Source organism: Aplidium turbinatum, chromosome 6 (genome assembly GCF_918807975.1).
Source record: "Aplidium turbinatum chromosome 6, kaAplTurb1.1, whole genome shotgun sequence".
Lineage (NCBI taxonomy): Eukaryota > Metazoa > Chordata > Ascidiacea > Aplousobranchia > Polyclinidae > Aplidium > Aplidium turbinatum.
The window spans coordinates 21,826,426-21,970,604 of NC_137477.1; the positions used below are offsets into that span (position 1 = coordinate 21,826,426).

The window sequence follows — 144,179 nt, forward strand, 5'->3', positions numbered from 1 at the left end:
CAAGCTGCTATGCAGTCGACTACACAAATATTTTGCTGCACCAGTGTAACCGAGTGGTCTCGTAACTCTATTCAAGGCGTGTAAGTTACAAAATGGGATTGATAACCTTCGTTTGCAAATAAGAACAGGAAAAGATAAATTAATTAATAATGACACTGAAGCAGGAAATGCAATCAGTGCCTTGCTTACTATAAACCTTGAGGCATAACCATGAATCAAACTGTTTCATAATAATTCATTTCGTTATATAGGCTATCACGGACAATCGTATAAGTTACTGCAGTGGTGGTAAACTTCTCATCGATTGCGATCGACTAGAAAATTTCTTAATTACTATCGATCAACCGGTCGGTGATGAATTCACTGATCAACTTTTTCGTGTAATACTTTTACTGTAAATGGATTTACATTCATCACACATTTATTATTGTTAGCATTAATCAGTATATTCAAGTTTCAGTTAATTTACCCCCCCCCCCCTCCCCATCGACTGAAATCAAGACATCCATTCCTGCCAGCGCTCAACGTTTGATAAAAAAGCTTACAAATAAAATATCCTTGTGGCTAATTGGGCGGGCCTAAAATGAAATGAAAGTCTGGATGGAAGTCAAGTAGCCTACCGCCAGATTCCATTTCGTTCATCCCCGAAGCCGACACCCGTCCCATCGGCCTGACGCTATCAAGGCAAGTGTGGATCTGGATGTGCCTCGAACGTGTTCGCACGGGCGTCAGGCTTTTTTGTTCAACCATGCATCAATGGGGAATGGCCTCTTCCTCTTTTTGTGAATGTGGTGCTGAGGAACAAATCGCAAACCACAGCAACGATTGTACCATCTTCAAGGAACCTGACGGAGTGGAAAGTCTGCGCGTCTTGAATGTTGAAAGCAAAGACTGGCTGCAACGATGCTCATGCAGTAACATAAGAGTAGGCGAACTTCACTTCAAGTATTTGTTCAATATGAAACTTTTCTCATATGAGACGTATGTGTAGCTTATTTAACCATAGTCAAAGAATGCCACTAGCGGGCTTCTGTCATCTTAATCTATGAACAACTTCAAGTTAATTTGCTGAACGAATTAAGCCTACGTAATATAGCGACACTGCTAATATATAAACTAGCACAAAAGCGCAGAAAATTGTGAATAAGCAATATAACATTATTTAATATAGCAAGTGGGGGGGGATATTGATTTATACTCTTACCTCCTCCAAAATTCTCTTAGGCGATTAAATTCATACAAAAAATACGTGCTAAATTTATATAATTAAATAGCCTACATATAATATGCATTTTCCGTTGAATCGTTTGATCAAAGTTATAAATTAAAAAGCATAACACCAGTATTATAATAAACAATCAAGCTTGCTGGATGCACCATAGTTCAGACGATTCATCAAATCGAAGAGTGAAAGGACAATACAAATTTGAGGCTTAAAAAGTAAAAGACTGCAGCAGAGGATTCAAAAACTTTTTTCTCAAGAGAAGATCCGCAAATTTTGTTTTCGATGCACACGTTGTGTTTTACCATATTGGCCTAAAATCAAAGTAGGCTAAGTTTTATGTAGACGTTTGAGTGAAATGTATTGGTTTGAAATTGAAGATAATAACTGAAAGCTAACCTTTTTAACGACGGAAAAACAATTTGCACTATTCTTTAGTTTTTATAAATTACTAAGTTGCCTACAGTCGCGTTGATGACATTGTCAATTAGGGGGAAGTGTGTAGGCGTTATAACGCAGGGAGATTTTAGATAAGTCGTCTCCAGCATTTTTTTCAATCCTACGTCATGTTGTGTCTCGTGATTATAAACGTGTGGTGATCTTGTGTAGTTGTGTACAAACGATTAGCTTTAATAGATTTGCAAAAACAAACTAAGGGACAGTTAAGTCTACTCTACAGATGGACGGTAACAAAACTCAACAGTAAATTGTTTGTTCCTCTTCAAACTGTGTTTTTCTTCCAATTTTTTTTCTAGCTAGCCTACGTCACTGATTAAAAGTAAGCTTAATATTTAGCCTACTTGAATGTCAAGAGTGTTTAATACATTTGCTTAGACTTTCTTGTTTTTCAAGTAAAGAGAAGCAAAAAAAATTAAACACGCCTGAGCACCCGATTAAGTATGAAGAATGTGTCCCACTAAAACGTCATTTCCAATAGCAAAACCCACTCATTTTATTGACACGTCCAGCAACGCATGTCAGGACTGTTTTTGATTTAGCGGCATCCAGTGGATGGAATAATTCCCCGGTAACAACTATTGAAAGCTTCACTTTGTCAATTCAGGTAATCGTCTCACTGACACTGCGTCAGTGGTTCAAAGCCTTTAGCCTACTACAAAACTTCGGGGATAACTTGGATTTTGGCCTGTCAGGATTTTTGGTCCGCAAAGATTTTTGGTGCGGCCCGCGATGCATTTTTAAACTTTGAAATAATTAACAATTAACTTACAGTGGGCCTACCGGCCTACATATATTTTTATAGATTTAAAAAGATAAAATGCCCTATAAATTTACTGAAAAAAAATCTGAGAATGCCCTTCAAACATACGACTTTTTAGTACTTTACATCTCAATCACATTTCCAATCACATATCACAATTAATCACCTTTCATTAGGACTCATGTTGCCAACCTCCTTGTGATGAGTCTCATTAATTCAGGTTCGCGAAGCAAATTACAACAACCATGAGACCGCAACTCAGAGGGCACCCAGGGCGGTAAAAGGATAAACTCTCGACTCCGGTGTCCAACGAGAGGAACTCATCTTCTTATTCACTTTTCGTGTCGTTATCGCAATAATAACTTTGGTATTTGCTGAAATCAATTCTTCAAGGGTTTAGTTTTTCTCGCGTTTTTGAAAGTTGATTGCAAGATTTTTACTCTCCTGGTCTGTCGTTTCGTTCGCGTTCTTTTTTGTTTGTTTTTTTCGTGTTTTTGTTTTGCGTTTGTGTTAATCCTGACAGTTTCGCGCCTACTTTTAACTTAGAGCAGAGGTGTGCAACGTGCGGCCCGCGGGCCAAATGCGGCCCGCGAAGAAAAATTGTGCGGCCCGCAAAGATGTGCCAATTTTGAATTGTGTGCGGCCCGCGAAACGTGTTTATAATTTAGTTTAGTACGTGTGAACAATTCATTGTGGAGTAGATTATTATAGATTTCGCATCTTCAGTTAACCATTTTAGAAATGTTCCACCAGTCACCGCTAATCCACTGTGTTTAATTATTTGGAACGTAAAAATGCATGGTCACATAAAAGGCTTAATGAACAAATTACGACTTTGGAAAGCTCACATACAGATAGGAAATTTTTTCCACGTTCCATCTTTGAGAGACTATGGAATGCATCCTGAGAAGAAAACTAAACTTGAAATATTGTTGCATGAATTTTTGGCTCGTTTCAAGGACTTCAAATCTCATGAATATTTGTTTGGTATATTCTCTTCGCCATTCGACACAGTCATTGACCAAGCACCAGCAGATATAACTTGAACTGACTGACCTTCAAGAGAAAACGGATTTGAAAGCAAAGTATTTAGAAATGAATCTTGGCGATTTTTTCCGAAAATATCTCAACCAAGATGACTTTCCACGTTGGAAAAAATCCATTGCTTCAAAAATGGCTCTTTTTGGCTAAACGTATTTGTGCGAACAATTTTTGTCTAAAATGGGCGTCATGAAATCTCCCTATCGATCGGCTCTGACAGACGAACACTTGGAAAATGGACTTCGAATTGCGAACACTTCTATTAAAGGACGCTAAATTTGGAAAAAGCCGTCGGGAAAAGAAGCCAGCAGCAAACTTCTCACAGAACTCGTTTGAAAGGACGGTGTGACAATAAATTTGAATAGCAGTTTTCTTCAGAAATTTATGCGTCTTAACTTATTATTTCTGCAAGGAGATAACCCCTCATAATGCCATAAGAATAACATGAATAACAAAAAGACTACCTTTTGTGCCTGCAGCTACTAGAAATCATATGAAACGTGCGGCCCGCGGTTTTACACAGTTATTTATATCTGGTACTCTTGTAATAGCCTAAAGGTTGCACACCCCTGACTTAGAGGCTTTGAACCACTGGCGCAGGTCCGGTCACCGAGATTGACAGAGTGAATTTTCCTCTTGTTGTCGAAGTGTTATCTGTAAATTATTCCATCTATTCGGACTAGAAGTCGCTGGGAATGGAGACGTGTCTTTAAAATGCACGACTCACCAGCGCACAAAAGCTGAAGAGTTTGAATGTTTACCAAAATAACAACATATGAAACGTTTTTTACTTGATGCGCTGACATTTCACCCATCATAATAATTAATGCGTAGGCTATCTTCACAGCGAAATAACCTAGGCTGCACTATTTCAAATCGATAAAATCAATTTCAATATCCTGTCGTATGCCAAAGTCTATCTAGCCAGGATAACAGTGTAAAACTGACATTAGGCTTAAACTTTTCCTTAAGAAGTCAATATCTCAGCCCCTTAGATTTCCTCATTAGGCCTACGTATCGGTACAATGGAAAATCCTAGAACATCACATAACTAAGGCAAAAGAGAAAATTGAATTGAGTCCTGTCTTTGTCATGAGTTACCAAGGGGGGTGGGGAGGACTTATATACCAATCCCAGGTATACAAGTCCCCCCCCCCCCTCTTGGTAACTCATGACAAAGACAGGACTCAATTCAATTTTCTCTTTCGCCTTAGTTATGTGATGTTCTAGGCGTTACCCGGTACAATACCCAACAGAGTGAGAGATTCAGAAATTACTTCAACAAGTTAGTTAAAACAAACGTAAATCGCATAAACTTTGCTTTGCTTTTTTCCTTTGTTTCTCACTTGTTTCTTCGTAGGCTATAGCAAAAACGAGAGCAAGGGATGCGCCACAAACTTTTTTTTTAAATAATGCCGAACTGAAATCATACAAGGACATTACGAAATCGTTTTATTGAAAAATATCATCTCTTTTTTCAATTTTGAGAAGGGAAGCAATGCTTCCCTTGTTTTCATTGAGGATAGCCTATACATCCTTGCTGTGCAGTGACGATTCTGCGGATAGAACAACCCATCCCGATAGCTCAATTGGATAAGCACCCAACTTTGTAAAAACAAAGAAACGGCAAGATCAAGCAAAGCTGGTTCAACTCTCGCAGTATGCTCTTGAGAAATGTAGCCCAATGTAAGAACAGCTCTCCATTCAGAGGCACTTATTTGGTTGATTGATTGATTTAAGGAATCTTTATCCTCGGACTGGGAAAGCTGCTTGCAGAGCTTAATCCTGGCAGTTTCGCATACTTTTAGAGGCTTTGAATCACTGACGCAGGCCCGGTTACCGAGGTTGACGGAGTGAAATTTCCGATTGTTGAAGTCTTGTTGCCGGGGAACTATTCCATCCATCAGATGCCGCTGAATGGAGAGCAGTCCTTAACGTGCGTTGCTCAAGCGCACACCCCGAGAGTCGAACCAGCGCCGCTTGATCTTGTAGCTTCTTCGTTTCAGAAGTGACGCGCTAACCATCGCTTCAACGAGCAACAACACTTCAACAAGTTGAAACTTCATTCTGCCACCAGCTTTAATGACTGGCTTGTGTCAGTGATTCAGAGCTTCTGTAGGTGTGCAAACTGCTAGAAATGACCTTTCAAGAAGCTTTCTAAGTCCAAGGACAAAGATTTCTGCAATGAATCAAATAATTTGCAATGCAGGCTATGTGATTTTCTAAGATCTTTATTCTTGGTTTGGTCAGCAGAGGAAAAGGAAAGATCCGTCCCAAAAACGATATGGTTTGATACAGTGATGAATAACAGTGGTATGACGTAGAAGAGCCAAAGGAGGTTGTGAGAAATCGAGAGCTGTAAAGGGAAAAGATTTACAAAGTAGTCGAAATCGGTAGAAAGTGTGATGATCTTCTGAGCAGAATTCCGCTTTTTGAGTTTTCCGCAAAACGACATGAGAATTGACAAGACGATCACCTGCCGCAATTTTATAAAATTAACAATGAAGAACACGTTTTGCTGAACCAGAAAGGTAGGATAGAAATAATTGAACAAACAAAAACAACGAAAGCAAGTAAAGAATCGAGAATGTTGTTTTTTTGTTGGATGATTTGTTGTTATGATCTGCACAACCTCGTATGGCACTGTGACTGTTGCCAGTTTGTTCCAGTTAACCCCACTGGTGAAAAAATAGAACATACCGTACATGGGTTTGTTTTGGTATTGTGTCAAGCTTGCTTAAAATGATTTAGGGTATGAGTTGATCAGTGTTTGCCTGTATATTGTTTTGTGTAACACTTTTCGGCTATCATTAAACTGATTACAACAACTCACCGCACAAGGACTGGGACGTTTCATAGTAAATAGAAGGCAGATTGGCTATTTGACCGGCTGTGGTCTTTTAATCTGAAACACGATTTGACCGGTCATGACGCATTTTTTTTCTTTCAAAGCAAAAGATGAGAGAAAAAGAAAAAAGTGCCTATATAACTTCTAAATTCAATAGTTTTATTCAACTGAATCAGCGGCGCATACAATGTTTTCCTGGCTGGTATACCCAAGAGTATGAGTTCGATCCTACCCGGAGGCGTTTTATTTCAAACTAAATTGCCTGTCAAGAAACACTGCCTAAAAGTAAACTTGACATTGATAAAACCATTTTTTTAAATAGCACGTTTTTAGCTGTTGACCTTTTTTGTAAGAGGCCTTCTATGAGCCAATAACAAACAGACATTTTCAATAAAGAAGTATATTATATATTGTAACTTTTTACAGCCACCAAACTATCTTCTTGAGAGCAAAAATGTACGGTAATGCGTCGTTCGGCAAACACGGTTACATCCTCTTTTGACGAATGGAAACTTATTCAGAGAAATTCTAAAATTCCAGCAAATTGATAATACTCTAACTTTACTCTCACATTTGAAAAGATGTAAAAAATTGGGCCGAAATGCAGCAGCCTAACAGTTAAGTCACTTCGGGTCAAATTTTAGTTTATAAAAAAACACTTCCGGGTAGTGTAGTAGTCCAGTTTTAATCCGGTGATGTCCCCGTTACGGTGGCCGGATTCACCTCCAAGTGCCGCAATCGTCTTCACACCCTGCCTCCACATCAATCTGTCTAGCGCGTCCTCTCTTGTCAAGCCCACCTTGCTGCTTTCTTCCTCAACTTGCTTTTTCCATGTTTTCTTTGGTCTTCCTTGTTTTCTACGACCCTCCACTTGCAACTCCAGCGCTCTTCTCAAAACATCATCTTCATCCCTTTTCAAAACATGCCCATACCACCTCACTCCATTCGCTTTTGCCAACTTATCAACACTCTCATTCAACCCAAGCAAGCTCATAAGTTCTTCGGTACCGTGAAACCTTACAACTTTGCCCGGGTGGACAACTTTGCCCAAAATTTGTGACTTGTATATCCAACCACAACGCGGTTTTCATGATTTATTGGTTTTGTTTAATGGATGATATTGTTAAATATGAATATTTTATCAATTGTTTCAGCAGAAAAAAATAACTTTGTAAGATTATTTTCATTAAGTTAATTCCAAATGAAAATACAAGGGAAAAAAATGCAAAAACTATGTGTCGGAAATTTTACATGGGGGTCAAAGGTCATTTACCCATGCAGAGTGTTTTCCATATGCAAAGCTTCTGTATTTATACATGAGTATGTGCAAATGAGTTTTTATTAAATTCAAAGTAGTTTGATATTTTTTTGGGCATTTTAGTGGTTGTGACCCCTTATTTTGTGCTTTGGGTACAACTTTGCCCACTCCTCATGATCACTCTAGCAAACACAAACTGCCTATTTCTTGCATATATATAACTTTTATAAAGTTTGTACCTAAGGTCATGAACTTGATTACAAGTCACTAAGAGACACATTGCTGTGATTGGTTAAAATAGCATCATGAATATGAGGTGATACCTCATTCAGCTAAATCTCTAATTGCTAGCAGTTTTTAAATCAGCAGAAACAAGCGGATTGATGGCTATGATTTTTTCTCTGTTGTTTAGTTATAATTTTTAGGATAAGCTTGCACACAGCTCTGGTTCCAGAGCTACTTCTGGCTCCATCACTAGTGCAGTCTACCAGGTTGACGTTCCAAATCACCACATTTTGGCACTATATGACATCTGACGACGTTGTGCAGAAAAAATACGGGAATCTATATCAATGCCGACATGGAAACAACAGCAGCTCTTTCAAAACCAAACAAAGATGAATTAATGGTGTCTAATTGGGTAGTGGTGGAATTTAATATTGGTTCAACCTCCCGAAACACAACTGGTGACAATAGCAAATTGTATGCAGGCCAAATCACAAGAAAAAGTTTCCAATTCAGTTTAAGTCAAATTCTTAAGGCCCCCATACAATTTGTCTTGTGACAAGTACTCATGGCCCTTGAATAAGGATCAGACCTTTGTGGACTTTGATGCCATATCTCGCGTTCTTCCAGAACCAATCTTTGATCGACGAAACAATATTTTCTTTTCTGTGTCATTTGTCACAAACTGTAAAACATGTATTGTAATCGTTTTGGTGTTGGTATCCAAAAATTCATTTTTGTAACATCCACTGTTGCCGCTGTGTCACAGAAAGGTGCATGATTGATGATACTGTCGTTCAGTAGTTGTTCATATTTCTTTACTGTTTATGTTAGCAATTTCTATTCAATAAACAAGTTGATTTCAATATACGGTCATTAAGCCTGGTGTGGCTAATCGCGACCATGAGGGTAACCAATTGTATAAAGTCCCTACCAATTGGGCAGAAAGTTATTTTTCTACTGTAAGTTATTTTTAAAAACACTGCTTGTGGGCAAAGTTGTATAATACCATGTTAAAATTGCTTGATCCACAACTAAATGTGTAAAATATAGCCAAAAAACTAGCTGTGGGCAAAGTTGCCACTTTGGGGACAACTTTGCCCAGCAAAATAAAACAAAAAAAAAATAATGAAAAAGATTACGTCTGATAATTTAAGTTGTTGCATGCTTTAGCACATGTCTTTGCAAACCAGATAAGCCATTGCAACAAGAATTACCTCCTTTACAACAAAATTTACAACATATAATTGTCAGCTAACTCATGATATCTGGGCAAAGTTGTAAGGTTTCATGGTATTCCTTTTGTCCATCAGCTTTACACCACACATTGCTTTCAGTCTCACCATCGCTCTCTCAGTTCTTCTTAAAATCTCTTAGTATTGAACTCATTCCCTCGGGAACACCAGCCCAAGAAATATCGTACGTGCCACTGATCCAGTTGAATAAAACTGTTAAATTTAGAAGTTATATAGGCACTTTTTTCATTTTTTCTCTTCTCATCTTTTGCTTTGAAAGAAAAGGTGAAAGAAAAAATACCGTACGATACGTCATGCCGGTCAAATAGTGTTTTAGATTAAAAGACCGCAGCCGGTCAAATAGCCACTGCCTAAATATATTAAAACTTTTGTGCACTATAAAAGTGATGAAGTATTTGTCAATACTGCTGACTTGTGCACCTGGCCGTAATACACTTGATAACTGGACTCTGTATGAGTCAGTCGTGCATGTTGTGTTTTAACCACTTAGGTTTCCAGTTTTATCAACAAATCTATATTTAAGGCTAATGTCTGACATTCTAATGTTTTTAGATTTTCTTCTGTTTCTTGTGTCAACGTTGCTTTACATGTAACGTGCCCCATTGACATGGCACAATATGATTTAACATCCAAGGTGGGATGCTATCTTGACCGACATCTTGTATTTCCATTATTGGATTTCCATTATTTATTTCCATATTAATCTATGCTCTAACTCTCGCTGATCGCAGTTTCTGCAAACATTTTTCCGCAGTTTCCGCTAACCTTTACCCTAACTCTAACCATAGAGTAATCTATGCTCTAACCCTCGCTAATCGCAGTTTCCGCAAACATTTTTCCGCACTTTTCGCTACTAACCTTTACCCTAACTCTAACCATCGAGTAATCTGTGCTCTCTAACCCTAACCCTCGCTGATCGCAGTTTCCACAAATATTTTTCCGCAGTTTCCGCTAACCCTCGAGTTGTTTGCTGAAACTCCGATTAGCGACTTCGGCTTTGTGCTATTAAACTGTGATCAGCGACTTTGGCTTTTTTAATTTTTTCTCTCGATCTTTTCAGGGAACGAACTGTTCAGGGTACGAATTAGGTTGCACCCCAAATTGATAATACTCTAACTTTATTCTCACATTTGAAAAGCTGTAAAAAATTGGGCTGAAATGCAGCAGCCTAACAGTTGAGTCACTTCGGGTTAAAATTTAGTTTAAAAAAAAACGCTTTCGGGTAGTATTGAACTCATTCCCTCGGGAACACCAGCCCAAGAAATATTGTACGTGCCACTGATCCAGTTGAATAAAATTGTTAAATTTAGAAGTTATATAGGCACTTTTTTCATTTTTTCTCTTCTCGTCTTTTGCTTTGAAAGAGAAGGTGAAAGAAAAAATACGATGCGTCATTCCGGTCAAACAGTGTTTTAGATTAAAAGACCGCAGCCGGTCAAATAGCCACTGCCTAAATATATTAAAACTTTTGTGCACTATAAAAGTGATGAAGTATTTGTAAATACTGCTGACTTGTGCACCTGGCCGTAATACACTTGATAACTGGACTCTGTATGAGTCAGTCCTGCATGTTGTGTATTAACCACTTAGGTTTCCAGTTTATAAACAAATCTATATTTAAGGCTAATGTCTGACATTCTAATGTTTTTAGATTTTCTTCTGTTTCTTGTGTCAACGTTGCTTTACATGTAACGTGCCCCATTGACATGGCACAATATGATTTAACATCCAAGGTGGGATGCTATCTTGACCGACATCTTGTATTTCCATTATTGGAATTTTTATCTGAAAAAGACATTTTTGATGAAAATGATTTACAAAAAGGAAAACTGGAACTTCTCAGCAATACCAACATGGTTGATTTTGCAATGGATGTTTACAAATCACTATATGAAGGAGAGGTGATGAATGGTTGCATTATGTGTTGAGATTTCAGATTTAATGTTAAATTTTTTCACACATACCTGTAATTTTAAACTTGGCAAGTCATGATGACACGAATGTATCAATGGTTAAATTTCACCATGTGCTTTTTATTGTTTGCTTTACTTTTCAAGTGTCATCATAATACATCTTTCAAGCTACTTGTCTTAAAAAAATGGCTAGGCCTGTATACATATGTTTCATGTTTACATGTTTTTGAAGGATATTCCAATGCATTTACATGACAAAAGAAACCAAGTGGTAGGTTTGCTGAAGATGCATACAACAAAGACTGAGCCAATAGTGCATGTCTTTGAACAAGAAGAAGTTCGTAAACAGGTGCTTAACATTTTTTATTCATTAATAAATGAAATTATTAAATTTCAATCTAATCTGTACCGGTATGTCACAGTGGCATGGGTCTGCTACTATTCGGTGAGAGTATTTTTCGGAGAGTTCCCTATTCGGTGATTTTTTGAATTTTTTTTGAAAATTATCGGGTACCATAGCCTAATCAGAGGTCGATCTTAACTTTTTTTTTTACAAGCCCACCGGACTAGTTGTTCCCCGTTTTCACTAGCGTGCACGATTTTTCACTAGTCCGACCAGTTTACTGAGTTTTCACTTGTCTGATGACGTATTAAGATATATAAGTGTTTTGGCTTAGACTGAAACTAACTAAAGTAAAGGCTTTCAGATTTCAGTACGCACAAGAGAGCAACAATACGCACAAAAACACCTTCTCATACTACAGACGCAAACAATGCAATTTTAAAACATAAAAAATAAATGTGGCATGTGGTGTGTGCTTAATATTTATTTATGTTTTAATATTTACATTGTGTGCATCTGTAGTACGAGATGACATGCCACTCGCCAGGGTGGTACAATACATAATATTCGTTCACTGTCAAAAGAAGTGGACTATTGGATGGATTGCGTTTGGTTAGGCCTCTACCGTCAGATCTGTCTGGCTTGTTGGGTCAGCATAACTCTTTAGGTCACGGAGGCACACGCGTTAGACAACTACCCAGCTAACACTAAGCGTTAGACACTTTGTAGTAACGTTGAATCAGCATTTGATCACGATATATCAACAAAAAAACGTTAATTTGTTTCGCTAACTGCTGCTTGCTGGGATGCTGGCTTCTCCGTGCTGGCGTGCTCACTACTACCACGTGTCGTGTCTAGCGAAGTTGCGAGAAAAAAGTAGTCACGTGCTCAGTTGACCGACTTTGCAGCCTTCTTCGTTTGCAGTATTTCAGAGTGACGTCGCCAAATCCCCATTTTGTAAACGAAAACTTTTCACCGGCGAATATTTTCACTAGCCAATCGGACTAGTACTGCAACATTTCAACTAGTCCGCGCAAATTTTCATTAGCCATTGGCTAGCGGACTAGCGTTAAGATCGCACCCTGCTAATTATTTATCATTGCCGCTTTTACATCGTTTTAATGTCGCTAAACATTGAAATAAGACCCTAACGCCTAACCCTAAAACGGCAATGATAATTAGGCTACGGTACCCGATAATTTAAAAAAAAAATTCAAAAAATCACCGAATAGAGAACTCTCCGAAAAAGGCTCTCACCGAATAGGGAACTCACCAAAGCGGGCCATTCCGCAGTGGCATAGTGATTTCAACTCGAATGAAGCGAAACTTGGTTATTGTGTCTAATGGTGAGCTGTTTAGAAGTATTGTTTGCAGTTCTGCTATGCCAAAATTCCATCTCTATTTTCTTTTTAAAACTCCTATGAATGCTTTTGTTCAATTTGTTTTATTTATCTGATTTTTCAATCTGTTTTTTTTTTTACCAGCAACTTACATAGCAATAAACAAATGTCACAAGTTATGCAATAAAGTGACAAAACAGAAGTTAAATAAATTTCCAATAATTCTATTATTTTATTTTTATAAAATTGATCTGTAAGTGTAAGTCTGGCTTCACACAAATTATTCCATAGTCCATATCTGTACTTCAGAAACCACACCAGGAGATGGCAGTTGTGTATTGTTGTAAATTGTAAACACTAAACAGTAGCAACATAAATGCAGTTTTCTCTAGTAAACTCGACAAAAATCCCTAGATAAATGACTATATGTAGTGTACTAGGGATTAAGTTTAACACTGTAAGCAATATCTCTAAACAGCCTTAACATCAGACACATGAAGTAACCAAGGCCCACAGCATTCTGGTTAAAATCATTATGTTTGTTTGTTTATCTTTATCCTGCATTGCGGGAAAGCGGACTTGAGCGCTATGCATCGGTGTACGCCTTCCGACGTAGCCTACACCCTGACCATGTGATTTCAGGATTTCATTCAATCAAGTATCGGCCTTTTGCACTCTGACTTTTAGCTAGATCTTGTATTATTATAATAGTATTCTTTGTTTAAAAATTTTCAGATTGAAACAACACGTGAAGGAAAACAGCTTTTTGAATATCTTGAAAAGCATCATAACTTTAAACTTGAAGATCTGGACACGCTGTATGATTATGCAAAGTTTCAATACGAATGTGGAAATTATTCTGGTCAGAACAAGAATTTTATAAATGAGTTAATTACACTTTTACTACTTTTTGGTATAGTTTCTACATATTTATTGATATAAATTCAGATTTCAAGGTAGTTTTGGTAAAAAATCAAAAGAATTGCATCGTATGACATTTTGCTAGTTCCTGATAGCTGATTAGCTAAACAAAAACCACCAAAACTGCAGTGGCCCCTTCACTAAATTCTGTAATGCCTGCAAGTCTACAACTTGCGGTTAAGGAAACACAGAAGGCCTATTAGGCCCATACCAGGTATGCAGTATATGCACCCACACTTTGGTGTTCTGGATGTTACACAATACTTTTCGGATACGGTAATTTTATTTTACTATTTTAATTGCAACTTGCTTATGAATGTATTTGTTTTTGTATTTCGCATTACAGCTTCTGAATACTTTTTTTTATTGTGTATCACAAACCTTCCTGTCAAAAGCATTGACCCACCCAACTGAAAAAATAGAAAACCCCAGACATTACTTTTTGACATGTAAGCTTTATGCCTAAAATGTATAAATAAAATATCACAACGATTGATGGTGTATATAACCACCGAAAACTCAATAAAATACACTTTACTCAAACTAGCGCCTAAATCGCCTGACGTCACCGTTTAGACGTCTGTCTGGCATGTGACTACATGTCTGCTCCTACAAGTCATGCTCCGACGCTCTCTAATATGTTTTTCTTGGTTTACAGGAGCAGCCGAGTACCTCTACTTTCATAGAGTATTGGTTCAAGCAGACGACAAACGGGCCATTGATTCATTATGGGGCAAGCTTGCTAGTGAGATATTGATGCAAGACTGGGACACTGCCTGGGAAGATTTGCATCGTCTTCGAGAGAACATAGACTCTAACGTTGTCGCACGACCATTGCAGGTACTTGTCCCTGTGGCAGTTGCACGAAAAAGAGTAAAATAATTAAGGTTTTATTTCGAGAGATTCATGATTATCCATCCTCGATTTGACATCACTATTAGGATGGCCTGTTTTCTCCATGCAGCAATTTTCTCACCGCTTTTCTCCATTTTATCTGTTAGTCACTTTCTCGAAAAATGTATTACAGTATCCACAAAAACAGAAGGCTTACACAATTACAGAAGTTCGCATGGTATTGGTAACCACTTGAAATTCATGCAAACTAGCTGCATTTACAAATTTCTTTCATTTCCTGCAGCTTCTGCAACAGCGCACTTGGCTTATCCATTGGTCGTTGTTTGTCTTTTTCAATCACGCCAAAGGCAGAGATGAGATTATCGATCTATTTCTATACCAACCACCTTACCTGAACGCCATCCAGACCATGTGCCCGTGGGTGCTGAGGTATCTCACCACAGCTGTGATCACCAACAAGCGACGGCGGCAGGTGAAAATTTTCAGATAAATATTAACTCCAAGGATTTTATGTCGTCATCATGTATAAAACTTACGTAGTATCTGACATCAGTGCGAGTGGGACATGGCACTTAGGTACACATCACTCTAGAGTAGTAGAGATTCCCAACTGAGAGTGAGTTTCCTGAAGGATAAAGTATATACTGCATGATGAAACACACACGGTCGGTGAAAGTAAATCTATAATATGGAGGTCAGGCAACTGTAAACCAGGAAAAGATTAAGAACCCTTTCCCTAACGTTACCAATAAGTTTGGCATTCTACAAACTGCACGTGAAGTAGCAATAAACCGCTAATCTACCGACTATGGTTAGGTTTTGAAAGACTTAGTCCGGGTGATTCAACAAGAATCCTATACCTATCGCGATCCCATCACGGAGTTCATCGAATGTTTGTATGTTCATTTTGACTTCGACAAAGCCCAAGAGAAGCTTCGAGAATGCGAAACAGTTCTGGCCAATGACTTCTTTCTCGTCGCCTGCTTAGAGGACTTCATTGAAAACGCGAGGTTGTTTATATTCGAAACTTTCTGCCGGATCCATCAAGTAAGTTGTTGCATCTCAAAGGTTTCAAAACTGGTTAAAGGCTTCATCTTAACTTGATGATTTTCATCAACGTTTTATTTCCAAGCACATAATTACCGGCTTCTTGGTCGCCATTCCAGTGTATTTTCATAAAGATTTGTTTGCCGAGACCGAAAAATTTTCTGATGAAAAGTAACAGAATAAGTACGGTACAGCATTTGTCAGCTGGAAAGTTTCGCCACAACCATAACACTTGTGATAACTAATAATAATAATAAGTTAATAACTACCACAAACAAAACGTTTCGGCTGAAATTATAATTACCCGTAAGATTTTTATTTCCTTCCGATTGATTCGAATTGTTCGCATTGCTTTTCCGCACGATCTAACAGATTGCATTCCAAAGTGCGGACTGCGGGTGTTTGAAAATCTAATTGGGCATTGCTTAATTCAGCAATTCTTGCAAAGTAATATAGACATTATTCGATTCAGTGCATCAGCATAGACATGCTCGCCGACAAGTTGAACATGACAGTCGACGAGGCCGAGCGCTGGATAGTCAACTTGATTCGTAACGCCAGATTGGACGCGAAGATAGACTCGAAAATGGGCCACGTTATGATGGGTACACAGGCAGTGTCACCTTATGAACAGGTAGGTGACACATCACAGAAAAATCCGTTATTTTTATATTGATTCGATGTAAAAATAGCGAATTTTGCTGTCTGGTATGTATGTATGTAAGCAGGCTGTGTTAAGTTGGAAGCTGCTTCATAAAACACTTTTTCGCTCTTCAAATTATGCATCCGGTCGTTCTACTAATATACTGGGTTATTTTTATGGCCTTGAAGTTTTCATACCTTCGCATTCAGGTGGTGTGTATCTAACTCGTAGTATATTCACCTGTAGGTTATTGAAAAGACGAAGAGCTTGGCTTTGAGAACGCAAATGTTGTCCACGAATGTTGAAAGAAGGTTGAACAAAGAGCGTGACCGAACAGACGCGGTAAGTGCAGCACAACGTTTGGAAGTCGCAAATTCTCTCACACAGTCTTCATGTAGCTGCTAGCTAGTATTCTACTCTTGCTAACAGTCAGTTCAAAATATAGGCTGAGCCGCACCCGACGTTTGTTTGAATATTGTATGTATGACACACTTTTGCTTTTTTGACATTAACGTAACAATCTACGTTGAGTAATACGGGATAGTTGGGACACACTATGGCATTTAAAGCCCTTCATGACTCTTGCTGTTAAGGTTGTATCTTATATAGTAGCTATAAGTCAGAAAAGGTTATTGCGTACTGGACTTCCATTGCTATACACTACAGCAGGGTTTCCCAAACTGTGGTCCGCGGACCATTGGTGGTCCGCGACGATTGCACAGGTGGTCCGTAATCCGTATGGCGATATGACAAGAAATTAAAAAGTCACACATTATTATACGTTGTACAGTACGCACCCTGTCAAGAATAATTGCCGCAGTTCGTAATTAATACAGAGTTGATTTTCTCTGACGTTACACAACATTTGGAATTGCTTTCTGCACATTTCAAGAAGTACTTTTTAAAAGAGACATATGAGAATTTTGACTGGATTTTAAACCCTTTTGTTGTTACAAAGACTGATCTGTCAGGACATGAAGAAGAAGAATTATCCCAATTATCATCTGATCGGACTTTAATGCTTAGTTTCAATCAAACAGCTATTGCATCTTTCTGGTTGAGTGTTGTGGAGGAATACTCATTGCTATCGCAAAAGGCAACTAAAATTTTATTGCTATTTGCCACGACCTACATGTGTGAGACAGCATTTTCAGCTCTTACCAACATGAAGACAAAATACAGGTCCAGACTTTCCGTGGACCCTGACTTACGAGTTTGCCTTTCACAAATAACTCCGAGACTTGATGACTTATGCAATAAGAAGCAATCCCATCCGTCCCATTGATGTTGTCAGTTTTTTAAATAAATAAAATTCGGTTTTACTCATTTTTACCTTTGTATTGGAATTGGGGGTCCTCGAATAAACAGATTCTCAAATAGTAGTCCGTGGCCCAAAAAAGTTTGGGAAACCCTGCACTACAGCATAGTGGTTGATGATGTCATGTCGAGGTGTATCTTTAAACCGCTTCATCTTGTTCAGGTGCCACACTGGGCAGGCGGGCCGAAGGAAAACTGGTGAAGTGCTTGATTGTGGTTGTCGCTTTTATGATCGGTGAAATAAAGAAATGTTTGTTACGTTGTCTCAAAAATAGCAACTAATTACAAGAGACTGATTGTCTTGAGGCGAGTTGTATTTACGCTGCAACCGCTTTCTAAACAAAGACCTTTTGCACATTCACAGATGAAGTTGGAATACGTCGCTGGTGCCGGTTTGGCATGTGGCTTCCCGCTGTGTATTACATCACAAAAACTCTTAAAATCACGTTAAAAATGATATAGTCTATTATTTGTATGGTAACAATAACACAAAACTAGCTGAAAATATAGCCTACTATTAACTATACTCAAACTATGGTAGGCTACTAAATTAAACTTCAAGCTGCACGTTGGTATGAGTATAAAGGTCACCATGGTTTGGAACTTCACTGTTGAATAATCGTTAACTTCGGTGGCACAACTGGCCACCGTGCGATGTTCAGTTTAGGAAAATCAACTTGGAAAGAATCTTGAAAAAACTTTTTTTTTTTGCCACAAAGTTCAAATCTTGTATGACGCCCGTGGACGGAGATAGCTGTCAAAGAGACGTTTGGCGACATGGTAAAAGAAAATGCAATTTTAGTAAAGAGGTGGTTTTCTTAAACCATAGACATACAACCTAGGGTAGAAGAAAATCACAAAAATGGGTCATACAATATTTCAACATGCGCTAAGCGCTGCAATAGTTGTGGCCGACACAGCAATAAGCTACACAATTGATTCGAAGACGAAAGCAGCCACGCAACTAACATGCAGACAACCAGTACGGTAGCCTGCAAGCACCAAGTTTGTATTCATAACATTCGTCGTCCCACTCCAAAAACCAGGAGTCGGCCATACGGTAGTGGGCAACATATGTGGAGTACGGTGACCGTTCTTTAGAAAGTTCGCCCCGATAACTCAGTTGGTTAGAGCGTTAGCCTACTTCTGAAACGAAGATCACGCAGAGCAAGTTCGACTCTCGAGGTGTGCGCTCAAGCAACGCATTTCAGGACTGCTCTCTATTCAGTGACACCTAGTGAATGGAATAATTTTCCGGCAACAGCACTTCAACAATCGGAAAAACTTCACTCTGCCAATCTCGGTAACCGGCCCTGCGTCAAGGGCCTCTACAAGCATGCGAAACTACCAGGAATAACCAATCAAGGCTTTGTCAGTCCGAGGATAAAGATTCAAAACCAACCAAGAAACTTCATGATCACGCGGCGCTGGTTCGACTCTCGGGGTGTGCGCTTGAGCAACGCACGTTAAAGACTGCTCTCCATTCAGCGGCATGTAATGGATGGATTAATTCCCCGGCAACAAGACTTCAGCAATCAGAAACTTCACTCTGTCAATCTCGGTGACCGGGCCGCATATTTACAAAAGGTTCCCTATTTTGTGCCTATCTCGAAAACTGACCAATCAGAAGCCGCATCGCTTTCTTACGTCAACTCATTTGCAAAGTTTCTTTGCGTCGAGTTTGTAGGTTTTCTCCAGGATTGCCAGTTCTGCGGTTTTCCCCTGGAGTTAGGCTAGTTTTATTTCAAAGTCGCGGAAAAATGTTAGCAGTGGCGTTTTTTCTTGTTCACAAAAAAAGCTTTGACTATATTCTGGACTTGTTTCATCATTTTCGACGACTGGGCTACTTTTCAGTAGCAGTTGGGCTATAAACTTTAAAAACATCTGGCAAATTTAGTTTGCTCGCTGTTCGTGTCTGCTCTGCTGTCTGGCAGGCTAATCGCTAGGCTAGTACTGTGGCAGGCTATATCTCGTAATATTTTTGTATATATCAAATAATCACTGAATATACAATGTGCAGTAATGAACCGTGATGATTATCCAATTCTTACAATAAGTTACATTTTATCTGCAATTTTAGATTTGGACTATCGGACAAAAAGAAAGCATTTCACCCCTACATCTCAAATGATCTCATTCCTATATATGTTGCAAACATTTCACTGAAGTTGAAATCTTGAAATTTTGACTCATAACTTTCTGCGTTTGCAACCCAAATGCAAAATACAAAGCATATTAGAAATCAAACCGTTGGCGTTAAGTAAGGATATCTTTGTTTTTCTAATGAAATAAAAGAAAAATGTGGAAGACTCAACGACAAAATAAAAGACAAAAAATGGACAACAAATGTATTAGGCAAATAATAGATCAATAGCCGCCTCAAAATTGAATTTTTCGAGCTTTCGCCGAAGCAAAATCAGCGATAATATCTTCAAAATCAAGTTTTTGAACGTAATCTCTTTCTATAGAAAGAATCGATAGAGCTGATAGCCGATCATCATTCATGGTAGAACGTAAGTACGGCTTTATCATTTTGAGCTTTGAGAAACTCCTCTAGATTTATGACCTAATAAATGTTACTAAAAATTGAACAACAGACGAAGTACAGGCTACAGCTATCCAACATCACGCAAGAAGCAACTCGAGCTTTTTAGCTGTTGTTATATCCTTAAATTTTTTAAGGTGTAGCCTACTAGCTGTCTCTTTGTAAATCATTTTCTTGTTTTACTTTTTATTTATTTTTGCATTACTTCATTTCTCGTGCTGTGTGCACTGTGCAGCCTCATTTTGCCGCCCCTGGCGCAGAGCCAGAACCGCCAAGTGGCTGCTACGCCACTGCAGAGAAGTGCGCTGCATGGAACTTGTCTAGAGGATCAGTGTTCATACCTTTAAACAGGTTATATTGATCTATGGTCACAAAGAGCACGCTCTGCAGGAGCTCGTTGATAGGCTACCAATAATCTTACCACCTGGCATGATTCAAATGTAAACAGCTGCTCTTCATCCTGCTTAAATATGTCCTGCATATGATTGGAATATGATTGTCATCTTTAAGGATACTTTATTGGTAAGATGAAAACATAAACGTTATGCATAAAATTCATTTACTACAATTTACTTCTTTAAGAAGATACATCAGATGGTGTAACATGACAGAGCACAATACCATGCAATAGTGACAATCAAGGATGCAAGTAAATGATAAGATTGATGATACAAGCAATTTGAACAACGTAATTAATGCTTCCAACACTTTGATCAAATTTACCCAAGTCAAATATTCTATAGTGTAAATATCTACTTTATATCGCCATTTAGATTACACTATGTTTCGTGATATACACAAGTAGACGTTAATATACTTAATCAATGACTAAGACAGTTAATCATGCAAACAGCTATAGGCCTATCCCTTCGTAGATAGGGTGATTACTTATTAAAAGTCAGCATTTTGTGTCTGCTTCGTAAAGACGACCTGTATTTAATAAAATATATCACATGTTAAAAAAAAGAAATAAAAAATAAGCAAATACTTCTTCGAGATATGGCCATCAAAAATAGTCCGGAATGACCAGGAGATTATGTAGTCAAATCACAACACACTGATAAACAATCTACCCTGCCACAATAAGGTATTGCTAATCAATGAAAATTTAATCTTATTCAATAAGAATACAACAGCAACTTCACCAATACTCACTTCATACGATTGGTTGTAAATAAATGTGAAGTAAGCATACAATAAACATTACAGTACAATACCAAGCACGCTTGAAAAAACTGTTAAGGTGTATATGAGAGTAGCAACTCCATTGGCTGTGAGGTATAACAAATAACATAAGTGAAATGATGGTTGGTTATCAATGTTGCGCGAACTCTAGAACCGCATCCATGGTCTAAATGCATGCAGTAAATGTCTGTGAAGTGAGCCCAGAAAGGTTTCTTTTTTCCAAAGTATAAATAGATCTCTAGCTTTTCCCAAGAAGGTCAAACTCGGTTGTTGTTTGATTCCATCAGCTTCAATTGGAGAACACATCTCATCTCTTTTTCGAAAAGCTGAAAAAATACAGTGCACATTAGCAATTTCTGAGTAGTGTACACTGTACACCCATTGGTACACAACATACAATTTAGACCTACTATCCTTGCCAAAACGAACCTTTTTTGCCTCGAATTAAAGTCAGAAGACGGTGAATAAATGAGCAAAACTTATTTGCTGGGCCGTAATAAGTAGGCTACTGTTGTCCCTCTACACAATTTCAATCTAATTAATTAAATTTAACAATCAAACTAAAGCCATTCTTTTGATCTTATTCTTACCTTTTGTAGGTGTTGTAACAGACATGATTTTCCACACATTTGCAATTAAATTTATGAAACAGGCAGCATCTTTTTTTCATTTCTTCATCTTTCGGAAATTAAAACATTGGTACTTTCACTGCAGTCTTGCAAGACTTGTACCCACTTTTACAGCTTGTTACACAACACACAAACCCCATTTCACAAATATAGATTATTAAAGCACTGAATTAATCACAATAAAACCTAAATGAAAAATCCAATTAAAACCTTGGATTGCTACTAAAATTTAACATATGTATGTATAATTGTATATACTTTTGTTTATAAATAACTTTCTGGACTACTAACAGGCTAGCCTTTTAGTTAGCCAATATTGATTTACTTCCTATTATAGCCTAGGCTTACAGCTATAACCGTACAGAACCACTTTAGGGGGCAAAATGTGTGCAATTTTAATAAAACATTGCTTAATTTAGTGGCGTATTCTCCATACATGCACTGCATGCCTTACAATTCTGATGAAATCAGAAATCTTTCAAGGACAACGAATTTATGCGTAGAAAGAGAAAATGTTAATAGCAGAACCTCCTCGCTCTCTTAATTTCAATATTCGAAACAGCTGTTCATTTTTAAACTTTGGCAACTTTGCTGACCCTGGCAACCAGCCTAGACTATCTGTGGTTTTATTAGCCAGCTTGGAGAAAGATATTAATTGCACAGGCTTTCTCAAGTTTGCAACGTTCTAACCGCTTCACCAATTGCACAGGTGGTAGGCTACCTGAGAAGCCATGATGCCAGCAATTGCCTAGGTTAGGCTACCAAAAAAAAAAAAAAATTAACATTGCCAATTTGTCAGGCTCAATTTCACTTGCACCGGTAGGCTACCTAGGCTACAGTTAACTGACTAACTTGCTATAACTGCTACATCGAGTGCCAAGAAAATTACACTAACTCATTTTCCATTGATAATTATTTTATGCGCGCTTTCATTCATTTCAATTAACTGACTAACTTGCGAACTTTAACCTACCAGCCTGCTCCTGTACCAGACATTAAGACACTAGCAGAAGACCAAAGAAAGAAAACGTAAATGACGCAATGACGTAAGAAAGCGATACGGCTTCTGATTGGTCAGTTTTCGAGATAGGCACAAAATAGGGAACCTTTTGTAAATATGCGACCGGGCCTGCGTTAGTGATTCAAAGCCTCTTCTACAACCCCACTCAACTGCCAGGATTAAGCTCTCAAAGAACCTTTTCCAGTCCGAGGATAAAGATTTAATCAATCAAAGTTTCAAACACATGATTGATTTGCACAGTGACTCTTTGTATCATACCAATTTATCTTGATATGATATTGATTCGTGATTACTACAGCTATTGAGCAGACCTCGTGTGTGTTAAAAGCCCAGTGAAAAAGAGTAAACCCAAAAAAAATGATTATCATACGTCACTAGTAGGGTAGGCTCAGGCATGGGAGTCGATAGTGAAAAAGTAAAGAATATTCCGATATTCGATAGTGCCAAAAAATGTAAAGAATTAACCGATTTCGATACTAGAAAAAAAAGTAAAGAATGTAGTAATCGATATTGAAAAAAAAAATTTATTCCACCACTCTTTCTGAATGCTCAAGGCAGTAACAAATTGAAAAAAATTCAAAGTGAAAAATACTTCCCACTCAAGCCTACTGCATCGGCATGCTTTAACAATTACGACCCTTTCTAACAAACTGCATGAGCGCCTGGACCTGGCCTAAACCCCAAACCAATGCTGCCACAGCAAATTTGGAAAAAGCACAAGATTTAAGAAAAAAAGCACAAGATTGCAAAATTGAACCTTTGCGACCCATTTTGAGCCAATTTGAAGAATAACATGACTCTGAAATCAACAGTTTAGAGAAGATACATGCTTACTAAATCACTGTTCACTTTCAATTCGTGGTCTTTAATTTAATATCACAAATCTTACAAAAGGCGACATATCGATCAGTTTTGTCTTCTTATTGTATCGAACTTTTAAAATCAGGATCATTCAACCATTGACGATTAAAATGCTGTTTATATCACTTTTTTGTTTTGGGACTTGGTGAATGATTGTCATTATTTGATGCTGATGTACTCTTTTCGCTGCTCTTGTTATCTCGCAGCACAACCTCTGAGTCTGGCGACGAGCACATATCGTTGACGGCGTGATAACTCAATGTGTAAAATTGGTCAATATGCCTAAGTACGGTAGGCTACCAGAAACCTAGTTACCAAAGCCTTTTAGTGCCAGTTCTTAATTCTTTACCAAACTCAAACCATGGTAGCAACGGTTAATTTGACTTTGATTAAAAAACACAAGATTTAGCCAAAAATCGATCGGAAAGCACAAGAGCACTAGATCAAAAGCAAAAACACAAGATCTTGTGCTAAAACACAAGCCGTGGCACCACTGCCCTAAACCAAAGAACGCAGGGGGTAGGCACTTTAACATTACCCACTGGTCGAAGAGGTACGCAATCATGCGTGACATGTTCAATCAATATTTGTGTTTCAGTCACAATTTCGACTTGTTAAAGTGGCTACCATTAAGATCCTTCTTGCACTCAGTTCAGTTGCAGAAGAAAAAATAGTATTAGCAGAGGGTGGGAATCGAACCCACGAAATCGAAATTACTATAGGCTACTCCTCTGCCCTAACCATTAGGCAACGGTGGTTGTGGTGAAGCATTCAGTTAAATTTCTTTGTATCAAAATTTTTCGATCAGAATATCACGTCACGAGTCACATGACTGAAATCAGCTGAATCGCGAATAAACATGTCACGCATGATTGCGTACCTCTTCGACCAGTGGGTAATGTTAAAGTGCCTACCAACGCAGGGTTCGAGTTGAATGCGATCAACCAGGGTTTCCCCGCAAAAAAAATTTGCTCCTCCTTTCAATAGAATTTCAAAGTCTGCTCAATAAAATTGTGGAATTCGGTTAATGTTTTACGTTGTTTATTTGCAAAATTTACAGAAAAGTACCGAATATCGGATTCAACGCACAAAAAAGTAAAGAATAGCAGCTAATCGATACTTATTTGAAAAAGAAAACACGGATTCGATAGTGACAAAGTAAAGAATAACGCTATCGAATATCGATTCGTAATCGATAGTCCCAACCCTGGGTAGGCTAGCCTACAGAAGGCCTATCCGTAGGCGACTAAATAAATATTTACAACAAATGAGGTTGGAAGGCTGACCATGTTGCAAGAACTCTAATATTCTATACTGCTAAATGGAAGTTATCACACCACTACAGTAAGTCATGTGATATGACGCAAATCCACACAAGGATTAAATGTATTTTTTGAAAACACTTATTAGTGATAATATGATCAATTAGAAAACAACAGCGGTATTGTTAGCTTATTATTGTTGACTAAGTAATAAATCAAACGGCATTAATTAGTAGCGTCAGCAGCTTAGCGTACATACGGAATCTACAATCTGACGTACTTAATGACGTCATAGGTTATGATGCTGAAACATGATGAGAGAATCTTTAAGTTAGAGGGCTGTGTGGAACTCCGGCCTATTTCGTCTCAGGCTTCCAAGTCTAACCGCAAGACGATTCGGGGAAGCCTGAGACGTAGCAGGATGACGTCTTGTGTGTCAAGTTATGGTATTGGGCAGATTATGATACTGGGTGGTGCCTTCCAGCCCGACCCACAGCCTGCAACGCTGGTAAGGTAAATACGATTCAATCAATGATATATGCTGCACACAGGTAACAAGCTAATTCACAAATTACGCAATATTTTTCACCATGTAGTGCAATATGAACCTCAGTAAGGTCTTGCATATTTAAAACGTATGGAATATACTGATTACTTAATCAAGTAGCATTCGCTAGAGAATATACAATATGTACAATGCAATGACGGTTTGGGTTCGTGCCCTTCCATCATCACGAGCCTAAGATGCGACCAAGACCTGAAGTTTCCCCTAATTGCAATACAACGTTTGTAGCAGCAATCAACGCAAGAATAAACAATGGCGAAATATCGCACATATTGCTGCGGCAACAGGTAAAACAAGATTTTAGTAGATTTCTTTTCGAATAGATTCTGTTCGATTATAAATGACTTTCTACAACATATAAGCATTGCATACTTCTATAAAACTACATAAAAACCACAATGATATTATTATACTTGCTAAAAATCATTTACCCGTTTGGGTTGGTGCATGGCCACCTGAAGATGCGGCCTGATTTGTCACATTTTGCAGATTTTGATTACAGCTACTGCTAGTGCTTGACTGACATTTTATGAGATGTTTTTACTTTTTGCCGTTTCTTAATGACAAAAAACTTTTTTGTTGCCTTGGAGAAGCAATGGCAAATGAGAAAAAGTAAGTTGAAAAACGCAAAATCAGACTGTTATGGAAAATTAACAGTCTGACTAAAATCTTCGAAATCAAATTTTTTTTGGTTTTCAACATGTGAGGATGTTAAAACCTATTGTGTCATCTGGGGAAAAGAATAAAGAAAGCGTAAAAATCTAATTTTTAGAAAAATTTGTTTAAACGTTCGCACAAAGTTAAAAAAACCTGGAAATTTCTGCAAAATGTGACAAATCAGGCCGTATCTTTAGGTGGCCATGGTTGGTGCAATACAAAAAGGCAAATTATTGCCAGCATTACTTTTCACGCAGAATTAATATAATTATTAATTACACATAAAATACAATACACTTAATTTTATAATGATTAATTACAGTCAAGCTCAATGATTAGTTCAAACATTAAAAAAGCGCATTTTGCATTCTTCCACAAAAATCCATGACAATACAGACTAATCCATGACATCATGCTGCTAAAAGCGAAACTCAATCTATTGCAATACGGACTAAATTTAAAGTTCAGTATCGGGCATTTTTGCATATCACACACGTGGTTTGGTCAGAACCTCACAAAACCATACACCATATCTCCTTCTCCCTAGACTTGTTGAATAGGTTTACACAACAATAAGCTAATTACTATCTTCACACAGCTAATACTTTTATAACTACAACTCATCAACATTAACTACTGTAATACTATGCATTAGGTGCAAAGGAATGAATTTTCTTAAATCGACAGCGTCAAAATATTAAAGCTTTTACAACGCAGCTGCAGAAATAAACTGTTGAACTACATCGCAAATTGCATACATAAAAAATTAACTTGCATATTATATGAAAAAGTCTTGTGTGTGCAATGCACATAAAAGCATTGAACAGTTATAAAATAATGAGTTAGAACTTTCAGCGTATAACGCAGGGACGGGCAACATACGGCCCGCGGGCCAGATCCGGCCCGCGGCGGGATTTTGAGCGGCCCGCAGACAGTTTCCGGTCTTTACATAATGTGGCCCGCGGCCACACTCTGCCGCAATCCTCCACGACTTGCTAACTATATACGTCAAATAATAGTGACTGTTGGTTATTTTTTAGTTTTTTGATTAATTATTTGTTTTCGGTTTTTAGTCAAGTGACAAGCATGTTATGTTCTGTCATAAACGTGCCCTTCCGTCCTTTTGCTTTGTCTCTTGTAAGAATCTCCTTCAGTGTCAAGCCGGAAAAATAGACCAGTGAAGTTTGGCGAATTAGTGTAATAATTAAACGGAGAACGTATACAAATAATAGTGATTGTTAGTTAATCTTTAGTTCTTTGTGTTTTTAGTTTGTTTGTTTTCAGTTAGAATTAGATTTTGAATTTACAATAAATATTCTCCTATGGATTTTGCCAAGAAACGTAAAGTTGAAAAGGAGTCTCGCGAATTTAATAAATATGCTCAAGCGCTTTTTCACACAAGTCGGCAAGAAAGCAGTAGGCTACCGTATGTTTGCTTTGCAATGAAGGTGACAACTTTGATCGAACACAGATGTCTCATTGACTTCAGCAGCTATTGAAGTATAGGCTACATTACGTTAATTGTTAATAAATTCATTAAAGACCGTTTTTGGTCTTTATGCTTTAAACTTAAAGTTCACATTACATTAAATAGGATTCATTCCTTGTCTAGGTAGATAAATACGCGTTTAATGTAGCAATTCATGAGTCCGGCCCGCCAAGTACTTCATTTTCCCATATCAGGCCCGCCGACTGGAGAAGTTGCCCGCCCCTGGTATAACGTGTATAATTTTACTGATCGACCCTATTAAACAAAAAAAATTAATCGAAAAATTGATGATAAACGATCTAGCAGAGCAATCATAGAAATCATTTTCAAACTTAAAAAAAATAATCACCTTCAGAAGAAATTTGTAAAAGACAGAAGCGCATTTACTGCGAGCTTTTATAAAACAGGACGCAAAATTAAAAAAAAACACAATGCAATATCATTTAATTTCGGGGACATGAATTTCATGTGCAATCAAACAATAAATTAATTCATTTTATGAATTCACTCATATACAGAATTTCAGACGTTTTTCACTCAAAGAAGAACTTGCGTTTAAAATGCTGCCTACGTCACTGCAGCTGTTGCAAACTAAAACTTTATTCTAGACATAGTAATGGTCGACGTATGCTGAGTTCAAGATGCGCAATTATGTTGATTGAGCAGTTTAGAATGCACAGGTCAATACAAACAATATACGTTACATTTACGCATTTTTTACAGAAATAATACCTTAACCATCAAATATAACCTTGGTAAATATTCAACGAGCAACACAATAACAATAGTGTAATATAATACAGCACAAAGTAAGCAGAACGTTAGTACGATAAACATTTGAAAGATAGTAAAACTAGCCAGGGCTGTTGTCTTGATCGTTTTCAAAAATAGTCCGAACTGGTTGATCCATAATCGTCGTCAGAAGCAGCGACGTCATCTGCAACAATCGTGAAAACCATTGGGTAAAAATCGACTTAAAAAATGCGCTTTTTCAAAGTATAAGTGGAACTTACCTTCTTCAGCAGATTCCCAAGGTGGTCTGTTCTTGGGATGGTAATAAATAGCTTTCCTCTCTCTGTACGACTGTAGCAAGTGTTTCCAAGTGGAATACTTTGCCAGCAACCTTTTATTGCCTGGAAATGTAGAAACTTCAATCGCAACAAGTGTTGAGTGATACTGTTTTGAGAGAAACATTTTTGTGTCTGTAGACGTTGAAACAATGTCAAAACGGACTGATTTGCTGGGCTGGGGTAGAATACCGTAAATTCAAAGTAAATATCACAGAAGGTTTGTAATTCACGTTGGAATTCGCTACAATATACAGTAGCTTAAGTCAGGCCGTAGTTAATCGCTGCAGTGAAGATTCGGTAATGTTATTTGCCGTGTTTTGTTGTATTTAAAAAATGAACATACAAAGCACACGCACACTGACAAGGTCGGTTGATTTGAAGCGATACCTCCACGCCGCCTTGTCAAACAATGAGATGTATTGGAATTATTAAACTAAACTTCGCACGAAGTCAACACTTAGAAATGTTCCACAAACAAGTAGCAACCATTACCAATGACGTAAAGGCCAAGTTTGGCTCTGGAAAGCGCGACATTGATCTGGTGGTCATCCACAACAAATCCAATGTGTTTGTACAACCACGGCCTGTCGACGTCGATCGCGCTGTTGCCGACGTATGAGGAACGGACAGTTGACACAATGACGTAATTCGCTTCACTGCCTGTAAAAAGTGAGTTGTCACCAAAATGTTGCTTGTTAATGTTGTTTTTCTAGTCCCCTTACACGATGTTTCAACTCCACTTTCGCACATCTTTCAGTTTTTTTTATACAACCCATGTAGTGTTGTAGTAGTCCAGTTTTAATCCGGTGATGTCCCCGTTACCGAGGGTGGCCGGATTCACCTCCAAGTGCCGCAATCGTCTTCACACCCTGCCTCCACATCGATCTGTCTAGCGCGTCCTCTCTTGTCAAGCCCACCTTGCTGCTTTCTTCCTCAACTTGCTTTTTCCATGTTTTCTTTGGTCTTCCTTGTTTTCTACGACCCTCCACTCGCAACTCCAGCGCTCTTCTCAAAACATCATCTTCATCCCTTCTCAAAACATGCCCATACCACCTCACTCCATTCGCTTTTGCCAACTTATCAACACTCTCATTCAACCCAAGCAAGCTCATAAGTTCTTCGGTATTCCTTTTGTCCATCAGCTTCACGCCACACATTGCTCTCACCATCGCTCTCTCAGTTCTTCTTAAAATCGCCAATTCGTTTTCCCGTAAGCACCATGTCTCACTTCCGTACAGCATTGCAGATCTCACACAACTAGTATAAATTCTTCCTCTCATTTTCAACGGAAATCTTCTACCACATAACAACTCTCGACACTCTCTGAATTTCACCCAACCAAACCTTCCTCTTGCAGTCACTGCCGCTTCACAACCACCACTGGCATTCAATCTATCTCCTAGATCAGGGGTGTGCAACGTGCGGCCCGCGAAGAAAAATTGTGCGGCCCGCGAATATGTTCCAATTTTGAATTGTGTGTGGCCCGTGCAACGTGTTTATAGTTTAGTTTAGTCTGGTACGTTTGAACAATTCATTGTGGAGTGGATTATTGTAGATTTCGCACCTTCTGTTAACCATTTTAGAAATCTCCCACCGGCCACCGCTAATCCATTGTATTTAATTATTTGGAATGTAAAAATGTATAGTCACATAAAAGGCATTATGAACAAATTACGACTTATAATAATAATAATAAGATTTGTGTTTTTATTTGCGCCCATTGCGATAACATACCGTACACTGCGATCACAGATGCAATACAACAGACGATAGGAAGCAGCGAAGTTACATATAGTCTTCTAGTCAGCTGCTCCCCTTATTTTGACTTGTCATTAGGCTAAGTGTCTTTGCCGAGACACAGCCGCGTGCTCTGAAGCGGTGTCGAACCCACGTCCTTTCGAAAGCTCTGGAAAGCTCACGTACAGACAGGAAATCCTTTCCACTTTCCACTTTAAGAGACTATGGAATGCATCCTGAGAAGAAAACTGAATTTGCTGACCAACTTGAAAAATTGTTGTATGAATTTTTGGCTCGTTTCAAAGACTTCAGATCTCATAAACATTTATTTGATATATTCGCTTCGCTATCAACACAGACATTCATAAAGCACCAGCAAATATAACTTGAACTGATTGATTTTCAAGAGAAAACAGATATGAAAGCAAGGTAAGTTATTTAGAAATGAATTTTGGCGATTTTTACCGAAAACATCTCAACTAAGATGACTTTCCACATTTAAAAAAATCCATGGCTTCAAAAATGGCTCTTTTTGGCTCAACGTAGGCTATTTGTGCGAACAATTTTTTTCTAAAATTGGCGTCATGAAATCTCCCTATTGGACGATTCTGACAGACGAACACTTGGACAATCGACTTGAATTGCGATCACTTCCATTAAAGTAAATTTGGAAAAAAAGCCGTCGGGAAAAGAAGCCAGCTGCAAACTTCTCACTGAACTCGTTTAAAGACGGTGTGACAATAAATTTGAATAACAGTTTTCTTCGAAAATTTATGCATCTTAACTTATAATTTCTGCAAGGAGATAATTCCTAATAATCCATAAGAATAACATGAATAACAAAAAAACTACTTTTTTGTGCCTACCACTACTAGAAATCATATGTTAAATAAACGTGCGGCCCGCGGTTTCCCCCCGTTATTTATATCTGGCCCTCCTGTAATAAAGGTTGCACACCCCTGTCCTAGATAGCAAAAGGCATTTACTGATTCAACTTCGTCATTCAGCTTTTCAACAGGACCAATCATTCCTTCCTCAATCTTCTTGCATCTTTCACATTCAAAACCATCTTCAGATCTGCATGTCACTCTCTTCATCTTTGCACATCTTCCATGCACCCATTTCTTGCATTTCGTACATGTAACAGAATTTGCCATCACTCTTCTTCCGCAGACGCCACAACAGTACTGATCAATTAATCCTTTAACAACAGTGACATTGATGAAGGAAGAGCGACCACGAAAAAGAAACGCTTTCTTAACAAGAATTATCCTTCTGTTAATCACCAGTGAATTTCATGTCCTTTCATATTGTTCCTTTAACAAAGTGTTGTTGTTTTTGCACTCGTCAAACAACGTGAGTGGTCGTTCGAACGAAGACTCATGTTTTATTACATTTTAAATGAAGCCAAATCGGACTCTATCCGAATATTTATGTTACCATTTATCAACCCTGCAACAGTTGTCCCCCTTACCTTGACTTGTTACAACAGAACCGATGTGCAAGTGGTCGTGATAGCGGTCTACAGTCCTGGATGAAGAAACCATCTGTTTGATGATTCTGCACTGAGCAAGATAAGGCGACAACACCATAATTTCGTTTGGGTTGACTCCTTTTTCAATCAACAGATGCTCAAGGCAATGTATCTGAAAGGTTATATGATATAAAAATATGATAAAGTTCACAACACAAAATAATTCTCACGCATTCAATTTACACTGATGCGTGCTTTTTACATTAGAGCTGGTTTGTAGACATTGAATCAATGCAAAAAGACTAGTTTTACCAGCAGATATAAGGTTTCAAATTAATATCAGCGCTTCGCCTAACCAACACCTATGTTAGTTTCACTTTACACTTCATTCTCTCACCACAACTTGAGCTTGTTTCGTGTTGTACTTTGACTTGCTCTCGTCTTCTTCCTCGTATCCTTTCACATCCCAAAACATGGCCGTGCTGTTGCTCTCGTTTAATGGGTAAGCGAGGACACCAGGCTCTCGCCGAGACAAGGGTTCGGCGTTCTGAAGCTTTCCTTCGTAAAATTCTTCGGAAACAAATTTGCAGATGGTCGGATGCTAAAGAAAGCAGCAAATGAATAAATGAAAAGGTCCTCAGCGGTATAATTTAAAAGCCAGGTTTATGTAGCAATCGGGTGGACAAAACATAAAACAAAAATTTTATTATGGTGAAACAATACTGTGCAGCAGAGTGGTGACAAAATGCCTTACGCCAACAGTGTTGCACAGATTCCAGAATTCTAGCGAAGCAAGAGTGGGTGACGTCACAGAAAGCTCGCGGGAGCTACACCAAACAAGGAGCAAATAATAATATATAGTGCAACACATCGAAAAAGCTATTTCGAAAAGAGGCTTTATTTAATAAAAGCAACTCTTGCACTGACTCTAAAACACGCTTGGATAAAACAAAAAAGCTGTAGCGTCGACAACCATCTCGTTTAAAACTCTCATTCTATTTCGTGGATTGTTTAGTTTACCATTCTGTACTGCTTTGTTAAAGTCTCGGAATGTTCCTTTAAGGTTTCAAACATGGACTTGATGAGCCCCTGCTTAGCTGCCAGCCGGCACATGAGAACCGGTTCCAACTGCTTGTGGTCACCAATCAAGGTCACTTGAAGGTCCTGGATGAAAAACAGATTGAACACCTTTTATTTCATATTCAAGAGAAAAGATGACCAGCGCAGCCGCAGAGTCAGGAAAGCAATGATATTGCGTTTGTTTAAGGGTGAACCAACTTTCTAGTTATGAAAAAAAAACGACAAAAAACGATAAAAAATTAAACTTGAAACACAATGAAACAAAGTTATTTCTGGGCGTCCAGCAATCAAGATAATCTCGCTTGAATAAGGTATAACTAGTGAAGGAAAATAAGCTGAAAAAAGTTCTTAGGGAGTAAAGTTTAAACTTTATTTCTGTGCTTTTTCATTGGAAAATCTACCATCTAATGTACGATCAATTAAAGTTTATGATGATATTTCGCATTGAACGCAAATGAAAGAAGGCAACATCAGCGCATTTTGCGCAGCACAGTGATTAAACCTATTCCAGTTTTTACAAAATATTTTAAAACGCTAAGTTACCGCACGCTATTTATAACACAGCCAATCCCTTTTAAAGTTTCTTCAGTCTTCAATGGCAAACAGCTCAAAGGACCGAATCGTCTTTTTGTCAGTTTTATATATTTTCGTGTTGTGTAAGTTTTACTGGCTACACAAAGTGATGCGACACGGTAGCAAATTGAAACCAAAGAAAACAAATCGGAAGTTATTATAAATGAGATGGCTCAATGTCTTTGTCAGTAGCGTGTTCATAAAAACAACGTCTCGTTTCAAACGCCCGGTGACAACTTCTAACTTCTATGAAGCTTAACCTGCTTAGTTCAAACACTCACTTCGTTCTTTGCGGCGGCGACTATCGGAACGAGACACTCAGGTTCTGTGCACATACCACTCTCGTCAACGATCACTTGGGCAATGTCAAGTTCAGATATAAGCGGGCCTGGGATAAACAAGTTGGTTTCAAGAACAAAAATAAGTTGGTTTCCTAGGCCATATTCATCCCTTTCCAATGAGGAAAATGTCAAGCTGTTTCAGAATTGGTAACGTTGTTGAAGTTTTATTAATGGTAGTTCAAGTCTGGTGTGATTTTGAAGAGAGTAACATGCTACATCAAATCGCTACAATAAAACCCGAGCACTTACTCCCGGCAACAGTGCAAGTGCACAGGATGACGTCGTTTTCTTGTAACTCTTCAGCTTTGGCCGTGGTGAGGAGCTTCAAGAATTTCTTGTATCCTTCAACGGTCACAGCTTGCGGAGTGTTCTTGCACCTTTCACGAGACGATGACAATCAGCATCAAAAGACCGCGACAAATAAGCTCTCTCGTAAATTAGGCATTTTAATATACCGGTAAACAGATTTTGAAGACATTGTAATGAATCTTTGCTTTCTCGTCTGGATGCCAAGTTTTTCAACAACAAAATTTTTTGTACAACGATGATGTTGACAAATCGTACAATCCAATTACAAGCAATAGCTGGATGCAATGAATAGAACGACAACTCCCTGCACATTTGTGTTCATGAGTGTGTGATTAGATTTGTGTGGTGGAGTAGTGCAAAGGTTTCAAACGAACCGTTTTCTTAATTTTACTTCTTAACCTAGTGTAACTGCTCATTTCCGAGGAATACAAATTGTCTTTCAGATAAACACATTGAAATGCAAGGATTCCGGCGCATTATGAAGATTTCCAGTGTTTAAAAATTTTAGCTTAAAAGAATAAATTTCTCAGTAAAACGGTCAACCGACGAAAAAGCAATACTCATTTATTTCATAAAGGTTTAAATTTTTCATTGTGATGTTTTCGTCCTTTGCATGTGTTCGGTGATGTGATATACACGTGTCTGATTGTACTCGATGAGTAATAGTTTTATTTTAATAAAGAGCAAATAGGTAAAAATGCTGTTGAAATCCTTTGCTGTTCCATTCACTGACCACGCTCATGTTATCAGCCACATTAACGTCATTATGAACTTTTGTAATTGCTATAATTTGTATGTAATGTTCAAAAAGAACTAAAATCATCATCAAAAAGGTTACTAAAGTGTTACTGTTAGTAAGCCCACAGGCTCTATAACTCCACACTTCTACGAAAAAAAAATAGTGTGCAAAGTCCACGGTGGACCTTCGAGAGAATATTCACAAATGCAACAAGCCTAGCCGTGCTTATAAAGGCCATGGTGTGCTCAAACAAACCTGTCATCAAATTCGGTGATTTCATGAGAGAATGGTTTGTCGTGTCTTCGTATGACGTGATGCAAAGCGACTCCATGGAGATCTGACGTGATAGGAGAGGTATCACTGTCATAGAAACCGGAAGGCTTGACAGGGATGGGGAAGTCGAGCTCCTCCAACATCCCACCGTAGACTCGGATTATTCTCAGCTTGGGAAACTTCATCAGATATCCTATGGCACATTGTGATGCGGTTAGTTTGCGTCAAAATGATGAATCTTAAGGCATTGCATGATTGTGGTAATCTTTTATGCTCGGACTGAAAGAGCCTTGTTGAAAGCTTAATCTTGGTAGTTTCCCATACTTTTAAATGTGGGGCTTTAAATCACTTGAGGTTGATGTGTTGTTGTCTATGAATCATTATATAGATCACAAACTTTTTTCACTTGGTTGACAATGAACATTCAAAAAAGCGCGCAGTAAAATTAAAGGTAAAACCATTGACAACATAACACTTTTTAAACGATGGTTGTTTGAAAGTATATCTGGAACTTCTGGCTGGATGCTTGAAACTTGAGAACTTGTAAACTTACCGGTGGTAAGCAAAACACTACCCAGAAAGCGACGTCATACTGTACTACTGTAGGTCTACGTTTTAACCAGAATAGACGAAAATGCCACACCAACAAGTATGAAAACAAATCAACGTGGAAAGTGAAAACTGTTTGGGAGAAGCGTATTTTATTCACCTGCAACAACATCCACAGATTTGTTTGAAGGGCCGCAATATAAAACCTTTCCGCTTTTTTTGAGTTTTGGGTTCAACCTGCAGAAGTAGTAGGCTAGGTGAGCTCCCATGAAAGACTTTCCAGTGCCTGAAAACACAAGAAATCGGAAGTCAATATCTCGATTGAATCGCAAACAATGAACCTGAATTGAAACGACTCCAGATTTTGTCAATACAATATGAAATAGTGTATGTCTTTGTTTTCTTTTTGACATCGTTTACCAGAAAGCAAAGGTAGTTTTCAACCTGCTGTCATGCTTCATTGGCTATTTTAAAATTACAAGCTCACAGTATAGATTTTTTCTAACTGCACTCTTCTAACACTGCTTACCCGATCACCGAAAAATAACAAACAACGGAATATTACCAAGTTGTAAAGCAGTTTAGTGTAAACTATGTAAAAATACTAATGATGCACTGGCTACTGCAAATAGAATTTTACTATGTCAAAATAAAATATCAACACTCAACTGACGTTACCATCATTGATGGTGTTTCCCCAACCGCCACATGAAAATACTAGTGACGAAAACAACCTAGCGGTTTGTAAGTTTACCTCTCACCGTAAATTGATGACAATCCCTTAAACAGAACATTACCTGGTGGGCCTTGGATCAAAGTGACAGGTTTTCCTAAAGCTCTTGTGATTTGGTTGGTCTGATTCTCATTCAATTTCTGTGTAAAGCTTCCCACAGGCTTAAAGCCTATTGAAAGCTGCTTGATTAATTGGCCAACATAAAATTCGTTAGGATTCCGCAAAGACTTGATGCGGTCCATGCATATCGCCTTCACAAGTGGAGAGGTTTCAGCAAGTGCATTTAAGGCGTTGCACATGCGTCTGTGACAAAAAGATAATGATTAATAATACTGTGTGGCTTCATATGGCGATGCATTCATTGCAGCTTTCGATAAAATGCGTTTCCTTGTAATCTTAGCAAAATAATAACAAAAACAGTCGAGCATGAATATCCGTATACCTTCCCGTCGGCTGTTTTAGCCTGAACGTGAAGTTTCATGCTTGTTTGTTTCAAATCACACGTGAAAACAAGGTGCGATTGTGAGCCACTAGCTATTTGGGCAATACGTAGCTATGAAAAAATAACCGAATGCAATCAGAGCCATACCGAGCCAAACTTTACATCTGATAGCTTTATAAGTTTATCTTGAGCAAATTATTTTCTAGCAATAGTTGCCATGTTCATCTGGTGAACGTTGCAAGTACAGTATTGCTACAGAGGATACTAATCTTAATGAACACCCAAGCTTTGCAGTATTCAAAGTGCAAATTTCAATTGCGAGTTCTACCTGTGTGGTATACTCAGAGGAATCAGCTCACACAGTATTGGACCAGGACGCCCTGGCAGACGAGGCTGCGTCTCCACCGATTCAAACAGCGTAAAGCCAAAAGTACTCGTAGTTCTATTTGGATCTAAAGGCGGTTGCACAGCATTGACTACCCCGTGACCAATCCATGTGTAAAATTCTTTGTTCTCTGCAAAATGAGCAAAAAGCTTCCTTCGAAGAATGATCAATATGAGCCTTACACCATTAAGTGATCGCAATCAGCAAAAGTAATCCATTGCATGGAAGATCATCGTGTTTGGATGTCATATCGTTCCAAAATTAATTAGATCAGAACTGACGATGCACTGAATAAGTGCGAAATATATTTTCTGTAACATCTACTGACAACTGATCCCTGTTACCTTAGCAATTGAGGTTTTAGCTTTCTAGATATGGAACAGGGATCGTTTCAGAATAAGACTAGGTCAGAAAGCGAGGCAGACTCCGACGCAGCTCAGCATCAGCCAAGAGCAGTTAGCTACAAAATTAATTACATTATACATTGCAGCTACATTCTTTAAAAAGCACAATTATCTCGACAAATTTGTCTCTTATACGCATGTTAACACCAATATTGTCACTCAACGACGAGTGGCGTTCGACATACGTCAAAATTCCGATATTCAAAACTTGAAAAGCCGTGCCCCACATATTCATGACGTCATGATGAGATAAAGGTTGAGTATTGAGCTTTTACACAAAACCTCACATCAGATACCAAGTTTTTCGAAAATATGAACACCCTAAGCTAAGGGATAGTAATGTTTTTGCACCATCAAGTTATGATGATGACCTTTGATGCAACAAACATTGCCTTTCCATAAAAGGAAAGAACGCTACACTGCGCTTCGTTTGTTATATAATATATATGGAGGTGGACGACTGGACATCCTGTGGTCAGTGCAAAGCTGATGAGACACACACCAGTGCTGATGATGTCAATTCTTTTAACACGTGGGCGACTGCTAATATGCTTTATCATTTTTGTTGACACCACAAAGCTAATTTGGTGACGTGTTCATTACCTTTGTTGATGATTCTTTCCCGGAAGCAAAGAAAATCACCTTTCTTGATGACGATGAAGCAATTTTCACAGAATGAGTTTTGCAGAACGAATTGGCCTGAAGTTTAAAGGAAGCTATGAATAACTGAAACCGCCACAGACAACAAATTATGTCTGTTTGAAACAAAACTATTATAACGTTGGTCAATATGATTACTTTGCTTGAATGTTTAAAAATTGATTTGTCAATATTTGGAATTTGAGCTTGCTGAATTTAAGCATTTCTTCTGTTACATAATGATTTTGAGATATAAAATAAAAATTCTTGTTTGTTATCATCGCTAAAAAACTGATGTGATAAAAGAAACTGGTGCTTATATTCTAATTCAACACATGAAATCATTATACATCAGTTCGTAAAGACCGTGTAAAAAAGTTTGTTTTTCTTGGTGAATTAAACAATAAAAAAATATCCTTGGCCAGAAAAGGTGTTTTCGCACAAAATAAGTAGGCTACAGTATTCATAAATTTTTAACTAACATTTTCAATTACAAATGATACCCTCACTCCGCACTCAGTATTACAATTATGCATTCCTCCTTTCATGACAGGCTTCAAGTACATTTTCACAGTTTCTTCAAAATTGAACTTACCTCTCTGGTCACCAAAGCTACAATGGTTGAACTCCAACAGAATGGTGGAGTTGCCGTGTATCGTTGAGTACACGCCGTCCATTCGCACAAGTGGAATCCATTTTTGGTAATACAGCCACAAGAGGTAGTCCTCCTGGTCAAACTGATTTTTAACCAAAGTCCCTGCAAAAATAGTTAGTTTTGTGCACACGATTACAAAGAGTTTTAATCTTCTTGGACGATTAACCTTTTCGATAAACCTTCACATACGTTTTTTCTTCTTTTTTTCTCTAAAGAATCACCATTACTTTCAATGTAGCGTTTATTTGAGAGACAGAATCACCTCAAATATCACCTTTTTCTTAAAGAAATGGGAGAAACTGGAGGCCGAAAAGAAGCTAGTCTTAGGACGCCAGACATTGTTTACAAAAATTGCAAACATTACAACTAAAACTGAATGAGTGATGATCAACAAACCTTCTTGGTGGTTGACATCAAACATTGTGACATTACGACGATGCGACAGACAAATATCCAAATTTCCTTCTTTTCCGATCTTGCCAAGCTCTGTAGGCAAGTGCAGCAGCTGGGGGAGAAGAGTCTGTTGTCCTTCTGGCAAGCCAACCCCGAACTGGACGAACAGGGGAATCGCCGAACCGATTTGCTTCGAGCTGGGTGTGATGTCGATTTTGACTTTCCGGCCGTGCCAGATACCGTTTGAAGTCTTGTTGATCTTTTCAATACTGGTTGGAGGTTGCTCTTCTTCTTTTTCAGCAAGAGATTCTGCGACGCTGAAGATAAAGACTGCATCTTTCATGTTGGAAAGGAAACGCAAAACATTGATAATCACGAACAAAAAAGTGAACAAAAAATACGGTTTAGACAAAGCACAAAATTACTTGTGCAAAAATTATCAGCAAATAAGATGTGGTACTTTAATAGCTTATTTGACTTATTAACCATATATTTCGTTATCTTATTTATCTAGTATTCTATTTCTCCAAATTTTCTTAATAAAGTCTCAATAAGAAAACGGTGACAATCTAGTACTGATACAAATGCATCAGTATCTGAAAACTGCAATAGAAATTGCATCAATAAATCAATATCAAGTGTAACGTTTGCTTTTAACGAAAGATTGAATATGTTTTTTCGCACATTTGAAATTTCATATCCCATGTGTAGACTGAAACTTATTTTGTTGACGTTTTTTTATGCCACAAAAAACTCTTTACAGCATTTTGAAATAATTTTTTCATTTTCAAGACAAATACCAAATCCTCTTTCAATAAAATTATTTCTAATTATATATAATTAGTATAATTATTTCAACAAAATTATTCAAAATAGTGACAAGAAACCTTTTCAAAGCTTTTCCAATAGCAGCCTTATTGTTTTTCAAAAAAATGTCTTTCTGAAGACAAGAAATGAACTTCAACCAGTTTTCTTTCTTCACAGTTTTTCTCCTTTCAAAGCAAAATCCACTGCTTTGGAGCCCTTGATCATAATATCTGAACAATAAACATTATCCTCATATATAATAATAATACTGCTAATAATTTATTTTACACCAGTTGGGGGTCATTTCATTAAAATTTATAAGAGAATTCGTCATTTTTTCCGCAGGGTTTTCCAGTATTTGTATTTTTTGGTATGTTGATCAGTATGAAAACTAATGAACAAGAATTTTTTTTTGAAATTAGTTATAAACGGTTTTCGAGATACAGTCGTTTTGTGGTCACATTATTAACTGTAAATATATGTATCTCCCTATGTTGAGAATCAAGGAATTCAAATCTGAGGTCGAAAATGCATTTAAATTTAGCCCATTTAAAAAAAATTTGCTGTTCATAATTTTTCATACTGAATAACATATAAAAAGACAATAAAATCGGAGAACGTTGAATTTTCTCTCTTAAAATTATAATGAAATGGCCCTGGGAGCAAAATAGCGTTAATGAAAAGTCTCCATGCCAACTGTCGCCTTTCTTCCGGGCTGTGCTTTTTAAGAGATCGAACCCTTCGCATAAATGCTTATGCTGGTCTTCCTTGATTTCGTTTGCCTTTGATCAGTTTTGATCATAAATACGAGAGTTTGATTGTGTTGTGTCTTTCAACCCATTCAAAAAGTCATACTGGAGTTCTGTTTTATTAAAGAATTGTACAACCAAGATATAGTGTGAAACCTCCAAAGTAGACCCAAAACGAGAAGCTGTCTCTGATTAACAAAGCATGCGAATGAATACAAAGCAAAAGACCAGATCTAAGGAGAAAGAAAGCAACATAATACACAATACATTAAAAATTGAGTTTATTGGATGTCGTATTCAATGTCCCGACTAGAGAAGTTGACGTTTGCTGACTTGTTGAAGCAGAGGAGTTGCTGACTTGTTGAAGCTGACTTGTGAAAGCATTGTTGAAGCAATGTTGGTTTCGCATTAACTAGTTATCTAGTAACAAGACCAAAACAATTATATCATTCTATTTGTGAGATTAGGTTAGAATCTCGTGAGGTATACAGAGTAAAAAAACACAAGTCAATTAGATGAAAGAAGAACTTTCGCCATTAGTTCACAATGAGGGTACCTTAAACACCACTGCAGATATATCTTCTCCAAATTGCTCGAGTCTTCCTCCATATGAACTAGCACCTTCTTCTTGGGGATAAGTTCACTTATGCGAACAGTGTGGCGATTTGACAAGTGAGTCAGTGACGGGAATTTGACCACAATTTCAAAGTCATTGAACTGAATGAAAAAATTAAGAAAAACATAGACTAAATGTAATGTGCAATATCTTCCTTTACTAAGCGTCATTCTTTTGAAAAAATAATGTATTTTTTAGATTGATACAATGTTCTACTGACTGCAAAGGAGTCTGACAAGTCGTGTTCGGTTAGTATCTGTTTCTACGATCAAAAACCTTAAGCTTCGTAAACGGGCGACTAATGCGATATTGTATGGAAGTAATGTTAGCTTACCTCGGCCACATAGCCTGCAAAGTACTCAGCTTTTAAGCCTTTTAACTTCTTATGAAAATGAACTGTCCTTTGGAATTCTCTAGCCCGCTTCTCTCTTTTTCTGGAAGAAAAAATGGCTTGAAAAATAAACAACTGAAGATTCATTAAGAGTTTAAAAATTTATTGTTTTAACTAAGGACAGAAATATCCGATAATCTCGAAAATGTTTTTCAAATAACAGCAGCTAAAACAAATTTTTGCGAAACATTCTCAGGTTCATTTGGCTGCATTCGATGATCAGTGTTGAGTAGAGCTGTTGCAAACTTAAATTTAAACTTTTCGTCTTCGTATGAGCTTTTGGGGCCGAGGATTTATTCTGTTAAAGGATAGACCTTTGGCCCAAATTAAACCTATAGGCTAATCAAAAAGTTATGTGAATTAAAAGTACTGCACATGAGTTGTTGATAGTTTGAAATCATAATAAAAGTCCAATCAAATTGCAAACAACTTACAAACTTTCTTCAAAAATTCCAACATCAAACTCATCATAACCATTGCAATCGACATTGGGTGTTTTGCGTAAGAAATTGACCAGCCTTCTTTGGGTGACAAGGTCGAAGTACCGACGAATAGGCGAAGTGCACCACGCGTATGAAGGAAGACGAAGGTTGAAATGAGAAATGCCTTCCCGAAGACTTTCTTTCAAAACAACCGGCTGCTGAATAGCCTGAAACCTATTAACAATAATGTGTTGATAAGGATCGTACAAAAAGTAACATAAAATAACACCATGCAACGCAATTCGTAGGTTTCGAGATATTGTATTGACTCTCAAGAGGGTTTGAAAAAAAACAAAAAACAGAGCACGCCTTGCTAAGTAAACACCAATGGGCAAGTCAAATAGGCGCTAACATTGTGGCATCAGGCGATTTAGACGCTGCCGTATTCCAAGTAATATATGTTTTATTGTTGCTTGGTGGTGGTATATGATTATACATGACCTATACTACTATGTCACTATGATAGAAAAATACTTCTTTTAAACATCAGTGAAGACCCCAGAAAATGGCAGATACATGTTTCATAGTAAATGACAATTACGGTATTGCAATATACTGTAATTTTCAAATATTATTCAAAACATAATTTATAAATAACAATTTAAACCCAACCAACCATTTGCGATGGTATGGCAAGTGGAACGTATATCTGATGACAAGGCGCCAGTGATGGCAAAGAAGATGTCTGTCCGAGAAAAGAAAGTGGATCAAAAAAAAGATGGCTAGATTTGGTGAGACGACATCAGTGTAAGGAACCTGGACAGAATCAACCCTAACAGGGAAGCATGGCAAAAGGACTGCAAAAACTGGCAGACCCCTGCTAGCGGGGACAAACGCCAGGTCTCATCTACTAAAGACCGGATAAACTGATGATGATGATAAACCCAACCATTATTGTACTGCAATAACTGTAAAACTTGATTATTCCTTTTCAATTGTATGTACGAAAAAAATATGGAACAGTAACTTTTCAAACGTTTGCTAAACCATAAGTTCAGTGTGTGACTGTCTGTATTTCGTGCTCTGTTTCTCATGGGCTCATGTTCACTTTTTACAAACAAAAACACTTACGATTCCAACCCTGCAATTGCAAATGAGACCGACTGTGTAATTCAGGGGTGTGCAACGTACGGCCCGCGGGCCAAATGTGGCCCGCGAAGAAAAATTGTGCGGCCCGCGAAGATGTGGCAATTTTGAATTGTGTGCGGCCCGCGAAACGTGTTTATAATTTAGTTTAGCCTGGTACGTGCGAACAATTCATTATAGAGTGGATTATTGTACATTTTGCACCTTCTGTTAACTATTTTAGAAATCTCCCACTGGCCACCGCTCATCCGATTGTATTTAATTATTTGGAACGTCAGTAGATCATAGGCACAGAATTGCACAGAGAATAGCTCAAACTATGAAACTGTATTCTGACAGTAATTTTGTGAAGCAGTGTCTTATCGATGTCCCAGAAGAAATGTGCTCTAAAATGAAGAGTGCGTTCGAGAAAATGGTGGACGATAGCGAGGCGTAGGCTATCGATGATCTTGCTTGTGATATTAGTGACACTCTCACTCTCAATAAGGATAAGGTGAAGAACTTTGTTTCATGGAGCTTTGCGATCGATGAAAGTAGGCTACGGACCAGAAGGACACAGCACAGTTGGCCATATTTGAAAAGGAGTGGACAAAGACTTGAACGAAACGGAAGAGCTTCTGTCATTACAGTCAATGAAGGGTACGACAACTTACTGGTGCTGACATTTTTACTGAATTGATTCTTTTGACAACTTCGAACTGGACTTGTCCAGCTTATGCGGAATCGCAACTGATGGTGCTAGATCCATGTCCGGAACTGGCATTGGATTCATAGGTCTCTTGAAGTCTACCTTGAGGAAGAGAAAAACCGATGATGACATAGCAATTTTTCATTGTATCATTCACCAGCAAAACCTGTGCGCAAAATCCTTGAAGTTCAAACATGTCTTAAGTCCGGTTGTTAAGGCAGTAATTTCATTCGAGCACGAGGGCTCAACCATCGTCAGTTTCAAAAGTTTCTGGATAATCTCAACACGACACATAAAGATCTACTTTACTTTTCCGAGGTGCGTTGGTTAAGCAAGGGCTGCATGTTGCAACGATTTTACGAACTGCGGAAATAAGTCGTAAATTTTTTGATTTTACCGAAAACATCTCAACCAAAATGACTTTCCACATTTGAAAAAAACATGACTTCAAAAATGGCTCTTTTTGGCTAAACGTATTTGTGCGAACAGATTTGTTCTAAAATGGGCGTCATAAAATATCCCCATCGATCCGTTCTGACAGGCGAACACCTGGAAAATGGACTTCGAATTGCGAGCACTTCCATTAAAGTAAATTTGGAAAAAGTCGTCCGGAAAAGAAACCAGCTGCAAATTTCTCACTGAACTCGTAGTCGGTGTGACAATAAATTTGAATAGCCGTTTTCTTTAGAAATTTATGTGTCTTAACTTATTATTTCTGCAAGGAGATAACCTCTAATAATGCCATAAGATTAACATGAATAACAAAAAAACTACTTTTTTGTGCCTGCAACTACTAGAAAACATATGTTAAATAAACGTGTGGCCCGCGGTTTCACCGAGATATTTATATATGGCCCTCCTGTAATAAAGGTTGCACACCCCTGGTGTAATTAGTTAATTACATTAGTTACTGAAATCATATTGAAAAAAAAACTAAGAATCTTCAAAATTGTAACTATACAAACAAAGCCAAATGTGCCCATTTATAAGCAGGCCTCGAAATTCACGGCAGACATGTCCGCCGTCACAGCATATGATGTCCGCGGGAACTACCCTCTAGATCGGTCATATTTGTCCGCCAAGAAATAACACAGAAACTAGCGATACAAATCGTCATTGCATAGCATAAACAATTTGTTGTGAGAATATAATTTCCCGCGCGTTCTAGCGCGCATCTAGAAAATGTGAATACTGTATCCCTTAGCTTTCATTCAAGCTGAAAATCTTTCAATTTTTACGTTGCTTCAACGATTGATGACATTGAATCAGCGTAACAAAGGTGAATTCTTCGCTAAGAATCGATGGGAGTACGCACAAGTTCAAGTCTTACGTCAAAATGTCTGCCTTTGATCTCCGAGTAATATTGGTAAGGCAAGGTTGGTTACAAAATTAGATTATACGAGTCGAGTAGGCTATTACAGCAAGTTGAAGAAAAATTTATCAAGTTTTGGTATTACAGTAAGAAAGAAAAGGCCCATAGAAAATTCACTTTCGCTCACATACCACGCAAAAATATACCTAAAGAAAAATGCCTAGTGAAACTTTGCACAGCAGAAAATAGTGGCGTTAGCGTATCGTTAGCGTTTGCGTAGTTTTCCGACTCGTGCCCAGAGCATTGTGACGCAAAAATCCACACGACCTCGTTCGGTGGAAGTTAATCAGTTATGCGGCGTATTAAGCAGCTACACCGCGCTTTGACTCTTCAAGCGCACCTCATTGGTCTGATGAAAGCCTTCGCTGAAATTTTAAAAAGCCTTCTAAACCGTAGCTATAGCTTTCAAATAATGAAGAATTATCAAGTGATTAAGCCTGACGATCGACGGCTAAAACTGGTGTGTCCGCCGTGAGACTTAAATTGTCCGCCGAGATAGCTGCTCAGACCGGACACGTTTGTCCGCCGTCAACAAAAACAAATTTCGAGGCCTGTATAAGCATTATATTATTCATAAGAGCATAACCATTCCAATAATATATTTTGCGACTCACTCTTCGAGACTTGTCACTACTTCCGGTTGGTTATCATCACAGCAAGCCAAAAGTATAGCTTCCTCAATGTGTCCTTCGGAAAGTGATGAAGATATTTTCTCCCACACTTCATGTAGCACTGTCATTGTTTCGCCTGAATGGGCCTGAAAATTAACAACTTAAAACTTGTCGTTTTTAGAGTTTTTTGTCTGACTTTGCATCATTCAGTTTATGATGTGAAACATTACCTTTTCAGTAATCAAACACACGGCGAAAAAGCAAGCGATTGCTTACCTTCTGCAAAGGCCATCAATCCAGGAAACATTCCAACCTACATTAGTATCTATTTAACCACAAATTACCGCATCCAAGAATTAACTAAACGTAAAGGAGATAAGTGATATTTAGAAATTAATCGGTGAAAACATTTTGAGTGTAAAAAAGCCATCAAATTTTTGCTGTGGAAAGTTATCTTTGTAAAATTCAACTTTCATTCACCTAACAAAAGATCCCACCACATCAAATAAACATTTACCTTTTTTTTAATTAAACTTAAAGAACTGGATTGCAAGTGACGTTCCTTCCAAAAAGAAGCAGTAGAAGTTTGATAGAGTGACAGAGAAGAGTATGTCCATGGTTTTCCTAAAGGCGGAGCTTGTGATCGAGCAACAAAAGGAATCTGAAATCAAAATAAAAAATCTTTGTACACTGTACAGCACATACCGTATTGCTAGTGGGTGATCAATACCAGAAATCATTACAGCATTTGATGGCTTAATTATTATCAATTCTTTATTAACAGAAGTATTTGGGGCCCACATTATCAAACAATCAATTTTAGACATCCGTCTTAATAGTTAGCAATAACTATAATTCAAGTTTGTACAAACTATATCAAAAATCACCTTATTTTGAAGCATAAAGTTAGAAATAAATCCATTGAGAGTAACCATCGCTTCTTCCACAAGCATCCTAGCCATGCACTCGGTGTTGAAATCATATTCAGTATCAGATTGGCTTGTGTAAAAAGCTGCTGCTTGTAACCGATGAACGCGAAAGGATGATAAGACATTCCAAAGGTGGTCTATCAAAAAAACGGGTCTGCTACTATTCGGTGAGTCCGATTCGGTGAGTCCGATTCGATGAGTCTGATTCGGTGAGTTCCTAACCTCTAACCCCTAACCCTAACTCCTAACCCCTAACCCTAAAACGGCAATGATAATTAGGCCACGGTACCCGATAACTAAAAAAAAAAATTGAAAAAATCCCCCGTTAAGGGATCGGACTCACCGAATCGGACTCACCGAATCGGACTCACCGAATCGGGCCATTCCGCAAAAAAACACGTGTTTATCACTTGAAACATCATTTCTACACAATTGCTTCAGAAGTGATATTTTTAGATTACAACTGATGCCGTTGATGAAATCAATGGAATATCTTTAACATGGCTAATTATCAAATGTACTGGTGGATGAAAGCAGATGGCCATTCGTGATTTTTTACATCCTAACCATAATAATTACACCAAGGTGCAACAAATATAACATGCACAATGCACATTGCACAGTATCAATATTCAATATGCATGGCAAACACACGGCATGATCCTAAAAAGGACTCGAGGATGACTTGGTTTAATTGCCAGCAACGACTTTTGCCAAGGCAAATTGGGATATGCTGTTGACCTGGTGTTTTACTGTATTCGGTAAGACTGTCTCTCACAGTTAAGTTACGGTAAGACGGTCCTCAGTTTCTGCCTTTACTGTACTTCATTTCGTTTCTTTAGAGTGTCAGACAGGGAAAAACACTTTTTTATCTAATTTGAAGAAAAAGCACCTAAGTGACGAAGAACCTTTGGAACACAGCAAACTACGGGAGTGCTGGCAGCATATACAAGTTCCACTTTTCTTTTATCAAACTCCGCACCAGGTATGATACATACGACAACGAGTTAAGTTATGAAAGTAAGAATGGCTGAAGGATGTGAATAAACAAATGTCTTAAATTTGAAGAGTGATCATGTATTTTTGTTTTATCGAAAAATTTGCAATTGGCCTACCGCTGCCTATTTGCAATTACAAGGTTGCTGAGAGAAAGCTGCGCAAGAGCTGTTAAGCTTCAGATCTCTTTTTTACAATAAAAATACCGTGTACTTACAGAGCTGTTGAGATAAGTTCTGCGAAGTTGCCTCGTGAAACGGCCTGGAGTCTCTTTTATTTAAGTGAGCTTGTGCTTCTTTGTATGACAACCGACACTTGGGTATAATCCTTGAAAGGACCGGTACACAACCGACGTCAACATTATCATTCAATGGAGGTCTTGCAGAATGGAAAAATGTAGAAACAGCAAAACGCTCTTTTCCATCACTGAGCAGACTGCACTGCTTTTCCAAAGGAGGTTGTAACATTTTACCAACGTCTTCGTCCAATGCTGTTACAATTTACGTAAACAACTAAAAACAACAACTACGTAATTTAACTAAACGTTTGATCAACAGTAATAACATAAAACAATTATTTGCAGTAAAACAGCAGAAGCAAAACTACATTTTGTTAAATGTAGGGGGGAGGAAATAAAATATAAAGCGCATACAATAACTGACCAAGCAAGTTACAAATCAACTTTTTTCAACGCGTTTGTTTGAAGTTGTTAGACACTAAAGCGATTCGTCTACCAAACCACTCCTCTGCGGATCCAATGCTCTCCCACTACTTGATCAATACATTCATCTATTAAATTTCTGTTTCACCTGAAGTCAACATGCGTGTGATTTTTTATAAGTTGACAATGAAACGATTTTCAACACAACCAACAGACCATAGTTCGATACAAAGACAAAAAACCGTTAGTGCATAATATCTGAATTTAAGCACATCAACTTCAGTAGGCCACCAAACAAAGTTTAGGAAGCAAACTTAGCAAAGTTTTTTATAAAACACAGCAAGCTCACATTTATCCATGACATTGACAGATACAAGCCTTTTCCTTGCTTTCATGTCTATTTTATGTCCTTTTTCGACAAAAGAAGCAACGTCAGCAATGTGAATTCCTACCTGAATGTGACAAGATAAAAATAGCGTATATTCAGTTGTAGAAACAATATATATTACTTGTAGGTGTAGCATGGCTACCTGGAGCTGCGGCCTGCTTTGTCACAATTTGGTTATTCCGCTACTGCTCATGTCTAAAAAACAATGAAAGAGTTTTTTTTTGCTTTTTGCTGACTTGTAATGATATAAAAGCTTTTTATTGCCGTGAGGGGCAGTAAAAAAAGAGAAAAATAAGTTAAAAACGTCCAATCAGACTGTTAACGAGTGGCTAACAGTCTGACTGTAATTTTATGAATCAAATTGTCTTTGCTTTTCAACGCTTGATGATGGTAAAACCCATTTTGTCACCTGGGGAAGACAGTACAGACGACGTAAAAATATAATTTCTAGAAAATATTATTCAGGCATATATCAAAAGTTGGCAAAATCTGAAAAAAATCTACAAAATGTGACAAATCAGGGCTCGTAAGCAATGTGTAGCCATGCTTACACATTACAATTGAGTGTATAGAATATACTGTATATATCTGAGCAAGTTATCAGAGTGGATAATGCAAAGCTTCAGAAAATACAATTCAAGCACAGATCAACATTTCAAGTTTGATCACATTCTCAGTCTAGACATCTGTCGGTGATTCGCAAAATTCCTCAGCAACTTAAATACTACATCAAGTGTTTGCTTCTTTTCAACTATACATGTTACATGTCTTGTCGTTTCATTTCATCAAACTCTGTTTGGACTCGCCATTCATGTATTGCGGCATTCGGGTCTTGTGTCATTCGTGCTCGCGGCAAACGGACCAAGGCATTAAATCACAGAATGGACCGTTTTGGCGAATCCAATTTCGGAGACAGCCTTTTTCGGAGAATTTGTAGGGATTATTTAGGTAGGCGATTTTTGTGTTTACCTTTCCATGCCCATGCAAAAGGTTAGGTAATTAACTTAACCTATAACACTGGTCAATATAAAAATTTTACAAGAGAAACTAACAATTATTTCCAAGTAATTCTGGTTCCAAGTAATTCTGGTTCCAAGTAAGTAATTCAATACCAATATGCACTATGCCGCCAATGCTATGTTTGGTTATTAGTATTGTTTTTGGAAACTCAAACTGTATGAGGTAGCTTTCAAGTTGCTATAATTTTATTATTAGCATAGCTAGCAAGAGCGACTGCTACAAGTATGAGTGCTAGACCAAGTAGCTCAAGACGAGTTTGATTGAACATCGAAGCAAATTTATGTTTCATATGCGGAAAGTAGGTGTTGTGTATTTTGGTTAGTTTTCGTTTAAGCAATGTACCTTGCTTTCATTCCCCTTAAATCTTCTCTTTTGCGTTTTTGTTACTCAACGCTTCTCATTTTGTTTCACAGTATATTTTGGTGACACACCTTTTTGATCACACAGTTTCATTCTTGCGATTTAAAATACAAGTAAAAAACCTTTGTATGACTCTGGTTGAATGAGGTAAAAACACAACAGTAGGTACACATTTACCTTCTGATTCTGTAAAGCTGTCCACCAGCCACAAGCTTGCCTGGGCTAATAAAGTTAATTTATTACGTTTTAAGGAAGCAATTGCCAGACTCGCCAGTCGCCACTGATATGTCTACCATAGTAATGATTCATGCGTAACAAGTATGGATGAGCAATTTGGAATTAGATCTTTGCATGCATATTGCATGTTTTAAACCATTACGGCTTTGCCACTTTTTCCGTTTGTTGGTTATGTCACTGTATTTTATTTCCACAATATGGTTTCTTCTGCATTCCGACAAAGAAAAATAAATATACACACTACACAGTGTACAACTGAAAAAAAATATTCGTTTTAATGGGGAGGCTATAACCTGTTGTCGCAAACAAAATATTGAGATTATTTTGTGTTTGCTTCATTTCCTATGGCGGAAATGCATCGAATCGGATTCGATGTAGGCTTAACTAGGCTACTCTAGCACGCCTCTACGCTCGTTTATTTTTCCAGAGACCAACCATGGCCTACCAGAGCTGCTTCCAGGCAGCCAAAACAAAAATTCAGTTAAAAATTTTTGTTTGTAAAAATTCGTTAATTGATATCGTGTTTTTGCGTTCATTCAGAGAACGCAAACAAGGACCTGAAAAATATTTGCATTTAATTAACTTCTATTGTTAATCATGAAAAGCCGTTTGATAAATGCTTTTTTTCGTTTAGTTAAGACTTTTCCGCTGACACATTACTTGGTTAACCTCCATTATAAGCTATGTCCTTTGAATAAACAGTGCCGCTGTGGAATTTTAGAATTCTCCGAAAAAAGATTTCTCCGAATCGGATTCTCCAAATAGTAGCAGATCGATTAGGTTGTGTTATCCATGTCAATGTCAAGGTGTGTGCTGTAAAAATGATTCTTAAATATAGTAAAGGCTGGCCAACAAAACAACTGCTGTACATTCCATCCCATCTTTAATCTTCACTCTTTCTTATGTTTCGGTGAGTGCCAGTAAGACCACATGAGAATGAAACAGGACTACACCTACGAAAATATGCAACTCAAGCAATACCTTCCAGCAATTCTTTCCTTTATGCTCCCGACATGGTTCTATGCTCAAAGCATCATCAAGCACCTTTGCTTTTTCGGGATCAATGGTAAAAACAAAAAGGTCGGTCAAATTATGACGTTCACGTTGAAACTTAAGAGACTTCAGCTTTTCATGCACAACGTGACAAGCAAGGTCATTCATTTCTTTACTGAAAAGTTCACAATAGATTTGTTGACATATTGTGCAGGCGAATAATAAGTTACACAAAAATGACATAACGAAATACTTGAAGTCAGTTGCTCCACGGCCCACTGTCGACTCTTGTTACTCTAATTTCTTCAAAGTAACACCTTCTCAAAAAGTTTTCATTAAATTAACGTATTATCATACTGCATTACTGCCGCTAGTATAATATGCCGCTTCCAAATATGTGAACAGTACTCAGTCAGAACACATCCGAAAATAAAGAATGGGAGTGGAATTTACTCCAAGGCTATCACTCAGCATCCAGAAACTGGATGAGCTGAAGCATTTTGGCTGAAACAGGTTATTCTGAAAATTGCTTAGAGCTACCCTCAGGGTTGGGTGGCATGAAGAAATGCCATCAGACAAAGGAGACTTTCGTTGGAGTCCAACCCTCGCAGTAGGGAGAACAGGAGACGTTAGATTGTAGAAATAGAAGGATAAAACACATGTTTGTGACCATGATGGACATAGCGTGACACAAAAACACGTCTTTATTACTATTCACAATATCATTATCATCATCAACCAATTTTGATTATACAGGCCATGAATTAATCCTGATGTCAAGGGTGTGGCCTGTCTGTCTGTCGAGAACGAAGTCTTCCCCTCCACACCTTGCGATTTATTGGGTTGGCAGAGTCCATGTTCAGGGCTACAAGGTCACCATTATTTATTCAACTACAAAAAGTTTGCGCTATCATTGGTTTCATGTACTGCAAAGTACAATCATCAGGCTCATACCGGTATGAGCCTGATGATTGTACCTTGCAGTACATGAAACCAATGATAGCGCAAACTTTTTGTAGTCGAATAAATAATGATTTACATTAGCTCTGTCTTTTAAACATTGAGGACTTTTATTTGCAACTGCTGCAATCAATTTCTGGATTAGTATATATACAGTATTCCAAGTAAGGATCGATATTTGTATTAAATCAAATATAGTTATTACTATATATATATTTGATTTAATTCGCTCTGCTTTGCTTTTTTGCTTAGCATTGAGCACTTTTTGTAGTATTAATAGTTTTCATTGTTTTTTGTATATATATATTATATACCTGTGCTTTCCAGGAACCTCATACATCACTTTGAACAGAGTAAGATTGTCGTTATTCACATTAAACTTTCCCGCAACATATCCATACGGATGCCAGTGATACATTGACCACTTTATAAAGCGAACAATGAAACGCTTCCCAGTGACACGGTGGTTAGTGTTAGGATTAGCAATTTCACATGATTTTTCTTCCAACGTAAATTTTTCTGCAACAAAAAAGCTCTCAGAAAAGTCTAATAAACAATTGAAAGACTGCAGTAGCACTAATTCTTGTGTACATATAAATGTTCTCATCAACAACATGTTTAAACCAACTAATCTATGGTAATAAGTCAAAACTTTGTTGAGAATAAAGTGTGAATAAAGTCAAATCTGGTTAGGTGGCTTAGTCGTTCCGGTATCAGCCTCTGATTAAGTAGACATGAGTTGAATATTCTGTTGGGTCAAACCAAAGCCTTTTAAAAACGCCACTAATTGTGACTCCTCCTTGGCACAGCAAAAATTGCATTCATCAAAGTGATGGATTCAGGGTAAGGGTAATACCAATAATGTTCTCAGCAGCGCCTCTTTACTGCTGTGCTGACACTGCATTTGTGAAATGCAGAGAATAGGCTATTGCAAAAATGTGCTATAAATTACCTCCATCATCAATACGTTTGTAAACATGGACCTTATTGTTCCTAAAACGTTGGAAAGGTGTTTTTATAAAGAAACGGACACTGTCATCATTTATAGGAATCATTCTTCTGCATTCCAGGTCGTCAACACGGCAAACAAATTCCTTCTCATAAATATCAAATGCTCTGCACAAGAAAATTTATTCGAAGAGTTTCATAAATCCGTTGTACCAATACTAACAAGAACAAAAACTTTTATATGTTCTTGCTCATGCTAAATTATCATTTGTTGAAGACACCTTGCTGTTAGTGTTGGATTGCGTATTGCAGCTTCATGAGATCAAGAACGCTAGCAAGGTGATTGAAAATGCCACATGTGGTCACTGGTTAGACACAAAAAATGGAAAACTATCAAGCTTGACAGTTACTGTGGACAATATATTAAGGAAGCGTTCCATCCAGTGTATGTCCATGAACTGTCTGCAGGGTATTAAATAAACTATATATATATATATATATATATATATATATACACAATTACACACTACAGTATTAAAACTATGGATCTTATGTTTCATGTCAACCACAATAATTAACAATCTTAATCTCTTCTGTAAGTTGACATGTAGAAACACTGTGGGTGCAAATTTTTGTCGTATCCAGGCTTACACCTGGTGGTTGAAGATTTAGATTAAGTGGACGGGAAGGCAAGGAAGCCAATCTTCGTGTCCACCTTCAGGCATGCCTTTAAGTGTCCTGCCACAGACACAGCCGCATGCTCTTGAGCGGTGTCGAACCGGCACCCTTTCGATTGCCGTTCCAGTGTTCTCACCACTCGGCTATGCAGCCGACAATTTCATTGGTGTTAGGTGCAAATAACAGCCAACATAACAACAAACAAGGTTGTAACCTTTTCAATATCCCTTCCACAGAACCATAGTAAGTCACGCCGTTGTCAGTTTCTTCTCTGTCTGTAATCTAAACAAATCGTAGTTGAATGAGTTAAAAAAACAATGATAATTTGAAACAATGAAATAATTTGAAACAAAAACAATGAAATAATTTCAAATAAAAGCAATGAGTTAAAAAAACAACAACTTAGATAAACAGTATTGCAAGAGATTGAGTTTCGCTTTTAGCAGCATGATCGTTGTTTACTTCACAAATGTATATGCAAACGACCTGTTCAAGCTTGATGGCTAATATTTAATCGCCATTTCCGCTTGAAGCAGATTGCGCATCAACAACTACAAGTAAAATCACCTGATGGTTAAAACAGGTTATTTTTATCTACATTTGCGAAATAGGCTAAGTAGTATTCCGATGGATGTATTCATATTCATGTCATAGTAGTCATGTCATTTTCAATTTTGATACACCAGTACAATAAACAAATGATTGAAATGAAAAACAATCTGATTGAATAAAAACAGTTTTCAGTGGGATACATGACTTTATGCCGCAGTCTGAATGACGCAATCTCGAGGCCGCAAGACACAAATGACGCAACACCTGAATGTCGCAAGGCCCAAATGCTGCAATACATGGATGACACGAAAATTGGTTATTACTAACAATTTCTCACTAAAAGTAATTGTTTTTCGAATACGATAGTAATTTCATTTGTCACGAAGCAATTTTCATTTTTTATACAAGCATTTTACTAATGTATTTATTGCTTTTTATTTTTATTGAACACGTCTGCAGAAAAACCTTGCTAATGAGAAATGTCTTACAAACTCGAAGTGTAAGTCTGGCTTCCCTCAGTTAATTTCGTTCCTCCCTGCTTCACCAACAACACAGGAAGTCAGTTACACTCTTTTGTTTTTGAAGTCGACAGATTAGGTTTGGGCGTGTTGTCGTGTTGTCAAACAATGATTAAAATACAACTGTCTATACGGAGACAGTATCAAAAGCACACAATGAAATTATCGACATACGAGGGTATATACCTTCGTGGCTTTACCCAGTGTATGTACTGCACTGACAAGGCCGAAACGGTGTGAGCCAGTCTACAGTTATTTAGAAAGTTTTATGGAATATTCAGGAGAGTGCAGTGGCGTAGCGTCACTAATTTGATTGGGTGGGAACTCTAACAGTACAAATATTTAGTCATAAGCAATTTTTGGTTAATAACATTCGTAGTGTTACTTATTATCGAATAAACCCACTTGAAATAAAATCTGGCCACTTTTACTTTGTGCACAACACGAAAAAAGTCAACAAACCAAAATGATGACATAAACGCAATTTGGCCAGAGACTTTTGATTTTTCTGAATTTGGCAAGCGGATTTTGAAAAACTAATTATTGAAAGTAGGCTACAGTTCCAGCAGAATAGTCACGAAAATAAGATATATATATACTGTGCCTTTAGAAAGTCTACATTTTCTTCTACATTACAACAAAGCAATGTCTATATCTACTACTTTTACTCGAAATGGCCCGTTTCGGCAAGTTTGAGTCGGCGAGTCTGATTCGGAGAGTCCGATTCGGAGAGTTCCCTATTCAGAGACAGCCTTTTTCGGAGAGTTCCCTATTCGGAGATTTTTTGAAAATCCAACAACGCCTGTTTATTTAGAAAATTTTGTATTTTATTCCACAATATCGTTTCTTTTGCATTCGGACATAGAAAAATTAATTGAATTAAAATTTAGCGAAAAATGAAAAGCGAATTAAATTTATTTTTGAGCTATTAAATTAAAATGTTTGCTCACATAAAATTGACATGTATCCTGCGTCGCTGTCTGTATGCAAACGAATTTTGGTTTTTTTTTGTTTTTTTTATAATTTTGATTTTCAAAAAATCTCCAAATAGGGAACGGCACTCTACGAAAAAGGCTGTCTCCAAATAGGGAACTCTCCGAATCGGACTCGCCGAATAGTAGCAGACCCACTTTTACTATGCTGATCTACTTCTTCTTGCACAAAACCAAGCTGTACACATGGTCTACTCGGCTTGTATTGATAGTTCCAAAGCAGTCATCACAGATTGAACTGTTTAAAAAAGGCTGTGGCTATTCTTACAACATATTGTAAAAATAGCCTCAGAGGCTATTCTTACAAGCACCACTCAAGCATTACGTTTGACATCAATATGCGCTCATGCGTGATCAGGAACTGGTATACAAGTCGCCACCCTGGTTAAAAAGGCGATGACGTCACACAGGAGGAATCCACCATAAAATGGTGGAAAAGTGGGGTGAAATTAGTCAACCATGACAAAAAAAAGCATGCAAGTGTCCGCTTTTACCTAATAGCTATGTAACACAGGCCCGAAAAACACCACATATCTCCTTAGAAAAGAGTTAAACTTGACAAAGTTTAGCTATTTATCCGAAGAATACTTCTAAAGATACCAGCATTTAATCAATAATATATCTTTGTCGTTTCTGCTTCGATTTTTACAATTGAACCATTGCTGGAAAGCGCAAGCTATCGTTTATCCAAATGAAGGTCAGCCAGACTCTAAAAGTTAAAAATATTTCTTAGGTAAAGAGTTGAACTTGACCGACTTTAACCATTTATCCCAAAAATACTTGTAAAGATACCAGCATTTAATAAACGCTAATCTAAAGAACATATCTCTGTCTATTGACAAGCAAAAGTTGAGGTTGATAGCTTTTTCACAAAGCGAGCAACCGAAGCAAGTATACAAGTCTCCCCGGTCTGCGATCATTACATGTCTTTATTAAATTAGTTGTAAGTTGCTTGTTTCTGCTTCGATTTTAACAATTGAACCATTGCTGGAAAGCACAAGCTATCGTCTATCCAAATTAAGGTCAGCCAGACTCTAAAAGTTAAAAATATTTCTTAGGTAAAGAGTTGAACTTGACCGACTTTAACCATTTATCCCACAAATATTTTTAAAGATAACAGCATTTAATAAACGCTAATCTAAACAACATATCTCTGTCTATTGACAAGCAAAAGTTGAGGTTGATAGCTTTTTCACAAAGCGAGCAACCGGGCTTCAAACACAAGCAAATAGCGCCAGATGACTCGTTGCATTTCCGAAAAGCTAGGCTATTTACAAAAAGTGAATACCGCACATGTTAAACAAAAACTGTACATATTTTGAGCACAGCACAGTAACTGTTAGGCCAGATCATCACCCATGTGTCCCTCCTCTCCTTGCCTAGATGAGACCTGCCATTTGTCCTCGCAACCCTTTTTGTTTCCCGACCAAACTGAGAAGTTTAGAGTTTCGTTATTTGTTGGATGCAAATAGACGCATGCTTACATTTTTGACCACCTTAAAACACTAAACCAGTTTCTGCTCGACATAGCCTACAGTGTTCAATTTTTGTCCCAGGAATCAACTCTTCAAGCAATACTTTCCCTACTTTGTGTGCACTAACATCCTAATTTATATGCCATTGTTAACAATTGCGATATTCGTGAATTCATTTGAGGCTTTGGGTACCGGAATTAATATACTTATTTGAACTAGCAAATTCAATCCACAACACTTTCCACTAGGCTGTTACTTAACACTAAGCACGCATATGCGCTGCGATTTGTGGCCGTGTTAGCAACTGAAAAAAAGCCTTGGTGTGAAGATCACAGAATTGTTCAAAATGTGAGCTCAGTAGCCTATTACTGTGCTTGCAACTGCATGGTGCTATCAACGTGCAAAACAACTCGGCTCCAGGTCCCCTGCGGTCACAGACACGCATATTATCCCTGAATAGGGGGGTATCGCGTTTGCCATTCGCTCATTGTCGCCTGGTTTGATTGCAAACAAGTCTGTTCTATGTAGTTGCTTTCCTCATTGCGTCCAGTATGTCAGCACAATTGCTTTATCATCGCGAACGCCATTGTCACTTTTCCTCATCCACCTTTCCCAGGCTTGTTCGCGATGAAAGGCACAGAGTAACACGTAGCAATCTGCGGAACAAGAAGTCGTGGGCACTGAGTGGTAAAGTACAGTAGCAACTTAACAGTGACGACACAAATGCATGAGCAATGGAGACAGCACACAAGCAACGAAAATGTTAATGCAATTCACTAACTTGAAAAAACGCTTTCGATGGCCTTGATTTCCGCCTCACATTTATCGGTCATGAAAAACGAAGGGTTCCAGTTTTCTGACCACCCTTTTACAACAGAAAGTGCTTCTGCTATGTCCGAAGCTTGTTCATTTAAACGTAGCAACAACCTGGTAACCAACATTCGTTCTGACGCAAAGAAAAAATAGAGGAAGGGAATACTTGGACGTCTTGTAAGTTGCATCCAAGAGGCAAATGCCTTGGCCGCAACGATGCAACAATCGTATTATCTTCATCTAAGATGAGTTACAATCAACTAAATTTTCATCTTATGATAGTAGCCTACAGAAATAATATACGGTACTGTACGTAACATTGAAAACCACCAAGCCTACTACGTAAATATGGTAAAAAATAAATTGTCTCAAAAAGATTGGTTATGACCCAAACCCTGCCTTTGGTTACCGCTGGACATGTCACTTGGTCCAATCAATAACACCACATAGGCGTATGGATTTGGCACACTAGATGGAAAAAATACAAAAGAGGTCAGTGAAGTAGGCTAGGCTACTTTGAATCAACAAAGCTTTTACACCTGAAAACTGAGTGTCTTTAAGAAACGAGATGAAAAGTTGATGAAACAGAACACATTTACATATGTTTATAGCATTTTTTGCAGTTAGTAAACCGTTTCCTCTTTTATGATGCCTAACCTCCACTTTGGTGAAAACACTGTGCTTTGCAGAAACCTTTTCAGAATCTTTGTCAACAAAGAAAAGGCTTATTATTGTAGTATGAATATCAACACTTAGTACACTAGTGAATTACAATGACAGGATGTTAAAAATCAACATTAACATGGCACCGTATGCTCGTTTCTGAACAACAACAAGCTTCGTTCCTGCTTTTGCTTCGTACTCTTCAATGGATCTCATGGCATCTTCAACTGAAGCCAACCACTTTCAACAATAAACAATTGATTTTTTACTGTTATAAACTTATGGATCTTCATCACCCATTTTTTGCCATAAGAAATCAAAGCATTTATGCCATAGCCTAAGATTACAGTGAAGAAATGTAAATACTACACACATGCAACAAATCTGGATTTAGCGAGTATAAGGTAGCTGATAGTTTGAAGCTCCAGTTTTTCTTCTTTCCTTCTACTATAAGTACTTCACCACATTTAGGTTTGTTTTATTTTGATGACAGCTCCTGATGAGTCAGTCAAAAAAAAAACTGCAGCTTCGAGCTACCTTTTACTTGCTATTTTCAAGTTCTGTAGCACCATTTGCTATGAAAGAGTTCAACATACGTATACTAATTGTGTTAAGTTGGAAACAGTAAAATAGTTGAATATTGATGAACTGTTGAAGGTCTTGTTGGACCGTAGTATATTGCAGCAACTACATTACAAACCTGTACTAGTCCATGACTTTCAGCCAGCTCTCCCAAAGAATGTTAAATGTCCTAAATGCATCAGAACTTTTAATGCCAGGATTGGACTCATTAGTCATTCAAGAACACATCGTTAGCGTTTTATGTGAGGACCATTGAAGAAACGATTTTTATCAAATGTTACAAGTTTCAAGCATAACGCGTCAAGGCCAATAAGTCTTTTCGTAGTTCACGGTTTACATAACCTTGGTTTAATTGACAAAGCGAGATTGCAGTATCACCTGAACATTCAATGTCACTTCTCCATAAGGTTGCATTTCCTGCAGAACCAAGACTTCGTTTTTGGCGGCATTGTTCTACCAAGACATCTCAGATGGTGCCAATCCAGACACGAGTCGCACATGATGCTGTCGCCTGCATCAAGATCTAAATAACAGGAGATGCACAACCAGCGGCCTTTATTTCGCAAAGTGGTCAGTAGGTTCTCCATCAACTTCCAACCGTCAAAAGAAAAATGTCTTCGCACAGAAGCAATGGCAATGTTTTCATCTAAACACTTCATTGGAATTCTTTCGGGCAACGTTTCAATTTCATTTTCTTCGATCAGTCGATCGCTGAATGGACGCAAGACCTCTTCTACTACCTCAGAATCGACAAACCAACTGAGTATTGCTGAAAAATATGACCATGGGTGACTTTGTTTGATGTAGCCTACGTACGCTTTGACGTAGCCTATCGGCTAGGCAGACCCACAGAAGTCAAAGTGTAGTTTTTTAAACTAACGTAGGCTATAACAAAAATGAAGTCACACAAACATAAATGCAACAAACCTGCTTCTTTCTGAAAAGACGACTTCAGTCTGAATGGAATTGGTCCGCTCTTTTTTTGTCTCTTGCGTGGTAACCCAATGACTGTCAATCCAGCTCCTTTTGGCCTGCCACGTTTCATCATCTTCGGTGGAAATTTGATTGATCCTGCATCATCTGTTAATAAACACAACGAGAATCGAATATAGGCTACAACGTAGAAAACATCACTATTTCAACGTTTTTATTAAAAAATTAATAAACATAATGCATTATGCAATGCAAGAAAAAACAACTAATCAGAAATGAATGTTTCAGAAACAGCACATACTTGTAAAAGACTGAATAGAACTGGACGGTGTCTGCATCATAATCGCACTGGTATCAACGGTCGACAAGACGTCACCGGGTGTGTGCTGTGAACTACTACTTGAGACTGTAGGAAGTGCAATTCCAGGATCATTGCTGGAAGATGTTGCAGCAGCACTTCCAGTATCAGTGCCTGAAAAGGATCACCTCTGAGCAATGAAGAAACAATAGAAGCGTCGCACGAGTCTTTACTGGACAATTATTGGATGTGTTGCACTGTTGCAATGGGGGCCAAACTGACGAGGTTACGGTCCTGGGCGGAACATAATGTCGTATAATCGTAAATACGTGCACTGGCAGTAGATATTGTGATATACCGTATTTTGAGTTGGAAGCGAGCACTTGAGGTGTCAACAAATCTACATTAACCTTTTGAAAACAAGATTTTGTTGCAGCCAAAACATGCTTCTGGCGTGGTTACCGAATGCCAACCAATCCAGTATCTATCAAAATCTGCTAGGTGTTTCTCGATGATTATTTGCACAATGCTGCATCACCTGCCAATAAACTCATTACTTATCAAATAATGCAGACCGTGCTATAATCTTAAGAAACATGAAACGTAGTGTAAGCGCAGCATGCAAGGCAAGAAAAAAAAAAAAAACTAATCAGAAACGAAGCTTTCAGAAACAGCATACTTCTAAAAGACTGAACAGAACTGGACGGAGTCTGCATCATAATCGCACTGGTATCAACGGTCGACAAGACGTCACCGGGTGTGTGCTGTAAAGTACTGTTTGAGACCGTAGGAAATACAATTCCAGGATCATTGCTGGAAGATGTTGCAGCAGCACTTCCAGTATCAGTGCCTGAAAAGGATCATGCAGTTGTTCACAAAAGCAGAATTACTGAGCATCTGCAACCTTGTATAATCGTAAATTAGTGCGCAACTGCGCATGCAGTACATATTAGCCCACATATTGGATAGCTCAACGCCATAAAAATCATTGCTCAAAAAAAAATTGACTGCAAAATCACGACGCAAGTTGCAGTAACTAACCCATATCTCTTCAGATATTTGAAACAGTAGGCTAGTTTTTCTGATTTAGTAAATAGTGCTAGCATATAGGCCTACCTTTCTGAGTTTGACCCAAAAAGTTCACAACTTGGAATTTCTTTCCTTCCTGCAAGAACTCTGCAATTTGTCGTAAATTATCCAGGTTGTATTGGAATTCATCCATTCCTTGTTCAGATATCATTAACGCAATCTTCTGGGAAATATCTTGAACACGGCAATACTTTTGCTGTTCTGATAAAACACATCTTCTTTGAGGCTTGTTAAGAATCTCAACAGCTGGTAATGTGGATGCAGGACCGTTGTCCAGTGAGTTTCTTGTCAGGCGATGGGATTTAAGAAAATATTGCATTGTCCACCGTTCTGAACAAAGATTGGGATTGTACTCTGACATATGGAGCTGCCTTCTAACTGCCAAGACATGCCTACAAGGTAGCAGCATTGATGATGTGAATCCACAAGGACATGCTGTTGTTGTGACTGCCAATTCCCCATGGACACGAGATTTTACTATGGCAGAATCATTCAAAATCTCTGACATGACAACCTTTTCCGCTAACTTGAATTGTTGTTGCACATGAATATATGCAAATGGTGTCAGTAGCTGTTGGTATTGTCTCTCCGCCACACTTGAAATCGCATCAATTGGAACCTTAAGGAAAGCATTTGACGCTTTGTGGTCACGTTCGGTGGAAAGAGATTGGATACATGCCATCAGATCTTTAAAAAACATGGTCATTCCTGAGTATCTTGTTATGACACTTTTCAACTTTCCATTGATGGATTCCAGTCGATTATTAGTTCTGTTCAAAAAATTAGCTTTCAAGTTGCTCAGTCCATCCACCCATTGATGTCGAATAGCATGCCAGTTATCGTTATAATATGTTGTGACAGCAATTGGGACTGTGTCAACGAATTGGTTATACAGTAAATTATAAGCTGACTCATTTTTGGCATTTGCCAGTTTTCCTAAAATTTCCAGTGATACCTGCCTTTGGGCTGAAGAAATGCCTAATTTTTCCATGGAAACTTCTCTACGAAAAGTGCGAAGGGTATGAAAATAGCAAATTAAAATTTCTGCAGTAGGCAGCATTTTCATCATGGCATCCCGCTCTGTCATGTCTTTGTCAGCCATTACAACCTCCACTTTATCCCAAGCTGGATTGTGGAGTTTAAACTGAGTTAACAGCTTGCTGATAGTCAGTTTGTCTTCAGTGGCTACAAGCCACAGACACACAATTTCACTCTGACCTAAGCCATCAACATTCAGCATCACATATAATGGCATTCTCAAGTCATTAAGTTTGTAGGTTGCATCAATCAGCAGCATTTCGGGATATGCCGCAAAGGTTTCCCGCATGTCTTTCGTTTGAAAGTATATCGCCTGCAATTGTTTGTCATCATCTGCAAACACATCTACTGCAGCACCTAAAATGAAAATAAACTGAGGATTAGTATACCCTACAAAGCAAGAATCTTGACAATCCTGGGCCAGACTAAAATAGCGCAAAACAATTAGGCCTATTAGGCACTCCATCAGATTTAAAAGCAAAAACATCAACTTTTAGTGAAATTTGTTTTCTATTCTATGTTATTTTAATTATTGGCCAGAGGAAGGATGTTTAGGCCTTTGGTAATATTTACATCATATAATCAATGTTCCAACTGAGCGGTTGTATACCACTCTCACCCCATTCTCTAAAAGATGCCACATTGCAATGCTTAGGGTCCGTTAAAAGGATCCATTAGGAGTAAACTTTTACGTAGATTTCAAATTTAGCAATGTTTTCTATTTCTATCCACTCAAAGTAGAATTGTTTCAAGATATTGAAGACCTTTGATTGAATTCCTTGATCCCGCTTTCAATCTTACAATCCCCATAGCGCCTTATGTTGCAACAAAAATCTTTGGAGCATGAGTTTGGGAAAGTAGAATGAATTCTTGTGAAGAAAATGAAGCAAAAAATACTCTCAATTGACCCTTTATAGCTCAATGTTGCAAATTTTCCACACGTTGTATCTACTGCTAATGTTCTGTGTTGGTTATACTAGACAAACGTTTTCTGAATAGAAAAACGTCTGAAAATTAGATATTTTTCTTGTGTAGCCTACTATGATGTGCGTACTGGTAATCCGCAGTTTGCTGCAGTAGACGGAGTCTATTGACCGATAAACCAGGCGGTCAACACTTTAAATTGAACTGGCAATGGTGAGATTGAACCCACGTCATCGAAATAATTCATCTGCAGTCTAAACCATTACGGCAAGAGGTCAATCGCGAATTGATTAATTGACATTATATCTGAAATGGTTCAAGAAGAATGCTCACAATATCATGTGACACTCAATCTGCAGCAGCGACCTGTAGATTGCAAATACGCCTACGGTGTTGACCAATGTTACAGGCAACCTGGTAGCCTATTCTTGCATTGCTGCAGTACTACAATGATGCAAAAAATTACATTTTTCCAAGGTCATGACCCTGACCACAGCTTGCACACACACATCCGGCTCTAGGCCGGAGTCACATCACCTCCAGTACGGAGCCAGAATTTGACCGGAACCGGAGCTCATTCTATCACTACTTATCATACTGCACATAGAAATTAGAAAGTCATCTCTACTATTTAGCATGAACATATCTTGTACTGTATAACAGACAAAAAAGTTTTGTCTGTCGACTAACCTTTTTCTTTGTTCATTTCATTAATAAGTTCATCATAGGTGTTTTCATACAAAGGTCTCTGTTTTGCGGCAATATTATGCAGATCTTTAAGAATAACTGTTTTTCCTGTAGAAGCTGCAATGTGCTTTTGTACCAACTTTTTATTTGCCTTGGTGGCAAGCATTTCTCCGATCACACTGCTTTCTGTTTCATTTAATCTTCGTTGTTTAGGCATCAAATTAAATGCATTCTGAAAAATAATTTATATGCACATAATCAAGAAAACGACATATCTTTTGACAGGTGTCCAACCCACAGAGATGGGCAAGATCACCAGGTTTGGTGAATCGGCGGCTTGAATATGACCAGTTTCGCACAAACTGGTCATATTCAGCATGTGCGTAGTCATGCGCGCAAAGTGAAATGACCACTTTACCGTGTCTTACGATGAAGTCAAGATCAGAAAAAACTGTCTTGCAACATTCTTAACGTGTTTTAGTACAGTAGCAAACAATATCTGAACTTCAAGTGTCATAATCAAAATGCAATTATACACGAAAAGTAATTTTTTGGATAGAGGGGGTTTTGGACGGAAATTTCAATTTTTTTTACTAGTGGTCTTAGAATGTACTGTTGTATCCTAAAACCTGGGTTAAAATTGAATTTGAAAAAAAAGCCGATTAACCCCCCCCCCTAATGTTATCGCTCTTTTTTATCCTTCACATAATTTCTGATGAAAGCCTCCTTATCATATACAGGGCTAGTGTGACCATAGCTCAAAGGCTATGACTACTACAAAGGGTTATTTCCACTTACTTCATTGAAATCATGATTATGATCATTGACATTACTAATCTCAGTGATGCATAGCGCTTTTCCATCTGACGTTGCATTTACTTTGATTCCAAATGGACAACCTTTGATAAAAGTACTGAAAAACAACAAAGATGAGGTGACATAGGCCGTGTTGAATCACCCATAAGTACACCTGAATTAGCCATAACTCACGTTAAAGTAGCCTACCTGCAAGTCATGTCAAATTGCCCATAAGTTGCATCCAATTACCTATAAGCCCACCTGAATTACCCATAAAGTCACGTTGAATTACCACAAGTTCAGCCGAGCATTCTCATAAATCTAGTCGATTTACCCATAAGTGACGTCAAATTGCCAAAAAGCTGCGTTGAAGTACCCATAAGGCATGTCTTTATGGATAATTTCATGAGACTTACGGGTAATTCGACGAATTGTGCTAATGAGCAATTCGACGTAACATATGGGTAAATTGACAAAACTAATGGGTAATTCAATGCAACTTAGGAATAATTCTGGGCATGACAATTCAATGGAAATTACAATAGACAGCATGCAGGAATGGTTCAGCAGAATATATGCATTTTGCTAAGTTCTAAGCATTCATAAGGAATGTAGGCAATTTGCACTTATGCAAAACTCAATCTATTAGCAAAACTTATTACAATAGACAGCATGCGGGAATGGTTCAGCAGAATATATGCATTTTGCTAAGTTCTTAGCATTCATAAGGAATGTAGGCAATTTGCACTTATGCAAAACTCAATCTATTAGCAAAACTTATGCATATATAGGCTACATGAGTAGCTCAACCTATGGGCACCAAGGACAAAACCATCATTACTTACCTTTGATTTGGTCTTTTTCCTTGACTACATGATTTGGGTGTTCTTCCTCCATGCACACAAGCATACTGTATTGTACGATACTTCAACTGTTCATTCCAGGTTTTTGTGGATGTAAGTGCTAGACGTCGTTTTGCGCGTTCAATTGTTATGGAATTTCTCACATAAACATTGACAAAGTTTTCTTTTTCCCATTGCTTAATAGCCGAAGAAAGTGTCTCAAAACTGTAATATAATGCTCCCTTCGTAATCATGATGACGATGGATTCATTGACGTGTAGTTTCGATCAGCAAAATCAGCAACTACCGCGGTTCACTCTACGATCAAGTGTGCAGCACAAGCCAATACGCATGCGCGCGAAATTACGTATGAGCGTCGTCGGATGAAACGCCTGAGCGCATTAAGGTCTTGCTCGAGTAAACAACGTCTTGCTTGAGTGGTGCTTGTAAGAATAGCTTCAGAGGCTAGTTTTACAATATGTTGTAAGAATAGCCACTTCGTTTAAAAAAATAATTAGTTTTAGTAAGAAATAACCAAGTCTAGCATCAGTCATGCATTGCGGCATTTGGGCCTTTCGTCCTTTGAGTCTTGGGATCAGGTCATTTGTGTTCGTGTCATTCAGACCATGGCATTAAGTTGTGTACCATTTTCGGTGTGCTCAAACCAGGAAAAATGATTAAGTATCATACAACCGAAGAAAGAATGTAAAGAGACTATAGTAAGAAAGATATTAGACTCAAATAAACCCTTTCAACTCGTTACTTTTAGATTTTGTTTTATGAATACGTTTATATATTATGGAATAAAGAAACTTTTAATATTAAAGAATATTTTAGAAAACCTGTTATAATAAAAGTCCTGGAACTTTTGTAACAATCTCATACGATTTTCTTAAAAAGTAGCTTTCTTTACCTTTACAACCACTTCATCACCATGAAAAGTACGACCACAAGATTGAGTTGTAGTGAGATGTATGGTTGAAATATCATGACGATCTTTCGGAATTGCTTCCCCTTCAGTATATCTTATTCGTTTGATTGAGCATAAAACATATTCATCAGGACAATCAAATAATAGGTCTTTCAAAGTGTCAACAGAAGTATTCTGATGTATTGGTGAAAATGTTGGATCACTGTGTAAAGAAAAAAAATGCGTATTAATCACTAACGCTTGTTTAACATTGTTTTCACCACTGATGACAAAATCTAAGACTTCAGTTCTATTTATAAAGCTTCGCAAATAATTAAACAGGATTTGGTTTAGAATTTCAGATTTTTATAGGCTACAATAAAATGAATACAATAAATTTATCTGTAGGCTATCATTAAATAAATTTTTAAAACAAAAACCAAGTCACTTCTACATTGCCTTTGTTCAGTATTACCTGCACCCTTCTGCTTCTTCATCAGGATCATTTGGGTCTTCTACTTTGCAGTGAGTAGATTTTATCTTCTTTTTGCCATACATATTCAAATATAAACAATGGACAGTCACAAAACAAATTCAAGTACCGTAATATTTAGGCAGTGGCTATTTGACCGGCGCCGGTCTTTGAATCTGAAACACTATTTGACCGTCATTACGTCATTGTCCAGTCACTTTTTTTCTTTTTCTCTTTCAAAGCAAAAGATGAGAAGCGCGCATATAAGTTCTGAATCCAACCTTTTTATTCAACTCGTTATGTGGCGCGTGTGGTACGTCGTCGCTTCCTATTCTAGAGGGACTGAGTTCGATACTACCCAGAAGCGTTCTTTTTTTTTAACTAAATTTTGACCCAAAGTGCATTTTGTTGAGAGCAAAAATGTATTGCTTCGTTCGGCAAACACGGTCACATCAATCTACAAAAATCGATACATATAGACCTCCCAGCACGTTTAATGAACGGGAAGACGTGGCAAAACCTTGAAAAGTTTAAAACGTGCCTGAATTGAAAAATTATGTAGGCTATATACCGTATCAGTAGTTAGCACGGCCACAATCGGAAAATTACCCAGAGAAATTCTCAAATTCCAGCAAATTAAAAAAACTCTAACTTTATTACTCACATTTGAAAAGACATAAAAAATAATTAAAAACTGACTACAAAAATGCACTTCGTGTCAAAATTTAGTTAAAAAAAAATAAATAAAAAAAAAGAACGCTTCGGGGTAGTATCGAACTCAATCCCTCTAGAGTCGGAGGCGGCGACGTATCGCATGCGCCACGTTACGAGTTGAGTGAAATGGCTGGATTTAGAATTTATATGAGCTTCTCGTCTTTTGCTTTGAAAAAGAAAAAGAAAAAAGTGACTGTATAGTGACGTCATGACCGGTCAAATAGGGTTTCAGATTCAAAGACCGGCGCCGGTCAAATAGCCACTGCCTAATATTTAAATAGTTAGTTTAAGTGTACATCATGCACACTTCAAAACTAGCTTATTTTCACTTTACTAAGCTAGTGCATAATACATTAAGCATCTGAAAGTTTCATTACCATCAACTTGAGTTTTGAATGACATTGATAACAATCATTTCATTTTGCTGATATGGTTTAACTTTTGAACATGCAACAAACTCAGGGCAACACTAAAAGGCGGAAATGCGGAACGCGGAAATAACCCGGGCGTGAAATGGCGTATTGTCCGCAGAAGTAGCGATTTAATGCCGATGTAGAAAACGCGGAAATACGATCTTGGCGTCCATATTGTTTAACATTGCGATAACTTCATCATGAAAGAATGAAATGTTGCAACATGAAAAAAGGCGGAAATACGATTTTTAACAACAACTCACCACCGAACCTACTTTTATGTTGAAATATCATTGAAAGATATTGTTTAGAAGCAATTGTGAGGTCATTAAGTACTTTGACTGTTTTAATTCCACAGTTAGTGGAGTAAATTTCGAAAATTGAAAGGAATTTATTTAAACAGGAAAAAGGCGGAAATGCGATGTTTCAATCAATCAATCAATCAATCAATGTTTTATTTGTCAGTAACAGGAACATAGGTACATGTTTGAAATATGCAATATACACAGTACAAAAGTTACACAAGTTCCCATACCGACAGGGAGACAACGAGACGACCATACGGTCTACTAGTCAATTGCCACCCTACGGAAATTACGATTTTGCCATTTAAAATAAGCTTACAAGAGAAAAATAATAATTGAAACGTTCCCGCGCTTCAACAACAGCATACGCATAAAAAAAAAACATATTGATGATAACGTAGGCCAAAACACAAAATTCCATGAAGCAAGCAGAGAATAATAAAGTTTCCGAAGCAACTGACAAGTTGGTTTCCATAACATATCACTTATTACGATGCACTGTAGCTTTGTAAAATTAACGTTTTGATCTCTTTTTTGAAACAATGAAATGATAAGTTTTTTAGCCTACTTGGAACCTCTGACCAGAGCATTGGTCCTAATACCTGCATGGACTTCTTGCCAAATTCTGTGTTTGATCTGTTTATAAAATAATTGTTGCCTGTTTGATATCTTGTGTTATGCTGATGAATAGATGAAGCATTTGTAAATAAATCACAATACGTAGACGGATACTCATTCATATGAACTTTGTACATATGTTTTTTTATTTCAATGTTATGTATGTCTTTTAGTTTCAAGATGTTCATTTTGAAAAATAAAAAATTAGTGTGAGCATAGTAATTTTGTTTCGTAATTATTCTTATAACCTTTTTTTGTAATTTTATTAATGGATCCAGTGCACTGTCACAGGCCTTTCCCCAGCTTGAAATACAATATTGCAAATGACAGTAGATCAAAGCGTGATACACATCTTTTAAAGTGTCTGTGTTGACATAATTTCTGAGTTTAAGCAACGCCCATGAACCTTTTGCTACTTTTCCGCAAATTTTATCTATGTGATATTTCCATGTTAATTTGTTATCTATGTAAACGCCAAGGTATTTTATTTGATCTTTTTGTTGAATGCTTGTGTTACCAATGTTAATGTTAAAACTTTTTATGTGTTTTTTATTTGTTATTAGCATGTATTCAGTTTTTGAGAAATTTAATGATAATCTATTAAGCTTCAACCAGTTGTAAACTTTTTGCATTTCGGCATTCACATTGTTCTGCAAATTTATTTCACATTTGTCGCTCATCGTAAGATTGGTGTCGTCAGCAAATAGTTTAACATTCATGTTTGTTGAATTTGGTAAGTCATTTATATACAGTAAGAAAAGAAGGGGTCCCAATGTCGATCCTTGGGGCACACCGCAGGTAACCTGTCTTGAGTTTGAAGAGATTCCATTGACGACCGTGTGCTGTAGACGATTGCTGATATAGCTTTTTAACAATTGTAATGGAAGGCCCCGAAAACCGTATGTTTGCAGTTTCTGTATGAGAATAGTGTGATCAACTGTGTCGAAGGCTTTAGCTAAATCAAGAAATACAGAGCAAGTCGTATCTTTATTATCTAGGTGAGTTAAGATGTTATCACAAACGTTTGACACAGCTAACGAAGTGGAATATTGTGGTCTAAATCCATACTGATGTGGTGTGATCAGGTCTTTTTTTGTTAGATAATTGTACATTTGTTCATACAGGCATTTTTCGAATATTTTGGTGAAGGGGGACAATAGTGATATGGGCCTATAGTTGGAACAATTTTTCCTGGAGCCACTTTTGAAGATTGGGGTAACTTGAGCGACCTTTAGTACATCAGGATATACACCTTTATCGATACACTCATTGAATAAGTTGGTGAGGAAAGGGGCGATTATTGGTGAGGATAGTTTGACAAATCTTATAGGTATTCCATCATGTCCTGTACTTTTAGAGACAGAAAGATTATTAAGATGTTTTAATACTTCTTCTTGATTGACGGGTTTTAGGAAAAAGGAGAATGGGACACTTTGCAATTTCAATAATGAGCCAGGAGACGGTAGAGGGATTTTAGATGCCATGGAAGGACCAATTTCTGTAAAATAATCATTAAAACAGTTACTTATTTGTGCAGGGTCAGAGATTTTTTCATTGTCAGTGCTAATTATTTCTTCTGGTATGTGAGCTGTGTGCTTATGTTTGTACTTGATGATGTCATTTATGGTTTTCCATATTTTTCCAGTGTTGTGCTTGCTTTGCGTAATAAGAAAACTGTAATGCATTTTTTTTGCTTGCTCTTTGGTATGAGTAAGTACATTTCTGTACTTTTTGTATGTTGCTTGTGCAGAAGTGTTTGTTGGGTCTTTTATTCTTAAGTGATATAGTCTGTTTTTAGTTTTGATGGAGTTCAAAATTCCTTTTGTTAGCCATGGTTTGGTCTTGAGTTTTCTTTCTCTTCGAGACAACAATCGTAAAGGTGCATGCTTGTTTAAAGTGTCATTAAAAGTGTCGATGAAATGATTAAATTTGCTATGAACTGAATCATTCCTTTCTGTGTATTGGTTGGTCAAGCTATTTTCCAGATCACAAACGAATTCATCAGCAACAAAGTTTTTCATGTTCCTTACTTTTTGTGTATATTTTTCTTGTTTTGGTTTTACAGAGTTTATCACAACTACAATAGGAAAGTGGTCAGAAACATCGTGAATAAGAACATGGCATTGAATTTTATTTGATTGGTCGTTGCTGTATACATGATCGATTAAAGTTGAACTTGTGGAAGTTACACGGGTTGGGGATTGTACTAATTGATTGCAGCCTAAAGAGAGAAACGCATCACAATAATTTTTTACAGCAGAATTTTTTGTCTTTGCAAACATATCAATATTAAAATCACCACAAATGTAATATTGTTTTTTGAAATTATTTAACGAATCAATGCACTCACAGAATTTGGTTTGAAACTCAATTAACTTATTTTTGGGATGCCTGTATACTACACCAACTGTGCACTGTCTATTGTTTGATAAAGTAATATCCACCCAGAGATCTTCACATTCCTGTAAGTTTAGACTTAAATTATTAATTTGATTATACTTTATTGAACTGCTTACGTATAGCCCGACACCACCTGCTTGTATTTTAGCATCAGTTTGTTTGTTATTAAAGTGGACAAAATTATAGCCTTGCAAGCTAACAAAATGCAATCGATTTTTTAACAGTTTAACGTTTTGGTTGGTTGGTCAAGCTATTTGTTGGAAAGCAACGGTGTTGGAAAGCAGCCTACTGGTTTTAGGCATTCACTGCATTCAGTTTAACCTCTAGGTATCTTGTTGCGTGTTTTAATTCTGATTCTTGCTGCTTACTTTATTCATTTTATCAGTACGTTTTTGTGTTGTGCCATCGTTGCTGAACAGGTTGTGTTAACCTGTTTTAGCCACCTTGATAAAGTCAGTCGTGCTGACTGACGAAACGTCGGAAATACAAAAGCTAGTTATCATCTTTAACATCAGGAGGTAACCTAGTAAATAGTCACCAGAAGAACGCAAATTACTTTTATTAGTTTAACGTTTAATGTTTAACAACAACTCACCACCGAACCTACTTTTATGTTGAAATATCATTAAAAGATATTGTTTAGAAGCAATTGTGAGGTCATTAAATACTTAGACTGTTTTAATTCCACAGTTATTGGAGTAAATTTCGAAATTTAATGGAATTTATTGAAATAGGAAAAAGCGATTTTTAGCCACAACTCAATACCGAACATTTTCTTATGTTGAAATATCATTGAAAGATATTATTTAGAAGCAATTGTGAGATCATTAAATACTATGACTGTTTTAATTCTAAAGTTATTTCGGCTTATTTCCGCGTTTCCGCCTTTTAGTGTTGCCCACAAACTCATTGCAAGAGTTATGTTAGAAACAGGGGATGTGATAGAAAATGGAACAGAAGGTATATTTTGGGACAAAAGATAAAAGATTAGGAAGGTGAAATGGAAGACGCTCTTCCATCTTAACCTAACCAATAACCATGAAACAACCCACTGTGACATAGGCCTATAACATTTTTGCTCATAGTCAGAGGTGGGCAGTAGTACGCTACTATTTTGGTAAAAGTAGCGGCCATGGGCGCCGATCGCTCTCTAAAATTGGTGGGGACATTTAGGCTACTAGAAAAGGTGTTGGGAAAGGTACTAGGAAAGGTGTTGCTAGGAAATTTATTGGTTCTGACAAACAAATAAATACAGTAGGTACAAGTCTAATGCGGTGTAGGCCTATGTATATTTTAATTGTCAGCTTCAGCATTGGACAGCACGGTACACGACAAGTGGGCGAGACAAGGTGGGCGATACCCACTTGGGCGAGACCAGGTGGGCGACGAGTCAAGTGGGCGACGAGTCAAGTGGGCGACGAGCCAGGTGGGCGACAGACCAAGTGGGCGACGGCCAAAGTGGGCGACAGTAGCGCAAGAAGAAACATTTTCATTATTTTTTGTAGTCTAGTAATAACGCTTGCTGTTTGATCTTAATTTGCATTGTGACATCATCTTGACACATTATTTTGCAATTTGCGGCGTCACGGTTTATCGTGAAACTTAAGCGAAACACCTCAGAAAAGAAACAAACAAATGGCCAAAGAGTGGTTGAAGTCATCGACGACAAGTGGGCGAGACAAGGTGGGCGAGACAAGGTGGGCGATAAGTCAAGTGGGCGACGAGTCAAGTGGGCGACGAGCCAGGTGGGCGACAGACCAAGTGGGCGACGGCCAAAGTGGGCGACAGTAGCGCAAGAAGCAACATTTTCATTATTTTTTGTAGTCTAGTAATAACGCTTGCTGTTTGATCTTAATTTGCATTGTGACATCATCTTGACACATTATTTTGCAATTTGCGGCGTCACGGTTTATCGTGAAACTTAAGCGAAACACCTCAGAAAAGAAACAAACGAATGGCCAAAGAGTGGTTGAATTCATCGAAGCTTGTCGGTCGTTATAAAGTTATATTTTCTGTTTTAGATCATAGAATATGACTTTCAATTTTTACTTTAAAATACAATGATTGAGGCAATAAAAGTTCTTACGCTGAGTTTCACGAAGCATTGGAAGCAAAATTTTCATTATATTTTGTAGTCTAGTAGCCTAATAGCGCTTGTTGTTTGATCTTAATTTGCATTGTGACATCATCTTGCTTTGATGATGATACGCTACGCTTGTCGAAAACATACGTATATCCGCCATCTAAAACTTGTTCGCGTTTTCTCTGACTCAATAGTGGCTTGGAACTTTCTGCCATACTTCGTACCGAAGTATTTTTCTGACTTGTTTGTTAAAGTACTGGCAGCTGAGTATCGTTCGAAAGACGCTTTCGATTGTGATGACAACTATGACTTGCGTTGCATGTTTTATACCAAACCAAGTATTCAGGTCATTTCAATTTGTGAGCATGCTTCTTCAGAATGTCGTGGCCTACATATATATATATAGGTCACCAATCGAATGATTGTCCCCAATGGGCGAAATGAAGTATAAAGGTGGGACAGACGCATGCGATCAAAACAAAGACAAGTGTCTGTAACCCCAGACCATAATCTTGTGTGCTAAACGTTGCACTGCAAACAAAGACGTTGAATCTATGTAAAATATTGCAATGATGAATCTAAAACGTTTGAAAAATCATTTGGTGATCTGCTTTGTTAAGTCAACATGTCAAGCAAATCTGTAAAACGAAAAGATCTGGCTTTAGCTGAAAGAGTAATTGTAGTTAAAGAGGAAAACGTCGCAGAGAGTTGTTGCAGCAAAATCTGAGGTGGCACAGGCGCATATTTCACGGATATGGAAGGCACGGAAAAAGCTCTTAAACAACCATCGTAACAACATCGACAAAACTCACCATAAGTAAGTAAAAGTTGTGTTTTATTTCCAGCAAACACACAACTTCTTCTGTCCATCCTTCAGACCAAGGTATCATCAAGAATTTCAAACATCATTAATTCATTATCGATGGAGTATGTTGCAAAAACTTCCGGCCACCATCGATGCTGATGAAAACGCTACAGCCACCAACATAGCACGGGCAATCTGTTTTTTTTTTTTCGCTGAGACTTTTCGGTCATTTGTCCGAAATGACTTGTAAAAATTCGGTCATTTTTTCTGAGGAAAATATTTCCTTTCAAGTAGCTGATACAAACCAAAATTTGCACTTCCTGACTAGCTACAACATATTAAGTTTCCCTGAGAAACGTTGTCGTGTTTTATCTGAGAAAAATTGGAAAAGACAAACGTTCGTTCAACGTTCATATCGGTCAATGACCGATAAATGACCGAAAAAAAAAAAAAAAACAGCGCACAATTAGTGTTGTAGAGTAGACGCTATAAATCGTATGTGCGCGGAAAATCCAATGTCTCATAGAGACTTGCTATTAACTTACATTTACAATGTTGTATGTGAAAGTACCAATAAAACTTTAATGGACAGGATCCACCACAGACTAGGCCTATGTGCGACTTCTCAAGAGGCATAAGTCATAATTTTAACTTGGGAACTTATAAAGTCAACTGATATTTTTTAATCCGAATGCTCTAGTCTAGACGCTTCGTAGCTGCATCAGCAGTTTACAGAAAACATTTGGACTGACAGTCATTACTTGGGCCATTTTGTTTATGACCTAAAAATTGAAAAATGTGACTTTATTTTTAGAGCATCATATTTATACTAATCTCCGTAGTTAATAATTCGTATGTAAGTTTTTACATGTATTTTGAACAATAACACACTCGAACAACTAACAAAAAACTTCTGTTTCGCTTGAAAATCACTACAAAAATTCAAATGTCTATTGCATGTAGGCCTACCTACCAAACCAGCTACTTAGTTGTTAAGATTTCAGCACTGGCTGACCTAGTGACCTACCGCAAGTGTTTAAAATATTCAAAGACTGGATTGTGTGTTGCAAAATAATGTGTCAAGATGATGTCACAATGCAAATTAAGATCAAACAACAAGCGCTATTACTAGACTACAAAAAAAATGAAAATGTTGCTTCCAGTGCTTCGTGAAACTCAGCGTAAGAACTTTCATTGCCTCAATCATTGTATTTTAAAGTAAAAATTGAAAGTCATATTCTATGATCTAAAACAGAAAATATAACTTTATAACGACCGACAAGCTTCGATGAATTCAACCACTCTTTGGCCATTCGTTTGTTTCTTTTCTGAGGGGTTTCACTTAAGTTTCACAATAAACCGTGACGCCGCAAATTACAAAATAATGTGTCAAGATGATGTCACAATCAGGCCCGGATTTAGGGGGGGGGCAGTTGCTCCGGGCCCCCCGACTTTTGAAGGGTCCCCCTATGTGGAAAAAAATGTGATTTTGTGTTATTTTTTTCTTTTGGCCTTTAAAGTTTCTGCAAAATGCTGTGCAGTACTGGACTGATGCTACTGTAAACGTAGAGACGGTTTTTCGCGCCGTAGGCTCAAACAATTTTTTTGCACGGGGGCCCCCCGATCTAAAAGTGCCCCGGGCCCCCCATCGGCTAAATCCGGCCCTGGTCACAATGCAAATTAAGATCAAACAACAAGCGCTATTACTAGACTACAAAATATAATGAAAATTTTGCTTCCAATGCTTCGTGAAACTCAGCGTAAGAACTTTCATTGCCTCAATCATTGTATTTTAAAGTAAAAATTGAAAGTCATATTCTATGATCTAAAACAGAAAATATAATTTTACAACGACCGACAAGCTTCGATGACTTCAACCACTCTTTGGCCATTCGTTTGTTTCTTTTCTGAGGTGTTTCGCTTAAGTTTCACGATAAACCGTGACGCCGCAAATTGCAAAATAATGTGTCAAGATGATGTCACAATGCAAATTAAGATCAAACAACAAGCGCTATTACTAGAATTAAGATCAAACAGCAAGTGCTATTACTAGACTACAAAAAGTAATGAAATTTTTTAAGTTTTTGGCAGCCGATTGTAGCATCGAATAGACACGTGTTTCGCCCATGAGGCTGGGCTCATCAGTATCGCACCGTAGTGTTAAACTGTTTTATTTGCATCAACAGCGCACGGGTACAAATAATTGACACGGCGAGAAAGCACAAACAAACATAGCCAGGTCAAAGACTTTCAGAAACCGGCCTGCCACACCCCGCGGCGGCGGGGAGCGGCGTGATTTATGGGGTGACGATGCACCCGGAGGGTGGGAGTGGATCGAAAAACTATATGGCCCGTCCGCAAATTTAGAATGGCGGAGCGGGCCAGGGAGACAGGCTCTTTCTGCATAGCCCAGAAAGAAGCTCTGCGACGAACCGGGCGACCCGTCGTGTGTGGACGCTGGAACCGGCAGTAATTGACCGCCGGGCAGCGCCCACGTCTCCTTCACGCGTCCTCGCGCAGGTACTTTGACTCTTATACCCGGTCTGCCAGTAGGCAGAGCGGATAAAATTGGGGTCTCCCACAAGGAAGAGAGTCGAACCATTTAAGGATAATTTGGCTCTCGTTGCAGACGAATATTCAATAAAAATGTGGAGCAGAGGCTCGATGAATCAATATACTGTAATCAAAAAATATATATATATATATATAGGTGGGAGTGTAATTAATACTCACTGGAGAAGAGTAAGCTTTCATTCGGCGAGTACGGATGTGCACTGGCCAGACGTTGAGGCAGGTTCGCCCAGCTGGGTCGGGGAGGCTAGCGATCGAAACCAGAGGCACTGATAGGCTGCATTACCGGTAAAAATAGAAAATTGGGGTAGAAGTTTTGAGGCTGCATCGAGTTGATCAGGGGATCGTGTTGATCAATGCATTGAAAGCGGAGCGATGTTGATCCGAGCGGGCAAGAACAGCGTTACAAGGCGAAAGCAGCGTATGACAGTTCGAAACAATTGATTGATTAGTACATAGAGAATCTAGTGAGGATTGAAATTGCTTAATTGCTATTAAACCAGTCTCAAGTCACAATGTACATGAGGTATTTTATTTCCTTCCTTTTTACTTTAGAATGGTTGTTTTTGTAGAGACTGGAGTATCATATAAAAGAAATGGCGCAGGTTTATAGAAATAAGGTGATGACATAAGGTGATCAATTTTAAGCCAATATTGTTATAAGGTTATAACGTCTAAACGGTTTGCTGTCTTGCGCGCCCGGATACTTACTGCAACGTTATTGGGGAATAAGTTTCTGATCGCTGATGTCGTCTTTTCTATGACGTAGCCCCTCCACAAGTGAGCCCGGCGTTCCAAGCTTTCCAGACGCGGAAGGATCCTTTGATTGAGAGGGAAGCCACTTTTCTAGCCACCTCTGCTACCCCACGAGTAGGAACGCCCAAGGCCGTCAGAGCTCGAGAGCTCATCGGGGCATAACTCCCGAGGGAGCCTACGACGAACGGAAGTGACAGGACGTCCCTGCAAGGGCGCTTCCTGTCTTCCTTTATGTTGACACATAACTCGCCGTACTTGTCGTGTTTCCTGTCGGCGGCTTTTCGAAGAGAATCCGCGCCGTTGTCGAACGGACATGTGACGTCACATACGACCGTGACACCGTCAGGGCGTTGCAGGACGATGTCAGGACGCAGATCGGCACCGCCCGCTTCCACGTGCTGTGGAACCGTACTATCTATGGAAAGCCCGGGTTGCCATTCGGCAGGCACGTGCCCCACGATCTCCCTTAAAACCGAATTGTGTCGTTCCGTGATGACAGTCATCACGGTAGGGCAGTGATTCAATATGTGGGGGAGAGTCTCTTCCGCTTTCCCACACGCACGACACATGGCAGGTAGGTAACGCCCCTTTACCAGTCAGTTTAACTCTTATCTTTGTGGAAAGAAAGAGCCAACAAAACCAGCACGTGCCAGGGGTAGGTCAATGTGAAGAAAGGCGTTCTTCTCAAGTGGCAAGAATACGGTGCGATACTGATGAGCCCAGCCTCATGGGCGAAACACGTGTCTATCGCTGTCTATTCGATGCTACAATCGGCTGCCAAAAACTTAAACGTTTATTGGAGGTCTCAATGGCTAGCGTGGAAGCTACACCGTTCTGGTTAGCGAAGCGTTACTGCTGCTCGCTGTGCTAGTGAGTAATCAGCCTTGTGCTGATAGCCGGGAAGAACGCCTTTTTTCACAGTAATGAAATTGTTGCTTCTTGCGCTACTGTCGCCCACTTTGGCCGTCGCCCACTTGGTCTGTCGCCCACCTGGCTCGTCGCCCACTTGACTCGTCGCCCACTTGACTCGTCGCCCACTTGACTCGTCGCCCACTTGACTCATCGCCCACTTGACTCATCGCCCACCTGGTCTCGCCCAAGTGGGTATCGCCCACCTTGTCTCGCCCACTTGTCGTGTACCGGGACAGCAGACGTCCAAACACTCGGAAACGAGTCTCCGGCGAACGAATTCCTTGGAGAAGTTATGGAAGTTGATCGAATTCAAAACTTTGTTGTGCACATGGCAGACCATTGCATGCTTTAGTCGTTTCTATGTCATAGTAGATCGTAACCAATGACACGTCGGAAAGTTGAAAATGACCTTTCAGCTGAACACGAGCTGGCTGGTGAAATGAGTAAAAGTTGCACAAAAAGTTCCACTTGCGAAACATTTGCCGAACAACGGATGGCATCTTCTTGAATATCATTCGAAAATCTTCCACCGACTTTCCATTGAAGTGCTTTCGAAAGAAGCATAGGCCTAGTTCTTGTGCAAGGGACTCTGTGTCAGAGAACTCGGGTAATCGTCTACCACATGTGATTGTAGCTTTCCACTAAAGAGTGATTATATTAAAATTTTGTAGTGCTCAAGATCGGTCGACTTGAAATAGTCAGTAAGATTTTGCTGCGCGCTGCCAATGACTGCAAAATACTCTGACCGATATTTTGTCTCTGGTGTTTGAAGTTGAGGAGGTTGACCATGGCCATTGGCCACGTTCATGCTGAAGTCCCCTCACAATGTTGTCCCTTCTTTCAATAGATTTTAAACGTCTGACTAATAAAATTGTGACATTTGTTTAATATTTTCTCTTTTACATTATAAAAATAATGTAAAAAGATGGTGGGACATGTCCCCGCTGTCTTATAGGGATCGGCGCCCATGGTAGGGCGCTACTTTTTAGTTGGAGTAGCGGCGCTATTTTTTTTCCAAAGTAGTGATAGCGGGAAAGGCGCTACTTTTTTTCAGTCGCACTCCCGCTACTTTTTAATTGAAGTAAAAAAATACTCGTTTTTTTCGCAACACTGGCGTGGTCAAGCAGTTATATTATATATCCTATAATCCTATATGATCGGCTTGGTTGGAAAGTTTTGGTCTTTTGGGAATCTCGTTTTCTGGTGTGGAGCTGCGATCAAGGTAGGCTATGAAATCGATAACGTTCATTTTAATTTTAATAATAGCCGAAGTAAAGTTGTATAATATGGTTTATAGAATATAGACTACATGCAGTGAGCATTGCCTCATCAGTCCGGAATGGCCGTTGCGGTGAGTCCGATCCCTTAAGGGGGGATTTTTTTCAATATTTTTTTTTAATTATCGGGTACCGTAGCCTAATTCTCATTGCCGTTTTAGAGTTAGGGGTTTAGGGTTAGGGGTTAGAGGTTAGGAACTCACCGAATCGGACTCACCGAATAGTAGCAGACCCCATCAGTCATCACCTATGCTAAGATGTCCAAAAATAAGGTTTTATCATATTGGTTAAAGTAAAACTGTTGACAAATGATTAGCTAAGATATTTGTTGCTGATAAAATTTTCTTACACGATGGTTTTTGTTTTTATTAAAAGAAATCATTACAGGGCAATTTTGTGTGGTTGGTTTTGCTTACAACTTTGAAGTTACAACGTACTGTAGTTTGTCTTATTTCTAAACAGCTCATTTATTTCTAGCTGACGTCAACTACTTCGGCGAATATCTCCGTGTGATGAGCCCTACCTGCCAGGCTTTAGACGTTCTCCAGGGCCAGTCCAAGGCGTATTACGGAGTCTTGCTTCCAACCATTACAATTTGCGCGAAGAAGTTGACCGAGATCAGTGATCTTGTGAGCTGTGAGGAGTTGAGAGTGAAAGTCCTTGAAGGGGTGAAAAAACGATTCGACAAGTGCTTCAACAACATGAAATGCGTTATGGCATCATGTCTTCATCCCTCCTTCAAGACCAATGTTGCCACTCCCTTGTCGTGGAAAAGTACCAGATTTGACTGGAAAAAACAGTAGATTCACAAAAAAACACTAGTATCATAAATACACGATCATTTACATGCATAATGTAAAAAAATAACAGCCAATGGCGTTAGTGAGTGCTAAAAGTTCTTAAAATTTCAAAATAGAACTGAATTTTCTTGAAAGTGGGAGCCCTGAAGTCATAGCCGTAGGAGGGTAAAATATTTTGAGGTAAAATTTTTACGTTTCCACGGATGATGCTGACGCACTGCGAGAAAAAGTCAAGACAAATGTAATTCGATTGTTGTGAGAGACATCAAGCCAGGTTGATACTTAGAAAAGTGACACCAACACCAGTCACGACTCCGAGGATGAATTTTTTGGTGTGTTGGCGCCATTCCGTGAAACGTCGGTGCAGAAGGAAACAGCAATTGTGGACGCCTTTTTTTCGGACAGGAGCAAGTCCTTGAGATTGTCGAATACCGAGTTAAAACATCTGTTCATTAAATACAACACCCCCATTTCTTCCAGTGCTGCGGTGGAGAGACTGTTGGAAAAGATGTGCTTAAAGCCAAAGCGGGCAGGACTTAATGACTCTCATTTTGAAATGCTTGTGTTTTTGAAAGATGCGTAACAATAAATTCCCTTAGAATGTGTTTTTTATAACGACGTTAAAATGGCAGTGTAAACGGATGATAACATTCGTTTTCAAGGTAATTTTTGCGTCACTAGGGACTTGAAGAGTGTTTCCTAACTTAGTGTCATTTTAGAAAAAAGTAGCGGAAGAAGTAGCGGTAGCGCGTGCTACTTTTGTAAATTGGTAGCGGGTAGCGGTAGCGTGCGCTATTTTGGTCCAAGTAGCGGTAGCGCGCTACTTTAAAAGTAGCGGGTGCCCACCTCTGCTCATAGTGATAAAAAGTTAGCTTACATGTAATTTTGTTTTTTAAACTGGCACTTACTAAAACTGTTTTGAACTACTGCCAGAGCCACGGCTTTGGAGCCGGAGCCGTGCATTTTTAACGGAGCTGGAGCTCTTCATGAAATTCAAGTGGAGCTAGAGCAGGAGCTGGAGCCAGTTGTTTGAAAAATAGCTCCGGCTCCGATGTATTTCATAAGATGCTACTAGGCTACTATTGGCTGAATTCACATAATTTAACAGCAACCCTTCACAAAATTAAGAAATTATTTTTGTAATCAAACGTTGAATTAACGAATATGTTTTGAAACGCAGTTCCGCATGACATTTTGATGGAATTACCTTAAATTTCATAAAGTTGTGCCATTTTTTAGCAACAGTTGACTGCAGGCAATTTTAAGCTTAGAAATTAAATTGATACGTCGTCATTATTCTAATGAAAGCACTTTGATTGATTGATTGAATCTTTATTCTCGGACTGGGAAAGCTTCTTGCAGAGCTTAATCCTGGCAGTTTCGCATACTTGTAGAGGCTTTGAATCACTGGCACAGGCCCGGTCACCGAGATTGACAGAGTGAAGTTTCCGATTGTTGAAGTCTTGTTGCTGGGAATTATTCCATCCATTAGATGCCGCTGAATAGAGAGCAGTCCTTAACGTGCGTTTCGGAGCCTGGAGCTGGAGCAGTGGTATCAATAAGCTCCGGAGCAGGAGCTGGAGCTAATTTATGATAAAAGAGAGCTCCGGAGCTGGAGCAACTTAACATTTATGCCTGCTCCAAAGCCCTGGCCAGAGCTACGGTAGTTGATCAGGGCAGTGCTTTTTTCAATTTTATTACTTTCTAGCTTAAAACAATGGTGATCGGTACAAGTTTCACCAGAATAAATTTTACTCTGTGAAACATCCCTTTTGAAAAAGCCTAAGGAACTCTGCAGTCTACTATAAAAAAAAAATACAGACACTAAATTTAGGCTACAATTGCCACTGCGTGACTGATGTTATATTCACATGTTTATGGCACTTACGCAAGATAGGGTTGCCAGAGGTTAATATAAAAAAGAGCCCAAGCTTATGCAAAAAGTAGCCCAAAAGTAGCCCAATTTTTTGGGGGTTCTAAAATGGAGCCCAAATTGGAGCCCAAGCAAAGAGGTAGGCGATTATACAAAATTCTTCAAGAGCGCTTGATCATCAGTCCCAAATTATAACTGTTTTTCCAGTTTTTCACATCTTTCAGACAGATTGGCAACCATGCATTCACTCAACTGTTTGTTAAAATAACTACAAACAAGTACTGGTACAGAGTTGCCAGATTGGGCTACTTATCGCGAATCGGGCTACTTTTAATTCGCTTCGCGACTTGAATTTGAAGGTTTGCGATTTTTTGACATTTGCGACTTTTTGAGCTACTTTTTACTTTCCAATGCCTAACAAAGATGAAAGTGGAAAGAATCACAGAATAATCGACTTGCATCACGTCTCTCACTTTTGAGCGCTTTTACGTTTTTCTCTTCTCTCTTTTTTTGGTAAAAATGGCGTGATGACCACGTCCACGTGACCACTAGGGTGCCACAGGCGCCCCTCAAAAATTAAAATTGCGTCTGATACACCTGAACTTTTTTTTATATGTGACACTTGGTAAAAAAAAGTATATGTGAGAAATTTCAATAAGTTTTGATAAAGTTTGGACGTGCAGATTAAGTTTAAAGTTTTTAAAGGTAAATTTGCACAATTTCAATAGTAAAATCCTCTCTGGATCATCAAAACTCAGACATTTCTTCTCAGTTACGGAGTATTTGAACTTCGAACACTTTCTGGTGAACTTAGTTACTAATTTACAATCGTACAGACCATGTGTCAATTGTATATGTTCAACAATTTATGAAAAATGCCTAAAAATATGAGGTTTCATGCATTATAAAAAAGGATCCATGTAAAGAAAATGCCTATTGAGATGAAATTACTACGGTACAGCATTTGAAGAATCAAAAGTAAAATCATTAACTAATTGTTTTTGTTTATTGAAAACTTTTTGGTCTTTGAAGATCAAAATCTCAGCTATGTTTGTACGAAACTTGGACTCAAAAACAAAAATTTGGATCTTTACGCACTAACATAGTCAGTAAAAACGTAACACAAAAAGATAAACACAAAGCACAATGCTTAGAGTCCAGACATCCACTACTTAACAACAAAATCACAATAGCGTAAAATTTATGGAGGCCTACATTTATTTTAACGCTTGCAATAATAGTGAAATGGAAAGGTAAAATGGCAATTAATAACACACAACTATCTAGTATCTAATTACAAAGTAAAATGCAGCATAATAGGCTACTGGTATGCTATGACAGGCTGCAAATAATGCTGATTGCAACGTTGTGTAAGCTGACAACACTTTATGGAGTTATACTGTACAGTCAGTACCTTGACAATTACATGGTTAAAAACCATGTGCCCTCAGACTGTAGTTGTCGAGTAGCCTACATTGATTAGATAATACCTTCCTCGCATTTTCGACTACTTGGAGAATGTATTGGTAGCGTTCTTCAAGGTTTGAAGTTGACAAGAAGTCATGGGCCAACTTGACGCCTCGCTCAGCGGCATCATTAACGACTCTGAAAGCATCAACTTTCTTTTTCGCCTCAACATATGATTGTTCTTCATGCCACTCATCGGATGACTTAGAAAGAAATGAGGAGTTTATCTTTATGAGATGAAAAAAGTTCCACAAATCGGGACCGACAAAATCAGGCAGGGAAGCATTTTTCACTAAGTTCATTTTCACTAACCTCTGTTGTTGTTGCAATTTCTGAGAAATTGCATCCTTGTCAGCATTAGAAATATTAGCACTAAACAGTGATAATGGAATCATTTCCTCTGTTAAATACCACAAATGTTTCTTAAAAGCTTTGAGTGCGCATTGAGAAACTGTTGAATCAATTTCTCTGTATGCAGACAATGCTTGTAATAATTGTAGGTCATTCAGCGGAGCATCACAGCTAATGGGGGATGTAAACCACCTTCCACCATGATACATAGAAATAAACTGTAAATTGTAGACACCTCTTTAACTTTTCGAGTTGAGATGCTTTCATGATGGCATTTTTTTGGGGCAATTTATGAATTTCGTCTTGTAAGAGCACAATTTTCAGTAAATATATAAGTTTGCTCATCCACCTGGCTCTGTGTAATGCACTAGGTCTTTGGAGAGACATATCCTTACTGGTAGGTGGCTCAATGTTCAAGTACAATTGACACAAATTCAAAAGTTCTAAGTAGTCGCTTCTTAAAAATTTGAATGATTCTGGATGGAGCTTCATCTGAGTTATCAGCTTAGACAATTCTTCCCGCTTGCCGGCAAGCAAATCAATTTCCTCGTGCGATTTTGATGTATGAAAACAATCTGATGCGCTATCAGAAAGAGTTTGAAAATTGCTTTTAAAGTGTTGAAATATGGAAATGTTGGGTCCACTGCTGCTTTCTATTTTGAGTTCTTCCCAAACATGCGTCAATATTATCTCCCCAATATGATGCCTGCATGCTGCCCAAAGTAGGCCTTTTACAAGATGATCTTGTATTTGGATACAGGCCGCAGTTTTGTGGCCCGTATTGCTACTTGTGGTGTCAAACACCATTGCAGCAAGACATGCAGTACATTGTTTAACAATTCCTTGCTTGCATTGGCTATTTGCTTTCCTTTTGGATCGGATGTTTGTGCAGGCAAATAAGGAACACCAAGCAGTTTTGAGCCTCCAATAACTGATAGTAATATCGGAAGCCTATCAACTTGTATATTAGGGTTTGTTAGTGACTCCATCATTTTACCATCCCAATGAATGGTTCCAACTTCAGGAGGTACCCAATCTTTTTTAACCGCTTCAGAAATATTGAAAATCGTTTCAACTCCATAACTTTGAGCCGTCATGTGGTTTAAGTTTATGCAAATAGCTTCACCAGAACAACTCTTGATTAACGAGTGTAGTGTTGCAGATAATGCAGTTGGTGTTATTTTGTTTCGTAAACTTGTGGCCACTAAACCAGGTGATCGTAAAATGTCGTGTGGTACAAATATTGTGGTACCGGTTATTACAACTCGACGATGACTCCTTTTACTTCCTGTGGATGTAGAAGGCTCGGCAGTGTTAACTGCAGTCACTTCATCCCTGGTATCATCGCTAGAAGAAAGTGAAATGTTACTTTGTTGCTGGATTCAGCCTCTTGACGTTTTATTTCTTTTTCTTTCCTTTGCACTTCTGCTTCTTTTCTAGAATGTTTTCGTTTCAACGTCTTACGCAAAGCATTGTCTCTTCCTGCCATTGACGCCTATCTGGTAGTTTGCATGCTCCACAAAATTCTTTATCTTTCTCAATTGACATCTTCTTCATTTCATCGCGAGGACAGAAAGGAAAGGTCAATTGAAGTTTCTTCCTCCCAGAGAATGTAAAACATTACATATGTGAAATTATGATTTCAGTAAGCTACCAATTGAAACTAATTTAGATTCTTTTTTTTGTTAAATTGCTGACATTTCTTCCGCTTTCTTGTTTTCGTTGGATAAAATTACTTTTTGGATACTTTTTCGCAAAATTAAAGTCACCTTTTTGAGTTTATTAGGTTGCAAAAAAATCTCCCTCCCCATTACTATACTCTTTGAAACAATTATAGTTGAATTCGAAATTATGACGCAATATTGATTTTAATCGTTCTCGCATGCATTTTTATTGTCTGTGAAAAAAACGTTGTCTTAATTTTTTTTAACAGTGCGAGTTGAATTGGTACGATCATGGCCACCTAAAGATACGGCCTGATTTGTCACATTTTGCAGAAATTTCCCGGTTTTTCTAACTTTGGGCGAACGTTTAAATAAATTTTTCTAAAAATTAGATTTTTACGCTTTCTTTATTCTTTTCCCCAGATGACACAATAGGTTTTAACATCCTCACATGTTGAAAAACAAAGAAAATTTGATTTCGAAGATTTAAGTCAGACTGTTAATTTTTCAATAACAGTCTGATTTTGCGTTTTTCAACTTACTTTTTCTCATTTGCTACTGCTTCCTCAAGGCAACAAAAAAGTTTTATGTCATTAGGAAACCGCAAAAAGTAAAAACATCTCAAAAAATGTCCGTCATGCACTAGCAGTAGCTGTAATCAAAATCTGCAAAATGTGACAAATCAGGCCACATCTCCAGGTGGCCATGGTACGATTTATGTGAATGTGAAAGAACAGGCGCGGCCATAGAAAAACTTATCGCGGGCCGAAGTTTGGACACCCCTGGCCTAAGTTATAAAAACTGCAAATGAAAGCAATGTGGGATCATTAGTAAAAACTACACTTGCATACAACCTCGCCAACATCAAGTTTAATGTAAATTCTGACTCAATTAATTGTCACGTATCTATGATGGTCTTCATTGTTCTGTCAAAGATTTATTTCAGACAGGTAGAATATGGCTACTGGCGATGGGTCCTGCCTCAACAAAATACCTAGCGACCGCATGAGGTTGCCTCAATTGCGCGGTAGGAAAACCTTGTATACATCGCACCAATAATACTTTTATTCGAGATTTATTGGAGAGATCTCAATTATGCAAAAATCGTATTATTTTCTTGAATATCAAAAATAAATTCTCCATCTTTGAACCGTTCTGCTGGAAGTTCCTCCCAAATGCCGACCTATTGATGCACATCCCTGGAAAGGTAATTCAATACTGAATCCGATGCATGTAAAATTTAAGTGGCACGTGTTGCGGATTATAGTTCTATTCGAAGATGTTTGGAGAGTGTTTTTTATACAAAAATCGTATTATTTTCTTAAAGGGGTAGGCTACTAAAGGAAAAATCTGACTTGGCGATTTTCCACGTTCTTTGTGTTTAACATGCTACCATAAAACGATTTTCAATAAAATTTTGCCCCATTGCGGTCTGACCACCATTGTGCGCGTGCTTTTGTCAGAGCTTTCAAAATGAGATTGGGCCTGAGCAACGAAGCGTGCGACTGTACAGTCTACGTAACAAAAGACTAGCAATCAACCGATCACGCAATAATTGTTACTGCGGGCGATTTGACTGTAGGCTATGTATGTATGTACATCAAAACAGCGCATTTCAACATCAAAACAGCAGACAGTTTGCTCAAAACATCAGATGTGGTAACGTGGCTTTTGTTATTGCTGTCTTTTATTACGTATTCTCAAGCAGTGTTTGCACGTTTTGGTTATTTTAAAAAAAATGAAAATAAATGAAACACTGGACTTTGGGCCTTGCCAGCGCCATTGAAAACAATTTTTTTTGGGTAATTGTTTTTAAAATGTATTCTTGAATGTTTAGTTTACTCATTTTAATGCTTAATTCCGGTTTGAAATTTTCATTTAGAATGCCTTTAAATATCGAAAATAAATTCTCCATCTTTGAACCGTTCTGCTGAAAGTTCCTCCAAAATGCCGACCTATTGATGTTGATGCACATCTCTGGAAAGGTAATTCAATACTGAATCCGATGCATGTAAAATTTAAGTGGCACGTGTTGCGAATTATACTTTTATTCGAAGATGTTTGGAGAGTGGTTTTTCATACAAAAATCGTATTATTTTCTTAAATATCGAAAATAAATTCTCCATCTTTGAACCGTTCTGCTGGAAGTTCCTCCCAAATGCCGATCTATTGATACACATCTCTGGAAAGGTAATTCAATACTGAATCCGATGCATATAAAATTTAAGTGGCACGTGTTGCAAATTATAGTTCTATTTGAAGATGTTTGGAGAGTGTTTTTTATGCAAAAATTGTATTATTTTCTTATATACATTGCAAAAATATCCTCCATCTTTGAACCATTCTGCTGGAAGTTCCTCCCAAATGCCGACCTATTGATGCACATCCCTGGAAAGGTAATTCAATACTGAATCCAATGCATATAAAATTTAAGTGGCACATTTTGCGATTTATAGTTCTATTCGAAGATGTTTGGAGAGTGTTTTTTATGCAAAAATCGTATTATTTTCTTAAATATCGAAAATAAATTCTCCATCTTTGAACCGTTCTGCTGGAAGTTCCTACTCCCAAATGCCGACCTATTGATGCACATCCCTGGAAAGATAATTCAATACTGAATCCGATGCATATAAAATTTAAGTAGCACGTGTTGCGGATTATAGTTTTATTTGAAGATGTTTGGAGAGTGTTTTTTGTACAAAAATTGTATTATTTTCTTAAATATCGAAAATAAACTCTCTATCTTTGAACCGTTTTGCTGGAAGTTTCTCCCAAATGCCGACCTATAGAGGAATTTCCCTGGAAAGATAATTCAATACTGCATCCGATGCATGTAAAATTTAAGTGGCACGTGTTGCGGATTATAGTTCTATTTGAAGATGTTTGGAGAGTGTTTTTTATACAAAATTGTATTATTTTTTTTAAATATCGAAAATAAATTCTCCATCTTTGAACCGTTCTGCTGGAAGTTCCTCCAAAATTCCGACCTATTGATGCACATCCCTGGAAAGGTAATTCAATACTGAATCCGATGCATATAAAATTTAAGTGGAACGTGTTGCGAATTATAGTTCTATTTGAAGATGTTTGGAGAGTGTTTTTTATGCAAAAATTGTATTATTTTCTTAAATATCGAAAATAAATTCTCCATCTTTGAACCGTTCTGCTGGAAGTCCCTCTTAAATGCCGACCTGTTGATGCACATCTCTGGAAAGGTAATTCAATACTAAATCCGATGCATATAAAATTTAAGTGGCACGTGTTGCGGATTATAGTTCTATTTGAAGATGTTTGGAGAGTGTTTTTTATGCAAAAATCGTATTATTTTCTTGAATATCGCAAAAGTATCCTCCATCTTTGAACCGTTCTGCTGGAAGTTCCTCCCAAATGCCGACCTATTGATGCACATTCCTGGAAAGGTAATTCAATACTGAATCCGATGCATATAAAATTTAAGTGGCACGTATTGCAAATTATAGTTCTATTTGAAGATGTTTGGAGAGTATTTTTTATGCAAATATCGTATTATTTTCTTAAATATCGAAAATAAATTCTCCATCTTTTAACCGTTCTGATGGAAGTTCCTCCTAAATGCCGACTTATTGATGCACATCCCTGGAAAGGTAATTCAATACTGAATCCGATGCATGTAAAATTTAAGTGGCACGTGTTGCGGATTATATAGTTTTATTAAACATTTTTTGAATGTATGTCAGGTCGCATTTTATGCCTCGCACCTCGCACTGAGCCGGTCTCCTGCAATTTTTATTTTTTTGAGTCTTTTATGACATACAACCAAGTTTTGAATGCGAGACTCTCAAAGTAAAAACTTCGGGAAACTTGTCACTTTTTGAATTTCTTTTGTGTTAAATCGCCCTTGCTACTGTAGCAAGTGTTGTAGGTCTATTTTATTATCGACGAAATAAAAGTTTTCTTTTTTTGCTTTCTTTTCTAGGTTTGGTGGCTGTGCATTTTTAAGATTATGTTTTTCAAACAGTTTTATTGATGCATATTTTAAATCTTTTGGTTTTGTCATCTTCTCCTTTTGTTGGTGTAAAATTCGTGTGATTACTTTATCGTTCTCTACATGTTCGCGCCAGCAAAGAAAAATAAATTGAATTGAATCACGGATAACTTTTTAGGCGGAAAGCGGAAAAATTGTTCTGCCAGAATGACGGTGGTGCTACGTTTGCGAGGTTTGCTAGGTTTGCTACATTTAAAGACGGCCCTCCAAGGGGCCAAGAATCAAGAATGGCAAGAAGTTGCGCATGCCTAGCTATCAATCAATCATTTTATTTTTCGTCATTAACGCGTCCGGGACGAAAAAGATACTAACTACAAAAATCGATATAAACCTACCAGCACTTTAACGAACGGGAAAAGGTGGCAAAACCTTGAAAGGTTTAAAACGTGCCTGAATGAAAAATTATGTAGTAGGCTATATATCAGTAGTTAGCATGGCCACAAAACCCAAAAAACAAATAGCAAAAAATAAAACAAAAACAGAGAGAAGCACACATGCAGTAATGAATGACAGCCTAATGAAAAGTGTTGTGGATTGAATTTGCCAGTTCCGAATATTGATGTGGATGAGCAGTCATAATAATAATAATAGGATGGAGAAAGAAAACCGGACATAAAAGAAACCCATCCTCAGGCAAAAGCCCGTTTCAATGTGGCCCAGGAGAGCAGGTGTTGAGCTCTATCGTACAAAGTGGGCAAAATAAAATAGGCAGTGGCTATTTGACCGGCGCCGGTCTTTGAATTTGAAACACTATTTGACCGTCATTACGTCATTGTCCAGTCACTTTTTATCTTTCAAAGCAAAAGATGAGAAGCGCGCATATAAGTTCTGAATCCAACCATTTTATTCAACTCGTTACGTGGCGCGTGTGGTACGTCGCCGCTTTCTATTCTAGAGGGACTGAGTTCGATACTACCCAGAAGCGTTCTTTTTTTTTAATTAAATTTTGACCCAAAGTGCATTTTTGTAGTCAATTTTAATTTGAGTTGCATTACATTTACATATCATTACGATTTGTTTTAAAAGAAGCATTGTATATAACTAACTTGTTGAGAGCAAAAATGTATTGCTTCGTTCGGCAAACACGGTCACATCAATCAATCATTTTATTTTTCGTCATTAACGCGTCAGGGACGAAAAAGATACTAACTACAAAAATCGATATAGACCTACCAGCACGTTAATGAACGGGAAAAGGTGGCAAAACCTTGAAAAGTTTAAAACGTGCCTGAATTGAAAAATTATGTAGACTATATACCGTATCAGTAGTTAGCACGGCCACAATCGAAAAATTACCCAGAGAAATTCTCAAATTCCAGCAAATTAAAAAAATTCTAACTTTATTACTCACATTTGAAAAGACATAAAAAATAATTAAAAACTGACTACAAAAATGCACTTCGTGTCAAAATTTAGTTATAAAAATAAATAAAAAAAAAAGAACGCTTCCGGGTAGTATCGAACTCAGTCCCTCTAGAGTAGGAGGCGGCGACGTATCGCACGCGCCACGTAACGAGCTGAATGAGGCGATTGGATTTAGAACTTATATCCGCTTCTCGTCTTTTGCTTTGAAAGAGAAAAAGAAAAAAGTGACTGTATAGTGACGTCATGACCGGTCAAATAGTGTTTCAGATTCAAAGACCGGCGCCGGTCAAATAGCCACTGCCAATAAAATATGAAATGGAAAGCGTTATAAATAAAAATGTAGTATGTGGAATCAGTCATTTCCCTAAACTGGTAATTTACAAATTTTTTTTACTCATATAAATTTTTAATTGCTTTTTTTGTTTTTTAATCTTTAAAATTGGGTGCTAGTATAGAATCGGCCGCCTTGGTCAGTGACGTCATGACAAAAAGTGACGTCATGTAAAAACTGCAACTACTTTTGGGAAGGGTGCAAAAACACGGAATATAAGTTAACGTTAGTGCTAGAAACGATAGAAGTTAAAGCGGAATGGATATCGATTTTTCAATATTTGTGTGATCGGAGAATAGTGCCTCCACCAAATGTACTATAGCTTTCTCATTTCTGCTTAGATTTTAACAATTTTACTATCGTGGGAAAGAACGATGCTTCATCTACCCGAATAAATTGATTGCTAGTCCAACGTATATATACATTGTATTTATGGAGCACTAACTTAAACTGTACTATTTTGTACCAATTCTCAGCAATTCAATTTTTGCAATAAAAATACCAAACCAACACACATTAAAAGAGTATGTCTTGCTTTATTTACCTAAAAACTTTCACGTTTATACGTTATCTATCATACAAAACGAGCAATCGTTGTTCAAACGTAACCGCTTGACAAAGCTTTTTTCCAATGCATTCTTAAAGGCGATTCGATCATTGTTCATTATAAGCCGACCCCCGTTTACTGTAATCGGTGAATAATACTTCTATTCCGTGTTTTTGCACCCTTCCCAAAAGTAGTTGCGGTTTTTTTACATGACGTCACTGACCAAGGCAGCCGATTCTATACTAGCACCAAAAGTTTAAAGCTGTTAAAAACAACAACTTGTATTTTGGAAATTTTTTTTAGTTCTGGGCAAAGATCAAAACCGTAACCTTATTCTTAACTCTAGCCCTTACCTTAACCCTTCCTAACTTTAATCCTAACTCTGGCAACACATGATGGTAACCATGGCAACAAGTGGGTAAAAATAGCGACTTTGTAAAACTGTTCTTCCTGTTTTTGTATCAAGCACTTTATAACATTCTCGTTTTGTCTCTTTTGACTATTTCTAGACATCTGCTGTGTTTGGTGTAGCGGACGTCAAATACCGTAGTCTGTGTGATGTCAAATATTGTTTTTCATTGTGATGGTCAGAAATAAAAACAAACTGAACTTAAACAGTTGTGTGGTGAAAAGCATATGCAAGTTTGTTCGGAAAATGTGGTCATACGGTCTCCCACGTTGACCAAAGAAAATTTATGTAGAGAAATATTCAAAATTCAGCAAAATTTAAAAAACTCCAACATCTAATTTTAACCCTACTTACAGTCATTCAGTCTTCGAAATTAGCCTCGGCAATCGGCAATTGCCGAGGCAGATACATGAATGGCACATTAGCCTCGGCAATAAAAATGCCGAGGCCATACGAGCGCTTGTAAGGACCACAAGATTACAAAAATAACCCTAATTTTCTTAGACCACACTAGACTAGGAGGTTAATTCAATCTTACTATTGCTTGATGTTTTTATTTGGGTTACTTTCTACTTTGCCGCCGCTTAGACACGTGCCCAGCTGGGAGAATTGAATTTTTTATAGAAATATCACCCTATTTGCATTGATTCAACGCCAGTAGACGTCAAATTATTGTAAGCATTTACTCCTTATCGCACTTTGCCTTCCGTTATCTTGTCCAGCTGTCTCAGAAACGATCGTGCCGCTTTCACAACGAACCACACAACATCAACAGACGTCGAATACATGTAAGTAATAGGTTAACGTGTTAACCTTTAGAGTGAGCTTTGTTAAAATTGCGGTTTGTGATAGATGTCTGGTTGCGTAACAACAACAGGTGCAATTTTATACGCTGACAATGCTCAGGTGAGCTATAAAAAAAGTTTGCAACCTTATAAATACTGGCTTAATTGTTACGCAAAAGTTATTCTTTCATTGAATGCTTGTTCTTTACCAGTGTCATTGCCAATATAAATCATGGTAAAGGAAGATACAGTTAAACAGTGGAATTTACCTGCTATAGGTTATGAAACAGAGGGTACAGAAGGAAAAGTTAGTGTAGTATTTTGCAAAGTTTGTGAAGAATTTTATGACGGAAACAAATCGGAATTAGAAAAGCTACGGGGCCCAGTTAAAAAAGTAGTACAAAATAGGATAAATGGTACTTCGGCAGTAAAAAAAAGTAATGCTTCCGATCATGTGACATCGCGCGTTAATGAACGGGCAGTTTTGCGTCTTCAAGCGTCTTAAGAAATGACTGAATTTATCTCTAGACTGGAAAGGCTGGACCCTAGGGCCTCAAGGTGTAGGGGCCTCAAAATTTAAGATGTAGCCCACTACGTATATGATATCTAAAAATGTGTATAACTGCGGCCCACACCATCACTGATGCCGCCCTTGTCTCCAAGTACTCGGGATTCCCCGTCACCATCTCTTGACCAAACACAATCATTCTGACTGTTAAAATGATGCTGGACATCAAATTTCTTAACGCTGAACAGTGAACACAAGGTTTGACAGCGTGCCTCCTCCTTCAATGCGTGAGAGTAGAATTCTGGCTCTGGAGAGATGTTTCTCAACATTGGTCCATGTTCGCTTCCTTTGCCTGTTTTGAATTGGATCTCTTGTAACGTTGATTAATTATTGATGACCCTGTATAGTGTATATGGTAGGTAATGGTCTTTCTTGCAAATATAACTATTGCAGCTTTGACGTTCTCAACATATGTTTCTTTGATTTTTGTGCTGAAAACGTCACACTATTTAAATACGGTCATATGCAAGTTACTGTTGTCACGACACGTAATGTCCTCAGTCCTCACATAATTTTGCGTCATTGATTTGTGATTTTTCCTAGGCAGTTAAGCATCATGTGATTTTGCCTCTCTGCCTTGCCGTTTTCATTCTTGTGCATTTTTTGTCCGTTTTTTCAATTTATTATTAAAAACATCAGTCAGTTGGTTACTTGAAAATATGAGTAGGCTAACATGAGTATGGCCGAAAATTTTTGTAATTTTTATTTTATTTTCATGTTATTATGTTAAATGCCGCATGATCACTGGCGTAGAGTACGGGGGTGCAGGGGTGCGGCGCACCCCCTGCTCTCATCGGTATTTTAATTCTTTTTTTTCATTTTCATTTTATTACGGTATTCAAAATATAGCTGTTTCAAATTCACACTAATTTGGTTCGTTTCCTACGCAGCATGCTACAACAACGCCTGAGGTTTAAGGTCCATTAATAACTATACAGTTTTGTCATTCGAAGCACGCAATAATATCGTTAAACGCAAGTCAAACGCAACAATAGCTGTTGCATCAAGAATTGCTGACTTGTTCATTTCCCCGCCGTATGAAGCTCACGCTTATTGAATGACTTCGATTCGCTATGACGTAACAATGCAGACGCATGTTTAATGTAAATGTAACCTGGTGTAGCAGTCTTGTGGTTAACCACGTGCTCGAGCGTTGTTATTGCGTTGTAAGCAGTTGAAACTACACCCGGTACACGTCCAGGTACAAAGCCGCAGTATCACAATTGGAAAGTGCAAAACTTTGATTGAAAACACAATTGCCATCTTAACAGCCAAATCCAACATTTCAATTGCCCATCAGTTCTTCGAATTAGTCAAACAAGAATCAGTATCATATCTCTGAAATTGCAACTACCTACTGTCCCACGCGGCCGTTCAGCGTCCCAAACTGATGATGAAGTTTACTTTCCACAAATATATGTGGAAACTTTCATGGCTGCCATTCACGATTTAGGCGAAAGGTTCGATAAAGAAAACCTGTCCCATGTCGCACAACTGGAAAATATGATAGACGGCTCCCCAAGTTTGACGGAAGAACAAATTTCCTGCAAATTTCCCGATATTGATACGTCACAATATTTGAGAGAGGTTGGGAATCTCAGAGCTTTTTTGAAATCAAAAAATGTATCAGAAGCAACTCCTCAACAAATGTGTAGTTTATTTCATGAAAACGACACCTTACCAATCATGTTTCCGAATGTGGCAATCCTCATACGATTGTACTTGACTTTGCCATGCACGTCTTGCGAGGCCGGACGTTCGTTCAGCACACCCAGACGGATCAAGACATATTTGAGGTCAACAATGACCCGAAACAGGCTAAGCCCCGTGTATGTGCTTAATGTACACAAAGAAAAAGTCGATCGTCTCGACAGAGAAAACCTGATGGCAGAATTTATTGCTAAAACATCAGTTCGAAAAAATACGTTTTGTGGTTGAATTGTTGTATGATTGTTAGTTTGTTTCGCTGTTTTCATTTTTTTCGTGGGTTGTCATTTGATGTTTATGCGACACGGTTGATATTTTGATGTAACTGCACCCTGGGTTTTTTTTTCGGTCATTTATCAGTCCTTGACCGATTTTTTAGCAAAATGTCCGAAAAAATGTAGTCAATTCGATCAAAATGTCCGAAAAAACAACGTTTCTCTGCGAAGCTGAATGCTGTAGCTAGTCAGGTAGTGCAAATTTTGGTTTGTATCAGCTACTTAAAAGGAAATAGTTTCATCAAAAAAATGACCGAAATTTTTCAATCATTTCGGACAAATGACCGAAAAGTCTCTGCGAAAAAAAACCTGACTGCACCCCCGGTAATTTCTAAAACTCTACGCCTATGCGCATGATTGTTAGGTTTTATTTGTCTATGGTTAAAAAATCACCTCTCCACCAATAAAGTGTAAATATACATTTTGAATGTTACATAGGTGGCAGTTTATATTCAGGGATGTTTAGTGAATGCATATAACTTAATTATGAAACAAACAACTTTCACCAAGAAACCTGCCAAACGAGGAGGTTTCAATGTCCCTGGAACACATCCATCCATCCACAATGGCCTTCTACTGATTTCAACTGGCATTCCAACTTTAGATGATGTTTTAGGTGGAGGACTACCTGTTGGGAGTGTGATGTTGATAGAGGAAGATGCACACAACAGATTTGCCAACCTGTTACTCAAGTAAAGTAATTTTAATCAAATGTCTATTTGCTAGAAATTATTCTTCATTTGCGTTGGCATTCACTCAGCCATGACCTATCTAAATGTCCAGTGACTATAAGACAAGTTTAGGTCTAAGAAATGTTTTGACTTTTCTATTATGATAACTACTTTGAATGAAAGGAATTACGTTTTTATATATTAATATTTTTAATCAACTATAGTTATTAGTCTCTAAACCCTTGACAGCCTGTTTCACCTAAAAGGAGGATCATCAGAAAGTCCTTATTCAAATAGAATACATTCCTATTTATTGTATTCTATTTGAATAAGGACCTTCTGATGATTCTCCTTTTAGGTGAAACCAGGTTGGCCTGTTTGGGGCCAACTTTCAGAAATCTGGCTCTTTTTGAAGCTGTTTGGCCCCCAAATGTTTGGTTGGCCCGTTGACTCTTTGTTGGCTGTTTATGAGCAGGCTGGGAACTATTTCCTAGATTTTAATGGAAGCTTCAGCAATATGGAAGTCAAAACGTGTTTTTTGGCAACTCTTGCCTTTCTGATTTTTCACCCTGTTTTCTTTCACACCCGGCTCGACATCAGATCAGCATGACCTTTTTTTAGTTAGTTGAAGGCTTGCCAGGTTGGCCTTTTTGGGGCCAATTTCAGAAATTTGGCCTTTTGAAAGCCAGTTAGCTTTCCAATTTTAGGTTGGCTCTTTGGCCCTTTTTGAAAACCAGTTGGTTTCTTAAGTTTTAGTTTAGCCCTTTAGCTTTTTTTGGGCCTTGTTTGGCCGTTTTCCAAATGTGAGGGATTGTAGAATGTCTTTTTGCAAGTGATTCTTTTTGCCTTGTCTTCTGGTGAAGGTTGTAACACAATAACACTAGTTAGGCTATTGTGGCAGTGTAATAATACAGGTATACTATTTTATTTCAATTGTGTTTGTTGGACTTGATCCAGAAAGACTAGGATGCCAAAGAAGTAGAAAGCAGGATATGAGAGCGGTACCGTACCGGTAGGAAATACAATAGTACAGTAATTGGGGAAAAACTTACCACAGACATTGTGTATGCTGTGAACTCGAATGGGAGGATGATAGTGAATTGAATGTGGAAATGTTTGGCTGATTGATTCCTATTTCAAACAATAATGTTTGTCGATTTTCCTTATTTTTGTGTACGGTACACAGTAACTATTTGCGTAACTAAGGTATTACTTTAATTATTTTGTTTAGGGGAAATATTTAGCTATATTGCTAAGCCTAAGAATGTGTTGCTAATTCAGTGAAATTGCTTCTTAGTACTTGAAAATTGAGTTGGCCCTATTTTTGGCCCCTTGTTTTAAAATTTGGCTCTTTTTTGGCCCTTTTTGAACGTGCAGTTGGCTCCTTGCCAAATTTACATCTGGTAACCCTGGGTGAAACAGGCTGTCAAGGGTTTTTAGAGACTAATAACTGTATTTGATTTAATTTGCTCTGCTTGGCTTTTTGCTTGGCATTGAGCATTTGTTGTAGTATTAAGTATTTATTGTTTTATTATTATTTTTAGGTATTTTTTGGCAGAGGGCATTATGTGTCAACAGGGATTGTATATGGCATCTGTAAGTGAAAATCCTGTGCGAACTTTAGAGCGTCTACCTAAGCCAATTTCCTCCTCTCCTCAAGTCGACAACACTTCAAATAGTAGTGCGGACAACATGAAAATAGCTTTTATGTATAAAGATCTGCCAAAAGATTTTCCTTCACTGTCAAGTGTATCAAAGTATGGTCATTATTACGATATAACTTCTACAATGGATATAAAACTGCTGGAAAGTTGTAAGGTGAAAAGCTTGAACTTGAGTGACTGTTGCCTTGTAGATGAGACACGGGAAGATGTTTTCAGGTAAGCAAAGTTTTGTTTAGAGCCATTTTTATGTCATCACTTTTTACTATTGGTATCCATGCTAATGATGAGTATAAACTGAATAAGATGAAATGTAGCAGTCATGCATTTTTATTGCAGACGCATTGTAAAGGATTTGAAAGAGCACATTAACGACAATAAGTGCTATCAACCTCTTTCAACTGGTGGCAACGATGTAAACCTAAAAGTATTACGAGTGGGATTGCCAAACCTTGCTTCTCCATTGTGGTGCGAAAACTGTGACGACAGCATGAAATATATCACAAGATTTTTGCATTGTTTGAGGGCATTAGCGAGAAAGTCTTTGCTCATTTGCATGGTTACCATCCCGACGTATCTTTACACTCAAACTCAAGTGGCAACACTTCGCCAGTTTGTAGATTGCTCCGTGGAATTAAAAGCATTTGTAGGTGAAAAGAATCCGGCGTTCAAGCAATATCACGGTTGGTTGGAAATAGAGAAGCATTTTTCTGGATATATTTAGAGGCTCATTTAAGTCTTTGCTTTCTTACCGTCAGAGCATTTTTTAATTATGTTACAGTATATCTCTTTGTAACAAAACTCGTTAAACTCGTTAAAGTTACTTTGTTTTGTCTGTCTATAGTTTTAGAAGATAGAGAAAAAAGTGTTCTTTTGTTAGGATTTTAAAAAAAAATGTCCGTTTTGCCCTGCCTTCCGCTACCCTTTTTATATATTTTGCAGGTCTATTCAATATTCACAAGCTTCCATGCCTCAATTCTTTGACTTCGTTTGTTCCAGAATCTTTTGACTTGGCTTTTGAATTAAAGAGAACGAAATTTATAATAGAATGTTTACATCTACCTCCTGATGTATCGGAGACGGCCAGTCGGCAGGGAATGGACGAAAGCAAATTGAAAACTTCTTCTCTGTGCGGAGGAACTTCATTACGGAAAGATTTAGATTTTTAAAACGCCTACAACTAGAGAATAACGCCTACAACTAGAGACCTCAAGGCAATCAGGTGTTCTGATTGCCTTGAGGTTATCGAGTTAACGTAATTCGAAGCTAAGCTTTCGGTGAAGGACATTTGAGGTAATATGAAAGCAGTGGCGTAACCAGAGGGTGGGATGATTTAATCCGTATAACCAGGAACGTAGTCATGGGGGAAATTGGCATTGTCCTCTGAAATATTTTTGTTTATGCAATCGACCAACAAACGTGTAAGCTATTGAAAAGTTTGTTAAAAGAAATGTATTTTTTTAATCAAATTTATGCGACATTTAGTCAAGCAACACTTTTCGCTGCTAACAGTAGAGGTAGCCGACGTAGTGATTCGCAATTTGTTGTTTGACATTTTGCTTACCAGTAGCCAAATGCAATGTCAAATGTTTGTTTCTACGTACGACGCGCACCTCAGATCTAATATAAACATTGGATAAGTAGGCTACTGTGTTGTATTTTGTACGAAAGATATTTAGGCTACTGACATACTGCAGCCTACCATTAAGGCCTAGTCCAATCTATTTATTCTTATTGCTATTTCGGTTTTATGTAAATTAAATAAACTTTTCATTCTCTCTTACAGCATTATTTGACAGCATTATTCATTGATTTAGGTTGAAATTGCCGTTAGAATGCGCAATGTTTTCAGAAATTTCTGGGGCAGCCCCCCCCAAACTCCCTCGTGGCTACTGACTTGTTCCTATGGTAGTTTCTCTTGTGTATGACAACTAATGGCTTGTCTAGTCTTTATTGGTTGATTGCGATGAATACAGAACAAGAAAAATCAACAGTACAATTTACTTCATACTTCTTCATAATACAACTGCACGAGTTAACATGATGCGGATATGACGTACACTTGCCGCTGGAGGCAGCATCGATTATATCTGTTGCATCCCTCTTCTTCTTAAGCATCATGCGTGAAATAAATCAGTTGAGATGCACATTGACCAATCATGTCAAATAGATAATAAATGTACGGATGCATCTGAACGGTGGTGAAGTCGCAAGTCCTAAAGCAATAATAATCGACACATGCTCAATGCAATGTAACACACATTGACTACTCGGCATTTCAGCATATTGACTTGAAATAAAATACAATTTATTGACGATATTTTATGGGAGGAATTATGGGTCTCCCAAATCTTGATGTACGAATGTAAGCATTAGCATCAGACATTGTTTCTGCAGGTGAAGCATCTATGTTGCTAGTGCTTTGCGGTGGATGAACATTGTGGTTACTTGTATATTGAGTAGGCATTGCGTCCGCTAGGTAGTCATAATCATATTCGAAACCCGGGGAAGCATTGCGTGTTTTATACAAGTGACGGCGATTACATCTGACATGAGCAGTTTTGATGACATATGAACGAGGGTCATGTTTCTTGTTAGCTACAATGGCTTTGTTCCATTGCTTGTTTTTACTTCGATAATTCACAACATCTCCCTTTTTTAACGAGGATAAAAGCTTGGTGCCGCGATCATAATACGTTTTTGACGACTTTGTCTGTCACACAAGTCCCTGTAGGCATTAACAACTTGTTGCATAAGCAGATTCGTCACAACAGGCAACTTGCTTCTTAATCATCTACTCATAAGCATTTGAGCAGGAGAACAATGTAATCCAGACACAGGTGAATTGCGATACTCAAGCAAAGCAATGTACGGATCCTTTTGATCATCATAAGCTTTTTTATTGTAACTGGAAGATTTTGTATAAGTGAATGAATCACATGTTCCAATTCATTGTTTAATGAATTATCTGACTCAACTTCAAGATATGCACGAGACAAAGTGTCAGCCATATACATGAGCTTTCCTGGAACATATTTAATCTTCAGATCATATGGTTGAAGTTGAAGCATCAAGCGTTGGAGTCGCGGCGGTGCTTTGCATAGCGGCTTCATTATTGTGGTCGGACTCCACAGAGATAGCTTCTTTACCTTATGCATATTGGTGGAATTTCTTTGTTGCGAAGACAATTGAGAGCATTTCTTTCTCAATCTGGGCATAGTTTACTTCTGCCGATGTCATTGATCGAGAGGCGTAAGCAATTGGTTTGCCTTCTTGCATCAGACAAGCTCCAAGACCACATTGCGAAGCATCTGAGTTAAATTTAAGTGCTCCCTCACTCTCGTGGCCAAATGCCGCGTAGACATACCGATGTATGTACAATTCGCGTCATGCGAACAAGTGAACTTGTACACGACATTTGAACTCAAGTAGGAGGGAGTCCTAGATTTAAGCAAGCTTAAGCACTTAGATTTAACTAATTTGAACAAGCAAAGTGCCATTAAAGATCACATATTCGATTGCCAAACATGTTCAAATAACAAACCATCCTTGGAATCGTTTAGAATTATGCGTAAATGTTCCACCGAATTCGACACTAAAATCCACGAGGCTTTGCTAATAAAATCATACAATCCTCGCCTCAATGCACAGTTGTTTGCCTCAGGCGCTTCTTATTTACTCAACGTCTTTTCTTGATGCGTCATATGATGCGTCTTTGCCTTGCGCATTTAAAACGCCATGTGATGTGCCTTTTTCCTACGCTCTGCCGTTTCATTTTGCATTTCGTTTTTCAATTCAGTGTTTAGATCAGTTATTCATTGTAGATATGATAACAGTTATTTTTTGTCACTTGATAAGGGCTAACGTGTGTATGGCCGAAAACGTTTGTAGCTTATAGTTTATGTTCAATTTTTATGGATTATGTTAAATGTCGTGTGGTTGCTTGGTTGTATATGTCTGTGGTTGAAGAAAGTGACCTCTTTACCAAAATTGTATTTCTTTCTCAATCTGGGCATAGTTTACTTCTGCCGATGTCATTGATCGAGAGGCATAAGCAATTGGTTTGCCTTCGCCTTCGTGCATCAGACAGGCTCCAAGACCACATTGCGAAGCATCTGACTGTATGGTTACAGGTTTCTTTACATCAAAAAATGATAGAACGGGCTTTTTGGATAGTAGATCTTTCAGTTTAGACGAAGCATCATCAATTCATCATGCTTCGTTGTCCAATCCCATGGAACTCCTTTCTTCAATAGTTCACGCAGAGGAGCTGTGATTGTTGATTCATTTGGAATGTACTGTGACAAGTACTTTGTCATGCCCAAAAATCTTTGTAGAGACTGAATGTGTGAGAGTTTGGGCATTTCGACAATGGCTTTGATCTTGTTCACATCGGCCTTGAGACCATTTTCAGTGACAATGTTTCCCATGTATTGTACAGTGGTCACTTTGAATTGAATTTTGTTTTCATTGATCTTCACACCTTTCTCCTAGCTCTTCTTAGCACTTTCAAGAGGGTATCATTATGTTGAACTTCATTGTCTGCTGCAATGATGATGTCATCTGCTATGACATATACACCTTGAAGATCTCCAAAGGTTTCTTCATTTTTTTTCTGCATGGCCTCGCTTGCTGATGAGATACCAAATGGCATTCGCAAGAATCTTTTACGTCCCCATTAGGTGTGAAAAGTTGTCAAGTATAAAAGGATTCATCAGAAAGCTTAACATGCCAATATCCATCCTTTATGTCAATGACAGTGAATAACTTTTTTCTTAATAGCTGAGACTGAACATCACCAGGAGTTGGTATGTTATATCTCTCACGCATTATCACTTCATTTTAGGGCTTAGGATCAAGACAAATGTGCAGTAATTTATTCTTCTTTTCTGCAATGACAAGGTTGCTAACCCAGTCAGTTGGTTTATCAACACTGGCTAAATGCCTTGGGATCCTAGGTTGTTTAAGGTTTCTCTTAACACAGGGCGTATTGCATAGGGAATTTTACGAGGATGTTGAACTACACCTGTAGCATCAGATTTAAGCTTTATGTGATATTCTTTTTCATATGTAGGCTACCAGTGCCAGTAAAAATATCAGCATAATCATTCTTAACATCATGCAATGTGAGAGTTGATTTATTTTCACAGGTATCTACTCGCTTCACAAGATTCAACATAGCACATGCATATTCGCCTAATATGGGCAATGGGCATGCACGGTAGATTTACAATGTAAAATCTTATATCATATGACATATTATCCTCGTTACACATTTGATGACACTTGTCCCTATTGGTTTTACTTTCGTATTTCCAAAACCACATAGCGTAGTGTTACATGCATTTAGCTTTTGCTTCATTTGCTTAAAATAAACGACAAGGAATGACATTGGCTTCAGCACCAGTATCTAATTTAAATACAATTGAAAATTTTTGCAACTTATTGTTCATGATTGTCATTTTCATTCTCAATTTTGTTTGGTATTTTTTACCGCTGTCGTCCTGCGAATTGATTGAGGAAATCTTCAGGAAGCTTTCTTCACCTTCAGTGATCTGTAATGAGGACCTCCTTTCTTCAAGGTTCCTGTGGTGCTGCGACAGGCATTCGCAAAATGGTTGCGTACACCACATTTATTGTATGTCTTTCCATATGCTGGACACTGACGTGGAGCACGTGTAGTGCCACAATACTTGCATGTACTTTTAGATTTTGATTTTACTTTACCAGTCTTATGTATTACACTCACTGATTGTGATGCAGATTCATTCATAACTCTGATCTGCTCTTTACCGTTGGCTTCTGCAGAATGGCATGTGTCCATGACCATGGCAAGTGTCGAATCTTGCATTTGCAACAATCTCTCTCTGATTCTGTTTGTTTTTTCATGTCTTTATCCTGCATTGCGGAAAGCGGACTTGAGCGCTATGCATCGGTGTACGCCTTCCGACGTACACCTGACCCACACTGCAGCCGACGGCAATGTCTGTTTCTGGTTGTCTACTGTCTATCATGAACTCCACAAACAATCTTGTCTCTCAGGTTCCTTTCTTTTTCATTTGCATTGCTGAAGTTACATCCATCTGCCAGTAGTCGTAGCTCATGAACCCATTTGTCAATTGATTCACCTGGCATTTGGTCTCCTCACAACCATTGTTGCATTGGATTTTTTTCGACAGTTCTGCCGTTGTATAATAAGTAGAAAAGCCAAGTTCCCACTTTTTTCCATACTTGTGCTAGATTGCTGCTTGCAAAGTTTATGGGCTGAGGCAGTGGCGTAGCCAGAAAAAATTTTTGGGGGGGGCCAAATATTGATGAATTGAAGAGAACGACAAAATGTTTGATTTAAGACATCACCACCTGATGTGCAGTGGCGCATCCTGGTGGGTTAAGCAAGGGAAGCAATAAAGCTGGTGGGGGTTAGAGCGAGCCGAAGGCACGCGTATTCTAGGGGGGTCCGGGGGCATGCTCCCCCGGAAAATTTTTGCAAAATTACACTTAAATAATGGATTATAACGCTTTCTGGAAACACTTTCAGGGTAAGATTTGTATGAAACTTATTAGCAGATAAACAGCTATTAACTTATTAAAGGTAGCTCTTATCTACACACAAACGGGCAAAAACTGCGGCTAAAATTAGAGAACACAAAAAACTCAGCTACACAAAAACCCTACAGAGTAAGCGATTCTGAAATTGCTTCCACAGATTAGTTAAAAGAAGCGTAAATCGCGTAAACTTGGCGCGATTTACGATTTGCAAAATTTATTGGTGTCTTTTTGTGTGTCTAAAACAAGTCCTGGGGGGTGTTAATAGCCAGATGTCTTGGAAAACAATATAAATTTATACAAATTATATTATATTTTCAACAAAGGGTTCAACTTCGGAATCCAAACTTTGAAAATTTGGGGGGGGCCATGGCCCCGTTCGCCCCCCCCCCCTGGCTACGCCTATGGGCTGAGGTTGCTTAAACTCTGTCATCTAGGCAAGTATTTGGAATCTCAATTCTGACACCATGTGATAGTTTCTCTTGTGTATGACAACTGATGAGTTGTCTGGTCTTTATTGGTTGATTGCGATGAATACAGAACAAGAAAACTATTAGTACAACCAATTCATACTTCTTCATAATACAACTGCACGAGTTAACATGATGCAGATATGACGTACACTTACCGCTGAGGCAGCATCGATTTTATCTGTTACGGTTCCCCCGGGGTTTTGTTTGCGAACTACCCTGCGCATGACCAGTCCACAAAACCATTCCAAAGTTAAGAAGGTTTTAAAAGCTTTCATCGTCAATTGAAATTTAATGTTAATCTCAATTTTAAAGCAATTTATATCACTTTCGTTTATGACGTCACTGAATTGTTGCCTCTCATAGAAAAACCCTTGCCCCTTCGTTGTACCCATGAAAAATTGATCGGATAACGCCACTGTGTGAAAGTCTGAACTTTTGTTGAACATTATTGTACCGTACTGTATGTATCCTGTTTTGCTACCTTCGTGTTCCAGCAAGATATCAAGCTGCCATTCACATTTGGGACTGGTCAAAGATAATCACTTTCCCTCTCTATGACATCAAATCATATCTCCGCATCAAATATACCGTTTGTGGACAATCTATATACTTTTGCCGTATGACATGTCGGACAATTTCCTTTTTTCCGAAAGTTTTGTGCAGCACTTTGACTTGAAATACACACCTACGGTTCAGTGATATCTGTTGTCAGTGATGTGCGGTGAGGTTCCTGGATGGTGAGGCACTAATTTTTTCAAATCACTTTTACAATAAAATTTTTTAACAACAACATAAACGGTATCATACTAATTAAAAAAATTAGCAGCATGCTTTCACATTTATAAAAAATAAAATCCATGCGCCTATCCTTTTGGACTAAAACATCTGTGACTTTGTTGTAGAGACCCTTCTTTAGTCCAAACATTATCACTAGATATTGAAAATAAGAGACAGGGAAAGCAGAAAAGGCGATTATTATCATTCATAAGGCATAGCCACACAGCCATTTCTTTTTTGAGTACCAATCTCATTAAAAGTTGCAAGTTATTTTTTTTTGTTCAGTCGTCTGACGCAAACCTTATAAATTTGGAACAGGTCTTCCTTTAAATCTCTCAGATTTGATACTAAATCTTTCTCCATTTTAGTTAAATTTTATAAGAAACAATCCTTTACACTGCAAGAAGTCACATACCACGTACTATGCGGGCATTCCAGCTTGACGAAAAAGGTTTCATAGCTGTGACGTCACATTTGAGGCGTGCCTCAAATCATAGCTAAATCGTTCATGATGATTTCTGGGCGACTTTGCGAAAGAAAAAGGCACGCATAATGCAATGTATGGAAGTTTTCTGATCTGAAGTGCCTCTCCAAAGAGTGCAAAGCCAAGCTGTGCCTCTCCTCGCGTATTTCAACGATTTTGACCACGTGAACGCTCGATATGAATATCGCCACAGAAACAGAAAAAATTAAAGCACAGTTTGAGTGTAGAAACGTAAAATTTGCGGGAAAGGGGGCACGACTACAGCAATTCACACAAATTAAAGCACTTAAAAACATGCAATATTTACTACTTTTTAACAAATAATATTTATTCTGTGATAACCATTTCTTTGATATAACTTTTGGTTTGCCAGATGTTGGCAGGTGAGGCACTGCCTCCCCTGACTGCACGTCCCTGTCTGTTGTGTCTGCCCAGCCTTACCATTGCTTGACACAGCTCTGCAACACGTCATAGATTTAAGCTTTAACTTACTGTTGTTAACAGAGCGCTGCTACATTTTTGTTGGAACAGCGGCGCTACTTTTTTGCAATGTAGCGGAAAGGCGCTACATTTCTTTTAGTCGCACTCCCGCTCAGGGCGTAGCAACGAAGAACGTGGTCCTCTCCGAACATAAGACCGGGGCGCAACTTTCCAAAAGGTACCATTAAAAATTCCCCTTTGAAGTTTGTTTGGTAATTACAGAAAAAAAAAGAGCAATAGTAGTGGTGGGAATCAAACCCACGTCAATGAAATGACTAGAGCCTATCACCGCCCTAATCCTTTGCGCCAAGTCAGCCGATAGAAACCAATGATTTAATTTAACTATGATTTGCGTTTTTCTTTTGTTTCGCAAAGGGAATTTTTTAATGGTACCTTTTGGAAAGGTGTGTCCGGGGCCCCAGTGGCGGCTGGTGGGTTCTAGAAATGGGGGTGCTGCGTGTTTGCCGAAGGCGAATTCAAAAGAGGGGGAGTCTGCGGGCCTCCCAAAGAAAATTTTGAAAAATCACATTTAATTAGGTAGCCTACATTCTGAGCGTATTTTCAGCTCTAAATTGTAATAAAAGTTTAAGATAAAACTGGCTTATTTAAGAGTTTCGCAAATGTGTAATATTTTGAAGGGGACGATCAACAAACAAATGTGAATAACACGTTCTAGCTATTGTGCTGTCACAGCATCTGAGCACGACAGGGTAATGTTACTCACATTGGTAAAACAATGTTAGTACTAGTGAAATATTAATATTCATTACAGTAGCCTAAAAGGCGGCAGGCCTGACTGGTCAGTTATAAACAACAGCTGCAAAGCTTAAAACCAAACAAGTGGGTTAGTCATGTGAACAACGTTTAAAAGGCCAAATTAAAAAATGCCAAACAAAATTTTTTGGGCAAAAAAACAACAAACGAGGCCAAAAAACTGCCAAATTTTGAAAAAAGCCAAACAGGATTTTTTTCATGCCAAACAACATAAAAAATGCCAACCTGGCAACTCTGAATGTGCTGTTTGAAACGCAGCACAAGAGTTTGCTGTTGGTTTGCATAGGCAACTCAAGAAAACACGCGGCTCGTTGACGTCACGATAGAGTCTTTGTTTTATTGTAACCTTGCGCAAAATATTTCACAGCACGCAGAGTTGCCAAATATAATTTACACAGTCAGCAATTCTGTGAACAGAAAACATAAACTACATTTTGGGCAGAAGAAACGCTAAGATATTTGAGAAACTTTTCTTGAAAATTTTTGTGGGAGTGCTGCAGCACCGCAGCACACACTAGCGAGCCGCCCCTGCGGGGCCCCATACAACGCAAAAGCTAGAATACGGTATTTATTTTACAGAACATGCAGGATTCATATTAGGCTATGTATACACAGTAGAGAGCACAGTTCCGCTTATTAGCGGATTAGCATTTTCGCTAATATTTAGAAATTTTAGCGGACTCGTTAGCAAAAGTAAATTTATTGGAAATCCGCTAATTTTTTTGTCAAAAGCTAACTTTTACGTTAGCTGCGCCCACCACTATGTATACATAGTCTACAGTGACAGTGTTAGTCCTGTAGAATTTGGTCTAAAAATGGGTCAACCTAGAAAAAATTCTTATAAAGACGTATGATATAGGCTACTGTTGGAAAGGCAATTTCATCAGCTTTTCAATGATAGGTTTTGTCATTTTTTTTACTTTGGGGAAAAAAAGTTACGACCAAAAACGTGCCGGGGGGGTAAAAATTGAAATTAGGAAAAAAATATTAACATAAGAATATTTATTTTCTTATCTTTCCTGTAATGGCCAGGGTAAACAAAAGGTTAGAAACTTATGAATTATCAGCAGAAAAGCAGGATATAGATGCAAAGGGTATAAATGAAAATAGAAATAGAATTATATATTTGTTTCAGGGGGTAAGAGTGAGCAAAACGGGGGGAGGGGGTGCACCAGTAAAGCTGTCGTTGTTCATTGTAACTTTATTATGTTATAGTTTATTTACTACGGTTAGTGTGATACATTGCAGATAGATTCAAGTCAAGAAGAAACAGCAATTTGTGTTAAGTGTAGACAAGGCTATCGAACTGGTGATTCACTGTGTCATGTTGGAGCTTATTTCTGCGAGAGTGATAGTAGCCTACCACACACCCTTTGGACACTATAGTTGGTCATGCTTTGAAAATGGATTGTGAAACGCTGGTTGCAACTCTGCAGAAAAGTAGAGAAAATAGCCATATTACATACATCATGCCGTAATTCCTTGAGAAACCATGTGAGATCCAAGAAACGTCCAGCCTCAAGCCATGAACAATCCAGTAGCAAGACAGTATCGACCAGGTCAGATCAACAGTCGTTTGACTTTAAAAAGCAGTGTTTTTACTGTGGACATACAGTAGTTGTATGTTTGATGAACGGCACCCTAATCGAAATAAATTTGAAGAGGTGCGGACAAAATAGTCAGGAATATACTGTATTACGTAACACTTGCTTTATGCCAAAGTAGAGACGATAAACTTGCTAAAACTGTTCAGAAACTACTGCTTAGTGCACACGACCTGGTGGTTGCTGAAGTCAGATACCATGTACCATGCAGAACAAGGTTTGAAAATCCTGCTCAGTATTCAACACCTGGTCGTCCAACATCCACTGAAAAAATGACATTGTTTAATGCTGCATGTAAAAAAAATAAAACGTGATATGGACTTGTACACCGTTGTCAGTATAGGATTAGAATCATGATTTGATTACAGAATGCCACACAAACCGTATTGTTTTTCATAATTACTTTCAGGAGGACCTTCACAATCGCTTTATTGATCTTCTCTGGAGCGCATTCTACATCTTCAAGAAGTCACCCCTCAGTTGGTTAGGATACATGAGTGCAAAAAGAACATCGCAATCTAAGCCAAAGTCTGTTGTTAGCATGTTGCCGGTGATCGACTTACACGCCACAGATTTAACAGCTTAACATTCGTTTCTATCGCTTGTGGCTGAACAGTGCCAAAAACTGAATGTCCGAATGGCATGTGTAACCTTCGACCAACAGCTTCATATAAAAGCATACGACATAGAATCATCAAAGAACATGAGCGTATTTGTTCGATTGGGCGGCTCTCACCAGCTTATGAATTTTCTGGGATCAATTGGTTCTTTTATGGAAGGAAGTGGCTTGAAAAGTGCTCTTGAGACAGCATACGCTCTTGTAATTGTAGGTAGGGCACATGTTTAGTGGGAAAGCAGTTTCCCGCGCTGTTCGAGGTCATCTGTTATGCGCAACAGCTATTCTGTCCCTTATGTTGGAAGAATTTTGGAGTGAGTTGACGCCCGGAGAGCAGAGCGCCTTGGAGAAATTGTATGACTCAGACAGTCCTTCTGATCATAATAGCCTAATGATAACATTGGGCATAAGATGATGGCATTTTTCACCAATAAAAAGGAGCAGCTCACACGAGAATCACGTACATCAGCTCTGTGGTTAAGCTATGTTAATTACGTTTCAGTTGTGCTGGAGTTTATTCAAGCAGAGAGAACAAGCAACTGGTTACTACACATTTCTGCGTCAAAAAGCATGCTAGAGCTATTTGCTGCTACAGGTCACAACAATTATGCAAAAACATGTCGCCTGTATCTTTAAACACTTGCAGAATTGGAAACAAGTCCCAGATGTTTACCAGCAATTTATGTACGGAAATCACACCGTCAGGCATTCCAACAAACAATGGGCAGAATTCTGAACTGATTTGTCTATTGAACAGATTCTCATGAACTCTTTAAAAAGGAAAAGGCGGAGCCATCGGCAAGGGCACCACCGATAATGTATTAAGGGTGTGGAATAAAACCATGCACAGGTGTGGAGAAGTGACAGATGCACTCAGTACAGTCTCATTATTGTCCAATTCTGATGATAAACACAAAAAGGCATTTGCTGGAAGAATCAAACGTGATAATGATGATTTAAAAAAAGTACAAACCTGGTTTTGTTCACATAATCTATTTAAAGTTGGAGTTCAGCTTATGGCTCTAGACTCAGGGTTGATTGATGACAACAACAGTGTGACCTGTGACCGATCTGAGGAGATAGGGGCGTTTATCCAAAAAGAACTTGATGATAAAACCTTTACTAATTGTTCTTTCGAGAGGAAGAAGCAAATAAGTGCTATACAGAGCCTTTATGCCAGTCTAAAAATTGCTCATGATACTATCACCATTGATCCATTAATACTCTTTTTGAGATTGGTTGTTGTCATAGAGAGAAAGCCAGAAAACGAATGCAGACTACCGGTACTTCTACGAGTTATCACCGTACCCAAAGTCACCGTTCAAAGATGGAGTTTTACGAACTGCGCAAAAATCAAAACTAAGTCATACATTTTGCACAAAGTTGAAATGACAAAAGAACCTGACTCCATTAAAATTATTGATGGCGGTGCCTTGTTGTGGTGTTGTGACTGAAAGAAGAATGTGAAGTTCTATGAGTTCTTCAAAAAAGTACATAAGTTTTCTTCAGCACTTGCGCGCCAACGTTATTGTTTTTGATGGTTACAGGGTTGGTTTTGAATCTTTATCCTCGGACTGACAAAGCCTTTGTAGGTTATTCCTGATAGTTTCGCATACTTGTAGAGGCTTTTGACGCAGGGCGGTTACCGAGATTGACAGAGTGAAGTTTCCGATTGTTGAAGTGTTATTGCCGGGAAATTATTCCATCCATTAGGTCCCGCTGAATGGAGAGCAGTCCTCAGAATGCGTTGCTCAAGCGCACACTCCGAGAGTCGAACCAGCACAGCTTGACGAAGCTTCTTCGTTCACGAAGTCACGCGCAAACCAATTAAGCTATCGGGGTGGACTCACATGGTAAACGACCACAGAAGTACGAGAAAATGGTCATGTCTAATCGTTTACCCGTTGATCCGGCTCTCCTTCCACCATCACCACGAGTTGCATACTATCACGGCCTCAGAGTAGGATATATCACCAGCTGAAAGTTTGGAGAACTTTAAGCAACTTAGATTTGAAACCATTGTCATGGGGTTGGCAGAAAAAAGATGACATGTTTTCTGCAGTCATGACGGATGTAGCTGCTGCACCAGAAGATGTCTTCAAAATCTTTCGTTGTAGCTGCAAGGGATCATGTGACAGACGCTGCTCTTGTCGGAAAGCGGGCTTAACAGGGCTTAACATGCACATCGTCATGCAAGGAATAACACGGTGTCAACCAAAGATTCGACCTATCAAAAACGCTCTGGTACGACGTCTCAAACTATTGAACTGAATGATCAAAATTCTTGCCCAACTGAAAGGAACATCTTTTTCTCAAACTATACAAACAAACAAACATTTGTGGTGGCTTTAACGAAACAATTGGAGTTGAATGGTTTCAAAGTTCATTTGTGCCCTAGTGTTGCAGGTACAACAATTGTTCAAATTGCTTTGATTTGGTAAGTAGGACACCTGTAACTGTGTACTCCAACGATACTGATGTCCTTTGCCTACTAGTGCATCATGCTATGTACCGTGAATATTCTGATATCTTCTTGCCAAACATTACAAGAGGGAAAAACTACCAGCAAAGACAGTGCTACAGAGTTAGAGATGTTATTGCGAAGGTAGATGTTCTTGTTTTGGAGTGGCTGTGATACAACTTCAGCAGTTCATCAATTCGGCAAAATGTCTAATTGTCTATTGGAGAAGTTGAAATCAAGCAAGTTTGCGAAATGTTGCCGATGTTTTCTACGAAGACGACATGTCTCCACACCAAGTTGGCAGGGCTTGGATACGGTTCTTCGAACTTTTAAACTCGTCTACATATACTTTACCACAAATCCCTCAACAGAAGTACGAGGAAATGGTCATGTCTAATCGTTCTCACATTGATCCGGCTCTCCTTCCACAATCACCACGAGCTGCATACCACCACGGCCTCAGAGTGTATCACCAGACATGCACAAATATTACAGTCGTGTTTGATGACGAATTGGAACAAGAAAGAGACATTTTATGGATGCGTTTGCATTACCTTGATTGAAATGTGTTTACATTTTATTAGAACTTAAAACTGTAAATGTCGTTTTTACATCTTCACAGCTGATTTAACCCTAGCAAGACCGGGCTTATTGGCACTCCAGGACTGGGGGGACACAGTGTTTTTGTAACAAAATACCCCATGAAAAATCATTTTAACTAAAACCTTCTTCACTACGTCCTAGATAGCTTTTATGTGTTGCTTACATATCCTTGCTTATAAAAGAAAAATCTTTTATTTGGGTGAAATCTATCCTTTTATCTCCGACTCGGTCAACTTTTACCCCCTTAAACGTGTGATAAATACCTCCTAATTAAGTTATGTTTTATATTTTTGCTTTTCGATTGTTAGTTTGCTTTGCGGATAGTAGCCTAATATTCAAATTTATGGTGTTGTATTCTGTTACGAAGGTAACGTATTTTAGCTTATAATTGTAATATAATATTGAGCAAATTAGTGTTTTATCCCCCCCCCCCCGGCACGTTTTTGGTCGTAACTTTTTTTCCCCAAAGTAAAAAAAAATGACAAAACCCATCATTGAAAAGCTGATAAAATTATCTTTCCAATGATATATAATTCGTCTTTATAAGAATTTTTTCTAGGTTGACCAAAAATTCTACAGGACTATGTGTAGAACTGTACATGTATTCCACGATTTCTGCGCAAATTGTTTAATCAATGCGTCATAGTCCAGGGATTTGGCAATCTTGTTTTCGATTGAGATAATTGCAAGAGCAAAAAGCCTGTCATCTGTCATGGTTGAGCACAGGATATTCTTGATCAGTTTCATTCTGCTGAAAGTCCTTTCAGCACTGGCGACAGTAACTGGTGTGGTAAGAAGAATTCTGATGCAAATGCAAAGTTTCGGATGTATCTCCTGAAGGCTGTTCTTGTATATGTAGCCTACTTTAAAAATTTGCTTGCCGTGACAAGTCGTCTCTCTTTCTCGGTGACATAAATAAAACGATTTAATTCCATTATTAGTTCGTTGGCATCAATGTCTCCTTTTTTTTAATTTTCCCCAAACGTTGTAGGGGCCCCCTCCGGTCGCAGGGCGCTTGCTGCGTCTCTGTTGCGGGAGTCCTGCTACCTGCCACTTTCCAATTTAAAGTGAAAACAATGCATGAAAGTCAAAGAAGAAATCATTCGACTATTGCGGGAAACATCAAGCCACGCTGATACCGACAAGAGTGACATCAACACTTTGGAAAAGGCATTTTTAAATAGTTGAGGATTCAAATCTATTTTATAGCCTAATAGTTTAGAATATTTTTGTCAAAGAAAATTATGTAAACGCCAAATAAAGTCAAAGTTACGTTGTACTCAGTGCATTTACGCATTACTTCACACGAAATGCATAGCTGCTCATGATTTCACTACCGTATCAACGAGCAAAGTTCATCCGTATAGTTTATTGATTCAACGTTTAAGGTAGCCTATCCTATGAGATGACTTGTAGTTGTATGTATGATTTTGCTAGTTGATCTGAAATGAAACAATCCGCTCAGTACAAAATGTGACATAGCCGGTCATCTCTCATAGCTTCTAAGCTGAAACTGGAACCCAAGCTGTTACATTTTGTGGCTCCGACTCCATAGTTAACGGCTTCGGCCCCACAGCGGTAGCCACTTAACATATCAATACCCAGTAAAATCCCTATTGCACCTTTACCAAGAGACCAATAATTATAAAGTGTTGAGTTCCATTGTGGTTACATTTATGTTACGTAACTTATAAAAGTGTTGTTGATAAGAATTAATAGTAAGGCTGTCTGACTGGGTGATGAAATTTCTATCTATCTAATTTGGCTATCTGACTCCATGAACTGATTTCCACACAATTGTTATTCGAATTATAATTTCAAGTTATCAGAAGGTGTTCGTATAATGTTGTAGGTCTATAACACAATTTGAATTTAAACAGTACAGAATAATGAAATTACAGGATAGTGAAACATTATCACGAGTTATTACATTTTAATTAAACAATCAATTTAATGTTTTCCTGAGAGCTGAACTGGTCTAACTGAGCTGGTTTGATGTGATAGAGCTAGTCCGATTTAATAGAGCTCGTCCGATTTCCCGTGTGAGCTCTCGTCAAAGGGCGAACAAACCCTTTTATTTTCTGTTCCCTTTTTTCTATTTACTTCGGGAGCAGTTTACACGGAAAACTACAGAAACTTTAGTAAAAGGCAGGAAAACTTATATGTTGAAGTAATGGATCGCTACAGAGGCCCCCCCAAATTTGGGCTAAATTGGAACCAAGCGTACCAAGTTTAGTTCAAATTTAAGGAGTTAAAAACGTTAACACAATTGTAACAGACATAGTATGAAATAGGTATGTTTAGTGTTTATGATAATAATGTGGTGTTGTGTTTGTGATATCGTGTCGCGAAGTGATTCTGCGTGGTTCCACCGCCTTCCGCAAAGGAATGTCTGAGTTTGTGCTGTGTTGAAGAGTCCACCTCGTAGAAACATTAATTGTTTTGTAAGCGCCGTTGAAAACCGTAGCAGGCATTCATTGTTTGTCTGGCTTTTTCTGTTGAAAAGCAGACCATGCCGATTGAGTTGATGCAAATGCAGCAGCAGCCTTGTCTCCTTTTTGTTTACTAGAGATCATCGCAGTTGGAGATCATTGAGGTCGTCGTAGCATTTAATTGTTGGCATTTGGCTTTTTGTATTCCTTGAGAGGCGCTAGAGAGTCGAGTGCAGGTGGCTCTGGAGCATTTTTTCGTTTCAGGCGGCAGTGCGCATAATCACGTCCTTCTGGTGTTCATGAATGAATGTGGTGTAAGATTTCTGAAAAAGGCAAAGCAAATTGATTACAAGTTCAACTTTAAAATATTGAGCGACTTGGTTTATAAGTCGACCTGTACAACATGTAAAGATACGATTTGAAAGGCGAACAAAACTAATTAAAACAAAAGAACATAGGCATCGACAGGTCTAAATACCATTCACAAAATCGTAAATGTGCATAAGTTTGAACAGTCGTTCAGCAACTGCAAACAAAACACAGAAATAAAAAAGGTGCAGTAGGCTACATGATTCAAAACCATGCGGTTGTTTCATACAGTATGTAAACTAATGTTTCGTGGGCATATGCATGCTTGCCCAACATAGGTTAAATAGGTTAGTAACATGCCATGCCAACCGTTAGATGCGCGCATTTGCATGCCACTCGCAGTCATATTCAACCATACACAATAAACAAAAACACTTAGCAGACAACCTATAAAGAGAGAAAGGTTGAAATAGACAACCACTGGATCTGCATTGGAAAAGATGCAGACAGTGGAGAAAAAGACAACGATTTCGTATTAATGCAATATTTGCATTTTTCCTGCAACGAAGTTATATAACCTGCAGTGGAGGCAAGAACTTTTGAAACGCAGGTAGGCCATCTTATATAGACAGACATCGAAGAACTGCCGAAGTGGCTGAGGTGCACCTCATTCCAAAGTACTTGAAATGGCTATACTGGAAGAAGCTGCAACTTTCCTGCAAGGAACTGCATGGTTGATTAAACAGTCACATGTATTTAGAACAAACAAAAATAACCTAAATTGCTGCGAGTCTGCAGACTTCAAAATAAACAAATGGACGAATGCTGGAGTGGACAATCCTTAGGGCGCGTTCACACTATAAGAAAATATCGTGGCAGCAACGCGAAGCAAACGTACCGTATGACGAGAAAAAAAAATGTCTACACTACAGTTATTTCAGTGCAGGCAAAGCAAAACGAATACCAATGCCTTTATGACGCAACAATGCTTTTTTCAGCTGTTGTAAAAATGGTTTGATCAGTGTCACGTCACCAAGGATGCCAGACCTTGGTTTTTCCACCTAGATCTGGGTTTTTTTGACCACATCTGGGTTTTAAGTTTTTTTATTTCAAATTTAGGTAAATCTAGGTTTTTTTGGTTTTTAACTTTGTACAGAGCTTGCACGGTATTAAGGCACTGGGATCTTCGATAAATGGTCCTCACTGCAACACAAAAATGATAAGGTAGCCTACTGGTAATGTTTTTTTGCATCAGCTACTGCAGTCAGTGAGGTAGCCTACAGGATGCTAAAGAAATGATCCAACTTTATGAAAATGTGGATGACTAAAAATTGGAGTAGTACAACTATTTGTGTTACTGAACATTTACTTATTGTGAATTTGAGTTATTCTTTTCAACATTATGTTCAAATGAAAAAGGCTAAGCAGGGTTTATTGCTAAGTAGGCTACCAAGTTATCGTAGTTGTACACCAAGCAGTAAGCAGGCATGATGATTCTCCTCAGCCGCAGTCTACAACTCACACAGCAAAAAGTTTAGTTCAAAAGTCAAAACTAACCTTATTGGTTTTGTCTAGTCAGTTTTAGAAATTTTGGTTAAACACGCACTGAACCTTCAATCAATCAATCAATCAATGTTTTATTTGTCAGTAACAGGAACATAGGTACATGTTTGAAATATGCAATATACACAGTACAAAAGTTACACAGGTTCCCATACCGACCTTGCTAGCTAGACGCTTTACCATAAAGGTAATTTTGAACCAAAATCTTTGCTGTGAGCCCATATAGGCCTACCAAGCTCTTGTTTTTGTATATAGTTATATTACATATATATTAACTACCATACCAACATAAGCATGTATATTGTATAATTAAATCAAATATAGTTATTAATTACTATATTTGATTTAATTTGCTCTGCTTTGCTTTTTTGCTTAGCATTGAGCACTTTTTTGTAGTATTGATAGTTTTCATTGTTTTTTTTATTGTAGGCTATAATTATATATATATAGGCTACGTGTTACTATTTGTAGCTTTCTGAGGCTTCTGTGTAATGATTTAAAAATGGTGCTGAAAGCGCACGCAGGTTTTTTTAACCGCTTTACTACATATTTTCTGGACCTGGGTTTTTTTTGCCTCATCTGGGTTTTTTTTAGCACACAATCTAAGTTTATTGGAAAGTTGTCGCTGGCATCCTTGCACGTCACTTGTCAGATCATCACTGCAGTGCTGTCACAGTATTATTGCTGCTACTTTTATTAAACTTGGTTAAGATCCACTTTCACAAGGTGAGAAAAGCTCGAAGAAAAGTTATTCTATTGCAAATGTTGCATGCTCTGGAGCGTGCACAGAAAAAGAAGAAAGAGCGGAAATATTGGGTTCACCCTATTTTGCAGAAGAGAGATAGTGAAGGTAAGAAGTTTTCATTATATTTTAATAGTTGTCTAATGAAAAACTACACGTGTTTTCACTGTTGGTCTATGTAGTACAAATTTGTCGGCAGCAGTGGCCGAGTGGTTAGCGCGTTGGGCTCGCAGTCGAGAGCCTGCATGTTCGACTCCAGCCACCCGCACTTGCTGTTGTTTCTCTGGGCAAGAACCTTCACGATAATTGCTTCTACCCAGTGATCGAGTAATGGGTAGTACCAAATTTAAGTCATAAGTAGAGTAGACAACCGGAAACAGACATTGCCGTCGGCTGCAGCGTGGGTCAGGTGTACGTCGGAAGGCGTACACCGATGCATAGCGCTCAAATCCGCTTTCCCGCAATGCAGGATAAAGATAAAACAAACAAATAGTAGCCTATGACAACCTAAATGTTGCAGGTGATTACTGCAAACTGGTAAAGGATTTACGAGATTTAAGGCGGCCTCACTTCTTCACTACATTTCGTATGACACCTGAAGTTTTCGACATACTGGTTGAAAAAGTGGGTCCTTTAATCAGGAAGCAACACACGCACTTACGAAAACCCATTTCTGTGGAAGAAAGAATTGCTGTCACCCTCAGGTAGCATAATTTAAAAGTCTACAAAACATTTAGTAGCACAGTAGTCTATAGGCTAACAACACTTGCTAACATTTACAGACCGACTTTCTTAAAAATAAGCAATCCGGCAAAGCCCATTTGAAGTTGATTTATGTTGCTTGTTTTGCAAATTTTTGGCGACTGGTGATAGCTACTTCACAATAGCTTCAGCCTACAGAATGAGTAGGGCCATTGTGTGCCAGATTGTTCCAGAAACTTGTCGAGCCATTTGGAATATTCTAAGCCCTGAACTGATGCCTTTACCAACTACCTCTGAATGGGAAAAGATTGCAACAGATTTTAATTATTTTTGGAATTTCCCTCACTGCGTTGGTGCCGTAGATGGCAAACACATCGTCATTCAAGCACCACCAAATTCAGGGTCATCATTTTTCAACTACAGAAGAACTCACAGTATTGTGTTAATGGCTGCTGTTGATGCTCACTACAATTTTGTTTTCGTCGACGTCGGGTCCTACGGGCGACATAGCGATTCTACTATATTCGCTCAGTCTGAATTTGGAAAACTATTAGTCAGTGGGCAGCTTGGACTTCCAGCAGATAAACCGCTACACGGTACAAACCAACCATCAATGCCGTTTGTATTTGTAGGAGATGAAGCTTTTCCCCTCAGTCAAAACTTGATGCGACCTTACCCTGGATCAGGCCTATCTCATGATAAAAAATATTCAACTACAGGCTGTCGCGTGCGCGACGAATTGTAGAAACTGCTTTTGGCATATTAGCTTCAAAGTTCAGATGTTTTCGTCGTCCTCTTCTAGTTGCTCCTACTTCTGCTGATGCAATTGTTAAGGCAGCCGTTGTTCTTCACAATTTTCTCCGACGTGAGTGTGGTACACAATATCAAAGTCCGAATTCCACTGATCATGAAGATAGGAATGGGACCGTGCACCTAGGTGAATGGAGAACGGAGGGCATTTCTCAAATGCGTCGCATCGGAAGACGAAGCTCATCTGAAGCCATCAATGTACGCAAATCTTTCAAAGATTATTTCATTGACGTTGGAGCAGTTTCATGGCAAAATGAAAAAGCTCTGAGCACTACGTAGCTTAAGATGAATTGTAGCATGAAATAACCATTTTCAAGTGTGTTTCATCACAATGTATTTTAATGAAAAATGTAGAAACTTCAGAAATGGCATACTAATATAATAGGCTACTAGTTCAATGTAATGATTCCACTTGTTGTGTGTACTTTTTAACCAGCTCCATCACTTCGTTTTGGAAATTCATCCTGATTAGTTTTGGCATTTGTCTGGCCTCTTTAGCTACAAAGTCAAAGAAAGAGCCGGTGGAATCATGTTCTTGTTCTGCAAAAATAAAAACAGATACATTATAACAAATTGTGTTAAATTATTTCATGTGCTTTCAAACTTGTGTGAAGTTCTCGAGGTTGCAATGCCAGTTCAGTACATTTGTATTTCTGACCAACAAAGCAGAAAAATAAAGCTAAAAGTTGAGTAGGCATACTGAATAGAAATTAACTACAGAACATTTTGAAGTTTATTATGGTAAAGAAAGGTAGGCTATTGCAGTTTCAAAACAGCAGAAAGTTTGGTTACCTGCTTCCTTCTGTATGTCTTTTAACTCCTTCATGCAAAAGCTAGCAATGGATGTCGTACAATCGCTAAATTTACGTTTGCGACCGCCAGTTCTTTTCTTTGTACAAGTATCTGTGACAGACGTAAAGCAATATGAAGCCTAAGCTATGACATGTTTGGTTTTTGAATTTTTATCCTCAGACTGACAAAGCCTCAATATGTCCGTTTCGCATGCTTGTAAACTGTAGAGGCTTTCGCTAAAACGCACACCGCGAAAACCGAACCGGCGCCGCTTGATCTTGAGTCGGGTGCTTAGTCACTGACATCTGTTAACAGGTCCATAAACACACACAACATAACCCACAAATGATTTGCAATGAATTCAGCATTTACAGGCGTAGCCTACTTCCGCTTATTTACCTGAACTCATACGCTGGTTCAATGAAATTGGCGGTGATTCTACTGAATCAAGCTTGTTGTCCTCAAGAGAAAGAGTGACATTTTCATTTGGAGCCTCCGATGATTGGCTGTTGTCTAGCAATGAATTAAAAACTGACTGAGTGTCAGCTTGTATGTCTCCAGCGATGTGGTAATCAGCTTTATTTTCTGTAAAAGGTGATTTTTCTTGAAGCTCCTCTGAGATTCCAAACGTCAGATTTGAAGTAGTTCTGTGAAAACATTTGTATACTTTCAGTGCCAAGGGTATTTGGGTAAGGCTATTCGAAACAAAAATATTTCGTTTCGAAGCGAAATTTTTTTCTTGATTTCGTTTCGAAATAATTTCTGAGTAAAGAAATTCGTTTCATTTCGAAATCCAAGCCATTTCGTTTCGTTCTGTGTTCGAAACGAAATATACAAGAGTTTGGAAATATAAAAAGTGGCAAAAACTCATTCATCAAAGTGAATTCGCATTAAGGCTGTTTCGAAACAAAATTCCTTTTCTTGGTTTTGTTTCGGAGCAAAATCTTTAAAAAGAATTTCGTTTCGAACAGCCTTAGTATTGGGTACGCAACAAAACATTTCAGTGACATTGACATAGGCTAGCAGGCTTATCCTTGAGCAATTAATTTTCAGTTATGGCAACATACGTTTGTATGAAATACATATTGATTGAGATAAATGTAGGCTACATACAGGTACAGATCGATTTATTTTGCACCACATAGGCTAAGTAATACCTGAAAGTACTTACTTACTATATGCCATGACTGGGTCAAGAAAGCTCATAATGTTGAGCAAACTCCATGGCTTGCTAGTGGCAGCTGCGTCGCCAGATCGAGGGATTTTTTGCCTTATTCGTCTGTATTTATCCCGAAGTGATTTCCACACTTTGGAACAGTCTGAAACTAAACAAGCATATTTTCATCTAACATGATACATATTAATGACTTATGTATGACATTGATTTGTCCTGCATGTTCGGTCCTGTAACAGGCTACCATGAACAGTTACATGGCTAAAAAACAAGGATCCCATCAAGCAAAACATTGAGTAATATGGTGAATCTGATATGTCTCTTAACTAAAGTAACTAAGTAACCAGTAAGTAAAGTAATTAAGTTACAAGTAAAGTAACTTAACTAAAGTAACCGCAGCAGACACACAAAAAAGATGGATGTGTGCATTAACGACACCTTGCGCATCATCACTGGCTGTCTCCGCCCCACACCTACTGCTTATCTGCCAACTTTGGCTGGCATTGCTCCTGCTCATGTCCGTAGGGAAGAAGCCTCTCACAAACTGGCTCTACATGCGAGACTCGATCCTCAACACCTTCTCTACAGTCACTCCCAAACAAATGGACCAGTCAGACCTCAACGCCTATCATCAAGGCGCCCATTCCATCGATATGCTACACAACTTGTGGATAAGAACTTCAGCTGCATGGAAACATGGACCCAAGAATGGAACGAGCTGCCACATATCCCTCCCCAGTTTTCAGTTATGCCAGCACTCTCCATCCCTCCTGGAGCAGACCTCTCAAGAAAGGCATGGGTCACATTGAACAGGATCAGATGTGACGTTGGCTGTACTGGAGCTAATTTGTTTAGGTGGGGGTTGCATAATTCGCCGATATGTGTCTGCGGAGCGGTAGAACAAACAATGCAACACATACTCCACGAATGTCCCATCTTACGACCCCCAAGTGGAATCACTGGTATTCGACAACTGGACCCAACTACCGTATCTTGGCTGCACGAGGAGGCATTGCCAATCTAAGCTACTGCAAGTCAAACGAGAGAAGAAGACCTAAAGTAACTGTGGTTACCGTACTCAATGTTAGGAGAAATGCAGATGATAAATTTTACTTGGATCCATGTATTGTAGGATGCAACCAAACGAATGAAACTAGTAAATAAAAACAGTCAAGTTTGGTAAGTATATAACTAAAATTTATTTAAGAGCTTTTGCCACCTAAAATGTCAGGGTTATTCAAAGAGAATATGTTGTATATATATATTTGAATAAGACTACTGGTCACCTACTGATGAAGCTGTCTTGATGGAATCAAAAGTGAAAGTTCTAAATCTAGTACAAGTTCTACATTTTAGAGAAAGTTTCTGGCGAAAGTTCTAAATCAGTGGTTTTCAACCTTTTTTGGATTGTGCCCGGAAAATAAAAATATTCAATAAAAGCATATTTAATGCAAAATTGAACTAAATTTGATTCATACCGACAACCAATCTATGGTGTGTCTCGTTTTTCCGCGTTAACACAAATTTTTGAAATCAATATTGCGGGATAAAATATTAATGTCACCATTATCTGAGATGCATTCTTTTTGTATACGAGGTAGATGCAATCTTTTTGCGATGTAATGACTGCTTTTATGACATTCCACCAATTATTTCCATTTCTTATCAAGCTAGGCTAGAGAAAAAATACCAGTTGAATAAACTCTACATTTTCACCAGTTGAATGTATAGTATATAATCTTTCATGCATTTATGGAAATCAGTTTCAGTGAGATGGTTGGTGCTTTATTTTTTTACAAGCTTGTCAATGTTTGAAACTGTTGCTAAAAGTATTTTATTTTCATACAAAGTACACACTGAGGTTTTTCAATGTCTTTGAGAATAATACTGAGAAATCCATAATTGGCATAAGATTCCAAATAACCTTGTATACAAAAAGACTGCATCTCAGATAATAGTGACATTAATATTTTATCCCACAGTAGGCTATCTAACATAATCCTCAAGCAGTGCTTAGCATTGGACTGGACACTGCAATCCCCAATGTGACATACATGTAGGCTACCAAGGGAAACATATACCGATAGGCTACAATTTCTTAATCATTTTGTTTATCTGCAAGGTTTCAACAACATAGGCCTAATTAAAAAGAAATTCTTTTGTGGCAGTCTGTAGAGGTATGGGTTATGTTGGTTTAGATCTCACATTGTTATTATGCACTTCAAATACAATAAACTATGAAAAGCAATAATAATACTTTAAATATACCCCCAAAAACACTTTTACACTATGTTATATTCGGGTGGTCCTTATATGTAGTTATAATTCAAAAGTTAGCAAATAAGGACCACTCTAATATTATACAGTATACCGGTACTAGGTAGGCTACTACAAGACTCACCATCAGGGCAATTACACTGAGCCGCAACTTGCACCCAAGCGTTCTCACGGCTGTTGTGGTTGTGGTAGGACTGTGTCTTCACATCCCAAAGACATGAAAAGTCCTGTACGGCCAAAATTAAAGCTTCCAATTTTTGGTCGTTGTTGAAAAATGTGCTCATTTTTTTACTGAGAGTACCGTAACGTAACAACTAGTAGGGCTAGCTACAATAATGTTATGATCTAAATGATACCCTTTCTAAGTTACTGTTCTAACTACAGATTCTAACTAAAATAATTTAGATATATTCCTGATTCACTGGTCATGAAACTGAGCACTTTGGGTACAAGCTTGCTGTCCTAAGTAGCTTAACCATACTCATTTTATAATAATCATGCTTTTATTTGCGCCCATTGCGATAACATACAGTACACTGCGATCACAGATGCGATACAACAGACGACAGGAAGCAGCGAAGTGACATATAGTCTTCGAGTCAGCTGCTCCCCTTATTTTGGCTTAATAATTTTCCTTAACTACTGTCCTAGGTAAAGCCAAAATAACTTACTGAGACCCAGCAATTGCCTTATCTGCTACAGAAACTTTCCCAGGCTATTCAATATCCCTGTATAACTACCAGCTTCAAACAGGGTAGTTGTCCAGACTCCAGCCTAAGCGAAGCAGACACCCGAGATTCAGAAAATCAACTTTCGAGCCAAAAACACGCATGACGTCACGCAGAAACCAAGCGCAGCTGAGCAGAAAAAACGCTTAGGATCGATCTTTGTCACACGCTCACTTTGTGAAACTGAAGCAAAGCAACCGCAAGTGAGCGACACCAGGCGATAATAAAACAAACAAAAGGTTCGCTTTGCTGCGGCGAAAATAACTGTAGTGTGAACGCGCCTTTAAGACCATTCGTCTCAGCACAACAGCTTGGCGCTGTTAAAAATACACAAACACTACAGTAAAAAGTTACGTAATTACAATATTAAAATACAACGTAAACGCAAGGTTTTGCAGCTTTTAATCACATGAGCTGCCCGACTGTTCGGCGGATGACGTCACTGATTGATTGTGTTGTTGTTTAGCAACATTTCCGGGGTTCGAAAGAAAAAACGTTATACAGTAACACAATAAAACATCGAAAACTGTTCACCCAACGTGAACACTGAACACTAAGATTTGCAGCCAACCCTATGGGTTGTCGGGAAGATTTTCAGCAATATGCTACAAGACGGTTATCCAACGTTGATCAGCCATATTTCGATACACAATTACAAATGAAAGAAATTATATAGTGTCAGTTGAGTCGAGGCGAGTGATGTCATCAATGGATGGTTTTGCTGAGTAAAAGTTAAGTGTGATGGATAGTGCTGTTTTGTCGATCTCAGCACCAGCACACGTGACAGCGATTCTGCCTTCTCAAGAGACAAAAGATATTGCTAAATGCCAAGCAAGCTTACACAAAAGTTCCATTACAGGGTAAAAAAAAACCTGTGCATTCAGTAGTGCAATAAACAAAAAACAGAAACAACGTTTCTTAAATCATGTTAGCTCCTAGTAATATTAAAAAAAATTGGGGCACACGAAGACTACAACCTCTTTGGGCGGCTTCGCATGATTTCCCCTGTCTTTGCGCCACAGAGTTATACTAACTGAGTGCTTCAGCTGAGAACATAAGGGTGGCAAAGTTGTGAATTAAAGTCTTCACAATGATTTCTCCTATTCGGAGATCTCCTTGTTGGAGTAAAAAGACGCACAAACTCACGGATGGTTGCTTGGAAGCGACACCATAACGCTTTGCAGAGCTGTGCCTGCACGTGTACGTCTGCATAAAAAGTGAGATTGAGGCTCGAACCTGGCAATCTCCCATGCTAGTTGCATGTTTAGGTTAAGGCAATATTAAAATGAGCTAAGGATTTAAGTAACATTTGACACTGCAATAATTCTACAAAAAATTACATAATTATGTTTCCCTGCAAAGGCAACTTGTTGGCAATTAGTAGGCTTTATCTAAGCAACGTTTAAAAACATTACATTGGCAATTGGCGTTTCGGTATAAAATTAAATAAATTGTCGACATCGGCTGCTGAAAGGAGTAGTCTGCCGTTGAACGATTCGCTTTATTGAGCGAACAAGAAAAATCAGTTACGTTTAACAAGCAATAAATTGCCGGCATGGTGCTTTAAAAAAGTAGGCTACAATACGCTACAGAAAAATTGTTAAAAACCGACGCGTGAAATTATAAAAGGTGACATGTTTTTACAAAATAATTGTGAGCTCGTGTTTTTTTTTTTTTTATTGACGTAGAAATAAAAGTTTTGTAGCATAATGTACTTACCAGAGTCTCCATAATTTTGGTTATCTTGTTAAACTTACTTTTATTTTTAAAAACCTACTTACGTGCGGGGTAACCAATGTGGTAACATTTATGTTACGTAACTTATAAAAGTGTTGTTGATAAGAATTAATAGTAAGGCTGTCTGACTGGGTGATGAAATTTCTATCTATCTAATTTGGCTATCTGACTCCATGAACTGATTTCCACACAATTGTTATTCGAATTATAATTTCAAGTTATCAGAAGGTGTTCGTATAATGTTGTAGGTCTATAACACAATTTGAATTTAAACAGTACAGAATAATGAAATTACAGGATAGTGAAACATTATCACGAGTTATTACATTTTAATTAAACAATCAATTTAATGTTTTCCTGAGAGCTGAACTGGTCTAACTGAGCTGGTTTGATGTGATAGAGCTAGTCCGATTTAATAGAGCTCGTCCGATTTCCCGTGTGAGCTCTCGTCAAAGGGCGAACAAACCCTTTTATTTTCTGTTCCCTTTTTTCTATTTACTTCGGGAGCAGTTTACACGGAAAACTACAGAAACTTTAGTAAAAGGCAGGAAAACTTATATGTTGAAGTAATGGATCGCTACACCATTACATCTTTTATGCTTTCTCTGCGGTCTTCGTACTATATTTGACATTGACCGCAGAGAAAGCATAAAAGGTGTAATGGAACTCAATAATTTAAAATCAATTTACCACCTGAAAAATACAGAGATTGCAACTTTCATGTTTAAATATTCAAAAAAAGCTACTTCCCACAACATTGATTGATTCAATCTTTACCCTCGGATTGGGAAAGCTTCTTGCAGAGCTTAATCCTGGCAGCTTCGCATACTTGTAGAGGCTTTGAATTACTGACGCAGGCCCAGTCACCGAGATTTACAGAGTGAAGTTTCCGATTGTTGAAGTCTTGTTGCTGGGAAACTATTCCATCCATTAGATGCCGCTGAATGGAGAGCAGTCCTTAACGTGCGTTGCTCAAGCGCACACCCCGAGAGTCGAACCAGCGCCGCTTGATCTTGAAGCTTCTTCGTTCCAGAAGTGACGCGCTAACCAATTGAGCTATCGGGGCGGGCTATATTCAATGATATAATTATGTGTAAACAATCAAGTAGCCTAACAACAAGAAGTAACTCTCCTTATATTCCTATATATTGCAGAATTGACACTTGCAAACAATTAATACGGTAGGCCTACATGGGGCCAACAGTTTGGAACAAGCTTCCCAACTACTATAAGAAATGAATATAAAACTGTAAAAGGCTTTAAATAAAAAATGAACAAGCTAAATCTTCCTTGAAATAATCCTATCTAAGCTTAAGTATTACTACTAATATTTTTTGCCCAGCAATGATAGGCCAATGTGTAGATTTATTAGCAAAATAGTAGGCTAAGGTTGCAAGTAGGCCTACTTCTACTGGCTTTCTGGTTCTTGTGTTTTTTGTCCACAGAAGTTCTACAGAGTCTGCTGAAGTTTTTTCATCCTCTTTGACCAATCGCCATCTTTCGGTGAAGCGGTGGCCATGTGCTCCAACCAGTTGTTTTATATCAATATCTTGGACTGGATCGTCATGCTATTGTCTATTTAATTGTCTGCTACTTGTTTCAACGTAATATGCCGAATTGTTTTTTTGTTGCTTTTATTATGGTTTAACGTGTAAAACATACGGTAACCCAAATTTATCATATTACTGTGACATGCCACTACTACATCCCAGCTAGCGATGCCCGTGATTTTTGCATTGATTTAACGTTGGATCGGTGTGGAGGTGACGAGTTTAGCTGACTGGGGTCTAAAATTATCGCTTTATCAACGCAACTTTATAACAAAGCACGCTTGTTATCTTCAAGACATAACTTTCCTGGGTAGGCTATAATTGGATTTCCGCAAGATGATGATTGTCAATCCCCACTCTTGTCATTGTTCACGAAATTATGGCCAAGTTATCTGTCTCCGTATTGTGACATGGATTGTCGCGCAATCGTGACGTCATCATTGCGATGCACTGTCACGCTTGAGCGACAATCTCTCGTCATTCTTTTTCTAATTTTCTAACTTGTGTTCAGTGCTCTCACTTTTAGGGATTTAGTTCCAAATTGGAACTTTTAGCCCCTTTTAGGGACAAATCTAGGGATTTTGATGATCTAGGGATTTTTTACAATTTCTTGCAAATCGTATTGTATAGTTTGCTAACTAGTAAATTTTGTTTTGTTTCCTTTTCTGATGAATGGATGAAACTGGACGGATGAGGCTAGGGATGTTTCAACCGCAAAACAACTGGGCATTGTTGTAGGCCTAGTCTATAGCGATGTAGAAGGTGTGTGTGTTAAAACCCAGTTCCTTGACCTTTTAGAAGTTAATGATGGCACAGCAGAAGGCATATTATATAGTGCAATCAAGCAGTCACTGAATGCAAAGGCATAGCAATGTGCATTGGCGTAGCCAGGGGGGGCGAAGAGGGCCCATTTCCCCAAAATTTTCAAAGTTTTGATTGCGAAGTTAAGCCCTTTATTGAAAATATAATAAAATTGTAGAAATTTATATCGTTTTCCAAGGCATCTGGCAATTAACACCTCCATAACTTGTACCGTATTAGACACACAGAAAGACATCAATAAATTTTGTAAAAACAAATGAACAAACTATTTTTAAACAAATGAACGAACTATTTTGAACAAACTATTTTTAAATTCAGACTTATTGCCGATTGTAATTGTATGTCACGAGAAATAATTATATTTAGGCCCAGGGTGAGATTGCTGGTTTATGTTTTTTCAATTAATTTAAGGTCATATCTTAAACGTTTTATTTGCTGCTTTTGGTGTACGTGACTTTACATTTGGGCCTTCGAGACGTTTCGACGAGTTTCTACGCTTTTCTAGAGTCATGTGATAATATTTCAGAATCGCTTACTCTGCTGGGTTTTTGTATAGCTGAGTTTTTGGTGTTCTCTCATTTTAGTCGCAGTTTTTGCTCGTTGGTGTGAAAGAGCTGGCTTTAATAAGTGAATAGCTGTTGATCTGCTAATAAATTTCATACAAATATTACCCTAAAAGTGTTTCCAGAAAGCTCCATAATCCATTATTTGAGTGTAATTTTGCAAAAAAATTTCCGGGGTGCATGCCCCGGACCCCCTACAATATGAGTGCCTTCGACACGCTCTAACCCCCCAAAGTATTATTGCTTCCCTTGCTAAATCCATCAGGTGGCGATGTCTCAAATCAAACACTTCGTTGTTCTCTTGAATTCATCACGTATTTGCTTCCCCCCAATTTTTTTTTGGCTATGCCACTGCCAATGTGCAACATTGTCGGATATTCATCTGACATTACCTATGTAATGTTTGGTAGCAACAACAGTGGAGTTGCCTATATAAGGCTATCCTGATGTTGTGACAGTGAAGTGTACCTGTCACATGGATATCATTATGCAACTTTTATTATTCTAATTACACAATATCTGAGTAAAAACTGTCATTTTGTTTAGACTTGCAATAACTTTGTCAGCCTGTCATACAAACTAGCCGTGGTTCACTTTTTTATCTTAGATCTTAGTATTCAATTGATATATACAGTATATTTGAATGATGTTTTAAAGATGATACGGAACTGTGCAAAAAAATGTAATGAATTATCTAGCACGCTGAATTGAAAATAGTGTTGAAACGATTGAATGAAAGCAAATGCGGTAGGCTACATTTCATTCGAAATCCAATGTAACGCGTTAATTATTTTTAGGAATTTTTCATGCCATCTAGGGATTTTTTGACATAGCTCTAGGGATTTTCTGGTTTTCATTTGTGAGAGCCCTGCTTGTGTTTTCCAAACGTGCTTCGTCTTCCTTTTACGATGTGTGAATCTAACGGACGGACGTAATTAAGAGTGTGAAGTGACTATTCCACATCACAATTGAACCCGTCTCTTGTTAACAATATACCATCAATCTTCACTCAACACATGTGGAACTTGAGTCGAAAGTTAGGAAGAAGACAGGTTGGATAGCAGCTCATATACATAGCGGTTATCAAAAAAGAAAGAACATCTTCAATTGTGTTAAACGGGATGTCACTTCAATCGTGAGTCTGTAGTTACCGTACCCATCTTCAATTGTGTGGTTCTGGTCACTTCAATCGTGAAGCTACAAGAATTGTTTTTTGCTGGTGCTGTAAAACGCATATTGCTGGCCAACCGAAGCGGCCAAAGAACAGCAATCGAAAAAGCGAAACCAGATCTCCAGCTAGAGAAGTCACTAATTCTACTGTGGGGCAGTATAAGCACGGTTACTTTATACTGCCTGAAGCGGCTGGGGAACGGTCACCAGACCAACAATCCGTCGACGATCGAACTGTCCGAGGAGAGCAAGAAACTGTGTTATTCCACCGACCACAAGACGAAGCGCGCGACGCCATTTTGAAACTGGATCACGTGGACAAAGAGTGCGACGCTTCTTGTAAGGGCAGTGGTGCGAGGACTATTTCCTGCCTCTGGTCAGTGTGTTACTTATTTGATTGTGTATGTTATCGAGCTTTTATAGCAAATTGGTGTAGCCTACTGCAATTTAGTAGTAAAAGTTAATTTGTTGATTACCGTACATATTCCATTTAATAAGTTACTGAAATAACTATGAGTGCCGCTTCCCTTGAGGACTGTCTGTGGGTCTCGGGCGGGCTGGGGAGTGTACAGGGGCCGGTCCGCCGCTCTTTGGTGGGGCGAGGTGGATCTGTCGCGGAGAGTGGGGCCACCGTAGCGCGGCTTCCGGTGAGTGGACCAGTAGTACAATCACAACTGCCCTCAGAGGTCGGTAGAGAGGAGGTTCACCAGGAAGTGTTAGGGCTACAGAATGACAGGGAAGCCCGTCAACGAAGGCGTCAGCTACTTAGTGACATCAGTGCGGCCACGAGACAGCTTGGGGAACTAAGAAGCAGAGACGAAGTGATAGAATTTGAATCACAGCATGTCAAGGCTCTAGATTGGAGGGTTAGAGACTTTTGTGCCATTACGCAGAAAGAGGACTCCGAACCTCGAGTCGCCCCCGAGTTTGAAATGTTGGTGAGGAGATGTAAAGAACGATGGGAGGAGCTAACAGACTCGCCCCCAGTAAATTCAGCTTCCCTGCCAAACATAACCATTGGGGTCCCTCCCTCATCTGCAGGGAAAAGCAGAAGGTCTGCGCATATTTTAGCTCAGATTGATCTGGAAACTCAATTAGAACAGATTCAAATTGAGAACCGCTTAGATGAGGCGCGAGAGACAAGGAAATTGAAGGAGGCCCGAGAACAGGAAGCCCGAGAAGAGCGTAAGCTGGCCAGAGAGCTTAAGGAGGCCCGGGAACAGGAAGCCCGAGAAGAGCGTAAGCTGGCCAGAGAGCTTAGGGAGTTACAAGTACGTGCAAGCTTGCAGAAGCAGATGGCCATGTCGGAATGCTATACAGAGAAGACACATAGCTTGAGGAGTTATCGCACGCGGGATTCCAAGACGAGCGCCCAGGTGAAAGATGGTTCCCATCTCAAGGAAAGCGAGAAACCAAAAAAAGCCCCTCACTCAGTGTTGTCTAAATTCTGTGCCCATATGGAGGCTGCTAACAAAGCAGACAAGTTAATGGCCCCTAGCTTAAATGTACCTGTTTATGAGAGACCTATTAGACCTCCGCCAGGATTTACTGATACTACTAGGTATATCCCTAAGGGTAGTGCAGTCCATGATGGGTATTATGGCTTACCCCTGCATGAAAGTGACGTGATGGCAAGGAGAGAACAGCAACCGCCCCTAGCCTACGACGGAGCGTGCGAAAAGGCGTCAAGGAAGGACTATCTTGACATGGCCTCGCTCATAAAATATGACGGGTTTTCTATGCCCTTTATTGTTTTTAAAAACGAGATAAATGCTTTGTTAGAAAAATGCCCATATGAGGATATGAGACTGAGCTTGATTAGAGCAGCATGTATTAAAACTGCTGCTCAAGACATAAGCTTGGTGATCAGTAGCACCCCAGGTTACAACGAAGCAATGCGTGCTAATATGGCATTGGAGCGTTTGTCTTTAAGATTTTCTGTTCGCGGCGGTTTTAATTCTGAGGCTTGTGTTAAAAGTATCCGAATGGGCCGCGTGTGTCGGGGGCTGACATTACTGGTTGGCGCAAGTTTCGGGCAGAATTACTAGATTGCCAAATATATGCGGCAGCATACAAGCGGTTGGACTACCTTGAAGGGAAATTTGTCTGTGATCTAGCTAAACGTTTGCCCGTTTATGCGCGTCAACGCTTCATTGATTTCTTAGGTGATAAATTTGGTTGTACGGCGGACCCTTCCTTTGATAGTTTGTTGCAGTTTGTTATTGCGGAAGAAAATGCGAAATCAACCGACTTTGGCGTTTGGTTAATGAGTGAGGACCATAAGTCGAGCAATAACCATTCTTTTGGTAAGTCGGAGAGTAAAAGGGACGCGGGTGCATTTCAAGTGAAACATACGGCGGCCAAGGTTGACGGCTATGGTAATATAAATTCCGCAACGTCAAAAACGAGTGTCTCGTTGTGTGAGTGTTGCCTTTCGTTTGGTGTGAATGTGGATCATGGTTTGGAGGTATGTCATCGTTTGCAGGGTATGACTGTGGCAAAGCGTGAAGAGTTTTTCTACAAACATTAGCTCTGTTATAATTGTGGAGGAAAGCATCGGGCTAGAGATTGTCGCTGTGCCATGAACTGTGATCAGTGTCAGGATGCTAACTATAAAACACCGAAGCATTTCGCTATGTTGCATGAATGGGTCGTTAATGATAGGCCAGCAAACAAACCAGTTCCAAAGAAGGTACGCGAGTCCGCTGTGGACAAAGTTGACAAGTCTGCGGTTAATAAAACTGGAGTTCAAGGTAGAGAAAAATCAGTCTCTTTGAGAAATGTGAAAGTGACACCATGTAAAGTTTTAAACCGAACAGTTGCTGTGAAGGTCATAAACCCGGCAACTGGCTTAGAAAAGTTGGTGTACTGTCAGCTTGATTATGGATCCCAGATAACGCTGGTATCAAAATCTTTGTGTGCAGAGTTGGGGTTACAGCCCTATGAAAACATTTCCTTTACCATGAAAACCTTGAACGGTGACGCGAAAGTTGATACTGGTTTGGTCAAATTTGTGGTAAAATCGTTGTCGACTGGTGAGAGCTTTAACATAGATAATGTTGTTTGTTCGACGCCATGGAGCGATGACATTGAAACCTTGCCCCATAAGCAAGAATTGAGTAGTTACAGACATTTTGATGACATTAGTGTGTTTGAATTAGAAAATCGTCAGACTGTGGACATTTTGATAGGCGATGACTGTCCATTCTTGTTAACTGTGCTTGAAGAGCGAGTTGGTAAAACGTTGTATGAGCCGCACGCGATCAATACACCGTTGGGATGGCTAGCCGGTGGAGGGCGGTCTCCTCTCTGTTCGGACAGTCGTGTCACAGTCAGGAAAGTGCAGGTTTGCGATGATCTTGAGAACGTGAACTGGTTAAAACGTAAAAATTTGACGCGCGACTGCATTGCGGATGAATTAAGGCAGGAGTTAAAAGAGGCCACGCTGGCAGATTCGCGGCGTAGCATGTCACTCGCTGATAAGTTTTGGGGTCACTGGACAGATTTCTACCTACCTAAGTTGCGGGGTCGAAGAAAATGGAGAGACATCTGTCGCAATTTAGAACCCGGAGACTTGGTCCTCGTATGGGATATGAACGACCGACCCAAACGAGGGGACTACCGAGTCGGCAGAGTGATTGAAATTTTACCGCAGCATCGAAAGGGTAAAGAGTTTGTGAGAAGGGTGAGGGTGGCTGTGGTAACATGGGACACTAACACAAAGAAGTCGCACGTTGAAACCGTGCTTCGTGATATTTCTTGCGTTGCTCCGGTAGAGGGCGCGCGGGCACGCACTGCTGTGCTCGCTCCAGTTGGTTCGGGCCCCCCAGATGGACGTTAAGGGACGTCACTCATAGAAAATGTGTTCACTTTTTTTATTAATGTTTAATTGTTTATGACTTGTGTGATGTATGATGCTTATGTTGGCTGTTTACAAATTAAATAGATACAGTCTGGCTGGAACCGTATGTATTTATCAAGTACATATTGTCACTTTGAGTTACGCCAATATCGCTTACAGCAAATTTGCTTGTGATACCTGTGACTAAGCTGAGCATCTTATTCATTCTTTCACATTTAATTTAGTATCTTCATATGACAACTTTGTTTTGTATAACTTTAGGTGTATGGTGTGTTAGTACTGTAATGTCGTGTGAGCATGGTCCGTTTTAAATACCTTCAGACAGCAGTATGGGACTACAGGTTCATCTACATGACTATGTATGTTATTTATACGACAATATTATGCGGTATTGCCATTATGTTTAATGCGTGTTAGGTATGGCCAATGATGAGTAATTTCGTTTAGGCAAAAATAATCTTCTGGAAGATGGATATTGTAATATTCATCTTGGAGGCTGCTATGTTCACGAAATTATGGCCAAGTTATCTGTCTCCGTATTGTGACATGGATTGTCGCGCAATCGTGACGTCATCATTGCGATGCACTGTCACGCTTGAGCGACAATCTCTCGTCATTCTTTTTCTAATTTTCTAACTTGTGTTTTCCAAACGTGCTTCGTCTTCCTTTTACGATGTGTGAATCTAACGGACGGACGTAATTAAGAGTGTGAAGTGACTATTCCACATCACAATTGAACCCGTCTCTTGTTAACAATATACCATCAATCTTCACTCAACACATGTGGAACTTGAGTCGAAAGTTAGGAAGAAGACAGGTTGGATAGCAGCTCATATACATAGCGGTTATCAAAAAAGAAAGAACATCTTCAATTGTGTTAAACGGGATGTCACTTCAATCGTGAGTCTGTAGTTACCGTACCCATCTTCAATTGTGTGGTTCTGGTCACTTCAATCGTGAAGCTACAAGAATTGTTTTTTGCTGGTGCTGTAAAACGCATATTGCTGGCCAACCGAAGCGGCCAAAGAACAGCAATCGAAAAAGCGAAACCAGATCTCCAGCTAGAGAAGTCACTAATTCTACTGTGGGGCAGTATAAGCACGGTTACTTTATACTGCCTGAAGCGGCTGGGGAACGGTCACCAGACCAACAATCCGTCGACGATCGAACTGTCCGAGGAGAGCAAGAAACTGTGTTATTCCACCGACCACAAGACGAAGCGCGCGACGCCATTTTGAAACTGGATCACGTGGACAAAGAGTGCGACGCTTCTTGTAAGGGCAGTGGTGCGAGGACTATTTCCTGCCTCTGGTCAGTGTGTTACTTATTTGATTGTGTATGTTATCGAGCTTTTATAGCAAATTGGTGTAGCCTACTGCAATTTAGTAGTAAAAGTTAATTTGTTGATTACCGTACATATTCCATTTAATAAGTTACTGAAATAACTATGAGTGCCGCTTCCCTTGAGGACTGTCTGTGGGTCTCGGGCGGGCTGGGGAGTGTACAGGGGCCGGTCCGCCGCTCTTTGGTGGGGCGAGGTGGATCTGTCGCGGAGAGTGGGGCCACCGTAGCGCGGCTTCCGGTGAGTGGACCAGTAGTACAATCACAACTGCCCTCAGAGGTCGGTAGAGAGGAGGTTCACCAGGAAGTGTTAGGGCTACAGAATGACAGGGAAGCCCGTCAACGAAGGCGTCAGCTACTTAGTGACATCAGTGCGGCCACGAGACAGCTTGGGGAACTAAGAAGCAGAGACGAAGTGATAGAATTTGAATCACAGCATGTCAAGGCTCTAGATTGGAGGGTTAGAGACTTTTGTGCCATTACGCAGAAAGAGGACTCCGAACCTCGAGTCGCCCCCGAGTTTGAAATGTTGGTGAGGAGATGTAAAGAACGATGGGAGGAGCTAACAGACTCGCCCCCAGTAAATTCAGCTTCCCTGCCAAACATAACCATTGGGGTCCCTCCCTCATCTGCAGGGAAAAGCAGAAGGTCTGCGCATATTTTAGCTCAGATTGATCTGGAAACTCAATTAGAACAGATTCAAATTGAGAACCGCTTAGATGAGGCGCGAGAGACAAGGAAATTGAAGGAGGCCCGAGAACAGGAAGCCCGAGAAGAGCGTAAGCTGGCCAGAGAGCTTAAGGAGGCCCGGGAACAGGAAGCCCGAGAAGAGCGTAAGCTGGCCAGAGAGCTTAGGGAGTTACAAGTACGTGCAAGCTTGCAGAAGCAGATGGCCATGTCGGAATGCTATACAGAGAAGACACATAGCTTGAGGAGTTATCGCACGCGGGATTCCAAGACGAGCGCCCAGGTGAAAGATGGTTCCCATCTCAAGGAAAGCGAGAAACCAAAAAAAGCCCCTCACTCAGTGTTGTCTAAATTCTGTGCCCATATGGAGGCTGCTAACAAAGCAGACAAGTTAATGGCCCCTAGCTTAAATGTACCTGTTTATGAGAGACCTATTAGACCTCCGCCAGGATTTACTGATACTACTAGGTATATCCCTAAGGGTAGTGCAGTCCATGATGGGTATTATGGCTTACCCCTGCATGAAAGTGACGTGATGGCAAGGAGAGAACAGCAACCGCCCCTAGCCTACGACGGAGCGTGCGAAAAGGCGTCAAGGAAGGACTATCTTGACATGGCCTCGCTCATAAAATATGACGGGTTTTCTATGCCCTTTATTGTTTTTAAAAACGAGATAAATGCTTTGTTAGAAAAATGCCCATATGAGGATATGAGACTGAGCTTGATTAGAGCAGCATGTATTAAAACTGCTGCTCAAGACATAAGCTTGGTGATCAGTAGCACCCCAGGTTACAACGAAGCAATGCGTGCTAATATGGCATTGGAGCGTTTGTCTTTAAGATTTTCTGTTCGCGGCGGTTTTAATTCTGAGGCTTGTGTTAAAAGTATCCGAATGGGCCGCGTGTGTCGGGGGCTGACATTACTGGTTGGCGCAAGTTTCGGGCAGAATTACTAGATTGCCAAATATATGCGGCAGCATACAAGCGGTTGGACTACCTTGAAGGGAAATTTGTCTGTGATCTAGCTAAACGTTTGCCCGTTTATGCGCGTCAACGCTTCATTGATTTCTTAGGTGATAAATTTGGTTGTACGGCGGACCCTTCCTTTGATAGTTTGTTGCAGTTTGTTATTGCGGAAGAAAATGCGAAATCAACCGACTTTGGCGTTTGGTTAATGAGTGAGGACCATAAGTCGAGCAATAACCATTCTTTTGGTAAGTCGGAGAGTAAAAGGGACGCGGGTGCATTTCAAGTGAAACATACGGCGGCCAAGGTTGACGGCTATGGTAATATAAATTCCGCAACGTCAAAAACGAGTGTCTCGTTGTGTGAGTGTTGCCTTTCGTTTGGTGTGAATGTGGATCATGGTTTGGAGGTATGTCATCGTTTGCAGGGTATGACTGTGGCAAAGCGTGAAGAGTTTTTCTACAAACATTAGCTCTGTTATAATTGTGGAGGAAAGCATCGGGCTAGAGATTGTCGCTGTGCCATGAACTGTGATCAGTGTCAGGATGCTAACTATAAAACACCGAAGCATTTCGCTATGTTGCATGAATGGGTCGTTAATGATAGGCCAGCAAACAAACCAGTTCCAAAGAAGGTACGCGAGTCCGCTGTGGACAAAGTTGACAAGTCTGCGGTTAATAAAACTGGAGTTCAAGGTAGAGAAAAATCAGTCTCTTTGAGAAATGTGAAAGTGACACCATGTAAAGTTTTAAACCGAACAGTTGCTGTGAAGGTCATAAACCCGGCAACTGGCTTAGAAAAGTTGGTGTACTGTCAGCTTGATTATGGATCCCAGATAACGCTGGTATCAAAATCTTTGTGTGCAGAGTTGGGGTTACAGCCCTATGAAAACATTTCCTTTACCATGAAAACCTTGAACGGTGACGCGAAAGTTGATACTGGTTTGGTCAAATTTGTGGTAAAATCGTTGTCGACTGGTGAGAGCTTTAACATAGATAATGTTGTTTGTTCGACGCCATGGAGCGATGACATTGAAACCTTGCCCCATAAGCAAGAATTGAGTAGTTACAGACATTTTGATGACATTAGTGTGTTTGAATTAGAAAATCGTCAGACTGTGGACATTTTGATAGGCGATGACTGTCCATTCTTGTTAACTGTGCTTGAAGAGCGAGTTGGTAAAACGTTGTATGAGCCGCACGCGATCAATACACCGTTGGGATGGCTAGCCGGTGGAGGGCGGTCTCCTCTCTGTTCGGACAGTCGTGTCACAGTCAGGAAAGTGCAGGTTTGCGATGATCTTGAGAACGTGAACTGGTTAAAACGTAAAAATTTGACGCGCGACTGCATTGCGGATGAATTAAGGCAGGAGTTAAAAGAGGCCACGCTGGCAGATTCGCGGCGTAGCATGTCACTCGCTGATAAGTTTTGGGGTCACTGGACAGATTTCTACCTACCTAAGTTGCGGGGTCGAAGAAAATGGAGAGACATCTGTCGCAATTTAGAACCCGGAGACTTGGTCCTCGTATGGGATATGAACGACCGACCCAAACGAGGGGACTACCGAGTCGGCAGAGTGATTGAAATTTTACCGCAGCATCGAAAGGGTAAAGAGTTTGTGAGAAGGGTGAGGGTGGCTGTGGTAACATGGGACACTAACACAAAGAAGTCGCACGTTGAAACCGTGCTTCGTGATATTTCTTGCGTTGCTCCGGTAGAGGGCGCGCGGGCACGCACTGCTGTGCTCGCTCCAGTTGGTTCGGGCCCCCCAGATGGACGTTAAGGGACGTCACTCATAGAAAATGTGTTCACTTTTTTTATTAATGTTTAATTGTTTATGACTTGTGTGATGTATGATGCTTATGTTGGCTGTTTACAAATTAAATAGATACAGTCTGGCTGGAACCGTATGTATTTATCAAGTACATATTGTCACTTTGAGTTACGCCAATATCGCTTACAGCAAATTTGCTTGTGATACCTGTGACTAAGCTGAGCATCTTATTCATTCTTTCACATTTAATTTAGTATCTTCATATGACAACTTTGTTTTGTATAACTTTAGGTGTATGGTGTGTTAGTACTGTAATGTCGTGTGAGCATGGTCCGTTTTAAATACCTTCAGACAGCAGTATGGGACTACAGGTTCATCTACATGACTATGTATGTTATTTATACGACAATATTATGCGGTATTGCCATTATGTTTAATGCGTGTTAGGTATGGCCAATGATGAGTAATTTCGTTTAGGCAAAAATAATCTTCTGGAAGATGGATATTGTAATATTCATCTTGGAGGCTGCTATGTTCACGAAATTATGGCCAAGTTATCTGTCTCCGTATTGTGACATGGATTGTCGCGCAATCGTGACGTCATCATTGCGATGCACTGTCACGCTTGAGCGACAATCTCTCGTCATTCTTTTTCTAATTTTCTAACTTGTGTTTTCCAAACGTGCTTCGTCTTCCTTTTACGATGTGTGAATCTAACGGACGGACGTAATTAAGAGTGTGAAGTGACTATTCCACATCACAATTGAACCCGTCTCTTGTTAACAATATACCATCAATCTTCACTCAACACATGTGGAACTTGAGTCGAAAGTTAGGAAGAAGACAGGTTGGATAGCAGCTCATATACATAGCGGTTATCAAAAAAGAAAGAACAGTCATAACTCTTCGTTCTTCTGTAATTACCAAACTTGGTCTAAAACGATGATAGCTCTTTTACCGAATGCTAGAAGGGTCACAATTGGACGGTGGTCACTTAACATATTCTGAATTGGCTGGTGGTGTCATTGCTGCAATTGGGATCTTATTCGGAATTAACATGTTTAATGTTTCGACGCAGCAAATGGATGCGTCTTGGCAAACAATTTGGGGGTGGCTGACTCGATACCCTTTGCTGCTTCCAGTTGTCTGGTTGAATTTGAATCTTTATCCTCGGACTGACAAAGCCTTGATAGATTATTCCTGATAGTTTCGCATAGCCTACTTGTAGAGGCTTTTGACGCAAGGCCGGTTAGGCCTACAGAGTTTGGCAGAGTAAAGTTTCCGATTGTTGAAATGTTGCCGACGAATTATTTCATCTACTAGGTGCCGCTGAATGGAGAGCAGTTCTGAAATGCGCTGCTCAAGCACACACACCGAGAGCCAAACCAGCTGCAGTGTGATCACAATGCACTGCATGTTGTCACGATAGAAACCAAATACAGTAGAACTCGGTTAATCCGGATTCGATTTGACCGGCGATTCCATCCGGATTAGGCGAAGATCCGGATTAACCGATGATGGTTCTATCAAGCCTGACGTTACCTAGATAGAAGGGTATCGGTAAAAATCACCGAAATTGAACGCATTAGTGTGGTCATCTGTCAATTCCGAGACGCGCGATCACCATATTAGCGATAGAATTCTTTTGAAATGCAGTATGCATGTAAAACGAATGTATTTGTAGACTCTGCGTTTAACGCAAGAACACACTGGCAAAAGTTATATCTTTAGACATGCGTGTCGGAATAATCTGTAGTCACTCAAAACTGTTGAAAACAGTTACGGAAGACGAGTTTCTTTGGAAAACTTACAAAAAATCAAACAAAGTCTTCTATTGGAAAAACATCACCGACATACCGCCGAAAATTCCACCGACATCTTTTCAAGTGACAGTACGAGTTTGGGCATTTGCGCACGAATTTTGCGTTAGGAGGGATTACTGTTCATGAAATAAAGAAATCCGCAATGATTTATTGCGTCACATAAACGGAACAATAGATAAGAAATTTCTCGCTATAAGCCACGTTACGTTTTAGCATAAAATGGCAAAACTGTCGGGAAAATCCGGATAAAGCGATAGAGAAAGCGCAACTTTTGTCCGGAATAGGCGAAGATCCGGATTAAATAATCCGGATAATCCGAAGCCGTTTCTCAAGAAAAAGATTACAAATCATTTGTACTTCCAGTTTCATCCGGATTAGGCGAAGATCCGGATTAACCGAATCCGGATTAACCGAGTTCTACTGTATAAACATAGCCTAATATTTGTTCTTTAGAAATGCAGTTTTAAAGACATTTTTCAAAGACAGATCATATGGATGCACAGATCCAACTCGTACACTCAGGGCCGTTGAGAGGATATTTTAAACCCGGCACCAATAAGATTCTCGGGCCCTGTCCAAAAGTAGGTTACCTCATGGACATCCTGTCTCCGCTTGGCGTGTCACACTACATTATCAAATCATACCATCAATCAATTTTGCTATAAATTGCAGTTCTGCTGTTGTCAGTTATTCAATTAAATTTCATACACCCGAAAATCAACGTTTTATAACGTTTTATTTAATGACGTAAAAACTATTTTTTTGCCGACATTAATGTTAACACGCACAGTGCATTCAACATGCAGATGAAATCTTAGCCTACACTTGATAACAATATTATGACAAATCAGTGACAAATATATACCGACCAGCACAGGGTTGTAACCTTCAGCGTCACCGTATTTTAATTGGTCTAGTTCTCGCAGTAGAACCAAGCCACTCAAGGTTTCCCACCCACAAGTTGAGAGTTCTGGAATCTATACAGTGCGGTATCAATGTGTCCGTGTGGAATGTCTTGATGCAAATAAGGGCATAATCTAATTACTGGATTTCCCTTCGTACATAGACAATTTTTATAAAAACATAGATTACGCAAACAGTAAAGCGCACAGTTAATCAACACAGAGGTGTTCACATGTTTGGATATCCTTCGTCGTCGTAAGGTTGAGTCTGGTCCAGGTATTCCGAGATCGGCATACTAAATGCGGAGTTCTTTTTAAACGGGGTATTCCTGGTCTTGACTTGCGAAACTCCCTATAAACCAAGATCCTTGTATCAACGATCATGGGAGATAGAAGTGCCTCTTGTTTGTTTGTTTGTTTATCTTTATCCTGCATTGCGGGAAAGCGGACTTGAGCGCTATGCATCGGTGTACGCCTTCCGACGTACACCTGACCCACGCTGCAGCCGACGACAATGTCTGTTTCCGGTTGTCTACTCTGCTTATGACTTTAATTTGGAACTACCCATTACTCGAAATCGATCACTGGGTAGAGGCAATTATCGTAAAGTTTCTTGCCCAGAGAAACAACAGCAGGTGCGGGTGGCTGGAGTCGAACACGCAGGCTCTCGACTGTGAGCCCAAAGCGCTAACCACTCGGCCACTGATTGTTCGTATACGAACGAGTCGACTTGAATATCTCGAAAAGTGAGGCACAGTTGTTTTTAAGTAAAGTATGTAAAGAGATTTTATGTTTCTCGATGACACTTCAATGGAAAGCATGATTAATTGATTAGGTTTGTACTTATCCTACTTACGTGGATTTTGTCGCTGTGCGTTGACCAGAACGTCGTGCATTGCTCGGTGTTAACATTGTGATCCTGTAATAAAGTGAACGATGTAATTTTCCAAAAAAAAGAGGATTGTTTTAAACTTTACGCAGCAACAATAGAGTTCGTATGCAGACAATCCAGACATCCACGTAAAAGAATCATTTTTTTTCCGAAGAGTAATGCTAACACCGGATAATCACCAAGTTGAACTGTTTCGTATAAAAGGATGTGGGGATTTGTAGTCATGAAGGCGCCGATCTGCTTAAGAATGCAGAACAACAGCTTTATTGTCTTCAGACGTGGTCAAGTGGTTAAGAATGGCATACTGGACAGCTTAGGCTACAATAAATCTTCAAAGTGCAACCACACGGGGAATATTACTTTTGTAGGTGGTACG

The 144,179-nt window shown here is 38.7% G+C and overlaps 7 protein-coding genes and 1 long non-coding RNA gene across 10 annotated transcripts in view; 2 read left to right on the top strand and 6 right to left on the bottom strand.

The window, feature by feature from the left end:
- The first annotated feature begins 10,724 nt into the window (after window positions 1-10,724).
- LOC145771591 (eukaryotic translation initiation factor 3 subunit E-like) lies at window positions 10,725-17,706 on the top strand. The gene is made up of 9 exons (XM_082583297.1): window positions 10,725-10,970; window positions 11,215-11,331; window positions 13,401-13,527; window positions 14,245-14,426; window positions 14,725-14,913; window positions 15,258-15,488; window positions 15,961-16,122; window positions 16,378-16,473; window positions 17,612-17,706. Exons 1-9 carry the CDS (start codon window positions 10,776-10,778, stop codon window positions 17,648-17,650), a joined length of 1,338 nt encoding a protein of 445 aa, XP_082439423.1. The 5' UTR covers window positions 10,725-10,775; the 3' UTR covers window positions 17,651-17,706.
- A 3,484-nt stretch (window positions 17,707-21,190) lies between these two features.
- Window positions 21,191-21,979, bottom strand: LOC145771598 (uncharacterized). Its single transcript, XR_014289247.1, has 2 exons — window positions 21,769-21,979; window positions 21,191-21,504 (listed from the first exon to the last, which is right to left on the bottom strand). It is a non-coding gene; the product is annotated as an uncharacterized LOC145771598 (long non-coding RNA).
- Window positions 21,980-24,713: 2,734 nt separating this feature from the next.
- LOC145772504 (3'-5' exoribonuclease HELZ2-like) lies at window positions 24,714-55,280 on the bottom strand. The gene is made up of 29 exons (XM_082584376.1): window positions 55,188-55,280; window positions 54,645-54,712; window positions 53,757-53,920; window positions 53,119-53,323; window positions 51,833-52,019; window positions 49,196-49,298; window positions 48,403-48,675; window positions 47,148-47,326; window positions 46,778-46,921; window positions 46,264-46,406; window positions 42,456-42,677; window positions 41,965-42,064; window positions 41,571-41,731; window positions 40,346-40,495; window positions 39,462-39,775; window positions 39,006-39,167; window positions 38,375-38,470; window positions 37,311-37,497; window positions 36,605-36,843; window positions 35,968-36,093; window positions 35,241-35,451; window positions 34,187-34,314; window positions 33,878-33,984; window positions 32,964-33,107; window positions 32,341-32,544; window positions 31,944-32,115; window positions 29,225-29,392; window positions 28,676-28,795; window positions 24,714-28,599 (listed from the first exon to the last, which is right to left on the bottom strand). Exons 1-29 carry the CDS (start codon window positions 55,278-55,280, stop codon window positions 28,544-28,546), a joined length of 4,626 nt encoding a protein of 1,541 aa, XP_082440502.1. The 3' UTR covers window positions 24,714-28,543.
- Window positions 55,281-58,400: 3,120 nt separating this feature from the next.
- On the bottom strand, window positions 58,401-59,232 carry LOC145772355 (uncharacterized). The gene is made up of 2 exons (XM_082584235.1): window positions 58,749-59,232; window positions 58,401-58,623 (listed from the first exon to the last, which is right to left on the bottom strand). The coding sequence occupies exons 1-2, from the start codon at window positions 58,966-58,968 to the stop codon at window positions 58,505-58,507; spliced, it is 339 nt and encodes a 112-aa protein (XP_082440361.1). The 5' UTR covers window positions 58,969-59,232; the 3' UTR covers window positions 58,401-58,504.
- Window positions 59,233-60,040: 808 nt separating this feature from the next.
- LOC145772354 (uncharacterized) lies at window positions 60,041-61,079 on the bottom strand. The gene is made up of 2 exons (XM_082584234.1): window positions 60,953-61,079; window positions 60,041-60,794 (listed from the first exon to the last, which is right to left on the bottom strand). The coding sequence occupies exons 1-2, from the start codon at window positions 61,071-61,073 to the stop codon at window positions 60,418-60,420; spliced, it is 498 nt and encodes a 165-aa protein (XP_082440360.1). The 5' UTR covers window positions 61,074-61,079; the 3' UTR covers window positions 60,041-60,417.
- Window positions 61,080-94,167: 33,088 nt separating this feature from the next.
- Window positions 94,168-101,658, top strand: LOC145771958 (elongator complex protein 4-like). 2 transcript variants are annotated; one of them, XM_082583731.1, is made up of 5 exons: window positions 94,168-94,489; window positions 97,493-97,728; window positions 99,252-99,587; window positions 99,708-100,051; window positions 100,311-101,658. In XM_082583731.1, exons 2-5 carry the CDS (start codon window positions 97,523-97,525, stop codon window positions 100,535-100,537), a joined length of 1,113 nt encoding a protein of 370 aa, XP_082439857.1. In that variant the 5' UTR covers window positions 94,168-94,489; window positions 97,493-97,522; the 3' UTR covers window positions 100,538-101,658. The 2 variants fall into 2 exon arrangements, with proteins under 2 accessions (XP_082439857.1, XP_082439858.1); XM_082583732.1 differs by having other exon boundaries at window positions 97,653-97,728.
- A 19,458-nt stretch (window positions 101,659-121,116) lies between these two features.
- LOC145772734 (uncharacterized) lies at window positions 121,117-123,863 on the bottom strand. 2 transcript variants are annotated; one of them, XM_082584612.1, is made up of 5 exons: window positions 123,765-123,863; window positions 122,708-123,036; window positions 121,936-122,183; window positions 121,537-121,647; window positions 121,117-121,284 (listed from the first exon to the last, which is right to left on the bottom strand). In XM_082584612.1, the coding sequence occupies exons 2-5, from the start codon at window positions 122,740-122,742 to the stop codon at window positions 121,139-121,141; spliced, it is 540 nt and encodes a 179-aa protein (XP_082440738.1). In that variant the 5' UTR covers window positions 122,743-123,036; window positions 123,765-123,863; the 3' UTR covers window positions 121,117-121,138. The 2 variants fall into 2 exon arrangements, with proteins under 2 accessions (XP_082440738.1, XP_082440737.1); XM_082584611.1 differs by lacking the exon at window positions 123,765-123,863 and having other exon boundaries at window positions 122,708-123,739.
- An 18,863-nt stretch (window positions 123,864-142,726) lies between these two features.
- LOC145772110 (sperm-associated antigen 8-like) overlaps window positions 142,727-144,179 on the bottom strand; it is a 13,099-nt gene continuing 11,646 nt past the window's right edge. The window contains exons 4-6 of the mRNA XM_082583945.1: window positions 144,164-144,179; window positions 143,768-143,830; window positions 142,727-143,263 (exon numbers count right to left, since the gene is read on the bottom strand). The exon at window positions 144,164-144,179 is cut by the window's right edge and continues 99 nt beyond it. Of these exons, the coding sequence (XP_082440071.1) occupies window positions 143,141-143,263; window positions 143,768-143,830; window positions 144,164-144,179 (202 nt within the window). The 3' untranslated portion in view covers window positions 142,727-143,140. The remainder of the gene's footprint in view (window positions 143,264-143,767; window positions 143,831-144,163) is intronic.

What these genes read in the sequence shown, in the direction of transcription:
- LOC145771591 (XM_082583297.1), top strand. Translation starts at nt 10,776, where the DNA reads ATGGCACAATATGATTTAACATCCAAGGTGGGATGCTATCTTGACCGA. An exon ending in CCAACAAGCGACGGCGGCAG is followed by an intron (nt 14,914 to 15,257) that starts GTGAAAATTTTC and finishes GACTATGGTTAG; the next exon opens with GTTTTGAAAGACTTAGTCCG. An exon ending in AGCGTGACCGAACAGACGCG is followed by an intron (nt 16,474 to 17,611) that starts GTAAGTGCAGCA and finishes CATCTTGTTCAG; the next exon opens with GTGCCACACTGGGCAGGCGG.
- LOC145772504 (XM_082584376.1), bottom strand. Translation starts at nt 55,280, where the DNA reads ATGTATTGCAGCATTTGGGCCTTGCGACATTCAGGTGTTGCGTCATTT. An exon ending in GAACTTATCTCAACAGCTCT is followed by an intron (nt 47,327 to 48,402) that starts GTAAGTACACGG and finishes TTTTTTTGATAG; the next exon opens with ACCACCTTTGGAATGTCTTA. An exon ending in TAACAAAGCAGTACAGAATG is followed by an intron (nt 32,545 to 32,963) that starts GTAAACTAAACA and finishes TGCTTTCTTTAG; the next exon opens with CATCCGACCATCTGCAAATT.
- LOC145772355 (XM_082584235.1), bottom strand. Translation starts at nt 58,968, where the DNA reads ATGCAACTTACAAGACGTCCAAGTATTCCCTTCCTCTATTTTTTCTTT. An exon ending in CATCGAAAGCGTTTTTTCAA is followed by an intron (nt 58,624 to 58,748) that starts GTTAGTGAATTG and finishes CTTGTTCCGCAG; the next exon opens with ATTGCTACGTGTTACTCTGT.
- LOC145772354 (XM_082584234.1), bottom strand. Translation starts at nt 61,073, where the DNA reads ATGATGAAACGTGGCAGGCCAAAAGGAGCTGGATTGACAGTCATTGGG. An exon ending in GTCTTTTCAGAAAGAAGCAG is followed by an intron (nt 60,795 to 60,952) that starts GTTTGTTGCATT and finishes CATATTTTTCAG; the next exon opens with CAATACTCAGTTGGTTTGTC.
- LOC145771958 (XM_082583731.1), top strand. Translation starts at nt 97,523, where the DNA reads ATGAAACAAACAACTTTCACCAAGAAACCTGCCAAACGAGGAGGTTTC. An exon ending in ACACGGGAAGATGTTTTCAG is followed by an intron (nt 99,588 to 99,707) that starts GTAAGCAAAGTT and finishes TTTTTATTGCAG; the next exon opens with ACGCATTGTAAAGGATTTGA. An exon ending in GGCGTTCAAGCAATATCACG is followed by an intron (nt 100,052 to 100,310) that starts GTTGGTTGGAAA and finishes TATATTTTGCAG; the next exon opens with GTCTATTCAATATTCACAAG.
- LOC145772734 (XM_082584612.1), bottom strand. Translation starts at nt 122,742, where the DNA reads ATGAGCTTTCTTGACCCAGTCATGGCATATAGTAA. An exon ending in CCAGTCATGGCATATAGTAA is followed by an intron (nt 122,184 to 122,707) that starts GTAAGTACTTTC and finishes ATGTTTTCACAG; the next exon opens with AACTACTTCAAATCTGACGT. An exon ending in GAACCAGCGTATGAGTTCAG is followed by an intron (nt 121,648 to 121,935) that starts GTAAATAAGCGG and finishes CGTCTGTCACAG; the next exon opens with ATACTTGTACAAAGAAAAGA.